Consider the following 144,179-nt stretch of genomic DNA (forward strand, 5'->3'; position numbering starts at 1 on the left):
CTGAGGAACCTCTCCACTCCAGGGTTGCTATCGCCTTTAGTGGATTTTCAGATGGCACAGGTAATTATCCATACAGGTAAGTAAGCTTGCCGCCTTGCCAGTAGGTGGTGCTTTAGCCGCCACCGTGTTTAAGCACCCTGGCACACCTACCTGGTATACCAGGTATATACGCCTTCCCTTTCACAGGGGGTACTCGTAACACTGCCAAAGGCTGTATTCGGCAGACTTTCTTGGTTCCAATGTATCTCCTTTTCAGCTGGAGTAATATCACTATTACCAGGGGCAATTTTCAACACACACTTCTAGTCGGAGAGTGTTCCAGGCCACTGTATTACTTCTCCAGACGCTGTAGCCAATACACCATCCTGGTGCTAGTGTGTACCACTCAATCATATTACTCCCTTTTTAAGTGGAGTACCTGTACCATCTTTAGATGCGATAGCTATTTCACCTGTCTGGTTCTAATCTGCCCCATATTACTCCATTATTCGGTGGAGTACCTGTACCATCTCCAGAGGATGTAGCAATTATACCTGTCTGGTTCTAGTGTGCACCATGTAGCCGTATTTCTTCCTTATCAGGCAAAGTACAGATGCCAATGAATAAGAGATAAGCAGGCACACTCTTATTTGGGTATAGGTGTTATTTATTGATAATTTAATATACGTGTGGTCTAGTAGAAAATTGTAGGCAGTCCCTTTTTAATAATATGGAGGTATGTTGGAGTGGTGATGAGTCTTTTTAGCACATTTTCAAAGAAAATATGGATATAGAAATGACCTACATAAATGGTGAATAGATGCTTTGAATAGAAATGTAAACAATTCTAAAAAAAATGAGAAAAAAAGGGTTTACAGTCTTTCAGATGCAGATAAAAAATCTTTCAGATGCAGATAAAAAAAATTGTCTAAAAAAGGTATATGTTCATAAAGTCTTGCATATAATAATCACTGATCAGGATAAGTGATCATTCACTGTTACACAGGGTTGTTATCCAGTGATGCCCCTTAGAATATAACAGATTGCCGTTCTGTATAGGATCAAAGATGCGCCTTTTAGAGAATAAATATGTGTATAACAGTTTATAACTGGTGGTAATTCTCTTCGTATGGTGCGCTGTGGAAGAAAGTGGTGCTCTGTGCCCAGGTGCGGCGTCCCGCACTGTCCCTGGCTACAGAGATCACTTACCCTTCCCGGCGCTTGATCTCCTGGGTTCTCTGGTGATGGTCTGCTGTTCCTGGGAGGTTCCTACGATCCAGTCCGGTTCTCCAGAGAAAAATGGAAAGGAAAACATTTTTTAACAAATCAATAAAAAAAACAGAAGAGGGAAATACAACACCCAGAATCATACTACCATACAATCCACAGTACAAAAAAATCAAAAAGATTATAAATGATCACTGGTATCATATAAAACAGGACAAAATAATAGGGACCATCATTACAGATATCCCACTAATAACATTCACCAAAGCCCCAAATCTCGGCCTAAAAATTGCCCCAACAATTAAACACAACAGAGAACAGACAACAACAATTCAAGAATGGGCAGACATTACAGGTTTTTTCAGATGTGGAAAGTGTAAGAACTGTCAAACAACATCATTCCCCAAAAAAACCACCTGCGTCATATCTAAAACAAACCTCCATAAACAAGAAATCAAAGAATTCTTAACATGTAGTTCAACAGAGGTCATATACGCCCTAGAATGTCCATGCGAAAACTGTACATTGGCCGCACAAAAAGAACACTTCAAAAACGTATATCAGAGCATATTTCAAATATAAGAAAAGGTTACGACAAACATACAGTATCCAATCACTTTCGAATCATGCATAATAAGGACCCAACTGGACTAAAATATACAGCACTAGAAAAGGTAAAAAAAAGATTGGAGAGGGGGCAACTTCATACACAAAATGTCCAGAGTGGAATCCAGAAGAATCTTTGAGTTCAATTCCATTTTGCCCAACGGATTGAACGCGGAGATGGAGATCTTCGGGTTCCTCAGATAGGGGGGTTGCCGCTCCTCGATGAGTAACCGGGAGGGTCATTATATCCCCTCCGGTTGCCCCTTGGTGAGCGGCTGCCCCTCACTTAACAACTAGACTACCCATATGTATGGATACCTACCACTCCATCAACAAAGACCCAATAAACACATATGTCGTAAATTATGGGCCTTAATGATATTGACATCACTACCGTATCTAAGGTATCTCACACTATGAATTCACTCAGGCCTTCTTGTACCCTGTCCTCCCTCCTTGGAAACACACAGAGAGAACAAATCCGGATATTCACTGGGTCTTTATTACGGACCAGTGATGTAATGGATATCTCCGACTGTGTGCTGAAAAGGATTGTGCTAACAACTAAAGATGTACAAATACTTCTAGATCTACCAAATCTCGCCTCTAAGCTACAATTTCACCTTTGTTCTTTGACACAGATGGGAATATTAACCCCAAAAATCACTGGGTCTTCTATACTTCGGACCAGTGATACAATGGATCTATCCCGAATATGTATCCACAACCTGGGATTTCAATATTCACACAATGAATCCTACTTTAAAGTTCCATTTCCAACTAGTCCTCTTTTTGACACAGACAGGAATGTTAATCCCAAAAATCACTGGGTCTTCTATGCTACGGACCAGTGATATAATGGGTTCATCCCCGGTACGTGCTCACAATCAGTAAACCCCCATCATGAGATATCACTTACAACTAGAAAAATACATAAACTATAACATACCCTCATCTATAAGTTCTATACACCACTAAAAAGATTTATATAGTAATTGATCTGTGATGCTATACTACATGTAGTGGTGCACTCCTATACCTAATGATATTGGGCGAGGTATTCTCTCATATCACCAGATGGTTATTCTACATATAGAACATATGAAAGTCCCTCCTGAAGTATAGGGAATAATTATAACATTGCTCTTAACAATTAGACCAATCATTTTACTATGGGAAGAATTAACAACAATCATATATATTCCTATATGTACTCGAATATATATTTTCTCATATTTTTTTACTTATATTTATTTTTTCCAAATTTTTTCATATATATTATATATTTTTCATTACCTACTTCTCAATGAACTATATATTTTTACTCACACAACAATACCTAATGGATGAAATTGTAATAAAACAATTAACCTTTATTTTTATATTTACATATTTTATCATTATTTTTCTGAGAACCAGAAGATTCCTATATATTTTTTACTCCAGCCACAAATTTATGCGCCCATTGAAATAAAGTAACCAATTGAATACATCAACCAAGATAAGACAGTAACTTTAAATCTGTGGTGCTAGGCAATCATGTGGCCCCTCTTCATGCGGAGTGATGGTACCATCCCCATACACTGTATTAACCACTTCAGCCCCGCTAGCTGAAACCCCCTTCATGACCAGAGCACTTTTTACACTTCGGCACTACACTCCTTTCACCGTTTATCGCTCGGTCATGCAACTTACCATACAAATGAATTTTACCTCCTTTTCTTCTCACTAATAGAGCTTTCATTTGGTGGTATTTTATTGCTGCTGACATTTTTACTTTTTTTGTTATTAATCAAAATTTTAAGATTTTTGTGCAAAAAAATGACATTTTTCACTTTCAGCTGTAAAATTTTGCAAAAAAAACGACATCCATATATAAATTTTTCGCCAAATTTATTGTTCTACATGTCTTTGATAAAAAAAAATGTTTGGGCAAAAAAAAAAATGGTTTGGGTAAAAGTTATAGCGTTTACACACTATGGTACAAAAATGTGAATTTCCGCTTTTTGAAACAGCTCTGATTTTCTGAGCACCTGTCATGATTCCTGAGGTTCTACAATGCCCAAACAGTAGAAAACCCCCACAAATGACCCCATTTCGGAAAGTAGACACCCTAAGGTATTCGCTGATGGGCATACTGAGTTCATAGAACTTTTTATTTTTTGTCACAAGTTAGCGGAAAATGATTTTTTTATTTTTATTTTTTCTTACAAAGTCTCATATTCCACTAACTTGCGACAAAAAATAAAAAATTCTAGGAACTCACCATGCCCCTCACAGAATACCTTGGGGTGTCTTCTTTCCAAAATGGGGTCACTTGTGGGGTAGGTATACTGCCCTGGCAATTTAGGGGCCCAAATGTGTGAGAAGAACTTTGCAATCAAAATGTGTAAAAAATGACCGGTGAAATCCGAAAGGTGCACTTTGGAATATGTGCCCCTTTGCCCACCTTGGCAGCAAAAAAGTGTCACACATCTGGTATCGCCGTACTCAGGAGAAGTTGGGGAATGTGTTTTGGGGTGTCATTTTACATATAACCATGCTGGGTGAGAGAAATATCTTGGCAAAAGACAACTTTTCCCATTTTTTTATACAAAGTTGGCATTTGACCAAGATATTTTTCTCACCCAGCATGGGTATATGTAAAATGACACCCCAAAACACATTCCCCAACTTCTCCTGAGTACGGCGATACCAGATGTGTCACACTTTTTTGCTGCCAAGGTGGGCAAAGGGGCACATATTCCAAAGTGCACCTTTCGGATTTTGCAGGCCATTTTTTACACATTTTGATTGCAAGGTACTTCTCACACATTTGGGCCCCTAAATTGCCAGGGCAGTATAACTACGCCACAAGTGACCCCATTTTGGAAAGAAGACACCCCAAGGTATTCCGTGAGGGGCATGGCGAGTTCCTAGAATTCTTTATTTTTTGTCACAAGTTAGCGGAAAATGATGATTTTATTTTTTTTCTCTTTTTTCCTTACAAAGTCTCATATTCCACTAACTTGCGACAAAAAATAAAAAATTCTAGGAACTCACCATGCCCCTCACAGAATACCTTGGGGTGTCTTCTTTCCAAAATGGGGTCACTTGTGGGGTAGGTATACTGCCCTGGCAATTTAGGGGCCCAAATGTGTGAGAAGAACTTTGCAATCAAAATGTGTAAAAAATGACCGGTGAAATCCGAAAGGTGCACTTTGGAATATGTGCCCCTTTGCCCACCTTGGCAGCAAAAAAGTGTCACACATCTGGTATCGCCGTACTCAGGAGAAGTTGGGGAATGTGTTTTGGGGTGTCATTTTACATATAACCATGCTGGGTGAGAGAAATATCTTGGCAAAAGACAACTTTTCCCATTTTTTTATACAAAGTTGGCATTTGACCAAGATATTTTTCTCACCCAGCATGGGTATATGTAAAATGACACCCCAAAACACATTCCCCAACTTCTCCTGAGTACGGCGATACCAGATGTGTCACACTTTTTTGCTGCCAAGGTGGGCAAAGGGGCACATATTCCAAAGTGCACCTTTCGGATTTTGCAGGCCATTTTTTACACATTTTGATTGCAAGGTACTTCTCACACATTTGGGCCCCTAAATTGCCAGGGCAGTATAACTACGCCACAAGTGACCCCATTTTGGAAAGAAGACACCCCAAGGTATTCCGTGAGGGGCATGGCGAGTTCCTAGAATTCTTTATTTTTTGTCACAAGTTAGCGGAAAATGATGATTTTATTTTTTTTCTCTTTTTTCCTTACAAAGTCTCATATTCCACTAACTTGCGACAAAAAATAAAAAATTCTAGGAACTCGCCATGCCCCTCACGGAATACCTTGGGGTGTCTTCTTTCCAAAATGGGGTCACTTGTGGCGTAGTTATACTGCCCTGGCAATTTAGGGGCCCATATGTGTGAGAAGTACTTTGCAATCAAAATCTGTAAAAAATGACCGGTGAAATCCGAAAGGTGCACTTTGGAATATGTGCCCCTTTGCCCACCTTGGCTGCAAAAAAGTGTCACACATGTGGTATCGCCGTACTCAGGAGAAGTTGGGGAATGTGTTTTGAGGTGTCATTTTACATATACCCATGCTGGGTGAGAGAAATATCCTGGCAAAAGACAACTTTTCCAATTTTTTTTATACAAAGTTGGCATTTGATCAAGATGTTTATCTCACCCAGCATGGGTATATGTAAAATGACACCCCAAAACACATTCCCCAACTTCTCCTGAGTACGGCGATACCAGATGTGTCACACTTTTTTGCAGCCTAGATGCGCAAAGGTGCCCAAATTCCTTTTAGGAGGGCATTTCTAGACATTTGGATCCCAGGCTTCTTCTCACGCTTTAGGGCCCCTAAAAAGCCAGGGCAGTATAAATACCCCACATGTGACCCCACTTTGGAAAGAAGACACCCCAAGGTATCCAATGAGGGGCCTGGTAAGTTCATAGAATTTTTTTTTTTTTTGGCATAAGTTAGTGGAAATTGATTTTTATTTTGTTTCTTCTCACAAAGTCTCATATTCCGCTAACTTGGGACAAAAATTTCAATCTTTCATGGACTCAATATGCCCCTCAGCGAATACCTTGGGGTGTCTTCTTTCCAAAATGGGGTCAGTTGTGGGGTGTTTGTACTGCCCTGGCATTTGAGGGTCTCCGCAATCATTACATGTATGGCCAGCATTAGGAGTTTCTGCTATTCTCCTTATATTGAGCATACAGGTAATGAGATTTTTTTTTTCCGTTCAGCCTCTGGGCTGAAAGAAAAAAATGAACGGCACAGATTTCTTCATTCGCATCGATCAATGTGGATGAAAAAATCTCTGCCAAAAAAAAAAATGGAGGGGAAAGGCGTCTGCCAGGACATAGGAGCTCCGCCCTACATCCATACCCACTTAGCTCGTATGCCCTGGCAAACCAGATTTCTCCATTCGCATCAATCGATGTGGATGAATAAATCATTGCCGGGATTTTTATTTTATTTTTTATATATATACAAAGTGTTTGCCAAAGCATAGGAACGCCGCCTCCTCCTCAGCTCGTATGCCTCGGCAAACATATCTGTTACTGCAGAGGAGAAAATACCGTCTTGCAGCGCTGCATACACCGACTTGCGTGTAATCTGACAGCAGCGCAATGCTTCTGTCAGAATGCACATCGGTGCTGCAGCTGGTCGATCGGTTGGTCCACCTGGAAGGTAAAAAAAAAAAAAAAACAGGCCGCAACGCAATAATTTTATTAACTTTGCAACAGAACAAATAAACTTTAACTTTTTTAACTGAACATTAACCTTTTTGCTTACTGGTGTTATTTTTACCTTTATAGAACAAACCTCTCCTTCCCCATGGGTCAATGTGCAAAGCGCAAATCGCCCAAAGATGTGGCGAAGTGCGTTATGCACTTTGTCCCATGTGAAAGGAGACGTTTGCAGCAGAGGTGAGTGAATGGGCCCTAATAGCCCTGTGTGCCTGTCCTGGTGAGATGATCCCTATGCTAATAGTGTACCTGTGAGTGGTACTTCCGGAAACACTCTCCAAAGCATAGGGCAGGGTGGTCAGGACAGTCAGGACAGAAATAGCGGGTGTCACGCCTTATTCCACTCCTGCTACAGACACGACATCTTTTTCTGGGTGACGGTCGGGTTGAGGTACCAGGAACGACATTGGGGAAATGTCGCTTGTGTAGACGGCTAACTACACTGGTGGATGGGGCCACGGAACCTCCTGGGTACAGGAGGTTCTCGATGATCTCTTCCTGAAATTTGAGGAAGGATCCAGTTCTCCCAGCCTTACTGTAGAGAACAAAACTATTGTACAGAGCCAATTGAATTAAATATACAGACACCTTCTTATACCATCGTCTGGTTCTGCGGGAAACTAAATACGGAGACAACATCTGGTCATTGAAGTCCACCCCTCCCATGTGAAGGTTATAGTCGTGGACTGAGAGGGGCTTTTCAATGACACGGGTTGCTCGCTCAATTTGTATTGTCGTGTCTGCGTGAATGGAGGAGAGCATGTAAACGTCACGCTTGTCTCTCCATTTCACCGCGAGCAGTTCTTCGTTACACAGTGCGGCCCTCTGCCCCCTTGCAAGACGGGTGGTAACGAGCCGTTGGGGGAAGCCCGCGCGACTAGTTCGCGCGGTACCACAGGCGCCAATCCGTTCTAGAAACAAATGCCTAAAGAGGGCCACACTTGTGTAAAAATTGTCCACATAAAGATGGTACCCCTTGCCGAATAAGGGTGACACCAAGTCCCAAACTGTCTTCCCACTGCTCCCCAGGTAGTCTGGGCAACCGACCGGCTCCAAGGTCTGATCTTTTCCCTCATAGATCCGAAATTTGTGGGTATAGCCTGTGGCCCTTTCACAGAGCTTATACAATTTGACCCCATACCGGGCACGCTTGCTTGGGATGTATTGTTTAAAGCCAAGGCGCCCGGTAAAATGTATCAGGGACTCGTCTACGCAGATGTTTTGCTCTGGGGTATACAAATCTGCAAATTTCTGGTTGAAATGGTCTATGAGGGGCCGAATTTTGTGGAGCCGGTCAAAAGCAGGGTGGCCCCTGGGACGGGAGGCGGTGTTGTCACTAAAGTGCAGGAAACGCAGGATGGCCTCAAAACGTGCCCTGGACATAGCAGCAGAGAACATGGGCATGTGATGAATCGGGTTCGTGGACCAATATGACCGCAATTCATGCTTTTTTGTCAGGCCCATGTTGAGGAGGAGGCCCAGAAAAGTTTTAATTTTGGAAACTTGGACTGGTTTCCACCGGAAAGGCTGGGCATAAAAGCTTCCCGGGTTAGCGGTGATAAATTGTGTGGCATACCTGTTTGATTCGGCCACAACTATGTCTAAGAGCTCCGCAGTCAAGAACAGCTCAAAAAATCCCAGGGCCGAACTGATCTGAGCTGTCTCAACCCGAACTCCAGACTGGGCAGTGAAAGGGAAAACTACGGGTGCGGCTGAAGTTGGGGACTGCCAATCAGGGTTTGCCAGCACCTCTGGGATTCTAGGGGCTCTACGGGCACGTCTTTGCGGTGGCTGCGATGGGGTCACTACTGCACGTGCCACCCTACCAGCTTCAACTGCCCTTCTGGTGCTCGCTACTTCACCAGGTTGTACGGCAGTGCTGGTACTAGGTCCAGGGAGGGCTGGGCTGCTGGTGTATGCCTCACCACGTAATCCGACAGCACCAGCCCCACTCTGCTGCTCTTGAAGCGGATCCTGCGCAACCTGTGGTCTAGCGACACGGGGCCGGGTACGCCTGGTGGTATCAGGGACCTCAGCCCCCTCGTCCGAACTTTGGGTCAGAGAGCCACTGCTTTCTACAGGTTCGTATTCTGACCCGCTGGATTCATCGGATGAGGGTTCCCACTCCTCATCCGACTGGGTTAGAAGCCTGTAGGCCTCTTCAGAAGAATACCCCCTGTTTGACATTTTGGGCAATTAAATTTTGGGGTATTCCCTGAGACTACCCAAGAAAAAAAAAGCAAGCCTGTCTTACAAAGGGGAGGCTAGCAAAGTACCGGAGGCCGCTGCGGTTGATAAAAAATATCAAAACTGATATTTTTTGTCACTGCGGTGGGGCGGGCGTGGGCGAACGCACGTGTGGGCGACCGATCAGGCCTGATCGGGCAAACACTGCATTTTGGGTGGAGGGCGAACTAAAGTGACACTAGTACTATTTTAGATCTGACCGTGATCAGTTTTGATGACTTCCAGATACTATAAAAGTACAAATGCTGATTAAGCGATACGCTAATCAGCGAATAACGGACTGCGGTGCGGTGGGCTGGGCGCTAACTGATCGCTAAGTACCAAACCAAGGGGCCTAAACTATGCCTAAAACCTAACGGTCAATACCAGTGAAAAAAAAAAGTGACAGTTTACACTGATCACTTTTTTCCTTTCACTAGTGATTGACAAAGGGTGATCAAAGGGTTAATTGGGGTTCAGGGGGGTGATCTGGGGCTAAAGTGTAGTGTTTGGTGTACTCACTGTGAAGCCTGCTCCTCTGCTGGATCCAACCGACGGAAAGAACCAGCAGAGGAGCAGGCAGCCATATAACAGATCATATTTACAAATATGATCTGATATATGGCTCTGTGATTGGCTTTTTTGAAAATCATCAGCTTGCCAGCCGCGATCATTGGCTGGCAAGCTAATGACGAAATGGTCCCTGACGAAATGCCGGCGCGAACTGCGCATGGGCGGGCCGCATAGCGCGTCATCTCGCGTGATGACGCGTATATGCGTTGTTGTGCGCAGCGCTGCCGCCTCCGGACCGCACATCTGTGTTAGGCGGTCCGGAGGTGGTTAAAGGGTTTCTACCACCAGAAATACTGTTATGTAGCTGACTGACATTAGCGATGCGCCCATGTCAGCACTACATAACAGTATGTTTCTAACGTTAGTCCCTGCAGCCGTTTTTGTTAAAAATGCACTTTTATTATATGCTAATGAGCCTCTAGGTGCTATATGGGCGTAAAATCAGCACCTAGAGGCTCCGTCCACTCACCCTGTATTCCGCCCAGGTCCTGTGTTGTGCCCGCCCAGCTCCTCTTGATTGATGCCACTGTTCTCTGCATCGTTGGCGAAATCCCGCGCCTGCGCCGTTCACTTCGGCGCAGTGAGTGAATGATGCGATCCTGGTGCCGGCTTCCTCACTGCGCCTGCGCCGACTACGTCACAGTGAGGAAGCCGGCACCGGGATCGCATCATTCACTCACTGCGCCTGCGTGAACGGCGCAGGATTTCACCAACGATGCAGGGAACAGTGGCATCAATCAAGAGGAGCTGGGCAGGCACAACACAGGACCTGGGCGGAATACAGGGTGAGTGGACGGAGCCTCTAGGTGCTGATTTTACGCCCATATAGCACCTAGAGGCTCATTAGCATATAATAAAAGTGCATTTTTAACAAAAACGGCTGCAGGGACTAACGTTAGAAACATACTGTTATGTAGTGCTGACATGGGCGCATCGCTAATGTAACATAACAGTATTTCTGGTGGTAGAAACAATTTAATCACTCTTTTCTGGTTCTAGTATGCATCTGGCACTCATTACCGTCGTGCTCGGCGGTGTACTTGTACTATCTCAGGGCGCTGTATCCGACAAACCATCTGGGCTGTAGTATGTACCTGGTAACCATATGTTCCCCCATTCTTGGGCAGAGTAGAGTGGCAATTGTTAGATCCAGTATGTCTGGCCTGTTCAGATCTGACACCCGGTGCAGTACCTCCTGAGCCAGGCCCTCTGAGTGAAACAAGTCTTCTTATTGTCCCTGTGCTAGGCATGATTTTTACTTTATTGCTTGATGCATTATTTAACAAGATTTATCAGTCCTGTTATGCTCCAGACAACCACACTCCCTCCGCCATGGCAGGTTGTTGGCTATCATGCTAGGTTTGTTCCTTGTCAACCCTATAAAGTACTACTGTATTCTGCCCAGCCTCGTTACCCCATTTAATGGAGTACTCGCTTTGTTTTTACTGCCTCTCTGCTTTGTTTTCACAGAGTTACATGGCCCAGTCCTGGCAGAGTACCTGGATCACCACTGGATGTTCTACTAGGGATACGAAGCATTGAGCACCAGCTGTTAGTGCAGTTTTCGGGTCATCACTGGACGTCCTCTCTGATATGGCTGTGACAGGACTAGTGAACGCCACACATCTACTTGGTGGGTGGAATTTTCTGCTGCTCACTCTGGTATCGGACAGGGTCCTGTAGTTTTTTCATGGTCTGGCCGTTCTTGGTACTCCCTTATGTTCTCTAATTAGTGTACTATATGACAGAAGTGCTGTTCGCTTGGGCCTTGCTGTTCTCTGCACCTGTCAGTTTCTTCCCCCTTCCTTGAGGGTTTCATTGTGCTCTGCTGGTAGCTGGTTTTTACATGTAAGTGTAGTCTCTCCCGGCTTCCCCAGGCGAATTCTGCATCCTTTTCTGACATATGGATGTCTGGCGATTCCTTTACAAAATTAAGGGTGTTGTACTTGCCCCTTTCAGGCCAGTGTTATACAGTATGCTAGTCACTACACTTGGGATGGTTGGTTAACCATGGCTGATGTTTTTTCCCCTATGGTTGCTACATTTCATTTTTCCTTTGATAATCTGGCTATTGTCCTCATGTGGTCTAGTTATGTGGACCCTACTTGAGCCTCTGACTGGGTAATCCTGCTTGGAGTCCCTGCCCCAATGATTCTTAGACAATCTAGCTGGCCAGTTCCCCCCTGGGAAGCTACTCATGGCATCTCTGAAAGCACATGCTCTGTATAACAGCTTCTTCTTTAGGTCCGGTTTGTTTCTTTTCCCTCCTGGGTCCCCACAGGCTTGTTTTCCTCTTGAGATTCTAACCTCTCTTTCTGGCAACCCAGGTTCAAGTACTGGTACCGGGGAGTTGCTCCGGTTTGCAATTTACTTTCATATTGGCCACTAATGTGATGGAGCTTTCCCTCAATTTGAGAACTGTTCCTCCTTAGAGACCTTTCTCTTCTACTCCAATATCTCTCAGACAAGTATGTCTCCACTTGTATTACCAGGGCTTGCGACTGGTTCCTTTTTTCCTGAGACTTCATGTGGCCAGGGATTTCTCTGGTCTTACATTTCACAGCGATATTTTGTTCCAGTTGATTCTCGCCTCCTTTGCATGGGACGCATATCTTTATGTTCCCTTCTCCTGGCCATTACCGAGGACCCCCTTCTCCCCAGAACTTTGGCTGCTTTCTCTGGCAGGATGGGGTTTCCTCCTTCTCCTAGGGTGTTTCTCTTTTCCCACCTGCCTTGCAGTGGAAGGATCCAAAGGAAGAAGAGGATGATCCCGCGGCACAAAGAACCAGCCTTAGTTATCAAACAGGGCATTTATTCATTTGCATGTAAATAAATGCCCTATTTGCAAATCGCGAAAACTGTGTGCCTCAATTTTACTTCTATATATATTGGCTATTTATAGCCCTTGGTTGGCACCTGAACGCTGAGTAACAGAGTGTGGTTCTCATATTTCTCCTAATTAGTTATCAAACAGGACACAGATTTATTCTTTGAAGCAGATGATACATACAACGCGTTTTGGGGTGTTAGAATCCCTTCTTCAGGTACAGACTTCTTATAATTAAAATGCACAGCACACACATTTATAGACATAAAAAAAGCGCCCAAAAAAAACACAAAATAGAGTATAGGGGGAGGGGCTAAGGTATGCCCACGTCAGTGTATTTAGTGAATAATGTACTGTACTATTCACTAGTACATAGGGGGTAGTTGCCCATGTGAGATAAGGGGGGAATATTTTAGAAATGCTGTCGCTGTAGTTTTAAAAAGTGCCGAAGTTCAGCTGAAGAGAGGGGCTGGGTTTGAACTTGTGCGGTCATGTGATCAGGAGGGACAATAACATGACCGTCTGTTGTCTGGGTAACCTAACGCTGGGAGCTAAGGGAGATGATGCCGTGCTTCCATGTGATTTGTGCGGTCAAGTGATCAGTAGGAACGATCACATGACCATCTGTTGTTTGGGTAACCTGACGCTGGGAACGATGATGCTGTGCTTCCAAGTGACCAAGCGGCGGTCAAGCGATTGCTTGGCCCTATAGTAACCAGGCCGTACAAGAGACACGGCGGTCACGTGTAGGCAGGGTGCTGTAGTAACAAGATGCTTGGTGGGCGGGCAGTGGTAATTGGGATCGCTCCAAGTGCTAGAGGGAGCCAAATGAGAGGGAACTAGAATGTAGATATGACATTACATGGTGATTAATGAAGACCTTTAGCAATAAAAATATAATCAAATGATAAAATGAATTGACATTTTAGTAGTATAATGGATAATGAGTGGTTATGGGGGAGGGGTACTCTGGTGGTAAAAAGGGGGAGGATGATGGGATGTTGAGGTGGATCTGATTGGAAGATACACTACGTGCAGAATTATTAGGTAAATGAGTATTTTGACCACATCATCCTCTTTATGCATGTTGTCTTACTCCAAGCTGTATAGGCTCGAAAGCCTACTACCAATTAAGCATATTAGGTGATGTGCATCTCTGTAATGAGAAGGGGTGTGGTCTAATGACATCAACACCCTATATCAGGTGTGCATAATTATTAGGCAACTTCCTTTCCTTTGGCAAAATGGGTCAAAAGAAGGACTTGACAGGCTCAGAAAAGTCAAAAATAGTGAGATATCTTGCAGAGGGATGCAGCACTCTTAAAATTGCAAAGCTTCTGAAGCGTGATCATCGAACAATCAAGCGTTTCATTCAAAATAGTCAACAGGGTCGCAAGAAGTGTGTGGAAAAACCAAGGCGCAAAATAACTGCCCATGAACTGAGAAAAGTCAAGCGTGCAGCTGCCAAGATGCCACTTGCCACCAGTTTGGCCATATTTCAGAGCTGCAACATCACTGGAGTGCCCAAAAGCACAAGGTGTGCAATACTCAGAGACATGGCCAAGGTAAGAAAGGCTGAAAGACGACCACCACTGAACAAGACACACAAGCTAAAAAGTCAATACTTAGCCAAGAAATATCTCAAGACTGATTTTTCTAAGGTTTTATGGACTGATGAAATGAGAGTGAGTCTTGATGGGCCAGATGGCTGGATTGGTAAAGGGCAGAGAGCTCCAGTCCGACTCAGACGCCAGCAAGGTGAAGGTGGAGTACTGGTTTAGGCTGGTATCATCAAAGATGAGCTTTTGGGGCATTTTTGGGTTTAGGATGGAGTCAAGCTCAACTCCCAGTCCTACTGCCAGTTTCTGGAAGACACCTTCTTCAAGCAGTGGTACAGGAAGAAGTCTGCAAGGTAAGAAAAACATGATTTTCATGCAGGACAATGCTCCATCACACGCGTCCAAGTACTCCACAACGTGGCTGGCAAGAAAGGGTATAAAAGAAGAAAATCTAATGACATGGCCTCCTTGTTCACCTGATCTGAACCCCATTGAGAACCTGTGGTCCATCATCAAATGTGAGATTTACAAGGAGGGAAAACAGTACACCTCTCTGAACAGTGTCTGGGAGGCTGTGGTTGCTGCTGCACGCAATGTTGATGGTGAACAGATCAAAACACTGACAGAATCCATGGATGGCAGGCTTTTGAGTGTCCTTGCAAAGAAAGGTGGCTATATTGGTCACTGATTTGTTTTTGTTTTGTTTTTGAATGTCAGAAATGTATATTTGTGAATGTTGAGATGTTATATTGGTTTCACTGGTAAAAATAAATAATTGAAATGGGTATATATTTGTTTTTTGTTAAGTTGCCTAATAATTATGTACAGTAATAGTCACCTGCACACACAGATATCCCCCTAAAATAGCTAAAACTAAAAACAAACTAAAAACTACTTCCAAAAATATTCAGCTTTGATATTAATGAGTTTTTTGGGTTCATTGAGAACATGGTTGTTGTTCAATAATAAAATTAACCCTCAAAAATACAACTTGCCTAATAATTCTGCACTCCCTGTAGAGTTGAATGCGATGATGACACAGGTTGGCAGAGAAGGGGAGGCTGGGTTGATGAGGGGTGTGGATGATATGCAAAAGTGAAATAAAAGGGCACAAGGTAATGTATTTTATGTACATTCCTGTGTCAATAGCACTGCCGTTGCTTCAGCCCCTCCAACATACAGCATACCTCCCAACTAGGGCTGCAGTAAACGATCATTTTAGAAATCGAGTATTCTATTATTTTTTACGATTAACCAGCTCAGAACTGCCGCACGCAGGATTGCGTCTTTGCGGCGGCCCTGTTATTCCTCTTGGACGCGCCGGGGAGTCATCTCGCGAGACGTGAGATTTCCTGTGAACACACGCACACAGGCGCGCGCGTTCACAGGAAGTGCAGGTAAACTAACTGATCTACTGCCTGCCAGCGGCGATCGTTCGCTGGCAGGCTGTAGATGCGATTTTTTTAACCCCATAAAGGTATATTAGACGCTGTTTTGATAACAGCATCTAATATACCTGCTACCTGGTCCTCTGGTGGTCCCTTTTGCTTGGATCGACCACCAGAGGACACAGGCAGCTCTGTAAAGTAGCACCAAACACCACTACACTACACCCCCCCCGTCACTAATTAACCCCTCATTCACCCCCTGATCACCCCATATAGACTCCCTGATCACCGCCCTGTCATTGATCACCCCCCTGGAAGGCTCCATTCAGATGTCCGTATGTGTTTTGCGGTCTGCGGTGTCCGTGTTTTTTTGCAGATCCACAAAACACATACGGACGTCTGAATGAAGCCTTACAGGGGGTGATCAATGACAGGGGGGTGACAACCCCATATAGACTCCCTGATCACCCCCCTGTAAGGCTCCATTCAGACGTCCGTATGTGTTTTGCGGATCCGATCCATGGATCCTCAAAACACATACGGACGTCTGAATGGAGCCTTAGAGGGGGGTGATCACCCCATATAGACTCCCAGATGACCCCCCTGTCATTGATCACACCCCTGTAAGGCTCCATTCAGAGGTCCGTATGTGTTTTGTGGATCTACGGATCGGATCCGCAAAACACATACGGACGTCTGAATGGAGCCTTACAAGGGGGTGATCACCCCATATAGACTCCCTGATCACCATCCTGTCATTAATCACCCCCCTGTAAGGCTCCATTCAGACGTCCGTATGTGTTTTACGGATACACGGCTCGGATCCGCAAAACACATACAGACCTCTGAATGGAGCCTTACAGGGGGGTGATCAATGACAGGGGGGTGATCAGGGAGTCTATATGGGGTGATCCCCCCCCTGTCATTGATCACCCCCCAGTAAGGCTCTATTCAGACGTCCGTATGTGTTTTGCGGATCCGTGGATCCGCAAAACACGGACACTGCGGATCCGCAAAACACATACGGACGTCTGAATGGAGCTTTACAGGGGGGTGATCAATGACAGGGTGGTGATCACCCCATATAGACTCCCTGATCACCCCCCTGTAAGGCTCCATTCAGAAATTTTTTGGGCACAGGTTAGCGGAAATTGATTTTATTTATGTATTTATTTTTCTTACAAAGTCTCATATTCCACTAACTTGTGACAAAAAATAAAATCTCACATGAACTCACCATACTCCTCACGGAATCCAAATGCATACAATTTTTTAGACATTTATATTCCAGACTTCTTCTCACGCTTTAGGGCCCCTAAAATGCCAGGGCAGTATTAATACCCCACATGTGACCCCATTTTGGAAAGAAGACACCCCAAGGTATTCGCTAAGGGGCATATTGAGTCCATGAAAGAGTGAACTTTTTGTCCCAAGTTAGCGGAAAGGGAGACTTTGTGAGGAAAAAAAAAGAAGAAAAAAAAAGAAAAATCAATTTCCGCTAACTTGTGCAAAAAAAATAAAAAAATATTCTATGAACTCGCCATGCCCCTCATTGAATACCTTGGGGTGTCTTCTTTCCAAAATGGGGTCACATGTGGGGTATTTATACTGCTCTGGCATTTTAGGGGCCCTAAAGCATGAGAAGAAGTCTGGGATCCAAATGTCTAAAAATGCCCTACTAAAAGGAATTTGGGCCCATCTATGCGCATCTAGGCTGCAAAAAAGTGTCACACATGTGGTATCGCCGTACTTAGGAGAAGTTCGGCAATGTGTTTTGGGGTGTCTTTTTACATATACCCATACTGGGTGAGATAAAAATCTCTCTATAATGACAACTTTGTATAAAAAGAATGGGAAAAGTTGACTTTTAGAGAGATATTTCTCTCACCCAGCATGGGTATATGTAAAAATACACCCCAAAACACATTGCCCTACTTCTTCCGAGTACGGCGATACCACATGTGTGACACTTTTTTGCAGCCTAGGTTGGCAAAGGGGCCCACATTCTAAAGAGCACCTTTAGGATTTCACAGGGCATTTTTAACACATTTGGATTTCAAACTACTTCTCACGCATTAGGGTCCCTAAAATGCCAGGGCAGTATAACTACCCCACAAGTGACCCTATTTTGGAAAGAAGACACCCCAAGGTATTCCGTGAGGGGCATGGCGAGTTCCTAGAATTTTTTATTTTTTGTCACAAGTTAGTGGAAAATTAACAACTTTTCCCATTTTTTTTTTTTACAAAGTTGTCATTTGACAGAGATATTTATCTCACCAAGCATGGGCATGTGTAAAAAGACACCCCAAAACACGTTGCCCGACTTCTCCTGAGTACCCCATTTTGGAAAGAAGACACCCCAAGGTATTTCATGATGGGCATAGTGAGTTCATGGAAGTTTTTATTTTTTTGTCACAAGTTAGTGGAATATGAGACTTTGTAAGGAAAAATAAATAAATCAATCATTTTCCGCTAATGTGACAAAAAATAAAAAGTTCTATGAACTCACTATACCCATCAGCGAATACCTTAGGGTGTCTTCTTTCCGAAATGGGGTCATTTGTGGGGGGTTTCTACTGTCTGGGCATTGTAGAACCTCAGGAAACATGACAGGTGCTCAGAAAGTCAGAGCTGCTTCAAAAAGCGGAAATTCACATTTTTGTACCATAGTTTGTAAACGCTATAACTTTTACCCAAACCATTTTTTTTATCAAAGACATGTAGAACAATAAATTTAGAGAAAAATTTAGATAGAAATTTAGTTATTTTTTAAAAATTCTACAACTGAAAGTGAAAAATGTCATTTTTTTGCAAAAATTTCAGTAAATTTCGATTAATAACAAAAAAAGTTAAAATGTCAGCAGCAATGAAATACCACCAAATGAAAGCTCTATTAGTGAGAAGAAAAGGAGGTAAAATTCATTTGGGTGGCAAGTTGCATGACCGAGCAATAAACGGTGAAAGTACTGTAGTGCAGAATTGTAAAAAGTGGTCTGGTCATTAAGGGTGTTTAAGCTAGGGGAGCTGAGGTGGTTAATCTAGTATTCTAATAAGAAAAAATGAATGAATAGACTGTTTTTCTTTATAAAAACTCATCAGACCCCCTGCCATCAGTCCCCAACACCCTTCGTCCATCCCTGTGTGATCAGCCCAAGTGCTTCAGTTTCCCCCAGTGCCATCGGCTCCACCCCACCAGTGCCTTCAACTTTCCCCCCACCCCAGAGCCAGCAGCTCCCCTTCCCCCCAGTGCCAGAAGCTCCCCTTCCCCTCAGTGCCAGCAGCTCCCCTTCCCCCCAGTGCCAGCAGCTCTCCCCCCTTGTGAAATCATATCCCCTCCCCCCCACTACTCCTGACACCCAGAGTGCACAGCCTCATTAGTTGCTATGATGCTGTGCACTCCGGGTGCCCGGCCTTTGTTGCACCAACTTACCTTTCCAGCAAGGGTGTCGCTGACACTCCATCGTTCCGCGCTGCTCTGCGTCTGACATTAAACAGTTTCCTGGGGTCTGTCCACCACCAGGCGCAGCTCCCCGCCTCTCTCATTGAAGTGAATGGGAGCGCACCGCGAATGTGCGGCCACCGCTCTCATTCATTTCTATGGGGCCCGACGGAAATAGCTGAGCCAGCGCTCAGCTATTTTTGGCGGCTCTATAGAAATGAATGGAGGACGGCTGCGCATGCGCAGTGAGCCCTCAACTTTCTCCGCTCTGTTCACCTTGTAGGTGCGGGTCCCAGAGGTGGGACCTGCACCTATCAGATGACGGCATATCCTAGCGATATGCCCCCATTGTCTAAGATGGGATAACCCCTTTAACAGAAGCTATGCCCAGATATGTGCTCCCCTTACAATAGTTATGCCCAGATATGTGCCACAATACATGCCCCCTTCACACTAGTTATGCTTATATGTGCCCCCTTCACAGTTGCTATGCCCAGTTATGTGCCCACTCACAGTAGTTATGCCAGATATGTGCCCCCTCAGAAAAGTAGTTATGCCAGATATGCGCCAACAAAAAACCAAATACTTACCTGGTTCCTCTGATGGTCAGAGCTCAGCGGCCGACGCTCCCCAGCAGCAGACAGGATATTGTCACATGTTGCGCTGTTGGGAGGAGGTTGAGCAGAGCAATGTGTGAGGGTATCGAGCTGCTGCTGGGGAGCGCCGGCCGCTGAATGGTGAAGAAGGTTTCACCATTACTATGGACACAGATAAAGCTGGGAGTGGAACATACCTCAGCCGTCTGGGACCGTACGACAGCCACCAAAATCTGGGGAAATCTGTCCCATTGGATCCAGGACGGTTGGAAGGTATGAGTTTATTAATGCACATTTACTTTACAGGTCAAGAGGGATATTTAGGAGCAAAGAGAGACAAAGGGACTTGGGTTAAAAAGAGGGACACTTGGGAGGTATGCATACAGTCCCATGTAAATATCACTGCCATTGCATCATCCCCTCCAACATACAGTTCCACGTAAATATCACTGCCATTGAATCAGCCCCTCCAACCTACAGTCCCATGTAAATATCACTGCCCTCGCATCAGCTTTTCCAACATACAGTCCCATGTAAATATCATTGCCATTGCTCCAGTCCCACAATAGAGATACTCCGTCTCTTCCTGTGACGGGGGCACTCACTTCCCTATGACCACACATAACTATTTCCGGGTTCTAGGCCTGCCTCTGTATCGACGTCATCACTCTGAGCCGTGAGCTGCACAGGAACCAGTGACGCGTGAGTACGTGGCGCAGACGTCAGCGAAACCCCCGGCATAGTCTGAAACAGTGAGCGGTGGTGAGCGGAGAAACGGACGGGGAATTGTGACGCTAAATAGAAACGTATGTACTACTCGCCGTACACATAGGCTTATTGTACGGGAACTATTACTGTACCCTCAGGCAGCGGTGGCTTATCGTGATGTATATCGATGACGTCATAAGAAGGGGCTGAAGGGCAGTGACCAGGGGCTGTGCGGGTGACGTCATTAGTGGTCTGTGTTACTGTGTTGAATTACAGCTTCAATGTATCTTCCGCTCCTGAACTCCAAAGCCGCTGGCCGCTCAGTACGGTCAGGTCACAGCCGCAGGTCCAACCATCACTTATCTTTACTGGTAGGTACTAAAGAAGCATTTACATGCTTGGTGCGGCAGAAGATTGGGGGGAAGGCTGCGCATTCAATGGAGGAGACCACTGTGTTTACATACGGCGATCTCCTCCACTGTCTGAAGACAGGGATTGCTCCTCGTTCTCATACAGCTGCATTGTTTCTGGGCAGCAGGTCAAACCCCTTAGTGCCCTTTCACTGATGTAAACAATGGGGGTTTTAGCTAAACAGCTGCCCTTAATCATTACAGGTGCATTAAAGACTAGAACTTGTCCTGCAAAAGATAAGACCTCATACGAGTACATTGATGATAAAACAAAAAAGTTATAGCTCTTGGAATGCAATAAAAAAAAAAAAAATGTGCATAGTCACTTAGGGGTTAAAAGGCACAGTCTATGGCCCAGAAATGATAATTTAGGTGTAACATAGTACATAAGGCTGAAAAAAGACATTTGTCCATCCAGTTCGGCCTGTCATCCTGCAAGTTGATCCAGAGGAAGGCAAAAAAACCCTGTGAGGTAGAAGCCAATTTTCCTCACTTTAGGGGAATAAAAATTCCTTCCCGACTCCAATCAGGCAATCAGAATAAATCCCTGGATCAACGATCCCTCTCTAGTAGCTATAACCTGTAATATTATTACACTCCAGAAATACATCCAGGCTCCTCTTGAATTCCTTTATTGTACTCACCATCACCACCTCCTCAGGCAGAGAGCTCCATAGTCTCACTGCTCTTACAGTAAAGAATCCTCTTCTATGTTTGTGTACAAACCTTCTTTCCTCTAGACGCAGAGGATGTCCCCTCGTCACAGTCACAGTCCTGGGGATAAATAGATGATGGGAGAGATCTCTGTTCTGACCCCTGATATATTTATACATAGTAATTAGATCTCCCCTCAGTCGTCTTTTTTCTAAAGTGAATAACCCTAATTTTGATAATCTTTCAGGGTACTGTAGTTCCCTTATTCCAGTTATTACTTTAGTTGCCCTCCTCTGGACCCTCTCCAGCTCTGCTATGTCTGCCTTGTTTACAGGAGCCCAGAACTGTACACAGTACTCCATGTGTTGTCTGACTAGCGATTTGTAAAGTGGTAGGACTATGTTCTTATCACGGGAATCTATGCCCCTTCTGATGCAACCCATTATCTTATTGGCCTTGGCAGCAGCTGCCTGACACTGGTTCCTACATCTTAGGCTACTTTCACACTCCCATTTTGGGTGGATCTGTCATGGATTTGTTACAATAATATAACCACATGCATCTGTCATGAATGGATCCGTTCGTATTATCTGTAACCCAGAAAAGACGGATCCGTCATGAACGCCTTTGAAAGGTGCACCCGCACCTTTTCCCGCAACTCCCGTGTGAAAGAGGCCTTAGAAAACCTTCAAACAGTTTACCCACAACAGATGTTAAACTTACCGGCCTATAGTTTCCAGGCTCTATTTTTGGACCCTTTTTGAATATTGGCACCACATTTGCCATGCGCCAGTCCTGTGGGACATTCCCTGTCAGTATAGAGTCTGCAAATATCAGAAATAGGGGTCTGGCTATGACATTACTTAATTCTCTTAGGATACAGGGTGCCTGCACAAACAACAGGGTCACCTGATGAAGTGTTTCATTCATGCATCGGGTGATCTGAGACACATTTTTACAGGCAGATTGCTGAGAACGAGCGTTCGCGGAATTATTGATTAGCTGCCTGAATATTTGGCCATCTAAATCCACCTTTAGGCTGGGTTCACACCTGAGCGTTGCGCAAACGCGCGTTTTTATGCGCGATTTTTTCGCGCGTATTTATGCACGTTTTGTAATAGTAAACGCGCGTTTGGGTGATTGACAGCAGTGTTGTCCAAAGAGTCTATGGCCCAAACGCGCGTCAAACGCGCCAAAAAAAGCTCCTGTACTTGTTTGAGCGTCGGTCGTTTTACAGCGCGATCGTACGCGCTGTAAAACGCCCGGGTGAAAACCATTCCCATAGGGAAGCATTGGTTTCTCTGTGTTGAGCGTTTTACAGCGCGTAGGAACGCGCTGTAAAACGCTCAGGTGTGAACCCAGCCTTAGGCTACTTTCACACTGGCATTTTTGGGTCCGCTTGTGAGATCCGTTTCAGGGATCTCACAAGCGGCCCAAAAACGGATAAGTTAAGCCGCAATGCATTCTGAATGGATAAGGATCCGTTCAGAATGCATAAACTTGAATGCGTTTGGTTTCCGTTGCTTTTGTTAGACGATCACTAAAACGCAGCTTGCAGCATTTTTGTAACCGTCTGACTATGCGGAGCCTAACGGATCCATCTAAACTTACAATGTAAGTCAATGGGGACGGTTCCGTTTTCACTGACACAATATGGTGCAATTGAAAACGAATCAGTCCCCCATTGACTTTGAATGTAAGTCAAGACGGATCCTTTTTGACTTAGACTGTTTTTTAAATTATGAATAATGCAAACAAATCCGTTATTAACAGATACAAGCGTTTGCATTATTCGTGTGGATCGGTCTGTGCAGATACAAGACGGATTCGCACAAAACGCTAGTGTGAAAGTAGCCTTAGAGGCCATTTTACATTGGCTGACTGAACAGGCAGTTTTCATGGATCAGTTTGTTTGCGATCATTGCCTATCTTTACACAGGATGATCTACTGCCTGCAAACAGTGATTTAACCCTTTCCTAAAGCAGTGTTTCCATTTTTCTCTCCTTTCCTTTCCAGGGCCATAAAGTTTATTTTTTTCTCTTCACTTAGCTGTATGAGGGCTGCTTTTTGCAGGACAAGTTGTACGTTATAATGGCACCATTTTATACCGCATGCAATGTATTGTGAAAAAAAAATCCATATTTCTAAATCCATATGTCAGGCCAATTTCCACACAGAAGAAAGAAGCAATGTGTACATGAGATTTGTCTCATATCATATACTTTGCTGGTAGTGTATTATGCTGCGGGTTTTCTGCATGTAAATCCGCATTGTGTCGCATCAAAAACTAAATACAAGAACTTAACAGATTTGTGGAAAACACTGAAGCAAAACTGACTGACAAACGAGTTCTGTGAAGAGGACTGACAGGTTGAAACTGGAGCTATATAGAGGTGTCAGTCAGTGAACAACTGAGGACTGTATGCAACTTGAATCGGTTTTGTCTGCCATTGCATTTGGTGTTTCAGTTTTTCCGTCAGGATTGCATCCGTTTTAGGGTACTTTCACACTTGCGTTTTTCTTTTCCGGCGCCGAGTTCCGTCACAGGGGCTCTATACCGGAAAAGAACTGATCAGTTTTATCCCCATGCATTCTGAATGGAGAGTAATCCGTTCAGTTTGCATCAGGATGTCTTCAGTTCATTTGTTTTGACTGATCAGGCAAAAGAGAAAACCGCAGCATGCGGAAAAAAAACTGAAGACTTGCCTGAACGCCGGTTCCGGCATTTTTTTCCATAGGAATGTATTAGTGCCGGATCCGGCATTCAGAATACCGGAATGCCGGATCCGTCGTTCCGGCATGCGCAGATTGGTAAAAATGTACAAGACGGATCCGTCGGTCCGCATGACAAGCGGAGAGACGGATCTGTCCTTGCAATGCATTTCAGTCAGCGGCAGATCGGCGGATCCGGCGGCCAGTTCCGACTACGGAACTGCCCGCCGGATCACACTGCTGCAAGTGTGAAAGTAGCCTTAGGCTACTTTCACACTAGCGTTTTTACAGATCCGTCATGGATCTGCAAAAACGCTTTGGTTGCAATAATACAACCGCATGCATCCGTCATGAACGGATCTAGTTGTATTATGTCTTCTATAGCCATAACGGATCCGTCATGAACACCATTGAAAGTCAGCGGGGATGGATCAGTTTTCTATAGTGTCAGAGGTAATGGATCCGTCCCCATTATTTTACATTGTGTGTCAGGGCGGATCCGTCTTGCGCCGCACTGGGGTTGGGCGATATCAAAAATATTCAGACGATAACGATATTAAGAAATTTATCGCGATAACTATATATTGGGATAAATACCCGTTTAAAAGAAAAATGGGGATAAAACTGAAGCGTTTTCTTCTGCTATTGAGATCCTATGATGGATCTCAATAGTGGAATTGAAAAATTGAAAACACTGGTGTGAAAGTAGCCTAACACGTGTAAATTAAAACGGTAGAATAAGGACTCATGCACACAAATAGGGGTGGGCGATATGGCCTAAAATCTATATTGTGATATAATTTTAAGCATGTGCGATATGTTATATATCTCAATATATTGTTTTCTATATTTGGGAGGGGTTTAAATTTTATTTTATTTTTTTATTTTTACTTTTTATTTTATATTTGCCTCCTTAAGGGCTAGAACCCTTGTCATATTCACCCTAATAGAGCTCTATTAGGGTGAATAGGACTTTACACTCTCCTTGCTGCCCTGTGCTTTGTGCACACAACAACAGGGAGCTGACCATGGCAGCCAGCCTCTGATCAGCCACCCATCCTCTCCCTCTTATCAGCCCCCTCTGGTAACTCAAGACCCACCCCCCCTCCCTCGCCAGTATTAATCATTGGTGGCAGTGGCCACAGGGTCCCCCCCCATCATTGGTGGCAGTGGGCAGTTCCGATCGGCAGTGTAATGCTGGGGCTCCGATCGGTTACCATGGAAGCCAGGACGCTACTTAAAGGGACACTGACAGGCCCAATAACCATAATTAGCTGTACATATCCATGCACAGGTCTTCTAATGTGCATTTAAAACATATAAGTATCCCCCCTGTCCACATTATGAATACTGCAAACTCGTGTTTTATAACCTGAACTAATCCCTGTTCTTTCTGCCCAAGGGGCGGGGTTTCAGCTTCTCTTGTGCCCAGAGAAGCTGAAACCCCGCCCCTTGGGCAGAAAGAACAGGGATTACTTCAGGTTATAAAACACGAGTTTGCAGTATTCATAATGTGGACCTGTGCATGGATATGTACAGCTAATTATGGTTATTGGGCCTGTCAGTGTCCCTTTAAGTCCTGGCTACCATGGTATGTTAGTGAGCAGCATTATACTCACGTGCACCGTGGCCGCCGGTCGCTCCTTCTTCTCATAGGTCTGTGCGGCGCATTGCTAATGCTATAAGTATTAGCAATGCGCCGCACAGACAGACGAAGGAGCGACCGGCGGCCACGGCGCGCGTGAGTATAATGCTGCTCACTAACATACCATGGCAGCCAGGACTTCAGTAGCGTGACTCCTGGCTGCCATGGTAACCGATCTTCACTACCGCTCTGTGGTCATATCGCGGTCCGGTGATATGCACAAAATACATATCGTGGCACAAATTTATATCGCCCACCCCTACACACAAACATATTTTATTTCCGTGTCCGTTCTGTTTTTGTATACTGAACCATTCATTTCAATGTGTCTGCAAAAAAACCAAAGTTACTCCATGTGCATTCCGTTTCGCAAAAAAAAAAATATAGAACATGTCCTATTGTCTACATTACAGACAAGGATAGGACTGTTCTATTAGGGCCAGCTGTTCCGTTCCACAAAATACGGAATGCATACAGTTGTCATCCGTGTTTTTTGTTGATCCGTTTTTTGCGCGCCGCAACATACATATAGTTGTGTGTATGAGCTTTAAGACTAAGCATCTCCAAGCAACCAACCATCAGCGAAAAACATACTGTATCCAGATGTCATGTGTTCGCTGTCAGTTTATTTTTTTGTTTCACTGACCCATTGACTTGAATGTGCCATCCAGAATTTGTTTTAATATGTCCTTTGAACGTAATTTTTCAAGTAAAATCATATAAAACCCTTTTTTTCTGTCATTTTGGTGTTTTCTTTCCCCCGAATAATCAATGAAGTTATCGGCAACTAAACGATTATTCGAAGAATTGTTAGCTGCAGCCCTGATTCCATATAAAAATGCACTGCTTGGAATTGGGTTTGCTATTTTACTTTTGTCTGTCGACTAATGTCTGGTCACTTCAATTGTTTCCTTTTTTCCTGTTTGCCTGAAAAAAAAAGTTTTCTCAAAACGCTCTGGGGGAATTTTATTCAATTGTATCATAAAAAGTTGCACATTTTTGTACAAGCCATACTACCCTTTTTCTCATGCTCTTGAAAAGATAGCAAAGTACGTTTACTATATATATATTTCCATATAAACCGTGAAACGTTGTTTTTCCTCCCAAACTGTCTAAATGTGTTTTATTCAGAAAAGCATAGTATGACGTGTAATAATTTCAGATTTTTTTTCACAGCTGGCCCAGGACCCATGAACGCTCGTAAACGTCACGGTTCCCGAAACATTGAGAACGGAGTATACGTAGGACCCCCACAGACACAGGTCCTGCCCTCCCAAGTCACCCCAGAAGTTTTACAACTTCCTACTCTTGTGCCACCAACTGATAACATGTCTTGCCGGGATCGCACTGCTGAGTTTATGTCTGCTTGCAAGTCTTTGCGTGGACGCCAGGTAAGTGCTGTTATGAAAGGGAAAAACATAAGGTCAGGGGTATTGCACGTAGTACTGGGTTCACACCAGCATTCCTCCATTAGAGGAGCAGAACTACAAAACTGATGGAAGTGGCAGGTACGGCACATAACTGACATAATTGGAACGCAGTAAAATGTATTTTATATTAAAAATTACATTTTTGGTGGGCTTTGCAGAGTTTTTATTACCTTTTTATGTATAACTTTTTTATTTTAAATCCTGTTTCGGATTACTATTTTCTGACTTTATTTCAAACTTATAGGGGAGATTTATCTTCACCCTTGCGCCTGAATAGTGGTGTTAAACAGTCACAAACTAGGTGTGTGCAACTTTTTAACTGCGACTTTTTACAACAATAGTTGCATCTCCTGGTTTTACGCTGCTCTCGCCCAATCTTTTTATGTACTTACTGTATTAAACATTATTGTATGTTTCCGATCTGCAAAAACACGGATCACAAACGGAAATGGAAAAACGAAACGGCAAAATGGTACGGAAACGCTAGTGAAACAAAAATACGGACTGCAAAACCTTATGGTCATGTTCAAGAGGCCCTACACTGGATGTCTGGATCCAGCACTGCCGGGCGCTACCTGACATCCAGTTGCAGTCTGTAAATGTGCCAAGAATCCCTAGCGCTAGTCTGAAACTAGCCTAAGGACACTGAGTATCATGGCTGAGAACTCTTTATTGCCAGTGGGACCCCAGTGATGAGCAGTTCAGTTCTTTTTAGCATTACACAGAATTTTAATTTTAGTATAAATATAAACTCTAGTCCTCATTAAAATGAAACTTTTATTAAAGGGGTCATCAGAAATATGCTTATTATATTAGGTTATTTCCGCCACAGTCTGTGACTTTTCCCTGCTCACGCCAGGTCTAAAAAAAAAAAAAAAGAAAATGGTCTAAATTTAAGCCAGCAAGGAAGCTAGCTAACATTTAGACCGGTGCTGATGTCCTTTTGGCATCCGTATTGCATCAGTTTTTTGCGGATTCATTTTAACAATGCCTATCTTTGTCTGCAAAACGGACAAGAACAGGACATGATGTATATTTTTTGTGGGGCTACGGAACGGACATACAGATGCAGACATGAATGGGTCCGCATACTAACCGCAAAAAAAAAAAAACGGAACTGGCACGGAAAAAAAATGTTTGTGTGTATGAGGCCTAACTCGCAATGCTCTTATTGCTTATTTGATGACCTGACACATGTAAGTAAGTTATTGAACTGGTGTTGTAACTTTAAAGGATATGGACACCTTTGAACTGGATATTAAATAATGAAAAATTAAGCAACATGTCACCCCTACCAAGCTTGGAATGGACATCCCAAATTAAGCCACTAGCTGTAACTCTGACTTCCAGAATATCGAGCATTACCTGCCTTTATATACACATGTACACTCCCAGAGATAACATTGAGATGAATGATAATGTTGACGAATGGGCTCAGGATTACCCTGCTTCGACTCGCCTGGATATACTGCAATCTATTGATGGCACCAAGAAATTCCTACTCTCTGCACAATATGTAAAAATGTTAAAGTAGTCTATACCGCTTTCTTAGGGTACTTTCACACTAGCGTCCAAGAGCCAATCCGTCCCACTCGTGTGAAAGAGGCCTTAACCCCTTAAGGACACGGGGCGTACGCCCTTGTGCCCTGGTACTTAAGGACACAGGCGGTGATGGGAACCGACGTGCCTGCTCAAATCATTGAGCAGGCACTTGGGGCAAATGCGTCGGGGGGACCCCCCCCCCCCCATGTATGCGATCGCAGAAAATTGACCTGCGGTTTTCTGCGTTTCCGGGTTATTTGGATCTCTGAAGACCCGATAACCCGGAACAGGATGGTGATGGTGGTGTGATTTCACCCCACCAATCGCCATCCAGCGATCCTGAGTGGTGATGGTGACATCACCACTCAGGATTGCTTTCTGATTGGTCTGTGGGCGGTCCGGCGAGATATTCAAAAGAGGCAGGCGCTCCTCTTCTCCTCCTTTTTGTGTTCCGGAGCTGGAGGAGAGAGGAGCTACCTGCACGTGTCTGCCATCGCTGCCAGCACCCCGATTTGTGCCCCCAGGACCCGATCTCTGCCCCCAGCACCCTATCAGGTACATAGGGACAGCATAGGGAAAGTTTGGGTTAGGCAGGGGAAAAAAAGGGAAAGGTAGTTTTTTTTAACTTTGATTGCATCACCCTAAGTTAGGGTGTCTGGGGTCCACAGCACACCTCATTTTTTGTGTACGCAGACTGTGGCCGGCACTTAGCGCATCGCACACCCCACCGCTGATTAACTTCGGGCGGTTTAGAATTTTTTTCCCCCACATTCTTTGCCCCTTTTTTAGTTAGTTTATTTTCTGTTAGTTTTAGGGTGAGTTTGTGAACACCCGTGCCCCCACACACACGCACACCAAATAAAGAGTTACACACATGCACATATACACGCAGACACACACTCCCCTATGGCCCGCCGGACGTTCTCGGCCGAGGAGGCATACGCCCAGCTTGCCTCCGACTCCGAGAGTCCCAGTGAGGATGAGGATGACCCCACATTCCTGTTGTCATCCGCATCCTCCTCTTCATCTAGCGATGATGATCAGCCCCCAAGGCGGCGGAGACGCCGCCAGGCGGAGCAAGGGGACCGCCATGTTAGGGACCCTGTGGCCCACACTAGTACGAGCAGCTCTGGGGCTCGTACTGGTTTCCCGGCCCACCAGTTAAATCCACCGGAGCACCCTGCCGGTTAACTAGTCTGGTGTAGCCCAGAGCGATATGAGCCTGTGATTCCTGATTTTGTAGGCCAATCAGGAATCCAGATTTCCACAGTGGGCTACACTGAATATGACTTTTTTTTTTTTTTGTCATTTTTTTCAGTGACCCACTGGTAAATCTGATGGTGGAGCAGACGAATCTGTACACCCAACAGTTCGTCGCTCAACACCCGGGCTCCTTTTTGGCCAGGCCCGGTGGCTGGACGCCGGTCAGTGCAGCCAAAATAAGGACATTTTGGGGCCTTGTGCTGCATATGGGCCTGGTCAAGAAACCCAGTGCCAGGCTGTACTTGAGTGGGGACGTCCTATACCAGATCCCACTCTACAGTACGGCCATGACACGCTCCCGGTTTGAGGCCATCCGGAAATGTTAGCATTATTCCGATAATGCAGCATGTCCCCCCGAGGTGATCCTGCCCATGACCGTCTGTATAAGATACGGCCGGTCATTGATCACATTGGGGACAAATTCATGGAGGCCTATGTACCTGGAAGGGAGGTCGCGGTTGATGAGTCTCATTGCGTTCAAGGGGAGACTCATTTTCCGCCAGTATGTGCCTTCCAAGCGGGCGAGGTATGGCGTGAAGCTATACAAAATTTGTGAGAGTACCTCAGGGTACACTTACAAATTTCGTGTATACGAGGGGCGAGATTCCCGGATTCAACCCCCAGAATGTCCCCCCACTCTGGGTGTTACCGGGAAACTTGTGTGGGACCTTATGCACCCACTGCTGGATAAGGGTTACCACCTGTACGTGGATAACTTTTATACCAGTATCCCCTTGTTCCAGTCCCTTGCCGCCAGATCCACGTCCGCTTGTGGGACCGTGCGGAAAAATCAACGCGGCCTCCCTGCCCACCCCCTCCAGGTACCTATCCCCAGGGGTGAGACCCGTGCCCTTACCACTGGAAACCTGTTGCTGGTCAGGTATAAGGACAAGAGGGATGTCCTTATGCTGTCCACAATTCATGGTAACGGCATCACCCCTGTCCCTGTGCGAGGTACGGCGGCAACGGTCCTCAAGCCCGATTGTATCGTCGACTACAATCGGTATATGGGAGGAGTTGATCTCTCGGATCAAGTCCTCAAGCCATATAACGCCCAAAACCCGGGCATGGTACAAAAAAGTTGCGGTCTACTTGGTACAGGTTGCCATGTACAACTCTTTTGTACTATCCTGAAGCGCTGGCAGCACAGGGACATTCCTCCAATTCTATGAGGCAGTCCTCAAGGCCCTGATCTTTTCGGACCGGGAAAGAGCAGGCCGGAGTACCTCGGGAACTGGAGGCGCCCGGATCGTCCCTGGCCAACACTTTCCAGATGTGGTCCCCCATACTGGAAAGAAGGGACGAACCCCAAAAAAGTGCAGAGTGTGTCGCAGGAGGGGGATACGGAAGGACACCACCACTCAGTGCGACACGTGCCCCGATTATCCGGGCCTCTGCATTGACGGTTGCTTCAGGGAGTATCACACTTCCATGGAGTACTAAATTTATATCCCAAGTTAGCACTGACATCGGATAAAAAAAAAACTGGTTCTCAGACTTGAGACTTGGTGGTCGTAAACTGCTGTATCAGTAAAAGGGAGGCCGCAAAAGGAAAGGACCGACATGGTTTCTGGAAGGCCGATTTTGATGGCCTTTTTTATTGACACCATATCCCTTTTGAAGCCCCCCTGTTGCCCCCTAGAGTAAAAACTCCCTAAAAGTGACCCCATCTAAGAAACTACACCCCTCAAGGTATTGAAAACTGATTATACAAACTTTATTAACCCTTTAGGTGTTCCTCAACAGTTAATGGCAAATGGAGATTAAATATCAGAATTTCAATTTTTGGTAACCTTGCCTCACAAAAATGTAATATAGAGCAACCAAAAATCATATTTACCCTAAAAATACTCCCCAAAAAAATGCCACCTCATCCCGTAGTTTCCAAAATGGGGTCACTTTTAGGGAGTTTCTACTCCAGGGGGGTTGAAACAGGACACGGTGTAAATAAACCGGTCCATAAAAATCAGCCCTCCAAAAACCAAACGGCGCACCTTTCACTCTACGCCCCGCTGTGTGGCCGTACAGTAGTTTACGGCCACATATTGGGTGTTTCTGTAAACGGCAGAGTCAGGGCAATAAAGATACAGTCTTGTTTGGCAGTTAACCCTTGATTTGTTAGTGGAAAACATGGGTTAAAATGGAAAATAAGGCAAAAAAATGAAATTTTCACATTTCATCCCCATTTGCCAATAACTCTTGTGCAACACCTAAAGGGTTAACGACGTATGTAAAATCAGTTTTGAATACCTTGAGGGGTGTAGTTTCTTAGATGGGGTCACTTTTAGGGAGTTTCTACTCCAGGGGTGCATCAGGGAGGCTTCAAATGGGACATGGTGTAAATAAACCAGTCCATAAAAATCAGCCCTACAAAAACCAAACGGCGCATCTTTCACTCTACGCCCCGCTGTGTGGCCGTACAGTAGTTTACGGCCACATATTGGGTGTTTCTGTAAACGGCAGTCAGGGCAATAAAGATACAGTCTTGTTTGGCGGTTAACCCTTGCTTTGTTAGTGGAAAAAATGGGTTAAAATGAAATATTAGACAAAAAAAATGAAATTCCCAAATGTCATCACCATTTGCCAATAACTCTTGTGCAACACCTAAAGGGTTAACAACGTATGTAAAATCAGTTTTGAATACCTTGAGGGGTGTAGTTTCTTAGATGGGGTCATTTTTGGGTGGTTTCTATTATGTAAGCCTCGCAACGCGACTTCAGACCTGAACTGGTCCCTAAAAATTGAGTTTTTGTAAATTTCAGAAAAATTTCAAGATTTGCTTCTAAACTTCTAAGCCTTATAACCTCCCCAAAAAATAAAATATCATACCCAAAAAAAATCAAACATGAAGTAGACATATGGGGAATGTAAAGTCATCACAATTTTTGGGGGTATTACAGAAGTAGAGAAACTGAAACTTTGACATTTTCTAATTTTTACAAATTTTTGTTAAATTTGGTATTTTTTGGTGCAAAAAAAAAATTTTTTTTTACTTAACTTTACCAGTGTCATGAAGTACAATATGTGACGAAAAAACAATGTCAGAACGGCCTGGATAAGTCAAAGCGTTTTAAAGTTATCAGCACTTAAATTGACACTGGTCAGATTTGCAAAAAATGGCCTGGTCCTAAGGTGTAATAAGGCTGTGTCCTTAAGGGGTTAAAGGGATTTGTCATCAGTAATGAGGCCTATAACCTAAACATATGGCGATGTCCCTAGTAATACACTGAATCCTAAAGTGACTTTATCAAATGCGCCTGTGGCTCTATAATCATAAAAAACTGGTTTATATCACCTGTCACTCACTTCAAAATGTGTCCAAGGGGACGTCTCATGGTGAAGGGTGCCCGGCTGCAGCCATCTCGTCTTGGTGCCCAGCGCCGCCTTCTGAAGTGAAATCGCCGCCCTCCTTTTCATTAGATCCGCCTACCTTAGTTCATCGCCGCCTCTCTAACGTCCGCTCGCTTCAGCCAGATCCCTATACCTAGTGCGCACGCGCGCGGAAATTGAGCAGATGTTGCAATAACGCCTGTACAAGCGTCATAGACGCCTGTTCAGGCCAGTTTACTCCCTGAAAAAAGTGTAAGGCATACCAATGCACCTTATACTTTTCCTGCCATTCATCAGCGCTGTGAGCTGCATCGGCAGTGCAGCAATCCTGCTGCTGCCTGAAACAACCAATAACAAAGCTCCTTACAGTAAGGAGCTTTGTTATTGGTCGGTTTGAACGGGCTGCTAGAGCATATGCACCCCACTCTGAAGTGATGAGGGAGGTGCGGAGTAAGCGGCCTGGCTGTGCAGTGAAATTTAGTGGGGGTCCCAGCTCTGAGCTCCCCACTGATCTCTATAATGAGCCTGAAGCACTCAGCCGGTGCTCTTTCTCCTCACTGCTCAGCGCGATACTGCAAATGGCTTCAATAGAAAGTCTAAGGGACCGTCTTCACTGCCGCACGGCCATTAACAATGAAGACCGACTTTGCAGTGCAGTCTGGAGTGAGTGCCCCACAGGCTATTATAGCCCAGTAATAAAGTACAGCCCAATATAGTGGATCTTCACTGTACTTTATCACTTGGCTATAATAACCTGCTGTGCATTTGCTCCAGACCCCCCCCAGGGGCTTATTAACCCTATCCTGGAGGGAGGGGAGCAATGTTATTTACATGGGACTGTTGGAGAAGCTGACGCGAGGGCACGTTCACACCGCCACCGTTTATTTTTGTTCTGCTCTGTTAAATGAGCAGAACAACAAAAATAACGCTAGTGCCGGATCGGGTACCTAACTGACAGGAATGGAGCTTAGCAGACTCGTCTGACTATAATGAAGTCCGTTCAAGTTTCCATTCAGGATCTTGTCTTTTTGCCTGGTCTTTTTGACAGAATCTGCGACAGACGCCCCAAATGGAGCCTCCAGCGCAGGTGTGAACAAGTCTAAGACTACTTTTACACTGGCGTTTTGGCTTTCCGTTTGAGATCCGTTCAGGGCTCCCACAAGCGGTCCAAAACGGATCCGTTTGCATTCTAATGCATTCTGAATGGAAAAGGATCCGCTCAAAATGCATCAGTTTGCATCAGTTCAGTCTCCATTCCGCTTTGTCCACCTGATGAAACGGAGTCAAACGGATCCGTCCTGGCACACAATGTAAGTCAATGGGGATGGATCCGTTTTCAGTGACACAATAGAAAACGGATCGCCCCCCGCCATTGACTTCTAATGGTGTTCAAGACGGATCCGTCTTGGCTATGTTAAAGATAATACAAATGGATCCGTTCTGAACGGATGCATGCGGTTGTATTATCTGAACAGATCCGCACAAAACGCGAGTGTGAAAGTAGCCTAAGCCTACTTATTATGTATTTGTATTATTGCAACCTTCATACTCCTCCTCGGGTAAAAATACTTCTCAAAAATGGTTAGAGGAATATTTTTACTCTTCCGGAAAAAAGTTTAGAAATACATATTTGGTATCGCTGTGTCCGCAACAACGCCCTGCTCTATAAAAATATCACATGATCTAGCCCGTCCAGTGAACGATGTTAAAAAATGATTACACAGGCTGTATATAGGGGGAAAGACCACACAATTCATTTTGGAGGGGTAAGATAGCAGTGTTCTGGATGCACATATCCAGCATATATTACCAAGAAGGTCATGTCCATCTGAGAAAAGTCTGAAAGTAGGAGCAGGGTGCAAACTGCATGTTAATAGGGGAGTGAAAATAAATGAAGGAGCCAAGTAGTCTTAACGTGGACCTTTCGCATCTCCAGACATGTCTGTTTTAGTAAACACTTGCATTCTCCATGCAATAATAGTTCTTTTGGCTCTGATATCTCATTCCTCTGTTATCTCTACTAGAGGTTGATGAATAAATTGTCAGCAGCTTGCAGTAAGGCTGGGTTCACACAGGCGAGATTTCCACGCGGGTGCAATGCGTGAGGTGAACGCATTGCACCCGCACTGAATCCGGACCCATTCACTTCTATGGGGCTGTGCAGATGAGCTGTGATTTTCACGCGTCACTTGTGCGTTGCATGAAAATCGCAGCATGCTCTATATTGTGCGTTAATCATGTAACGCAGGCCCCTTAGAAGTGAATGAGGTTGCGTGAAAATCGCAAGCAAGTGCAGATGCAGTGCGATTTTCACGCATGGTTGCTAAGATGACGCATTATAAGGGAAAATAATTACATCTACACAACACCGAACCCAAACCTAAACTTCAGTGAAGAAGTTCGGGTCTGGGTACTACTTTCAGTTTTTTATCACGCGCGTGCAAAACGCATTGCACCCGCGCGATAAACTGAACAACGGAACGCAATCGCAGTCAAAACTGACTGCAATTTGGTACCTACTCGCACAGGTTTGCCGCAATGCACCCGGGACGCATCCTGAGCCAAAACGTGACGCCCGTGTGAACCCAGCCTAAAAGTACAGATGGGTGTCCCTGTTGCAAATGTTTTGGAAACAAATTTCCCCCTGAGGCCTCATGCACGCGGCCGCTGTGTGTTCTGCTTTCATTTATTTTATTTCCTTTTTCATTTCCAGAATGGTGTACAGCTGTCCAATCCCTCTCTCAATGCTGTAAAACAGAGGAGTGAATTTACTCTTATGGCCAAGTAAGAAGCAGCAATACCGCATACATATACAATAATCTTTGTAAAGACTGGTTTTTGCAATAGTTTATGAAATGCAATGTGGAATTCTGTAAGGAAGGGGAGACTAAAACAACTTTCTTTTTACTCCAAGATGCACACAGTTTGTTATAGGAACAATAGACTGACTTGATTTGAATATTTAAGTGGGTTTTCAAAGTGCTTCATACGGATAGGTCATCAGTATCTGATGGGTGAGGGGTCCAACAGCCAGGACCCCTGTTGATCTGTTGTTTGAGAAGGCACTAGCACTGGGGTCCTAAGTGTCGGACTCCCAATGGTCAGATACTAAAAAACACTTGGAAAACATCTTTAAATATAATAGGAAAGTACTGAAAACCGTGATGGAGATCTCTCCGTATTGACACACTGTCTAAGTAAGGGAACAGTCTCTCCCCAGTGCACCATACCCATGATTATTAGATAGTCTAACAATAAAATTTAGTCATAACCGGTGTTGCCTTCCACCACTTTTCTAATCTAACTTAAAGGGGTTATCCAATACTATAAAAATGTCGGGCCCCTCACAGTGAATATACTTACCCCACTCCTGGTCCCCGCACCGCCGCGGCAGCTTCTCCCTGTGCGCAGATGAAAACATCCGGTGTCGGGGGGGGGGGGGGGGGGACATCAATGGCAGGTGTGGCCGAGCCTCCGCAGCATCGCAGGTGACGCTAGGGAGGCTCCCCCGCCTGCCATTGGCCGCTATCTCCCCCGAATGTTTTCATCCGCGCACGGGGAGAAGCTGCAGCGACGATGCAGGGACCAGCAGCGTGGTAAGTATATTCACTGTAAGGGGCCTGGCATATGGGGGACATTTTTATAGTATTGGATAACCCCTTTAATAAATGAGTTGATGTAATAAGTGTCACATAGGTTTCATAATTAACGACTTCAGTTTGTCTAAACTTGCTTGCCCATGTCATTGGAGAGAGGGACTTCTGGAAGTAACTTTCTCTCTCATGCAACAAGGATCAGACATCCAACATACCTGATCCTCTTTTCATCCGCCCTCCCCATATACATAGATTTTCTTCATATCTTGACAATATTAACCTATGGGCAGGAATATTATTTTGTGCATTGATGGGAAGCCTGGCGGTTGTATAGTCAGATGTCAAGGGACTGAAGTTTCTTTATGCAACTAGTTCATCTTAGAACTCTCTGTTATGCAGGCGCATTGGGAAGGATCTTAGCAACACATTTACCAAATTGGAAAAGTTGACGATATGTGAGTATATTAAAAAAACAAACTTGTCTTCTTTTTTAATACATTGATAAATATGTATGTTATACTTCAAACATATTTAAGAACTTAATTAGTAGATGTTAAAAGGTACCTTTTGGATTGTTGGTACAAATTTTCATAATTTAGGTAATTGTATTTTCTGCAATTTCCTAATATATTTTGCTGGTAGAATATCTCGTGCTCCAGACTAAAGGGATCCATAGCTAAGGAGGAAAACCATGGTCTACAGTGTGCCTTTAGAATTATAATTTTCCTATGGCTGATCTCTAATATCCAGTTTTTGTTTTTATGCTGATCATGATCTCTAGTAAAGGGTAAAGCGCTGTAAACACAAATTACATTTCTCCTCCCATGTGACCGCTTGATTCAGGGTCCATGCTATATCTGGAGGAGGAGTGCATGGATCCATTATTACATGCAAGTTTTAGGGGGAAAGTTGTTTCATACTTGCACACTAACTTCAAATGTAGTATTCAACCTTTTTTTTTTTTTTTAGTTTATATCTTTACATCAAATCATAAACTTGTTACTTTTATTGGTTCCGACTAGACCATTTCTGAACTGTGCAGCCCTGTCTGTGATTAATCTGATGTTTTCAAGTAAAGTCGCTTCTTTGTAATTGCAGAGAATGTAAACCATTTTTTTTCCTTATAGTGGCTAAAAGGAAGTCTCTTTTCGATGACAAAGCTGTGGAAATCGAAGAACTGACATATATTATTAAGCAAGTATGTATCTGTATCATATACACTTTTTTTTTCTTGTATGTTTTTCACCTAATTCCTGCATTCATTCTATCTCTATTCACAGGACATTAATAGTTTGAATCAGCAGATTGCTCAGTTACAGTCCTTTGTGAGAGCTAGGGGCAGTCAGAGTGGACGTCATCTCCAAACTCATTCTAATACTGTGGTGGTCTCCCTTCAGGTGAGGTGGCAATATATTGATATTGACCAAGTGCTACAGTATATCATATATAAACTGAGACAGTGGGCCATGTAGTACAAAAGCAATTGTTCCTCATTGCCCCTTGCATAGGTTGGCCAGGAATGTAACCTTGGCGTAGAATTGCATTTCTCATAATCTGTGATATTCAGCATAATAATAATAATATTTCTTGCTAAAGAGAGGTGGCTAAGACCAGAGTTACTTTCATTTCTGTAAACATGTTATGCCCTGGGTAAGTTAAAGATGACCTTTCACCGGATTTTATTATAATTGAAATAAGTCCAGTGTCGGCGATCACAGCAAACCGCAGGTCAATTCAGACCTGCGGTTTGCTACGTTTATGGGTTATTCGGGTCTCTGGTGACCCGATAACCCGGAATAGGACTGTGATCGGTGGTGTGATAATACACCACCAATCACCATCCTGCGATTATAAGAGGTGGCGGTCACACCACCTCTCAGGATCGCTATTGATTGGCTGGCTGGGCAGGTGGGCGGGCAGAGCAGCAGATTTGAATTGCCGGAGCTCCTCTCCCCGCTCATACATGTCCGTGGAGCAGGTAGAGAGAGGAGCCTCCAGCTGCAGAGCCTGTAAAGTAATTTTTTTGTGCCATCAGGCAAAAACAGCATTTATCGCCCATATTCATGGGGGGGACACAGGAACCGTGGTATAGCCATGTCCTCTAGGAGGCGTTGACACTAGTAAAAGCTGTTAGCTCCTCCCCTGGCAGCTATACCCCCTCCAGCCTGGAGAGAGAGCTTCAGTTTTTTTCTAGTGTCAATAGGAGCTCCTGAAGATTTTTTTATTTTTATTTTTTGTTGTTTTTTTCTTCTTTCAGGTGGGAAACAGTGGTCGCCTAGCCTCCCTGTTCTCCCGGGGGAGCATGCCAGTGTTGGTCCGCCACGCTGCCTCCTCCCCCACAAGAAGACAAGGTGGACCAGGGCAGTCTCGCTCCCCTGCATCCCGCCAGCAGAAGGGTCACCCGTCCAAGCCCCTTTTCCAGCGTCCTGCCACTAAGGTGCCAGTAGCTGAAGGGGTGAATTCTTCCCGCCTAGCTGTTCCCCTCCCCCAGATGCCAGCTGAGCACCACCCCTGGTCTTAGGCACTTTTAACCCTTCCTGGCCAGCCATTTCTTTTAGGCCGGCGTCGGGTCATCGAGGGGTTAAATCAGGCATCCTCAAACTGCGGCCCTCCAGCTGTTGTAAAACTTCAACTCCCACAATGCCCTGCTGTAGGCTGATACCTGTAGGCTGTTCATGCATGCTGGGAGTTGTAGTTTTGCACCAGCTGGAGGGCCGCAGTTTGAGGATGCCTGGGTTAGATAAACAGCGCAGTTACTTACTATTCAAGAAATAACCCTTCATACACTTCTCCAGTCGTATAAAAAACAAAAACAAAAAAAACATTTAATATGGGCCCGGCCCCCTAAGCACACACAATCACCGTGCGGTACCAGACTGGGCCCGTACCCTGTCCCGGTCACAGGAGGACCTCTCATAGTCCCAATCCGCCCTACACGGCCGCTTGGTTGATACTTCCGCATGCACCTGCGCTATACAGGGAACCTTGAAGGATTCCCTATACGCCCTCCGGCGCTGTTGGCTGACAATCCTCCACCTGCGCAATCAAGGAGGATCTCTGACATTCCCAATCCACTCTCCTGGGTCGTTTGGTTGATAGTTCTCCACCTACGCAATTCAATAGAGGACCTCTGACATTCCCAATCCACCCTTCCCTGTTTGTTTGGTTGATAATTCTCCACCTGCGCAATCCAGTGGAGGACCTCTGGAACTTCCCAATCCTCCCTCCAGGGTTGTTTGGTTGATAATGCACAGCCTGCGCAATCCGGTGGACGGAACTCTAGAAGTTCCCACTCCACCCCATGGGTAGTTTGATAAGTCCGCAACTGCCAGGGGCGAGATTCTGAGTGGTAGACCTACGCGCACGCGGACCACAGCAAGACATCTTTCTCCTCTAATATCTCCGCACCCCCACCCTTCTTCCCTGGGTCATGCTCAGACACACCCTCCCTCCCTGGAGAGGGTCAGTCTAAAAGGGGGGGGGGGAATCACTGATTCAGACCCTGACATGAATCTGAAGCAATCTCCCAGGATTGCGTCTACGGTGGCCAGCAGTACTTGTCGTATGCATTGCCCCCTTCTATGGGCGGAGTAATTGCACTACTTTAGGATAAAGTACTTGCCTTATACATTGTCCCCTGCCATAGGTGGACTAAGTACCAGAACACTGGTTTCAGTGCCGAGGGTATACATTCCCCCTTCTGTAGGTGGTGGAATTGCATCTCCACTGGTTTCAGTACCTGCCGTATGCATTAGCCCCTTCCATAGGTGGTGCGATGACATTATCTCTGGTTACATTGTGTGTTGTAGGCATTACTCCCTTACTTGGGTGCAATAATTGCACTCCTACGGGGTACAGGACTCGCCATATGCACTAGTTCCTGCTGTGGGCATTAACCCCCCTTCATAGGTGGAGTATTTTCCCTACCACTGGCTTAAGTACTTGCCGTATGCATTCCACCTTCCATAGGTAGAGTAATTGCACTACCATTGCATACGGTCCTGACTGTTGCGCTATCCCTTTCCATAGGAGGAGTGTTGGACTTCACCGTGCTTCCTGTTGCATTAACCCCTTCCGCAAGTGATCCACTAGCGGGGAATAACTAAACATCTTGGGATGCTGCAATTCAACTACGCCATGGCTCTAGGTGCCTTCGCTTTCACAAGGGGGCATGGCAACAGTCGGTACTCTATAACTCTAGTGGTATACGGGTGCCGCCAGTGGATATGGTCGCCATTCCTTCCTTCTTTTGGCGCAGGTTTTGAACATGCTCATCCTCTGTCTTTTCAGGTGGTATGCCTAGCATCACTTATGTGTCCCAGAGACCGACCGACCAACCGACCCCCCCCCCCCCTCCCTATCTCCATGGGCCTCCACCATTCCTGTCGGTCATGATATTGTCAGCATCAATGCGTAGTGCATACACCATTGCACATATTTGAGTACGTTCCAGCAAGTCGAGTGTTTCACTGACTCTGTATTCTCTATCCACCACTCCTCCTTGCTGGCACTCAGGTGCAGTTTTTTTGCTAATGCTTAAGTTCACTGCAGTGGGACATCCCCCTCAGTTAGGGGCCCTACCTATATGTATATGTAGACTGCAGATATATTACGATGCAATCTACAAGAGGATCAAGATGGTAAAAGTGAATGACACAAGGTCTCATATGTATCCCACAAAGTTACCTCTGCTCAGTCAAGATGGAGACTGAGACAAGGGCAACGACATTAATTACAATTTCTACAGTGTTTTATAAGAGCAGAGTTACCTGTAGAGCAGTCTTTTCATATGCATGCGACGTCCGATTGCCTCCCGGCATCTGCAGCAGTATAGAGCGTCGGTAGGCTGCGCCCGGCGCTTTGAAATAGCCACCGGCAGATTACATCACTAGGTCACATGATCGGGACTTGACCAGTCACATGATCGCAGATCTTCAAAAGATCCTTAAAGGGGTTGTCTGAGTTATTTTTTTTGTTCTTTCTATGTTCCTAACTAGGCAAATATAACAACTTTACAATTAACTCACTTTATCTGCAGTGCCTGGTTTATCAGATTTGACTGAGGGTCACATGACCTGTGATGTCAGCTTCTCTCCCTGCTCTGATAAAGTTTGTTGCACAAGTCACTGTGCTGGCCACGGCCCCCCTTCACTGCCCAGCTGTCTGCTCGCTCCTAGGATTCTTAACCCCTTCAACTGCACAGACTGGGTAGCTGCAGGCAGTGACAATTCTGGGTACAGGAGCTGACAGACTAGAGAGAGCATTCCACAAGAAGGTAGGGGGAAGATCCTGTGTGTATTAGCAGTGTCATTATACAGGTGGGACTTGTAGTTCTACACTTACAAGTTGCTGTTGATTCTCCAAGCACTCAGGGCAGCTCTTGTATCCACTCCCTTAGCAGTGTCATTATACAGCTGGGACTTGTAGTCCTACACATACAACATGCTGCTGATTTTCCCAGCAGGCAGACATGTCACTCAGGGCAGCTCTTGTAGCCACTCCATTAGCAGAGCAGGGGGAGGAGCAGAGATTGTTGTTCTTTCATGTAAACAAGGGCCAGAAAAGATCCAGGGAAATAAGGAAATGTATATTATTTTTTTTGTATAAAACTTCCTTAGCTTAGTTATATATTGCTGCCAAACAGATTTTCAATGCTATATTATTATTATTTTTTTTTTTTTCATAACTCGGACAACCCCTTTAACCGATGTCTTCCGTATGATAAATAGTTAGATAAGAATCTAATACGGAAAGTGATGATAAATAGGATTTGTTCTTCAAGTGACATTCTATTATTTAATTGCGTTAGTCATATCTACCAATATGTTGCAATAGTATATCATGTGTCATATAGAATTTTTATTATAGTTTTTATCATTAAATATGACATATGCATTTTAAAATTTGCCACCTTGTATAAACCAATACCTATAGTCTGAACCGTCATACTCTATGTATTATAGAAGTAGAGAAATTGAAACCCCATTTTACCAGTGTCCTGAAGTACAACATGTGACGAAAAAACAATCTCAGAATGACCTGGATAAGTAAAAGCATTTTTAAGTTATTCACACATAAAGTGACACTGGTCAGATTTGCAAAAAATGGCCTGATCCTTAAGGTGAAATATGGCCGTGTCCTTAAGGGGTTAAAGGCTTTTGACACTTTTTTTCATTTTTGCACCCTGCTACTTTCAACATAAATTTGACAACACACCTGGCTGTGTTTGGCTATCTCTACTCCTTCCTCCTTTCACAGTAGCCCAGTTTTAGGCAAGGGCTACACAGTGACACTTGATGAGCGACACCTATGGCAGCCAGGATCGCCGAGTAGCGAAAATCCCATAGACACAGCTGGATTTCTTGCGACTGTCGCGGCAAGCCCATTAATTTCTATGGGATCACCACTGCTCAGCATTCCTGGCCGCGACAGGTGTCGCCGTGTACCCTTGCCTTAGAGGAAGGAGGTGTAGATGGGGAAGAACACACACACAAGGAAGTCTGGAGGGAGAGGGGTGAATCAGAGGGCTCTTTACAAGTTTAGAGAGAAAGAGAACACCCATGCCAGACTCTGCAAGGGGAATGAAAAATGACACAGTCCTCAAACTGTTTATGCTCAAGGGAAAATATATCCCTGATTGTCTGTAGAAGGGAAATTAAGCTATGCTGATGCATAGGGTGCTAGTGAAAGCAGCAGCATTCTAGACATACTACTCACTTCCAGTATGGCATACTTGGAGGGACATGTCCACATGAGAGAGGTCTGAATCTATGAGCAGGTAGCAAACTGCAGATATGAATGGAGAGAATTTAAAATTGAAGCTTAAAACATAGTGGTTAACTAATCTCTGTTCCCAGCTATGTAACCACCTAGATTCCAAGGTCAATAGCGACTGCAGAATCTAGGCAGTTAACAGAGCGAAGGGGATTCCTCTGTCTCCATCTGCCTCAACTGAATGCAGGTGCTTGATGCCTTTCCTTTGCAGCTGAGGGCCAAACATGACTATGTGCCTATTAGGCTGTGACACAGGTACAGTCTAATAGACATCTTGTCACTGTTACAGTGATATAGTGCATTGGTATACAAGACCATGCATTAGAAAATCCCCTAGTGAGATAAAAAAATTAATTAATGGCTACCGTAATAGTTTGGTAAATAAATAAGCTACATAAAACATTTTGCTGTAAGAAGTGGTTTTATTTTATGAAAGTTGTAAAAAAAAAAAATATGCACAAATGCCACACTTGTCACAAGCAGTGCAATAAACATAAATGTATAATAGTATGTTAACTGGGTGTGTTAATAAAGATAACCTACCCTCTGGAAATGCAGTGACACAAAAAAAATAAAAGATTATTTGAGACTTGCTCAAGAGTAATACAAAATTAAAATACACAAATTTGGTTTCACCATCATACTGACCCATAGATTAAAAGGAACTCGCTAGTGATGCTTCACCGTGAATGTTGTAAATATGTAAAGTTATTTTTTTTTCATTCCTGCACCAAAGTAGTTTATTAAACATTAATAATTCAGTTAGAAGTATCCCAAAAGGGTGTCATTAGAAATTACAGTTTGCTCACAAGAACTGGATCTCGTACAACAACATAGACTTAAAAGAAACAAAGTTATGGTTCTTTGAATGACGTTCAAATTTTTTTTTATTACATGCTATAGCGTGAAAAGTAGTAAAACATTAAAACAGATATTTTGTTTTGTTGTGATTATACCCATAAAATAATAGTAACCTGTTATGCTGCACAATGAACAGCACAGAAATAACATAAAATCTGTGTTGGAATGTCTGCTTTTTTTCACTCCCTACCATAAAGAGTTAAAATGTTTTACATTATTTGTGCCAAAAAAGTGCCACTCAAAATTCAACTCCTCTCGCAAAAAACAAGCCCTCATACAGCTGCTTCAGGGGAAACATAAGGGTTATGGCTCTACCAATGCAGTGAAATAAAAATGAGGAGTTGAAGTAGTTGCACTAAGAAATGTAACAATTAAGTCAAGGGTACCCTAGTCTTTAATAATGGCTGAAGACCATACATATATTTCTCGCCCAGTTTCCTTGGGGGACACAGAAGACCTTGGGTATAGCTCATCTCCATAGGAGGCGTGACACTAAGTGAAAACTGTTAAGCCCCTCCTCCACAGCTATACCCTCAGCCTGGAGAGAGAGACTGCCAGTTTTTGCTTAGTGTCCAAGGAGGCAAGACACTCCCTGCTCTGCAGGGCTCTTTTCTCCTTTGTTGTTTTTAAAATTTTTGATTTTTACTTTTTCTTTTCTTTTTGTTCCAGAATACGGGACAACAGAGACGCACTAGACCTCTCTGTTTCTCCCGGGGTTGAGCTGCGCCAGTGCCGGTCATCCGCACTGCTGCCTCCCCCACAGAAGGCAAGGTGGACCAGGGCAGCCCAGCTCCCCTGCATCCCGCCAGCGGAAGGGTCGCCCGCACGCCAAGCCCCTCTTCCAGCGTCCTGCCACTACGGTGCCAGTAGCTGAAGGGGCGACCCTGCTGGAACGGACCGAGGGCGAAGACATCTGTGGTGAGAGAGTGGCTTCTCCAGCCCTACGTCCCCTCCCTCCCCGGTCTCCTGCGTGACTGACCCCCCATAGGACTCTGGCTGACATTGCTTTACCTAAGACAGTTTTAATATGTTTGTCTCTTATAGCAGAGTGGCTATAGGGTGGCCCTGCTGGACCTAGGGTGGTCCCTGGGGTGCCGCAAGGCGGCAATCTGCTCCCTCTCTCTCCCGCCATAGATCATACCGAAGAGGGGGCGCTTACCGGTGCGCTGCTCAGGACCTGCTGCCGCTCCTGACGGCATGGGTAATCCTGGGCGCAGCCACAATTTAGTCCAGGCTTCGCGGCCTGCTGGCCCGCACCATCCGGTGCTCTTTCCTCGGGCCCCTGACTTTTCCGGGCCGCGGGGTGGGCACCCGCGGTCTGCATTGCATGTGCGCACTATGCTATAACTGGGCCGGCCGACCATCCGTCCGGTTGGCCGGACGCCGCAACTTTGGGCCCAGACATCGCGGCCTACTGGGCCGCACCTCACGCTCCTCTCGGGTCCCTGATTCTCCCGGCTGCCGGGTGGGCTCCCGCAGCCGGCATTGGATAGCGCTGTGTTCCAACGGGTCCCGGCCGGCCGTCGGTGCATTCTCTCATCCATGGCGGCGCGGCCGGCCGGGGCGCTGCATAGTTTGTTTAGCGGCCTGCTGCGCACTTCCGGCGCTCGGGTTGGGCACCCGCGACCGGTACGGGTGCTCCCGCGGCCGGCTTAGGCCCGGCCGATACTTTAAATACTTGCGGCCCCGGTCAGCCGGGCGACGCAAAAATTTAGGCCCCGGCTTCACGGCCTGCTAGGCCGCAACATTCTGGCCTCTGGGGGGGGGGGGGCGGGAACTCTCCAGGCGCTGAGTCATCCCGCCTGGAGGTTCCCCCACCCCCAGGGGTTCGCTGCGCCGCCCCCAGGCCAGATGCCGGTTAACCCTTGGGGTACTGGCCGGCTCCTGAGGGCCTGTACGACCTGTGCCCCTGTATGGTGGCCCCCTTTCTGCCTCAGGGAGGCTGTAATATTAATAAATAAATAATAATGATAATAGAAATAATAATAATAATAAAAAAAAAAAAAAAAAAAAAATACTATTATTTTGTTTTAAATAACTGGACTTGTGGGCTGCGCAGGATGCGGGAGCCTCATCATTCAGTACTGCTGTCTGTATGCATGCCCCCCTCTCTTAGGCGGTGTGTCGTGTTCCCCGGCCGCGGCGCCTCCCAGGCGGTTTTTTCTTGCCCTCGCCCGGGATTCGGCGCTGGCCAAGTGCATGCAAATTTTTTTCTGACCAGACTTCGTCACCCACTCCAGTTCTGGTGGCTGCAGGTGCATGACCCTCCTTCCTAGGCGGAATACTGCACTCTCCCTGGCTGCGGCCTGGCCTCATGCATGATCCCCCTTTTTCTAGGCGGACTGCTGCACTCTCGCCGGATGCTGTGTTGGCCATATGCACGACCCCCTTCCACAGGCGGGACGCTGCACTCACTGGATTCGCTGCCGGCTTTGTGCATGAACCCTTCCATAAGTGGAATATTGCACTCTTACCGGATACGGTGCTGGCCATGTGCATGAACCCCTTCCATGAGAGGTCTACTGCACTCTCCCCGGATAAGGAGGTGTACTGCACTTTCCCCGGTTACGGTGCCGGCCTTGTGCACGTTCCCCTTCCATGGGCGGAACACTGGATTCGCTGCCGGCCATGTGCATGAAACCTTCCATAGGCGGAATACTGCACTTTCACCGGATACGGTGCCGGCCGTGTGCGTGAACCCCTTTCATAGGTACACTGCACTCTCACTGGATCCGTTGCAGGCCATCTGCATGACCACCCCCCCTTCCGTAGGTGGTGTGCCGCACTCTCACTGGATTCGCTGCCGGCCATGGACATGTCTCCTTTCCTCAGGCGACATACGTGCACTCTCATCCATGGCGGCGCTCTCACTGGATGCGTGGCTGGCCATGTGCATGACCCCCTTTTCTGGGCGGAATACTGCACTCACTGGATGCGTTGCCGGTCAGGAGCCTGCCCTCTAGCTTGGGTGGAATGCTGGCACTTCCATTGGATACGGTGCTGGTCTTGTGCTTAACCCCCCATTATTACACGATCCACGGCTGTCCTTGTTTATGCTGTGCTGGACTGGTACACGTCCCCCGTCATTGGCGGAGTGGTGCACTCTCACGACATTCGGTGTTGGGTGGATTTTTTTGCACAATCACTTAATGATAGAATAACCTGTGCATGCCCCCTTTCACTAAAGTGGACCTTCCTGCGTTCTGCTGGATATGTGCGGCCATGGGCATGGCCCCCTTCTGGGCGGAGTATGGTATGTCCTACCTTTCCGGAGTAGGTTCTGGCCTTGGCATCCCCCCCTTTTTTTGGGCAGGCCTCTGCAGTGGTTGCCAGGTACATTTTCCCCCTTTTCTGGGCGGACTGTTTGCGTTCCATCGCATGCCGTGCTAGTCTTGTGCATGACTACCTTTCGGGTTGCACTTTGCACTTCCATTGCTACGGTTGGACTCTGGCTGATTCTTCGCTGAGTGACTATTTTTGCAGTGGGCGGACTTTCTTGTGCGCTCTATCCGTTGTTTGGGCCGTGTATGCCTTCTCCCATTGGTGGGTTGGCCTTCTCACTGCTTACGGGGCTGCTCGTCCGTATGCCCCCCTTTATCCTGAGATGTACTTTTTTCTCTTGGGATATGGTGCTTCCAGCAAGCCTTGCACTATTCTCTAAGGAGCTCATTCGGTCCAACTGTGTGGGCCTGAGGTGGTGTCCAACAAACAGCAGATGAATGCCCAATGTATTCAAGGTACCTACCTTTTTTATCAGTAGACGGGCTCTACTTGTTCGCTACTGCACCTGGCTGGGTGGTACTCATTCCTTTCGTGGCCCTTCCGCCCGGGGTGTGTTCGTGGTCCCTAGATGCGTACCCATTCGTTCTCCCGCGGCATTGTTCCCCTGCGCTAGTGGTCACATGCTCGAGAGTGCTGTTGTCTGCAGCGCCTCTCGAATGCTTCGTTGGCTCGTACAGGACTGCGATTCCCTTGCCTGCTGCAATTTCCTCCTCTTCGGATGCAGTGTGGTATGAGTCCTTCGTCTTGGCGCCTCTGCGCTTCTGTCTGATCTGCTGCCAGGTTCGGGCTGCTATTCTCTGGAAGGTCACCCAACTTCTCTTGGGTGCTCGATTACCCAGGTCCGGAGGACCTCCGCCTTGGGTTCGCCAAGGTATTCGCCTTCTGCGAGGCGGTGGACTGGGCGTCTCTCAGTGTAGCGGGTTCTGCTTTTCAGCTGGCCTATGGCTTCCCTGTTGCCCTCCCCTCCTCCTTTCGGTTGGAGGGTGTTATGCCGGCCTCTGTCTCCGCTGCCTTATCTCGCCGGCTTTGTTTGGCTCCCGCTCGGTACGGATCACTCCGATGTGGCTTCCCGCCGGACTTCAGAGGCTGTTCTTTCACTGTCCTCCCCTCTGGGGAGAGCATGGTTGTTCATGTGGATGGTTCCGGTGTTCCTTTTGGCCTCGTGCTGTCTCCCTGGTTCACACTGGCTGTATTAGCTGTGTGCCTATTTACTGAGTCTACCGCGTGCTGTCCTCCCGCTGAGTGCAGATTGCATGGTCCTGCTGTAGACTTGCCTTCTTGATAACTTGGGGGGACTACCTTTTTCGATCCGGATTGTCCTTTGATCTCCCACACCGGGGCTGTACAACGTGGTTACATCAGCATGGATTTTTGCCTGTCTTCTCCTGGTATCTGGCGGATCCTTTGGGTTTTTTCCATCTGTCCTCTGCTCCCCCACTCGGGTGGATACGGGACAACGTTGTTCGAGGGCCGACGGGGCTAGTTTTGTCGACCCTTCTGCCCGTGTTACTGGTCTGCGCCTGATCACATTGGGTTTTCGCCCGCTTGCCAGGCGACTCCAGCGGGTTCGCTACTGTCCACTCCTGGCTGTGTTTCGTCCAGGATCTGTCGTAAGGCTTGGGGTTTTTTTGTATGGGGTTCTGTGGGGAGCTGTGCATTCCCCACTCTGAATTTCTCTCCCCATGGTTCTGTCGTTTACTTGGGGTGTCTAGTGTCGGCGCTGTTCTTCCTCTTCCAGCGTTCCCGGCCCTCTGGGCCTGCCAAGACCTCCTTCCTCGGAGTGGCTCTTTGGTTCCTCTGTACTGTCCTTCGGTACCGCCCTGGGACTATATACTGAGCTCTCGGCGCTCCAATCTTGTCCTTGGGGCCGTTACAGAGGTTCTCTCTAACCCCTCTGTCCGGTACGGTTGTGTTCTGTATCAGTCGTTTCTCTGACGGGTGCCGGAATGGCCCTTCTTTTGTTACGAGCCTTCTGTCTTTTCCAGGACAGGGCTGTTCTACATCCCGTTTTTCTTCGTTCGTTCGTTCCTTCCTTCCTTCCTTCTGAAGGTGGTGTTTGCCTTTCGCTTCAACACCTCACCTATTTGGACGTTGTTTGGGCCTTGCCGTTTTTTTCCTTGGAGATCTCCGACTCTTGTAGATGTTCGGCCTCTTGGGTTTCCAGGAGGTCTGTGCATAGGGTTGACGGACTCCAGGGTGGTTGTCCTCCGCTTGCTCAGATTGGCTATTGCTGAGGTTCCCGCACCTAGGGCAGGGTTCTGTCTTGGTGTCACCGTTCATTTCACCAGAGCGGTCGGTGCCTCCTGGGCCGGAGGCATTGGGCTTCGGCCATGCATTTGGGCAAGGCGGCCACAGGTCTACCTTGCACGCCTTGACAAGTTCTACAGGGTGCATACTCTGACTTTGGCAGATGCTGCCTGCCCCGCCTGGGTTTGCGGGCGGCGGTTCATTGATGCCTTTCGGGTGCTTCACCTTGGTGCTGTGGTCCCTCCCCCTTTTGGACTGCTTTTGAACGTCCCAAGGTCTTCTGTGTCCCCCAAGGAAACTGGGCGAGAAAACGAGATTTTTGTATAACTTACCAGTAAAATCTCTTTCTCGCTCTTTCCTTGGGGGACACAGCACCCACCCATTCATTGTTTTTCTCTGTACTGTTTCCAAGTTTTTGTTACCCGTTGGGTTGTTGGCTTGTTGGTTCCTTGTTGGACTTTGCCTTTTCTCACTGCTTGGACACGCAACTGGCAGTCTCTCTCTCCAGGCTGAGGGTATAGCTGTGGAGGAGGGGCTTAACAGTTTTCACTTAGTGTCACGCCTCCTATGGAGATGAGCTATACCCAAGGTCTTCTGTGTCCCCCAAGGAAAGAGCGAGAAAGAGATTTTACTGGTAAGTTATACAAAAATCTCGTTTTTTCTATTTTGTCTTTCTAGTCAAAACTGGCGTCAATGTCTAATGATTTCAAGTCTGTACTAGAAGTAAGAACAGAGGTGAGTGTGGAGGTTTCCATCAGAGATGGAATGAAGAGAGAGTTGTTATTTTTGTTGGGATTTCTTCAGAAAGTGTATTTGTTTTAACATTTTGTCTTTTGTACAACAGAATCTAAAACAGCAACGAAGTCGCAGAGAACATTTCTCTCAGGGCCAGGTCTCGTCTCTCCCTCTTCATCACAACAGCATGGGTAATTCTATCAGAGTGTATTCTGAGGCATTTCCGGTTTCCAACCTCCTCTAATATCACTATTCACATCTGTCTTGTGTTGTCTTATTAGCATCATTGCAGTAAAACATCTTTGGCTGTGTTCTCATTGTCTGTCTTTCTTTGTTTTTAGGGACATCCGTTCTGTTTCAAGACGATTCCCGCAGACATGGTGATGTGACCATAGAGATGGATTCTAAAGTTAGTCAACAGTTGCAGCTCATAGATGAGCAGGTGAGGGCAAGAGAACATGGCTATCCTGGATGAAAGCTTTCACTGAAAATCGCTGCAGTGCAGTTGCCAGTAAACTTTTCAGTCCACAATTCAGCAAGTGAGCTGAGCTGCTGGAAGTAATTAGATGTCAATCTCCCCTCCCCGCAAATACAAAAATCCTCTTTGATTGGAAAATGAAGAAATGTTCTTGTATTGCACCCTTTTTTTCAGTGGAATTTTGTACAGGTGGAATTATGACAGTTGCAGTCTTTTTTTTTTTTTTTTTTTTTTCTCCCCCCCTCCCCCCCATTTCTTACTGTTTTCATTCGCAGCTTCCTCCCACCTTCACTAACACACAACCGGATCCAGGGGGTATAACCTTTCATCCAGCTCCCATACATCTGCACCCTAAATATTGTCGAAAGAGCTTTGTTCATGCTATCATTTGGAAGCCACAGTTCTGGGCTTTAATATCATAATTTGTTATATTCTAAATTTAAAGTTGTGGTATATTACATATGCTCACATGGCAGTTAAAGTGATAACCTATGAGCCCAAATAGTATATATTTTATCTTCAATAATTACACATCACAGTTACCATTGTATTCCCTTTCAGGATTCATATATTCAGAGCCGAGCAGACACAATGCAGAACATAGAATCCACCATAGTTGAACTGGGCTCCATTTTCCAGCAGTTAGCTCACATGGTAAAAGAGCAGGAGGAAACTATACAAAGGTAAATGTCTGCAGAAGCCACCATTACTTCAGTCACATGGTCCTGATCTCTTTGCCTCCTTAAAGGGGTTGTATCATTTGAGCAAATAGCATTTATCATGTAGACAAAGTTAACACAAGGCAATTGCTAATGTATTGTGATTCTCTCCATATTGCCTCCTTTGCTGTCTAGATTCATTTTTTTCATCCCATTATACACTGCTCGTTTCCATGGTTACAACTACCCTGCAATCTAGCAGCAGTGGCCGTGCTTGCACAGCAGTTTTTGTCCCAAACACCTCATATCTACGCTGCAGTGGTGGTTGTAACTGCTGGAAACAAGCAGTGTATAATGCAATGGGAAAATGAATGAAGCCAGCAAAGGAGGCAATATGGACAATCACAATACATTAATAAGTGCCTTGTATTAACAGTTTCCATTATAAATGCCATTTGCTGAACCGAGACAACCCCTTTAATGCTATTGTCCTCTAGTATTCCTCTAATATTTATCTTTTCTCAGAATTGATGGCAATGTGGAAGAAACACAGATGAATGTAGAAGCTGCACACTCTGAGATCCTGAAATATTTCCAATCGGTCACATCAAACCGCTGGCTCATGATAAAGATCTTTCTTATACTTATTGTTTTTTTCATCATCTTTGTGGTCTTCTTGGCCTGAGACTGTTGCCCAAAAACCAAAACCATCAGCACACTCCATGCTACCGCCATACAGCCGGCTCCTACAACAAGGAAGAATTTGTCATTGCTAGTGTGTGTAGGAGGGCTGGGTACATGTGGGATTGCAGAAGTGTGTTGATGCACATTCTTGGAATAAACTGTGCACATATTTGATAGTGTCATATGGAAGGATGAACGGTCGATGGCTTTGTGGGTGTATGTATGTATAGATTTATTATAAGCATTATATATTATATAAGTTTTAGCCTATGTAAATATATATGCGCACAGAGTCATGAGTATATTGTATGAATATGTGTAGCCTGAAAGTAGAATGTGTGTGTGTGTATATAAGAGAGCCTGTAAGTGTCTGAAGATGTGGGTAATTAGTTTATAGCCACACAGATTGCAACATTTGAAATGCTTGGAGAATGGTGTATGAGCAAGTGACTAATCTGAAGTGTCTTACTGGAACTCTTCCCAAATCAATCTGTGGCATTCAAAAGGATCGGCCAGGTTCCTCTGTCTCTGTACACAGACCTCATTGTTATTTTAATCTCCATATTGACTTGTTTTTAAATTATTGATTGTCCTTTAACATTATAAAAATAATACACCAGGCAAAGATTTACCCTCTTGCAGGGGATGATCCCATTGGCATGGATTGAATGACCTGGAGAGGAGGTTATTTTCAACATTCCATAAAACACAATGACTTTAACCCCTTTTCCCTGTTGAGTTTGGGGTCAACACTATGACCGTCAAACAATGTATAAATTGTATATAGTTTGGAATGCAAGAAGAATACAAAACATTTCAGCTCAGAAACCTGTGTTTGGCTTGTTCATTAGTAAAATTCTGATTTTGTGTGTGTATATAGGATCGACCATAAATGCTTGATTTCCTGGGGTTCATCCTTAGGACTCGCACAAAAGGACTGAAAAGCAGCAGCTAAGGATGAGTGAACTTGTGTTTTCAAGTTTGGCATACAAGGTTCGGGTTATATAAGAATTCCGTTATGGATTCCGCTACCACGGACCATAATTTATGGTCCGTGGTAGCGGAATCCATAATGGAATTCTTAGATAACCCGAAACGTGTACGTTGAACTTGAAAACACAAGTTCGCTCAACACTTGCAGCAGCCCTTTCACTGCAATATCTGGAACAGCGCTATCCATATTAGCTGTTCCTGATATTGCATGTCAACCCATTCAGCTGAATAGGATCCATGGTTGAGCACTGGCACTGCAATGAAGGTTCTGAGGCACTCCATTGACAGCCCCTGCCCCCGCAGTCTGCTGATTGTGTGGGGGAGGGGGGTTGAGGAATGGATTTTACTAGGTGCTGGATTTAGGGTTGTATTGGATTATACAATCTAGCAGGCGATTGTCAGGAGGGAAGGGATCCTTCCCGGCAATCGCCTGCTTGCTTGCACAGAAAACCGCTTCTATTACATGCAGCGATCTCCTCAGTACGGGGAGGAGTGACAGTTATGCCATCGCTCGTCCCCATGCTGTCGAGTTGTTTGCTGGCAGCAGATTGTGATTACACAGCTTGATCTACCGCCGGCAAACAATGACATTTTTTTTTTTTAACCATGCTTAAAAATCTGGATTGCCCGATGAACCAGCTTTTGCTCGTTCATTGGATAATCGGCTGCAGTATTAGACTGTCAGATCGCCACTAGCAAGCGTTCCTGCGAATGCGCGTTAACAATGAACTTGCCAACAATCGGCTAGTCTAACGCACGCTTTATTTTGTAGAGCTTCTACTCCATGATGAGATAACATTACAGAATCGCAACTGCTTTACACCACCTCTCTTCCCTGCTGCTGCATGTTCCATGACACCACTGCAGCCAATCACTTTCCTCAGCAGTAATTGACACCTAACTGCTGAGGCTAGCGCCATTCTTGGACAACCCTTTTTGCGGGTGAATATATGCTAAGGAAACATTCCCCAGCATTATGGCATAAACAGTAGACAAGACATAATAGATGCTTTTTTTCACATGAATTAGGCAAAATTCTTACCCTGCCATTTTCACAATATAGTAGAAATCAAGATTCATCAAAACCAGTAACATTTTGCCGACTGTGGCCTGTTTCTAGAAAAAAGGGGAATTTGGTATGGTCATTTGGTGCATTGACTCTAAAAACGGTTGCCTGGGTATGTATATATGTTTATTTTTATTTATTTTATTTTTTTTATTTACTTTTGCTGCAATTTTCTTATAATATCAATACACCATCTATGAAATAGCCCAAAAACTAAGCATTTCATTGGTAGTCTACTTCAACTACTGCCTTTAGCATGCACAGGTTAACATACACAAGAAAAACCCACATAAATGTTGGGCAAAATTGTCTGACCCTAAAGAAGCCAGCTCAGCATCATAAAGTAATCATAAAAAAAGCAAACTGAGACTCAACAGGCTAAAATAAACAGTAATTTTATTAAATACATAAATGACAAAAATAAACAAAAGTACATCTAAAGATGTGGTACTAATTACTCCTGAGGAATAGTATAACACAGATATATATAAATGGAGGCTTGTAATAAAATGCTAAAATGTCCCTGGAGGTGGAAGGAAAGATAAGTGATTAGGTGGGGCTGCCACAAAAAAAAAAAAAAAAAAAAGCACCAGAAGTTGTCTTGTTAGTGTTAAATCGCAAGGTAGCAATACAAAGAGGTAGTGCAACACAAAGGTAAGATATATATTAAACCCTAAAATAAGGGAAATGTCAAAAAGTGTATGCAACTACCTAAATTGTCACAGTGAATCACTATCAATGTATGCCTTCTTCCGGGGGCGCATGAAGCAGACGCTGAAACGTCTGTTGGGGTGTACGGCTCTCCTGAGGAATAATCTCCTCCTAACTTCATGGGTAGGTTTATGGGATTCTATTGTCAGTAATAGGAAGGCATTGTGTTTGCTTTTGCACTTACACTTTATCTCTGTTAGGATGTTTGGGAAGCATACATTGATAGTGATTCACTGTGACTGCCAGTTTATTGTTTGTCGTTTTTTACATTTATATACAATTTAGGTAGTTGCATCTACTTTTTGGCATTTTCCCTTATTTTAGGGTTTAATATATATCTTACCTTTGTGTTGGACTACCTCTTTGTATTGCTACCTTGCGATTTAACACTTAGGCCTCTTTCACCCGTTTTGACTGCGATTGCGTTGCGTTCAGTTTTTATCGCACGGGTGCAATGCGTTTTGCATGCGCGTGATAAAAAACTGAATGTGGTACCCAGACCCGAACTTCTTCACAGAAGTTCAGGTTTGGGTTCAAGGTTGTGTAGATTGTGTTATTTTCCCTTATAACATGGTTATAAAGGAAATAATAGCATTCTGAATACAGAATGCATAGTACAATAGGGCTGGAGGGGTTAAAAAAAATAAAAAATTAAACTCACCTTAATCCACTTGTTCGCACAGCCGGCATCTCTTCTGTCTTGTTCTGTGAGGAATAGGACCTTTGATGACATCACTACGTTCATCACATGGTCCGTCACATGATCCATCACCATGGTCAACGATCATGTACGGACCATGTGATGAGCGTAGTGACTTCAAACGTCCTATCCCTCACAGAACAAGACAGAAGAGATGCCGGCTGCGCGAACAAGTGGATTAAGGCGAGTTAAATCATTTTTATTTTAATTTTTTTTAACCCCTCCAGCCCTATTGTACTATGCATTCTGTATTCAGAATGCTATTATTTTCCATTATAACCATGTTATAAGGGAAAATAATAAAGATCGGGTCCCCAGCCCAATCGTCTCCTAGTAACCGTGTGTGAAAATCGCACTGCACTTGCTTGCGGATGCTTGCGATTTTTCACGCAGCCCCATTTACTTCTATGCTGCCTGCTTTGCGTGAAAAACGCACAATATAGAACATGCTGCTATTTTCATGTAACGCAAAAGTGATGCATGAAAATCACCGCTCATGTGCACAGCCCCATAGAAATGAATGGGTCCAGATTCAGTGCAGGTGCAATGCGTTCACCTCACGCATTGCACCCGTGTGGAAATCTCGCCCGTGTGAAAGAGGCCTTAAGAATGCTATAATTTTCCTTTATAACCATGTTATAAGGGAAAATAATATGGTAAATTTACGGTTATCAATTTACTAACATCATCTCCTAGCAAAAATCCGTGAACATCACAATGCATCCGCACTTGCTTGCGGATGCTATGCGAATTTCACGCATCCCCATTAATTTCTATGGGGCCTGCGTTGCGTGAAAAATGCAGAATATAGAATATGCTGTGATTTTCACACAATGCACAAGTGATGCGTGAAAATCACTGCTCATCTGCACAGCCCCATTGAAGTGAATGGGTCTGGATGCAGTGCGGGTGCAATGCTTTCACCTCATGCATTTCACTCGCACAGAATTCTCGCCCGTGTAAAAGGGGCCTTATTCCCAATGCAATAACTATTCTAGAACATCTTTTCTGTACATTGTTCCATTCCTCGTTATTGCTACTAGAAGCTTATTAATCAAGGTACAAGTGGGTGCTACCAGCTGGGAGTGGGTCCTGGCTCAGTCTAAGTGCTCATACACACAAACATGTCGGCAGTATACTGTGCACCAGCCCTGTGCACTCCCCATCATGAATGCGGACCAACTGACTTGAATGTGTCCACAATCTGCAAGATACGGATCGGATGCACGTGAAGTGCCCCCGTGGGATTTAGGCTCTGCACTACAAAAAAAAAAATTGAATGTCCTATTTTTTTTTCGCGGACCGTCTCTTGCGGATCACGACCCATTCAGGTGAATGGGTCCACATCTACAAACGGCGTGCACACTCAGTGCTCATGCATTGCGGACCGCAATATGTGGTTGGATATTTCATGAGTTTGACATATCCTCTTTAAGGTCACTTGCTTGCGGATGCTTGCGATTTTCACGCAGCCCCATTCACTTCAACGTGCAAAACACAAAATAGAGCTTGCTGTGATTTTCACGCAACGCACAAGTGATGCGAGAAAATCACCGCTCATGTGCACAGCCCTATAGAAATGTATGGGTCCGTGCGGGTGCAATGCGTTCAACTCGCGCATTCCACCCACGCGGAAAACTCGCCCGTGTGAAAGGGGCCGAACAAGACAACTTCTGGTGCTTTTTTTTATTTATGTTTTTGTGGCAGCCCCACCTGATCACTTATCTTCCTTTCCACCTCCAGGGACGTTTTAGCATTTTATTACAAGCCTCCATTTATACATATCTGTGTTATGCTATTCCTTAGGAGTGAGTCGTATCACATCTTTTGATGTACTTTTGTGTCTTTTCTTCATATTTATGTATTTGATAGAATTGCTATTTTAGCCTGTTGAGTCTGTTTGCTTTTTTAGGATTCCAATTACTGCCTTTAGTAAAGAGGGAAAGCTTGACCTTATCATAAACAATGAATTCAAGGGGCTGCTGGTGGGAGATGTACACATAGTGCAGGGAATATTTATGTAGAGCGGTCACCGCACTGTCATACCAATGACCAAGAAAACCGATTTGCTGATCAAACTATACCAGCTTTTATCAGTCACCAGAGCTCTTGTAGGAGTGTCACTGTAAAGTCATTTAAAAATGGCCTACAAGCCAGTCATGCCACTAGGAAGACCTACTAGTCTTCTTATTTATAAAAAAAAATTATACATAGCATGTTGTTATCTTTGAAAGCTAATGCTACAAGCTAGGTTCACATCTGCGTTGGAGTCTCTGTTAGGCTGCTTTCACACTAGCGTTCGCTGGTCCGCTCGTGAGCTCCGTTTGAAGGAGCTCACGAGCGGACCCGAACGCAGCCGTCCAGCCCTGATGCAGTCTGAATGGAGGCGGATCCGCTCAGACTGCATCAGTCTGGCGACGTTCAGCCTCCGCTCGCCTCCGCACGGACAGGCGGACAGCTGAACGCTGCTTGCAGCGTTCGGGTGTCCGCCTGGCCATGCGGAGGCGTGCGGATCCGTGCGGATCCGTCCAGACTTTCAATGTAAGTCAATTGGGACGGATCCGTTTGAAGATGCCACAATGTGGCTCAATCTTCAAGCGGATCCGTCCCCCATTGACTTTACATTGAAAGTCTGGACGGATCCGTACGAGGCTATTTTCACACTTAGCTGTTCTATGCTAAAATAATGCAGACGGATCCGTTCTGAACGGAGCCTCTGTCTGCATTATTATGAGCGGATCCGTTCAGAACGGATCCGCCCGAACGCTAGTGTGAAAGTAGCCTAAGAAGCCTTCATCACAGTTTCTTAATATAAATTTTTTTTTTAAAAAAGAGGGATCCCTGTAAGAAACCTGATGGAACCCGTTACAGTCACCATCGTATGATGCATATCTCCTGTTTCTAGAACAAAAAACTAAAATACGGTGCAGATATGCCTAACCAGCAAGATCCTGCTGGCTGTACATACCCATCATACATGTACATGTAGACTACAGTGAAGCAAATGTTTGTAAATATACAAATTTCATTTTATTACAAAACATTATTTACAAAGTAATACTGTCAATTCATGTATTTTTCGCAGTGCTATTGCCAAAGTTATACCAATAATTGTAAAATAGTACATATATTTCAAATTACTTTTATAAAAATTGATGGTTTATATAAGCATACTTCTAGTTTCCATATTTATTTTTCCAAGGGACTAGATCCCACCAAAATAAATATTTTCCTTCATTTAACTAAAATGAAAGGGGATGTCTCATCTCACTGAACCCTGTAAAATGAGAGCCGCAGATTTGGGGTACAAGATCACTGACAAATAGCTTTTCCAAATGAAGTTTGCAGTTGGCAGCTCATTTACCCTAGTCGCCGCAAGAGGGAAAATACACTTACAGAAGGGTGACAATTGTTTGTTACATGTTTTAAGCTAGACTGTGTGTAGACAAGAAAACTACCTTTCCAAATCACAGTGGGGGAGATTTACTAAACCTACAGATGGTGTAAACGTAACATTGTCTAGACATTAAGCAGTGGCCCAGGCTGGATGATGCATTTAATGCAGGGTTAGATACTTTTGTCTAGCAGTGTTGGCTTACTTTGAGACACAAATTTACTCTAAATTTGTGGTGTAATTTTGGTGCAAACCGATGCGTCTTAGGCCAATACCCCCTTGCAGTGAAGCCGCACCCATTGTCTGACTAGAAGCAGAGAATGTATCTACATCTAGAAGCACCGATTTGTGGCCTAATCTACAACAACATTGAGGTGCTTTAGTGGGCACTGTTTTCTAATATACCCATTATGTCTTAGTATTTAGTTTGGGGCATTTAGGGGGAGATTTATCAATACTGGTGCAAAGGGAAACTAGCTTAGTTGCCCATAGCAACCAATCTAAAGGAGCTCTGAAAAATGAAAGGTGGAATCTGGCTGGTTTCTATGGTCAACTAAGCCAGTTTTCCTTTGATCTCTCCCTTAGGCCTCACGCACACGGCCGTTCTGTCGGTCCCCAATGCAGACCCATTTAACTTGAATGGGTCCGTGATCCATCCACACCATAAAAAAATAGAACAAGTTCTATTTTTTTGCAGTGCGGGGGCACAGACAGAAACACCACTGTGGGGTTCCGTGCCTCCATTCCGCACCGCAGCTCCGGATTACGAACCCATTCAAGTGAATGGGTCCGCATCTGTGATGCAAAGAGCACACGTCCGGTGCCCGCATATTGTGGACCGTAATACGGGCAACGGCCGTGTGCATGAGGCCTCCATGTGCAGCAGTATGAACATGTAAAAGGGCCACTTACTTATTTCTATTAGAAACAAATTGATGGTAGATGATTTTAGCTTTCCTGTGATCATCAAGCAAAAATATTATCCACAACCAAATGTGTGTATGCATTAGGGCCAAGCATCATGTATGAATTCTGTGTCTCAAATGGAAACAATGTAGATTGTACTCTCTACTAGTCATGCAATAATGCAGATTGCTTTTTGTGGTGTCATGCCAAGGTATAGATAAGGCTACTTTCACACTTGCGTTTGGAGCGGATCCGTCTGGTGTCTGCACAGATGGATCCGCTCCTATAATGCAAACGATGCGATCCGTTCAGAACGGATCCGTCTGCATTATCTTTCAGAAAAAATTCTAAGTCTGAAGTTCAATGGGGGACGGATCCGTTTGAAATTGCACCATATTATGTCAACTTCTAACAGGTCCGTCCCCATTGACTTACATTGTAAGTCTGGACGGATCTGTTTGGCTCTGCACGGCCAGGCGGGCACATGAACGCTGCAAGCTGCGTTCGGGTTTCTGCCTGCTGAGCGGAACGGAGGTCAAACAGTGCAAGACTGAGGCATTCTGAGCGGATCCGCATCCACTCAGAATGCATTGGGGCCGTACAGATGCGTTCGGGGCCGCTTGTGAGAGCCTTCAAACGGAAATCACAAGTGGAACGCAAGTGTGAAAGTAGCCTAAGTGTGTATTTGTCCTTCAAATTGTGTCAATTTACAGATGCCAATGTGGTAATTATTTCCTTGTCCACTTCCATATTTGATTTATTTATTGCTAAGGATGGGGAAGGTTTCACCAGTTGGAAAAAGGAAAATCTTTCTATCCCTTCTGCAGGAATACAAACTTACTTTTGGCAAACTGGCAAATACAGTGGTTGAGATTAGTATTTAGTGTTCATGCATATGCCTTTATAAGGGCTCTATTTAAGCTTTGCTGCCCATAGACTTGACATGTCATGCAGTGTATTTAATATGAAATCTCCAGAATTCAGTGAACTGTAAAGACTCATGGCCAGATTTATCATGACTCTGACAGCTGACTCCACTTTAACATATGGCTAAAGTCAGTTTTAGCCAAGTCAGATTTGTGATCGGCCCTTTAAGACTGTAATAAATGTGGTTTGACGGTAGCAGTTTATCCGTCAGTAAGCAGCTTTACAAAAGTCGCACATCTTTACGAAAAAGTTGCACGTTTTTATAAAAAAGTTGCATGTTCTATTAAAAAGTCTCAGAAGATAAGCATGGTCCTCACTGGAGTGAAATTGCGACTTTTCTAATAGTCCCAATAGTAAATCTGTCTAGAGATTCATTTACATAAGAAAACACGCCCACTTTCAGAAAACTGGCGAGTATAGTGCAGAGCAGAAAAAAGTCGCAGTTTTAGCGTTTGGGACTTTTTTTGGGGACTTTTTCACTCTATTATTCTGACCTGAGCTAATGATAAATCTGGCCCTATGTGTGTGTTCATACAGACTCCCTGCCCACAGAGTGATGAGGACCAATTACATTTCTCCATATTATACTTTTGCACAGTTCCAGTACTAGGGTTCATGCATACGAATGTATTTTCTGTCCGTGTCCGTTCCTTTTTTTGTGTGGACTGTATGTGGAACCATTCATTTCAATGGGTCCACAAAAAAAAAGGAAGTTACTCCTTGTGTTTTCTGTTTCCGTATGCCCGTATTTCCATTCCGAAAAAAAAAATAGAACATGTCCTTTTATTGTCCACATTACGGACAAAGATAGTTCTGTTCAATTAGGAGCCAGCTGTTCCACATGGATGTCATCTGTATTTTTTGCAGATCAGTTTTTTGCAGACCACAAAATACATACGGCCATGTGCATGAGCCCTTAGAATATTTTCTCATCCATTGCCTTAGGGCTCATGCAGATGAACGTATTTCCTTTCCGTGTCCGTTCAGTTTTTTTTCATTATTCATTACAATGGGTCCACAAACCAAATGGAAGTTACTTTGTGTGCATTCCATTTCCATATGTCCATTCCGCAAAAAAATAGAACATATCCTATTCTTGATAGTTTTGCGGACAAGGACAGGCATTGTTACAATGGATCCAAAAAAAAAAAAAGATGCAACAGGGACGTGCCGTCATCTGTTTTTTATTTGCGCAAAATACATACGGTCGTCTGCATGAGCCCTTAAAGAGGATATGTCAAACTCATGAAATATCCGACCACATATTGCGGTCCGCAATGAGCACTGTGAGTGTGCACGCCGTTTGTAGATGTGGAGCATTCACCTGAATGGGTCGTGATCCGCAAGAGACAGTCCGTGAAAAAATAGGACGTTCTATTTTTTTTTTTGTAGTGCGGAGGCACAGACCAAAATCCCACGGGGGCACTTCATGTGCATTCGATCCGTGCCTCTGCTCCGCACCGATCCGTATCTTGCAGATTGTGGACACATTCAAGTCAGTTGGTCCGCATTCATGATGGGGAGTGCACAGGGCTGGTGCACAGTATACTGCCGACATGCTTGTGTGTATGAGCACTTAGACTGAGCCAGGACCCACTCCCAGCTGGTAGCACCCACTTGTACCTTGATTAATAAGCTTCTAGTAGCAATAACGAGGAATGGAACAATGTACAGAAAAGATGTTCTAGAATAGTTATTGCATTGGGAATAAGGCCCCTTTTACACGGGCGAGAATTCTGTGCGAGTGAAATGCGTGAGGTGAAAGCATTGCACCCGCACTGAATCCGGACCCATTCACTTCAATGGGGCTGTGCAGATGAGCGGTGATTTTCACGCATCACTTGTGCGTTACGTGAAAATCGCAGCATGCTCTATATTCTGCATTTTTCACGCAACGCAGTCCCCATAGAAATGAATGGGGATGCGTGAAAATCGCATAGCATCCGCAAGCAAGTGTGGATGCAATGTGATTTTCACGAATTTTTGCTAGGAGATGATGTTAGTAAATTGATAAAAGTAAATTTACCATATTATTTTCCCTTATTACATGGTTATAAAGGAAAATTATAGCATTCTTAAGGCCTCTTTCACACGGGCGAGATTTCCACGCGGGTGCAATGCGTGAGGTGAACGCATTGCACCCACACTGAATCCGGACCCATTAATTTCTATGGGGCTGTGCACATGAGCAGTGATTTTCACGCATCACTTTTGCGTTACGTGAAAATTGCAGCATGTTCTATATTGTGCATTTTTCACTCAACGCAGGCCCCATAGAAGTGAATAGGGCTGCATGAAAATCGCAAGCAAGTGCGGATGCGGTGTGATTTTCACGCACGGTTGCTAGGAGACGATTGGGCTGGGGACCCGATCTTTATTATTTTCCGTTATAACATGGTTATAATGGAAAATAATAGCATTCTGAATACAGACTGCATAGTACAATAGCGCTGGAGGGGTTAAAAAATAATAATAATAATGTAACTCTCCTTAATCCACTTGTTCGCACAGCCGGCATCTCTTCTGTCTTCTTCTTTGAGGAATAGGACCTTTGATGACATCACTACGCTCATCACATGATCCATCACCATGGTAAAAGATCATGTGATGGACCATGTGATGAGCACAGTGACGTCATCAAAGGTCCTATTTCTCAAAAAAGAAGACAGAAGAGATGCCGGCTGTGCGAACAAGTGGATTAAGGTGAGTTACGTTAAATTATTATTATTTTTAACCCCTCCAGCCCTATTGTACTATGCAGTCTGTATTCAGAATGCTATTATTTTCCTAAAACGGACTGCGATTGCGTACCTTCTCGCGCGGGTTTGCCGCAACGCATCCGGACCTTAACCGGACACGCTTGTATGAAAGAGGTCTAATACAGAATGTTTACTAAAATGTTGCTTGAGGGGTTAAAAAAATAATAATTAACTCGCCTCATCTTCTTGTTCATGCAGCCGGCATTGTGTTCTTTCTTCATCTTTCAGGACCTGCCAAAGGACTTTTGATGATGTAATTGCTCTCATCACATGGTGAGCGCGGTGACGTCAGCGCAGGTCCTGCTAAATGAAGATGACACTCGTGTGGAAAAAACTGAACATCGGAACACAATCGCAGTCAAAACTGACTGCAATTGCGTGCCTATTTGGGCAGGTTTCCCGCAATGCACACACGACGCATTCGGAGCAAATTCGGAACGCCCGTGTGAAAGAGGCCTAAGAAGTGGTGACTAGTCCTCTTTAACTAAAAATTTTATGTTTTTTTGCGATAGGTTGCTATGGGACTTAGATCCAGATTTCATTCTAACTGCCATATTTGGAGTTAGTAAACAATTTTACTCCTTAATCCCTTAATGACCAGACAACTTTCCATTTTTTTTTTTTCATTTTTGTTTTTTACTCCTAGCCTTCCCAAAGCCATAACTTTTTTTTTTTTTTTCATGTACATAGCCATATGAGGACTTGGTTTTGCGGGACAAGTTGTACTTTCTAATGCCACAATTTATGGTTGCATTCAATCTAATAGGAAGATGGAAAAAATTCCAAATGGGTTGGAATTATAAAAAATAAAATCAGAATTCCTCCACAGTTTTATGGGTATAGTTTTTACGGTGTTTCATATGTTTCATCAGTACAAATTTATTTATTTTTTCGCATCACCATATTCTTACCCCCATAGCGTATATTTTTTTATGTATGAGGGCTCTTTCACATGAACGTGTGAAGCCCGTGCTGTGGACCGCAAATTGCGGTCCACAATACACAGGCACTGTCCGTGGGGCAGGCGCATGGGGATCGCAGACCCATTCACTTAAATGGGTCTGCGATCCTTCCGTTCCACAAAAAGATAGAGCCAGTTATATCTTTTGCTGTGCGAAAGTACTCCTTAGTGTTCTGTTCCGTTCTTCCGTTCCGCAACTCCGGATTTGCGGACTCATTGAAATAAATGGGTCCGCATCCGTGATGCGGAATGGCCACGGAACGGTGCCCGTGTATTGCGGATCCGCAAATGCAGTCTGCAATACGGCAACGGGCATCACACATTCGTGTGAACGAGCCCTAAGGGCTAATTTTTGCTGGGCGATCTCTACTTTTCATTGATACCATTTTGGGTGTGTATGACTTTTTAAATCACTTTTTATGAAAAAATTTGTGCGACCCAAAAATAACCAGCCATTTTAACTTTTTTTTTCCATTTTGTCATTTGTAGTATGGGCTAAATATTTTAATAGTATGTGCTTTTTTGCTCGCAGTGATGTCCATGATGTGTATTTTTTTTTTATTGTTTATGTACTTTTGGTACAAAACTTATTTGGTTATGGTGGCTCACCTGATTGTTACCATGTGTTGGTTGCTCACTGTCTATTTGATTCACCCAATCAGTAAGGTAATTTTTGTAATTTTATTTTAATTTGAGGGGGTGATTTGAATATAATATTTTTGATATTTTATATATATATTTTAATTTTGTATATATATTTTTATAATAAACATTTTTTTTTTATAATTTCCCTGGCGAACTATAACATGCAATCATTAGATTGCTTTTCCATAGATTCCAATGCCTTAGCACTGGATTCTATTAGAATTCCATTAGAATAAAACTGTCGCACACACTCTCCGGCTCCCCTGATCCTTGCCGGGGGGAGTCGGAGCATGGCTGGGAGTGCGCTCCCAGTTTTTATACTCCTAGATGCCGAGGTGAAATGTGTGTGATTGGCGTTATTGTTAAATGTATACATTAGCCCCTGATGCCTGCTGTTTAAAACAGCAGGCACTCAGCTATGGAGCCTGCTGCACGTACAAGCAGGCGTCATATTCAAAGTCACGACCGCTGACGTATATGTAAGTAAGGTGGTCAGGAACAGGTTAATATGGACAATTGGCATCTGTCTTGTAGTTTTTTACCGTTTTTCTGGATCAACATCATAGGATTAACTGCTGGAAATTAGTCCATAGTCTATATTTTATCAACCAATATCATACAATGCAAAAGGGACATAAATAATATTATCATTGCTCATTTTGCTGACCTAATTTTAGAGCTAATTAGCAAAACAGTCTTAGGAAACAAAATAAGCAATTCATAAAAGGCAGTGAATACAGTATTGGAAGATGGCCTTCATTTCCCATACTATAAACAGAACATTTTTGAGGTGAAATTTTCAATGTTGAAGTGTAAACCTCTAGAAAGATCTTTCCTGCCAAAAACAGGACTGAATCCCATCAGAAAAAAAAGCTGAAAAACCTTTTCCCAAAGAAAGGTTTTTCCTTATAGAATCTGCTCATGTTACAGGCAGAAATACATGGCTTTAACATTGATCAAAAACACAGACATGTGAATGTGCCCCGTTTGGCCTAGGGTACTTGCACATGGTGCGGATTTGTATGCAGAAAATCTGCATGAAAAATTTGATAAAAGCCGCACATGAATGAGCACTATTTATCAATGTTTTTGTGCCTTTTTATGGAGGCGGCTTTTGTATACTTTAATAACCCCATTGAAGTCTGAAAACCACACTATATCAGCAATCAACAACTGACATGCTGTGGATTTGAAAAGCCAAACCACAGGTCTATTCTGCACACAAAAAAAACAAAAGAAAATGTAAAATCATATGAACTTTGCTGTTACTGTTGATTTTCTTCATAATCCACTCTGTGTGCAGTATACTCTTTGGTGCACAATATGTAAAGTTCAGTCACAATGCACTTCCCTTGCAATGCTAAACTCTGGCATACTTTTGCTTCTGGCCCTCCCAGAAGCAACTAGCTCACTCTCAGTATCTGAGCCATGTGTATCCTCCAGTTGAAAGGGATTGACTCGTAGGCGAGAAGGCTTGAAAGTGAATGTGGCCAAGCTTTTGGCTCTTCTGCGCTTCCCCCAGCGACCATCTTGTGTTTTTCGTTCTTCCTCATCCTGAGTCACAAAATCCTGAAGCACTGACCGAAAGACCCGTGGGATCTCAGCACCTTCAGGCTCAAACTCCAGCATCAACCTACGAAACCTGTACAGGGAGACAAACATCAAATGTTTTTTTTTTGCTGTGTACGATTCATAAAATACATGCTCAATTTAAAAGGCAAATCCACAAGTTGTAGTTGAGCCCTATTTTATAAGCCAGGCATGTTCAACCTGCGGCCCTCCAGGTGTTTTAAAACTACAACTCCCACAATGACCTTGTGATAGCTGTAGGCTGTTCGGGCATGCTGGGAGTTGTAGTTTTGCAGCAGCTGGAGGGCTGCAGGTTGAGCATGCCTGTTATAAACTAAAGCAGGCAAACTGTGGCCCTCCAGCTGTTGCAAAACTACAACTCCCAGCATGCCCGAACAGCCTACAGCTATCAGCCTACAGCAGGGCATTGTGGGAATTGTAGTTTTAGGGCCGCAGTTTGAGGATGCCTGAACTAAAGTTTCCATCTATATAGAAACAATATACTTGTTATAAAGTTTCCATCTATATAGAAACAATATATTTGTTCACAAGTGAACAAATATGTTCATACTAGATATTTTTTAATGCAAACCTTCCATTCCAAGTAACTTCAGAATAAGCTTCCATGTGTATATATTAGTGATAGCACCGTATCTTGTCATTATATGACTTGCGTCTGCCATTAATTCTAGCAGTTTTTCTCCCTGCATGCTACATTTCCTGATTCTCAATTGTCCCTGAGCTGGTAGGTGGAAACTAGCTGTAATGTCTGCCAATAGACAACATAGGGAGACAGCTGATTCTGCTCCATGACTCTTACTCACTCCATAATCATTCAGAAGCAAAAGTACTGAGCAGTACAGATGTGAATAAAGCACTTGGGGTGAGATATAACACTTAGAGTGCATTCACCTAAACGTCCATTAAAATAACTAATAAACTCTCTGTTTTTCATGGCCATTTTGCATCAGAAAATGGATGCACACACTATCAGTCTATCCGTTTTTAACAGCCGTTTATAATGCAAGTTAAAAATAAATTCCTTTTGTAGGCTTTTCTCAACCCCTGCAGTGCCCCCATTATCTTTAATAGCCTTTATAGTCCTCCCTGTATATTAAATGGCACCCATGTACATAAGACCCCACCTACCCATAGTGCCAACAAATTAGCAAAAAAAATACCTCTGCACAGGCATGGCTGGGAACACTCAATCTGCACTGGAGGCAGCAGGACCTGACGCTCCCAAAGTGATGTGATGTCACGAGGTTGGGAGTGTCAGATTCTGCTGCCTCCAGCGTTGAGCAAGTTTTCCCAGCTGTGCCATAGGTGAGTATCAGTTTTCTTTTTTTTTTAAGCTCCCTGCCTGCCGCAACGCTCATGTAATCATTTTTAACGGCCATTAGACAGGTGCACTTCTGTCATAACGCCCGTAAAAAATGGGCCTATTGATTTCAGTGGGGGTCTGTCTGGCCTCTATTCACTGGCTGTTAAACGGCTATAATGACTCCTTTTTTGTGTGTATATATTATTTAGTAAATAAGTCAGTTCGTTACTTGGGGAAATTTTTTTGGTGGGCACCCATTTAGGGGGTGTTATTAAAACTTTTTTGTTCCCACATCTGTCAACCTTGTTAACGTCTTCTGAATCATGTCTATCTCTCTCTGCTTGTTTCGCTCTCAGGGTAGCTCACTGCTTCTCCCCCTCCCTTCTCCATAGAATTCATCTACGGGATAATTGTAATCCAATCGTTCACTGAGCAGGTATACTATTCTGTTCTAAAACAAATTATTTCAGAGAGAAAGTTAGTTTAAGGAATGGAAGAGGGGATCAGCTGGTAAGTGAAGAACAAGTCATTTTTATATGATAAGATATAGTATATTACTGAGTTTGTTATATTCACCGTACTATTGATTTATGCAAAATTTGCATGAAACAAAACTGCCCATACCAGTTTCTTTATACTTTGCGCGACAATTTTTTTTATTTTTATAAATATTCTTTATTATTTTCCACATACATTTTCATTTACATTTAATTTGTCCATTTTACAATACTTTTCAATAGTTCCCTTTAATTCCCCTATATCAAACAACTTATCAATAATATACTTAAGTATAATATTTCCACCCTTCCCACTGCTTGTATGATAAAACAGAAGACAAAACAAAAAGAGAGAGAAAAAAAGGGATTTCTCTCTCCCCCCCCCCCCGCCCCCCCAGTCTCTAATCTAAATTCATTTTAACCATTTCTGCCAAAGTTCATTGAATCTGGATTTTTTTCCCCCTAGATACTAAATGAAATTTCTCTCTTGTGAGTGAGGTTCTAAACTGGATCTCCCACTCCCTGACCTCAGGGTCCACGCCGTCTTTCCAATGTGCTACAATACATCTTCTAGCTTGAAATAAGAGTTTGGCCACTATCTCCCGGTTTTTAACAGAGCCTATCCCATCTAGCTTTCCCAATATACAGGTCTCAAGTTCCGAAGGGGCTCTAAATCCATGTTGTTTATATATTGTTTCGTTCACCTTCCACCAGAATTCGCTGGTCTTCTTACATGTCCACAATATATGAATATCGTCTACCCCCAATTGCCCACATTTTTTGCAACTAAATTCCTTGGTTTTGTATATTGCATTAGCTTTTATAGGGGAATAGTATAGGCGGTACATTATATTAAATTGCGTAATTCTCATCACCCCCTCCCAGACTTCCTCCTGTTGAGGCTCCAAAGCATCCTGCCATTTATGCATTAGGCAGTTAACTGCGATTTTTTTAGTTTTTTGATTTAACAAACTGCCATATAATGTATCTTGGAGACAAATTTCTTTCCTATTTTTAATTTGAAGATATTGACTGGGGGGGGGGGGGGAGAAGAGTAACAATTTGTGTTCCCCTGCCTACTGACACTCGTAGGGCTTGTTTCAGTTGTAAATAATAAAAAAAAAAAATCGGATCCTTATTTCCAAATCCACCTTCATTTTTAAGATCTAGGTAGGTAACTATATCTCCCTTCCGCCATACCTGCCCCAATTTAACAATTCCATGATTCCACCAAATCTTCTGTTCAATTGATTTCAATTATGGATTATGTAAGAAGTGTATTATCATAATAGGGTGTCTGTATGTAACCTAGTTGGAGCCCACAGTTGTCTTACCTCTTTATAAGTTTTGGTCCATAGCCCAAATAGCGGTATTTTACTGGTTTGCTGCTGTGACAGAATGTCAGCTTCCACTATTTGAAAAATACTGCATTTATCCAGTTTTTTATTAATACCTGCCACCATGTTTTTATATCTTTGTGAATTGCTCCATATTATCATATTTCTAATATGACCAGAGAGTAAATATAGCTCCATATCCGGAGCTGATAGTCCTCCCTCCTTCTCTCGGGTCTGCAATATTTGTGCTCTTGTTCACGTTTTTTGCCGCACCATATTAAATCCACCAGAAGAGAAGCCATTTAAAAAAAAATCTTTTTGGGAATTACTATCGGTGCGTTCTCTAGTATATAATTCATAGAGGGCCTGCCATTGAGACATACAGTTTTTTCCATACTTCTATTTTCTTCCTGGTTTCTTGTATTTTAGGTATTACATTTAATCGAACGTAATCTTTAGAGTTAGGCATTATTTGGATCCCTAGATATTTTACTGGTTCATCTACTCTCTTAATTTCCAGTTGACCTGGTATTAGCCCATTCAAGGGATCAATCGGGATACGTGCCGACTTAGACCAATTTATATTGAGTCCAGCATATTCGCTGTACTCTTCAAAGATCTCAAAGATCCTAGTAAGTGATCCGTGGGAGCCCACAAACAGCATGATATCGTCTGCATACAGAGCTATTTTTTCTTCATAAGATCCATACTTGAAGCCTTCAATCTCTTTATCTTGCCTAATCAAATCTGCCAAAGGTTACATAGCTATAGCAAGTAGCGCGACAATTTAAACGCACCCTTTCAATGCATTCATATCGTTATATATTTCTAAACTTTTCATTTGCCAAAATTGGTACAACAAGAACAGTTTTTTTTTGTCTAAACTGGATGCAGTCCTTCCAGCCTTCTCAATATAGTGTCACACCTGGGGGTGCGCAAAGCATTACACTGACATTTATCACTACTATATATATAATATTGCCCAAAAAAAAGTTAAGACGCATTTACACGGGGACTAGTAATATAGTTTATCAGTCCGAAAAAAGACGTCTGTCCATTCAGTTCAGCCTGTTATCCTACAGAGGAAGGCACCTGTGAGGTAGAAGTCACTTTTCCCCACTTAAGGGGGAAAAAATTCCTTCTCGACTCTAATCAGAATTACTCCCTGGATCAACAACCCATCTCTTGTAGCTATAGCCTGTAATATTATTACATGCTTTTTTTCGGGTGCGCACAGTTATTCACTACTTCCTCCTCTCTCAAATATCCTCCAGTTATGCAAGCACTAGTGGGATGCCGTATACTCCAAATATTCCTCTTTCCACTACAGCTCCTGTAGGAAAAGCGCACTAATAGTGCACAGTATATGCTTCTCACCTGCACCTTTCCCTATTATACTCACAGGGGCAGGTGAAAATCAGGCACCTCTGACACAGTAAACACCACAAATCCTCCGATGTTCTTATTCCTTAGTAGTTCTATATAACATAAAAACTCCAATAGTGAAGATCCGCTATTCAGTAGATAAAACCTTCTTTAATAATACTGACAAATGTAGTTGGACACAAGCGATTATAACAAATAGAAGCCTATTGCTCCTGTCTGACCCGGGTTTCGCTCCAAAGCTTCATCACTCCAGTGAAGCATATTGTCAAGAAGTAAGAGTTCCTTACCGACAATGGCCTGCTCATTAAGTGGAGGTGAAGAACTACATTTACACATGCAAATGGTTAAAACATGAATAAATGTAAATTGCATTGTAGCTGTACTTACGTTAATGACAATTAGAAGCTCTTTGTGCATTTTTTTAATCAAAATTTTGTCGGCCCACATACCAGCGACAAGGCGGCCTCCAGCAGACAGGACCTACACTAACAGACTTGCCTCTCCTGGGCTTTTAGTCTACAAATGTTGGGCAGTGTAGAATCCAGCTATGTGACTCTGATTAGAAGCCTATGCAGGTGGGCAGGGTGTGCACGGTCCAAATAGGAGGGCCACTCCCTCAAATGTACAATGCAAAAAACAAAGACCAACACCTCCACAAATATGAAAAAAGAGTTGCACACCACCATAGCTGCAATGTAATAGCAAGCAAGGACTAAAAGTAGCAGCACACTTTGTACATGTTTTTACTGTGTACATGTGTCTTTGCGCATGTCAATGTGCTGCTACTTGGTGTCCTCGTTTGCCTTTACTTTGCAGCCATAGTAGCATGCACCTGAACTCTTTTTTTCACCGTTTTTGGAGTTGTTGGTCTAACTTTCTTTGTATTATACATTTGGGGAAGTGGCTTCCCCTATTTGAACTGTGCGCACCCTGCCCACCTGTCCAGGGCTTCTAACCAAGGTAGACATTGCCCAAATTTTGTAGGCCAAAAGCCCAGTAGAGGAAAGTCTGATAGAGTAGGTCCCATCTGTTAGAAGCCAGCTTGTCACTGGTAGATAGGCCCGACACACTTTTGATAACAAATTTAGCAGTATAGCAATAATACAATTTACATTTATTCATGTTTTTAGTGTTTGCATGTGTCTTTGTGCATGCCAGTGTGCTGCTACTTTGTAGAGTCCTTGCTTGACTTTTTTTTTATAATGAAATTGGGAACAATGAAAATGGTAGAAAATGCATGAATGGCCTGCAAAACCAATGCAAAACCTGCATGCTGTTTTTTTCTGCAGCTTGTGAATTGAGTTGTAAAATTATAATCTGTGTGCATGGCACCTGCAGTCTGTATGAGTCTGTATAATTGGTGTGTAGGCATACTGCTTGCCACAGTATAATGCTGCTGCAAGAATTTGTGTTCATCCCTGGCATGAGATAAGACATTTTTTTTGTCAATATAAAATCTCAGGCATACAGTTTCAGCATGGGCTAGTAGTTGCCTATGGAAGCCATACAGTGTTATGGATCTGTAAAACATGTATTACATGATCTGTAATAGGGCCATATGCATGACCCTAACACTATTATACATGAATCCCAATATAACTGATACATGATATCAAATAGCAATATTAAATAATGATTGAACAAATATACCTCATTCTGTCTCATAACCAAATCTAGATTTAAAGAAATATTACCTGAGTATGACAGGGCCACATTGGGAAGGCTTTATTTTGGAACAAATGTCTCTAAGCTCCAGCTGGTCACCTGGGCTGATTTCATAGCCTTGGCGTGGAAAAGATGCTAGCCATGTGTAGTCTACTCCATTCTTCACTCGTCTGTATTCAATGAGACGCTCTCGCTGATGCTTTTCTGCACGTTTTAAGTGGGATCCTAGTTCTATCATTAGAGTCTCTGTAACTAGCTCTGCGCTACCCCTAGGAGCGAGCTTCACTGCAGACCCATCTGGGTCATTCCAGCCAAAGAGTCCTGCTAGGAACATTCTTGATGCCTAGTAAAAACACATAAAATACATGTTAAAATGAGTACCACAAACGATAGATGTAATTTCATTTACCCTACAAAAATAACTCAGAATTCACAGACAGACAGTCTTGTATATACGATCTCCTGGTGCCTGAATTTGGTGGAAAGAACATTCAAATTTGATTTAATCCTGCTTGAACCTATATTAAAATTGTCTCAAGATAATACAAGGTCCAGTCTACATGCCTCATAGATTGGACTAGGGTAGGTTCACACTTGCACTGCAGTTGATCGAAACTGATTGAGATACTGATGACAAATTAAAAAGCTGATAAGAACAGATATTTAAAACATAACTAAAAAGCCACAAGTGTAAACCTAGGCTTATGTGATCCCTCTTGGCATGTGGGGCAGAAAGAGGTTTGGTTTATGGTGGAAATACCCAATTATATATGCTTTCTGGGACAAGATAATAGACAGAAGTATAAAATGAACATCACTGACTTTAAACAATAGTCAAAGAAACCAAACCCGCCCTGACATAAAACAAATCCAAAGAATATACGAAACACAACCGGTACTTGCCATTGGTAATATGGTCTGAGTCCTGTCCTGATTGGTTTCAATTTTGCAAAGAGAAATAGAAGATAGCTCAATCTTCAGGTTCCTCCTTCCCAAGCGTGCCAATCCGGCCACTTGGGAACGGGCCTTCAGAGTGACGTCACACGCTCGTACCTACGGATGCCTCCTGAGTCCACACTTCCAACACATTTCGGAATACTCAGAGTCCTTCATCAGGGATAAGTGTGATTCTTAGGCCCCTTTCACACGAGCGTGATGGATTAGGTCCGGATGCGTTCAGGGTGCGTTCAGTGAAACTCGCACAATTTTGCAAGCAATTTTAGTCAGTTTTGTCTGCGATTAAGTTCAGTTGTTCAGTTTTTCCTGCGCGGGTGCAATCCATTTTGATGCGTTTTTCACGCGCGTGATAAAAATCTGAAGGTTTACAAACAAAATCTCTTAGCAACCATCAGTGAAAAACGCATCGCACCTGCATTTGCTTGCGGATGCAATGCGTTTTTCACGCAGCACCATTCACTTCTATGGGGCAAGGGTTGCGTGAAAATGCAGCATATAGAACATGCTGTGATTTTCACGCAACGCAGAAGTGATGCGTGAAAAACAACGGTCCCCATAGCGGTTCCCCACATTTGCAAATAAAAAGTATCCTCAGATTTAAAATAATTTTGATTTAAAATAAACATTATACACTCCTCAATAAATTGGGTTTGTTCCTGTGGTAATTTTTTCTCTTTCTTTAAAAAATATTCTGCCGGCTCCCTTTATTATTTTCTATTATAGTATAGAGAGATGTGACATCTAAAGTGCCTAAAATGTAGTCAGGTTTCCACTTTATAGTCTCCAAAATTTGTAAGATTTTGTGTCCTTCAAGTAAGCTGGGAGTTTTTTAACATAATTTTGTAAAACAACGTCCACATATTTGGACAAGTTAGAGGTAAAACTAACCCGATATTATGGGTCTCCCTGGCGGGTGGGTTTCCGACTTATGCACTTTTCGCAAATAATAAAATAAGGATGTTATAGGATGTTGATTGTTAATAAATTTAGCCTTTTCTATAGTTATAATACCCTTTTTCTTCCCATTCCGTACAAGTTTACGCAGTGCTATTTAATATAGCTGTATTGGATTAGATGATTTTTTATATTTTTTTTTTTATCATTCAACAATCTCATTGATTCATCATGGTATTGTTCATAGTCTAAAACAGGGATGCTCAACCTGCGGCCCTCCAGCTGTTGTAAAACTACAACTGAATAATGGAAAACCTTAAAATATACTTTTATTAGTACCGTTTAAAACGAAAGGCCCAACAAAATTTTTTGTATCACAAACACCTCACTAGGAGGTAACACTCAACTGCCAACCAAAGTGAACTGGTAGGGAGTACATAAAGCAGCCAGGAGGTGTGTTCACCGGCTCACTCAGAGGGTAAGTTAGGAAAAAACAGGGATAGATTATAGGAGGGAGACAGATACTGGGTCTCTTCCCCTAAAGGTGTCCCCGTGTCCTAATTATACATAAAATCCCTCTCTGACTGCCCTTAGATGGCCCTCAGACCTGTACATTGACTGCCCAGCTTCGTCGGAAGCAATATAGACCAGTCACTTGCTAGGGCAGACAGACAAATGAAAAATAAAAAATGTCCCTACGCGTTTCACTGGCTGTACGCCAGATCATAAGGGCACCAACCAATACCAGGGTTACAAGCCAAAAGTAACAGACAGTATATGCCCGTTACGGCCTAAATTACCGGCGCTAGCAATTAGTAAGACAATCCTGTGAGTGTATCAGGGTATTGTCACAACCAGACATCTGAGAAGCTCTGACAGGTGCCTTTCAGAACCTCCTCCTTGAGCTTTCTTTGTTTTGGTTTTCAGTTCCTCATCTCGTTAGCCTCTCTCAGCTGTCTTGTAGTTGGACTGATTGCATCCCTTTAAATTCCTCCCCATAATGCATTAGTGTGCGGTTTATACAACTTCCTGGAGTGTGTGTGCATGCTGATCCTATTTCCCAGTCTTCTACAAGATAAGTAACATAGTGACATAGTACATAAGGCCGAAAAAAGACATTTGTCCATCCAGTTCGGCCTGTTATCCCGCAAGTTGATCCAGAGGAAGACCCCTCTCTAGTAGCTATAGCCTGTAATATTATTAAGCTCCAGAAATACGTCCATGGCCCTCTTGAATTCCTTTATTGTACTCACCACCACCACCTCCTCAGGCAGAGAGTTCCATATTCTCACTGCTCTTACCGTAAAGAATCCTTTTCTATGTTTGTGTACAAACCTTCTTTCCTCCAGGCGCAAAGGATGTCCCCTCGTTACAGTCACAGTCCTGGGGATAAATAGCTGATGGGATAGATCTCTGTACTGACCCTTGATATATTTATACATATTAATTAGATCTCCCCTCAGTCGTCTTTTTTCTAAAGTGAATAACTCTAATTTTGATAATCTTTCAGGGTACTGTAGTTGCCCCATTCCAGTTATTACTTTAGATGCCCTCCTCTGGACCTTCTCCAGCTCTGCTATGTCTGCCTTGTTTACAGGAGCCCAGAACTGTACACAGTACTCCATGTGTGGTCTGACTAGCGATTTGTAAAGTGGTAGGACTATGTTCTTATCACGGGAATCTATGCCCCTTCTGATGCAACCCATTATCTTGTTGGCCTTGGCAGCAGCTGCCTGACACTGGTTTTTGCAGCTTAGTTTGCTGTTTATTAAAATTCCTAGATCCTTTTCCATGTCAGTGTTACCGAGTGTTTTACCATTTAGTATGTACGGTTGACTTGCATTTTTCCTTCCCATGTGCATAACTTTACATTTATCAGTGTTAAACCCCATCTGCCACTTATCTGCCCAAGCATCCAGTCTATCCAGATCCCTCTGTAGTAGTATACTGTCCTCATCAGTGTAAATTACTTTACACAGTTTAGTGTCATCTGCGAAAATTGATACTTTACTATGCAAGCCTTCTACAAGATCATTAATACATATATTGAAGAGAATAGGGCCCAATACTGACCCCTGAGGTACCCCACTAGTGACAGTGACCCAATCTGAGTGTGTACCGTTAATAACCACCCTCTGTTTTCTATCACTGAGCCAGTTACTTACCCACATACAGATGTTTTCTCCCAGTCCGAGTATTCTCATTTTATATACTAACCTTTTATGTGGTACAGTGTCAAATGCTTTGGAGAAGTCCAGATATACGACATCCATTGATTCGCCGCTGTCAAGTCTAGAACTTACCTCCTCATAGAAACTGATTAAATTAATCTGACATGACCGATCCCTCACGAAGCCATGCTGATATGGCGTTATTTGCTTATTTCTGTTGAGATGCTCTAATATAGCATCTCTCAGAAAACCTTCAAACAGTTTACCCACAACAGATGTTAAACTTACCGGCCTATAGTTTCCAGGGTCTGTTTTTGGCCCCTTTTTGAATATTGGCACCACATATGCCATGCGCCAATCCTGTGGGACATTCCCTGTCAGTATAGAGTCTGCAAATATCAGAAATAAGGGTCTGGCTATGACATTACTTAATTCCTTTAGGATACGGGGGTGTATGTCATCCGGTCCTGGCGATTTGTCTATTTTAATCTTTTTAAGTCGCTGATGTACTTCTTCCTGGGTCAGACAGGACACTTTTAATGGGGAATTTATTTCTGCATGTCATCTGACAATTTATTTTCCTCAGTGAATACATTGGAGAAAAAAATATTTAACAGCTTTGCCTTCTCCTCATCGCTCTCTGCGACTTCCCCCTCATTACTCTTTAAAGGGCCGACACCTTCAGATTTATACTTTTTAACATTTATATAATTGAAGAACATTTTAGGGTTAGTTTTACTCTCTTTGGCAATTAATCTCTTGGTCTCTAGTTTGGCCGCTTTTATTTGTTTTTTACATGTTCTATTTTTTTCCTTATAGTTTTTCAGTGCTTCCGTGCTCCCCTCCTGTTTCAGTGAATGATATGCTTTCTTTTTGTCATTTATTGCTTTCGTTACAGTTCTATTTATCCACATTGGTTTCTTTTTATTCCTTAACCTTTTATTACCATACGGTATGTACCTCTCACAATGAGATTTTAGGATGTTTTTAAAGATATCCCATTTTGTGGCTGTATTTTTATTTTTGAGGACTTTGTCCCAGTTAGTTTGGCCTATGGCCTCTCTTAGTTGGCTAAATTTAGCTTTTTTGAAGTTTGGTATTTTTGTTCCTCCCTGTAGAAACGCTCGTTTGAATGATAATTGGAAGGTTATTACTTTGTGGTCACTATTTCCCAGGTGTCCCCCAACCTGCACGTCTGTTGTTCTGTCCGGCCTATTGGTTAATACTAAGTCCAGTATGGCCATCCCTCTAGTCGGGTCCTGAACCAGTTGGGAGAGGTAATTGTCTTTGGTTATTGCCAAGTGTTGTACATTAATTTGTGATTTTATGTTTGCTGGATCCCAGGTGACCCTGACTCCCTCCGTGTCTAGTGTAGGGAGCCGGTGGTCGTGTCCCCTCACTATTGTAGGGTGTTCAGGTGTTATATAGTCGAGGTACAAGGATATGCGATCATCCACCATTGGGGTGTTCGCATAGGTGTCACGGACGGTGTACAGGAAACAAGACAATGCAACATGCATATATGACTCACTGGATCCAAAGCTAAGGAACCAAAAGGGAGACCCCTGCACAAAACCTGGCACTTTCCCTGGCTGCTCAGCCTATGCAAAAATCCCAGAGGTGGATGGTTGCATATCCACGTACCTCGACTATATAACACCTGAACACCCTACAATAGTGAGGGGATACGACCACCGGCTCCCTACACCAGACACGGAGGGAGTCAGGGTCACCTAAGATCCAGCAAACAGAAAATAACAGATAAATGTACAGCACTTACCTTAGTAGCAGACTGGGAAATAGGATCAGCATGCACACACACTCCAGGAAGAAGTATAAGCCGCCCAGTAATGCATCATGGGGAGGAATTTAAAGGGAAGCAATGAGTCCAACTACATGACAGCTGAGAGAGGCTAACGAGATGAGGAACTGAACATCACAACAAAGAAAACTCAAGGAGGAGGTTCTGAAAGGCTTCTGTCAGAGCTTCTCAGCTGTCTGGTTGTGACAGTACCCCTCCCTCTACGAGTGGACTCTGGACACTCAGAGCCCACCTTCTCAGGATGGGACCTATGGAAAGCCCTGATGAGACGAGAGGCCTTAATGTCCGTCACTGGGACCCACATCCTCTCCTCAGGACCATAACCCTCCCAATGAACAAGGTACTGAAGAGAACCGTGGACAAGACGAGAATCCACAATCCTAGAGACCTGAAATTCAAGATTCCCATCAACCATAATCGGAGGAGGAGGCAAAGGTGAGGGTACAATGGGTTGAACATAAGGTTTCAATAAGGACTTATGAAAAACATTATGGATCTTCCAAGTCTGAGGAAGATCAAGACGGTAGGCAACAGGATTGATGACAGACAGGATTTTGTAAGGCCCAATAAACCTAGGACCCAACTAGAAAAATCTACCCCCTTTCTGGTCATATCAGTGAGTGGTTTAACAATAGAGGAATAATTCAAAATAAACTTCCTGTAATAATTGGCAAAGCCCAAAAAAGGCATCATCGCCTTCTGATTCTCAGGAAGCTCCCACTCACGCACAGCACGGACCTTCTCGGGGTCCATGCGAAAACCAGAAGCGGAGAGAAGAAACCCCAGAAATTGAATTTCTGGAACCGCAAACACACATTTTTCCAGTTTCGCATATAATTTATTCTCCCGCAGGATGCCGTAAATGTTCCTTATGAGTTTTGAAATCAGGAGAAAAAAATCAAAATGTCATCCAAATACACTAATACAAATTTTCCCATCAAATGATAAAAAATGCTGTTCACGAAATGCTGAAAAACGGCTGGGGCATTCATCAAACCAAAAGGCATAACCAAATTCTCAAAATGGCCCTCAGGGGTATTGAAGGCCATCTTCCATTCATCTCCTCCTCTGACCCTGACCAGGTTGTATGCCCCTCTTAGATCTAATTTGGAAAATACTTTAGCCCCAACAACCTGGTTGAACAGGTCCGGGATCAGAGGAAGCGGATAAGGGTCACGAATAGTGATACTGTTCAGCTCCCTGAAATCCAGACAAGGTCTTAAAGAACCATCTTTTTTCTTAACAAAGAAAAAAACAGCGGCAACAGGTGACTTCGAGGGTCGTATGTGTCCTTTTCTCAGACTCTCAGAGATATAAGCACGCATAGCGATCCTCTCAGGTTGGGAAAGATTGTATAAACGAGATTTAGGCAGCTTGGCGCCTGGGATGAGATTAATAGGGCAATCGTACTCCCTGTGCGGGGGCAAATCCTGAACTCCACTCTCAGAGAAGACATTCGAAAATTCAGAGAGAAAAGATGGTACAGTTTTAGTAGCAACCTCAGAAACAGATGTCGTGAGGCAATTCTCTTTGCAAAAGTCACTCCAACCATTTATTTGCCTCGCTTGCCAATCAATGGTGGGGTTATGTTTAGTGAGCCAGGGTAGCCCCAACACTAGAGGAGTAGGCAAACCGCTAAGGACGAAACATGACACATCCTCAACATGAGCATCACTCACAATTAAACGGATATTGTGAACTATGCCCTTTAATGATTTGAGAAAGTGGAGCGGAATCAATAGCAAAAACAGGAATATCCTTTCCCAAAGTGCACACCTGGAAACCATGAGCTATTGCAAATTGATTATCAATGAGATTGACAGCTGCTCCACTATCCACAAAAATCTCACAAAAAATGCTCTTGCTCTCTAGCGCTACCCTAGCAGGCAGGACAAAACGGGAACTACAAGCAAACGGAAAACCTTCAATTTCCGCCTCAACCCTGCCAATAGTAACAGACGGAACATTTTTCAAAGATTTTTTCCTGTTTGTTTCTTTATTACTCCCAGAAAACTGCCTGAATCTCCTAGAGGGACAAACATTTGCCAAAGGATTTAAACCTCCACAACAAAAAAAACCCTCCCATGCGAGCTGAATCTTCTATTGTCAGAAGCAATCAACCCCAGCTGCATTGGCTCCTGCTCAGAAGGGGCTGACAGCGACCGAGACCCCTGCGCACAGAATGAGACCGCTGCACTGTCCCGGGACTGAGTATGACCGGAAGGAGATATCTCTCCTCTCTCTCTAAGACGCCTGTCAATACGAACGGCCTGAGACATAGCAGAGTCCAAGGAAATAGGCCTCTCATGAAAGGCAAATGCATCTTTCAATCCCTCTGAAAGACCATGGCAAAATTGACTTCGGAGTGCAGCATCATTCCAACCAGTATCAGCTGCCCATCTCCGAAATTCTGAGCAGTATATCTCTGCGGATTGTTTACCCTGGCATAATAGACTTAGTCTAGACTCAGCCAGAGCAATACGATCCGGATCATCATATATCTGACCCAGGGCTAAAAATAATTCATCCACTGAACGGAGAGGCCGTGCCCCCTCCGGCAGCGAAAAGGCCCAAGACTGAGCGTTACCCCTGAGCAGCGATATAATGATCCCCACCCTCCATTCCTCATCACCAGAGGAATGGGGAAGAAGGCGAAAATGGAGTTTGCAAGCCTCTCTAAAACGCACAAAATTCTCACTACCCCCAGAGAACGTATCCGGGAGCGAGATCTTAGGCTCAGAACAAACTCCATGAACGCAAGCTGAACCGGTCACTTGAAGCTGAGAAAAAGTCTTACGGAGATCAGCTACCTCCAATGAAAGACCCTGGAAGCATTCAGCCAAAAGTGAAACCGGATCCATGCTTGAGACGGTTTTGGCGGCTTATAATGTCACGGATGGTGTACAGGAAACAAGACAATGCAACATGCATATATGACTCACTGGATCCAAAGCTAAGGAACCAAAAGGGAGACCCCTGCACAAAACCTGGCACTTTCCCTGGCTGCTCAGCCTATGCAAAAATCCCAGAGGTGGATGGTTGCATATCCACGTACCTCGACTATATAACACCTGAACACCCTACAATAGTGAGGGGACACGACCACCGGCTCCCTACACCAGACACGGAGGGAGTCAGGGTCACCTGGGATCCAGCAAACAGAAAATAACAGATAAATGTACAGCACTTAACTTAGTAGCAGACTGGGAAATAGGATCAGCATGCACACACACTCCAGGAAGAAGTATAAGCCGCCCAGTAATGCATTATGGGGAGGAATTTAAAGGGAAGCAATGAGTCCAACTACATGACAGCTGAGAGAGGTTAACGAGATGAGGAACTGTCACGGTCTGGAGTCAGGCTCGGAGGCCAGTAGCTATAGCAGCGGAGCAGATATTCACACTGGTCACCCTGGCTGATGACACTGGTTCACCTGAGGTGCGGGGTCTAAGTACTAACCGGTATTCGCCAGAGCTCCTGATGGTGGAGATGGACTTTGCTGCGTGTTAGTACCAGGTCGCGGTCCTCAGGATAGCCCCAGCAGGAGGTGAGCAAGCCGAGGTCCAGTAGCAGATATAGCAGACAGGGATTAAGCAGAAGCGTGGTTGAATAACAAGCCAAAGTCGGTAACAAATAGTGCAGGTTGGGATTAAGCAGGAGCGTAGTCAAGGAACAAGCCAAATGTCAGTAACGGATGGTAGCAGAGATACGGTCGGCAGCAGTATAGACAAGAGCAAGATATTGGCTGGTAAAGGCACAATAATCTGGCAACCAGGAAGTGCAGAGACATGGCTTAAATCAGGAAGTTCATGGGAGGAGCAAGGGGTTCAAGGCAAACAAGATTCAAGACAAGATCATTCAAGGAACAGTCTAAGGAACTGTCCAGCACTTCAGGTGGCTCAGCAAGTAGAGGTACCACCAGACACAGCAGAGGTCCCAGGTTCTAGTCCAGATCCTAACAGGAACTGAACATCACAACAAAGAAAACTCAAGGAGGAGGTTCTGAAAGGCTTCTGTCAGAGCTTCTCAGCTGTCTGGTTGTGACAATAGGCTGAGCAGTCAGGGAGAGTGCCAGGTCTTATGCAGGGGTCTCCCTTTTGTTCCTTAGTTTTGGATCCAGTTAGTCATATATTCTTTTTGCATTGTCTTGTTTCCTGTACACCTTCCATGACAGGTATACTTAGCTTGCCAAGTTGTTTGCATGCGTCCTGGAACCGCCCCTCTCCTGCGTATGGCAGTGGGAATGGGTTACTAGCGCTGGCGTCCTTTTTAAGCCTCGCGTGTCGCGTTGGCTCCACCCCCAACAGCAAATGATCAGTCACGTGACTCATGACGTATGTAGTCACATCACTATTTACGATCACATGATCGGGAGTGGCACTGAAAGCAGAGCCGTCCCGATGTTGCGGCCGAATCTCTTCAATATCTGATTGGTCTAATAGTCCAGGGGGCGGATGCCTAGGTACACCTGTGGCAAGACGGGAGTGGGCTATTTCCACTCCCCACAAGTTACCAAATATTCCGTCTAGGATAGCCATGTGAGGTGCGTCACTCCGTACTGTCACTAGAGGCGCTACATAGGGTATTTAAATAACAACTTTAATAGGTCAGAGACCAGATAGATACATATCAATGGTTTAGAGGTCATGCATGTTGGTAGGTCAATTAGTACTCCCCATATATAGATGTTGTATGGACAATCTGGAAACAGATCATCTACCAGTGATCGATTTCAATATTAATGTTTAGGGACATATGTGGAAAATGTGAACTAATGGGGGGGGGGGGGGGGTTGGTTAAGGAAATTAGTCCTATATGGGTCATTAGAGGGGTTGGTACAGTTAAGGTATGTTGTTATTAAATAATTGTGGAACCATATCCAAACCACAATCCATGAAAGACCAACGTATATGAATGAATATATACCCGGCTCCACATTGGTCCAGTTGGGACATTCTTCCTCAGTAGACTAGATACAGAAGAGTTGTGTTTACCATGCCAAGATGGGACATATTTCTTCAATAGACTGGGTGCAGGACAGATGTGTTTATCCTGTTGGGATGGTTAGCTCATGTTGTGGATCTTAACAAATGTAGATATACAAATAGGTATACTGGAATAGGTGGATCTTCCCGAAATCAATGGGTGGATCTTGTCTCCTCAATGAAGCAGCTGAAGGAAAGCTGCTCATTGAGGCCGGTAGGGTTGGAAGTTTTGAGCTCAAAGATCCACCATGTCTCCCTCTGCAATATCCTCCTGTCCCAGTTGCCCCCTCTCTTCAAGGGAGGGATTGATTCAATGTCCATAAAGGTAATACCCATATAGTTTCCATTATGGCTAGTTTCTATGTGTTTAGCTAATGGGGTGTCTCTTTTGTTCCTGATATCTCCAAGATGCTCCCCCCCCCCTCCTTCGAAATTCACGTGTGGTTTTACCCACATATTCCATGCCACAATGACATGTGGCCTTATAGATTACTCCTTTGGATCTGGAATCAAGGAATCCCTTGATGGAATAGCTCTTGCCGGTTACATTGCTATAAAAATCACAGCCTTATTGATAAATGGGCAGGCGATGCAACCACTGCAGTGAAAGCAACCTTCAGGTGGTTTAAGCAACCTACCCGACTGCTCATTGGTCTCGCTGAAGTGGCTGCGTACTAAACGGTCTTGTATACTCTGACCCCTGCGGTATGTGATGTTTTCAGTTGGTGCAACAATATGTTTGATGTCTGGGTCTGACAGAAGAATGTTCCAATGTTTGGATAGGACCTCGCGTACCTCTCTTGTGGCACCATCAAAGGTGCCTATTAGGCAAATCAGTTTTTCCTTTTTCTTTATTTTATTAGGATGTAACAATTCTGTACGACTCCTTGAGCGGGCCTTTTGGTATGCTGCTCTGAGAGTCGATTCAGGGTAGCCCTTTTCCCTGAACCTTTCACGTAAATCATCCGCCTGTTTAAATTCTCTCAAGGAGAAACAGTTCCTCCTCATTCGCGAGTACTGTCCAGTGGGAATACTCCTTTTCAGCGGAAGGGGATGGTGGCTGTTCCAACTAAGAAGGGCATTAGTGGATGTGGGCTTTCTATATGTTTTGGTTTGAAGTTCACCCTGTCTCCCTCTCATGATGACTATATGCAAAAAAGGTAGGGAGTCTTTTTGGGCCTCTGACGTAAACCGTAGCCCCACATCATTGATGTTAAGTCTTTCTACAAATTGTTGCAGTTGGCCAGCCTCTCCATTCCACAGAAGAAAAATGTAATCGATGAATCTGACCCATGTCCCCACCTGTGCGACCATATGGGTCAGAGATTCACCGAACACAACTGTCTCCTCCCACCAGCCCAGGAACAGGTTGGCATACGACGGGGCGCAGGGGCTCCCCATCGCCGTGCCCCTGAGCTGGTGGTAGAAGACACCATCGAAGAGGAAGTAGTTGCATGTGAGCGTAAATTCCAAAAGTCTCAGAACAAATAGTTATGGGCATAATACTGGCAGCCTCTGGTCAACAGGAAGGTCTCTGCTGCTCTCAGTCCCAGATGATGTGGGATTGAGAAGTTTAGCGCCTCCACATCAATGGAGGCTAGCCATGTGTCCCCATCTATAGAGACACCTTCCAATCGACCGAAGAGATCACTTGTATCCCTAATATACGACGGTAAGGTCTTAACAAAAGGGGCCAAGATGTAGTCCAAGTAAATACTCACATTTTGTCCTAAGCTGTTGACCCCGAACAATATGGGTCTTCCCTTCAGGGGTGTTGTAACTTTGTGAACCTTTGGAAGACTATAGAAGGTCGGGGTAGTAGGATATTTTTTATACAGGAACTCAAACTCATCCACTGAGATTAGGCCAGATGTTTTAGCCTCGCCAAGGATGGTTTTAGATGTTGTTTGATAACCAACAGTGGGATAATTTCTGAGTCTTTCATACGTGTCTTTGTCTCTCAGTAAATCAAGGCAAAGTTTTTTATAGTCTGGTGTGTCCAGAACCACCACATTACCCTCTTTATCGGAGGATTTAATCGTAATGGTTTTGTCACGTGCCAAATTTTCTATTCTGCTTTGGAGCAGTTGAATCTGGATTTCTCCAGGGTCATCTGCTCCAATTCCCGCAACACTTGGTTCAGGAAAACATCTATACAGGAGGGGTCCCCAGCTGGTGGTATTCTGGTGCTTCTATTTTTTTATGTAGTAAAGGGCCCCTTACCCTCCTGCATAGTGCTATCACTCAGATTAAACAAGTTTGACATCCTGTAAAATATCTGATAGAATGCCTAGTTCTCTGCTTTCCCGTCTGTTGGTCAAGGCAAAGTATTTGTGCCATTTTAGTTTCCTGGCAAACAAACTTAGGTCCTTTATCCATAAGAACAGGTTGAATAAAGATGTCGGCATAAATGATAGCCCTTTACCAAGGATTGCCATTTCTGCCTGTTCCAGTTTTTGGGAGGACATGTTTAGTATCTGCCCACACTGTTTTGACTTGGGGTCGTGGGTGATGCAGCTTGGTTGCGGTTTCGCAAGTGGTACGGTATTCCTTGATCTAAAAAACGCACACCACTGTTATAGGATCCACGTGAACCACTATTTTCATAGGTTCCACGTGGCCCTCTTCCCTTTCTGCGTCCACGACCTCTTCCATGAATGGGTTGATTAGCCTCCTTTTCGCCTTCCGAGATGTCAGTTTCACTTGAGGAGATATCAGAATCAAGCTTCCCTGTTGTTTTTTGGGTTCCACGTTCAATAGTGATATAGACTCTATTTTCTCTGAAGTCTTGCAAATCCCTATTGAACTGACGGTGCTTTCTTTCCTTCAAGTGAAACTGAAATCTCTCTAGTGTAGTCTTTAGTTGCACCTGGTCTGGTTCTTGTTTTAGTTTATTCGTGACCTCAATCTGTTCCTTAAGTTTATCGTCCAATAGGTTCAGATTAGCTCTTTCTTCCTCCAACTGGAGTGACATAAAACGTAAGGAGCTTTTAGTTGCCTCCTCCCATTTAGTCATAAGTGCAGAGCTTTTGCATCTATGGGCTGGGGTAAGTGAGATCCTTAGACCCCTGGAAACTATCTGATTCAGATAGTTTTCCAGGGATTGTATCTCCCACCAGGAACTGATTTGTCCCTCAAAGGTTTTTGTCAGTTCCTTAAAGGCGGCCTTGAATGAAGGAGTGTATCTTTTCAAAGTAAGTGTCTTTTCCGAAAACACATCACTGGACTCTGTTAACCATAGATTTCTATCCAGACCTGTGGCCAGAAAACCTGCCATACCCTAGAGGTAAACAATGTGTTTAAACTTAACCTAGGTTTAAAGCTGGTTACACAAATTATATATCAATGGTGCCCAATATATGGATTCTAATAATGAGGAGGAACTGTTCCTCCTTGAGAGAATTTAAACAACAGGCAGATGATTTACGTGAAAGGTTCAGGGAAAAGGGCTACCCTGAATCGACTCTCAGAGCAGCATACCAAAAGGCCCGCTCAAGGAGTCGTACAGAATTGTTACATCCTAATAAAATAGAGAAAAAGGAAAAACAGATTTGCCTAATAGGCACCTTTGATGGTGCCGCAAGAGAGGTACGCAAGGTCCTATCCAAACATTGGAACATTCTTTTCTTGGAACCAGACATTAAAGATATTGTCGCGCCCACTGCTAATATCACATATCGCAGGGGCAGATCCAATTTAGGCCGTAACGGGCATATACTGTCTGTTACTTTTGGCTTGTATCCCTGGTATTTGGTTGGTCCCCTGATGATCTGGCGTACAGCCAGTGAAACGCGTAGGGACATTTTTTATTTTTCATTTGTCTGTCTGCCCTAGCAAGTGACTGGTTTAGATTGCTTCCGACGAAGCTGGGCAGTCAATGTATAGGTCTGAGGGCCATCTAGGGGCAGTCAGAGAGGGATTTCATTTATAGTTAGGACACAGGGACTCCTTTCGGGGAAGAGACCCAGTATCTGTCTCCCTCCTATACTCTATCCCTGTTTTTTCCTAACTCACCCTCTGAGTGAGCCATTGAACACACCTCCTGGCTGCTTTATGTACTCCCTACCAGTTCACTTTGGTTGGCAGTTGAGTGTTACCTCCTACAGTACTAATAAAAGTATATTTTAAGGTTTTCCATTATTCAATTTATTAGAATCCATATATTGGGCATCATTGATATATAATTTGTGTAACCAGCTTTAAACCTAGGTTAAGTTTAAACATAAAACTACAACTGCCATCATGCTCGGCTGTAGGCTGATAGCTGTAGGCTTTCCGAGCATGCTGGGAGTTGTAGTTTTGCAACAGCTGGAGGGCCGCAGGTTGAGCATCCCTGGTCTAAAACAACCATATTCCCCCACCTTCCCGTTTGTTCGCAGAGCAGATAAGGTAATCACATCATTGTTCATCTGTAGCATTTTTATACTTTTCTGTTCCTCCCTGCTCAAGTTATGGGTACATGTCCTTTTTTTGGGATTTATTTTCCCTCAGAACTAAGGCTTCAAAAGCTCTAAAAGCATCAGAATATTCATTTATCAGATTAAAATTTGATTTATTCATCAGATTAGTAAGAAAAAAAGCATTGTTATTCTAATTTTTCTTTTTATTACCATTATCCTTACTACTATTTTTTATTGTCATAATTTTTTTGTTTTTGTTTTTATAAAAATACTTCCTAAGAGTATGATTGAGTAGGAATTTTTTAATACCTATGAATGCATCAAATAGATAGAATTGAGAAGTTGGTGCAAATTTCAATCCTTTTTGTATCACTCTTGGTTAATAAATATTTGCTTAAATTATATATTTTTGTTCAGTTACTTTGATCTCCTTTTTGGAGATTTTATTTCCCTTGTCCCTCTTTTTGTTTTTTTCTTTCAGGTCTGGCTTGAAAACAAATCTTTTGGGATTTTTTTTCAATTTAATTTTTATTTACATTGTCTGATTCAGGTATATTCATATTCCTCTTATGTATAGGAGTCTTACTTCTAACCTGCCAGGGAGACCCATAATATCGGATATTGGAAGTTTAACCTCTAACTTGTCCAAATATGTGGCTGTTGTTTTACAAGAATATGTTCAAAAACTCCCAACTTACTTGAAGGACACAAAACACATCTTACAAATTATGGAGACTATCGAGTAGAAATCTGACTACATTTTAGGCACTTTAGATGTCACATCTCTCTACACTATAATAAAAAATAATAAAGGTAGGGAGGCGGCAGAATATTTTTTGAACAAAGAGAAAAAATTACCACAGGAACAAATCCAATTCATTGGGGAGTGTATAATGTTTATTTTAAATCATAATAATTTTATTAGGATACTTTTTATTTGCAAATGTGGGGAATCGCTATGGGGACTAGATTCGTGCCAAGTTTCGCTACTCTTTATATGGGAAGGTGGGAGAAGCTTGCCATGGAAGAGGTTCATTGACAATATTGTTTTTATGTGGAGAGGGGGGAAGATTTACTTCGGGAATTTTTCATGGATCTAAATTAAAATGATTTTTACTTAAAATTTACGCCAGGGGTCAAGTCCTGGGAAAAAAAGTGTGGGAACTCACCCAAGATCCACTGCAACCCCCCCCCCCCTCCAAAAAATAAAAAAGCACAGAAAATCTAGCATGCTGTAATTTGTGTCGCTGCGGACTAAAAAATAAATTAAAAAAATAACACTTTTAGAAAAGTTTGTCCTGGGATTCGATCTCATGACCTCTACACAGCAGAAGCAAGGCATATGCCCTCACAGCTATGAAAGCTGTCTAGCTTGTTACTTTAAAAAAAAAAAAAAATATATATATAAGACTTCTACTGTAGGTAACTTTGCCCACTGTGTATGGATGTAGCAGAGCTGGGTGTGTTGGGGCAGCTGTCATGTGTATGGTTGTACACTAGGTATCAGTACACTAGGTATCAGTAGAAGTATCAGAGAAAAAAAAAAAAAACACTTTTAGAAAAGTTTGTCCTGGGATTCGAACTCATGACCTCTACACATTACAGGCAAGGCATTTACCCTCACAGCCATAAAAGGTAGTTGCTTAAAAAAACAACAACTAAGACTTCTACTTATACCTAGTGTACTGATACCTAGTGTACAACCATACACATGACAGCTGCCCCAACACACCCAGCTCTGCTACATCCATACACAGTGGGCAGCTGTCATGTGTATGGTTGTACACTAGGTATCAGTACACTAGGTATAAGTAGAAGTCTTATTTTATTTATTTTTAAGCAACTACCTAGACAGCTTTCATGGCTGTGAGGGTAAATGCCTTCCTCTGATGTGTAGAGGTCGTGAGTTCGAATCCCAGGACAAACTTTTCTAAAAGACATTCTAAATGATCTCGTAGTGAAGGAGATGATGTCATTAGGGGGCGGGGCACCATGAGAGGAGTCGCAGGCAGCAGCACCGCACAGACAGCTTCCTCTCAACTGAAGCCGCCCCTCCTCCCTTAACCTGCCCTGCACAGTGCGCTCCGTCTCCCCCTGTCCCCTGTGAATCTGATTCAGCCGTGTTCTCCTGGCTTGAGGCTGAAAGGGAACGGCGTTCCTGCCATGAAAAAAGTGCAGGAACGCCGTTCCCCCTCCACTCGTACATTTTTTGGATCTAACTACCGTATATTGATTCGGAATAATCAAATATATACTCAAACGTATTACAAACCAACAGATCGCAATAGTTTCATCTCTTTGGATAGTTGCCATTTACCAATATGACTGTAGCCAATATATCAGACTAAGGAGGAATTGTACGACGGTAGAACAATTTGAAAAAGAGGCAAATTGTCTTCATATGAAATTTGAAGAAAAAGGCTATAAAATGAATAATTTGGAAAAAAATAAAACAAGAAGTAAAGCAAATTGATAGAAATACCCTTTTACAAAAGTTGACCATGGACAATGAAAATTAAAGTAAGGAAAAGGATAAAATTGAATTCAAAGTTCCTATAATCACTCAATACAGGGAAAAGGAGAGGTTTTAAAAAAAAAAGTAAAACGTCATTGGTAGAGATGAGCGAATTGAATCAGACGAAGTGGAATTCAATCCGAATTTCAGGAAAAATTCGATTCGCAATGAATGCGTATTTCCTCTCGCTTCGCGGTAACAAATCGCAAATTTTCCTAAAATGGCGGCTACACGTGTGATGACTGAGGACATGGGGCAAGGAACTCTGGGAAGGCGGGATCACCCAGATTGACATGCATGCATGCAGCCAATCAGCAGCCAGCCATGTGATGTCGCAACCCTATAAATACGGCATTTTAGATTTTCTAGTGTTCTGAGTGCAGGGACAGCAATAGTAAAAACTTCATTGCGAACAAATAAATTAAAAAAAATATTTATAAGTGCAGGGAAAGGATAGGGAAAAATCATTTCACAGCATCTTAGTGTATGGAGAGACGTCAGAAGGCGCTAAGGACAGTGCTAGAAGAGCGATTTACAAGTGCAGGGAAAGATTATTTGGGGATCCAAATAGCCATTATACAGCTCTATCATTCCAGCAATTTGTACTTGGGGTGCAAGTGCTATGTTGAAAAGCCTTTAGTGGCTTATATCTGTGGAAAAATAATATATACGTAGTTCACTTTTGCAGTTATATGTGGTGAATGCGTTTAATGGCGTATTTCAGTACAAAAAGATAAATTAACGATTCATTGCACGGGCAAGAGCTCTGGTAGACATTCCTGCAGTCAGCATGCCAATTTCGCGCTCCCTCAAACGTTGCAACGTCTGTGGCATTTTATTGTGGGCAGTCTAAGGCCCCTGTAACATGGGTGAGTTTGTGAGTTTTCTGCGTGGGTGCAATGCTTGAGGTGAATGCATTGCACGCGCACTGAATCCTGACCCATTAATTTCAATGGGGCTGTGTATATGAGTGATGTTTTTTACGCATCACTTGTGCGTTGCGGGAAAATTGCAGCATGTTCTATATTCTATGTTTTTCATGCAACGCAGGCCCTATAGAATGGGGCTGCGTGAAAATCGCATAGCATCTGCAAGAAAGTGATTTTCACGGATGGTTGCTAGGGAGATGATGTTAATAAATAGTGATGAGCACCGGGACCCCATTATAAAGTCCATTTACTTTATTATTTTCCATTATAACAAATGGTTATGATGGAAAATAATATAATTCTTTAATACAGAATGCTAAGTAAAATGTGCATTGAGGGTTAAAAAAATATAAAAACCACCTAATCCACTTAATTGCGCTGTCATTATCGTCTTCTTTCTTCCTCTTGCAGGACCTGCAAAAGGATGAGCACGATGACATCACAAAGCGCAATGATCTTTCAGTTCAGCTCATGTAAAATGGGAGCAAAACCAAAAATGTTGCGTTTATATTTTTGTTCAGTGTACAGTCATGGCCAAAAGTTTTGAGAATGACACAAATATTCGTTTTCACAAAGTTTGCTGCTAAACTGCTTTTAGACCTTTGTTTCAGTTGTCTCTGTGATGTAGTGAAATATAATTACACACACTTCATACGTTTCAAAGGCTTTTATCGACAATTACATGACATTTATGCAGAGTCAGTATTTGCAGTGTTGGCCCTTCTTTTTGAGGACCTCTGCAATTCGACTGGGCATGCTCTCAATCAACTTCTGGGCCAATTCCTGACTGTAGCAACCCATTCTTTCATAATCACTTCTTGGAGTTTGTCAGAATTAGTGGGTTTTTGTTTGTCCACCCGCCTCTTGAGGATTGACCACAAGTTCTCAATGGGATTAAGATCTGGGGAGTTTCCAGGCCATGGACCCAAAATGTCAATATTTTGGTCCCCGAGCCACTTAGTTATCAGTTTTGCCTTATGGCACGGTGCTCCATCGTGCTGGTAAATGCATTGTTCTTCACCAAACTGTTGTTGGATTGTTGGAAGAAGTTGCTGTTGGAGGGTGTTTTGGTACCATTCTTTATTCATGGCTGTGTTTTGGGGCAAAATTGTGAGTTAGCCCACTCCCTTGGATGAGAAGCAACCCCACACATGAATGGTCTCAGGATGCTTTACTGTTGGCATGACACAGGACTAATGGTAGCGCTCACCTTTTCTTCTCCAGACAAGCCTTTTTCCTGATGCCTCAAACAAATGGAAAGAGGCTTCACCGGAGAATATGACTTTGCCCCAGTCCTCAGCAGTCCATTCACCATATTTTCTGCAGAAGATCAATCTGTCCCTGATGTTTTTTTGGGAGAGAAGTGGCTTCTTTTCTGCCCTTTTTGACACCAGGCCATCTTCCAAAAGTCTTCGCCTCACTGTGCGTGGAGATGCGCTCACACCTGCCTGCTGACATTCCTGAGCAAGCTCTGCACTGGTGGCACTCCTATCCCGCAGCTGAATCCTCTTTAGGAGACGATCCTGGCGCTTGCTGGACTTTCTTGGACACCCTGAAGCCTTCTTAACAAGAATTGAACCTCTTTCCTTGAAGTTCTTGATGATCCTATAAATTGTTGATTGAGGTGCAATCTTAGTAGCCACAATATCCTTGCCTGTGAAGCCATTTTTATGCAACGCAATGATGGCTGCACGCCTTTTTTTTTGCAGGTCACCATGGTTAACAATTGAAGAACAATGATTTCAAGCATCACCCTCCTTTAAACAGGTCAAGTCTGCCATTTTAACCCAATCAGCCTGACATAATGATCTCCAGCCTTGTGCTCGTCAACACCTGAGTTAACAAGACGATTACAGAAATGATCTCAGCAGGTCCTTTAATGACAGCAATGAAATGCAGTGGAAAGGTTTTTGGGGGATTAAGTTAATTTTCATGGCAAAGAAGGACTATGCAATTTATCTGATCACTCTTCATAACATTCTGGAGTATATGCAAATTCCTATTATAAAAACTTAAGCAGCAACTTTTCCAATTTCCAATATTTATGTAATTCTCAAAACTTTTTTCACTGTTGAAGTTATTTGCGGTGAAAGGGTTTAGTGACGTATTTCAGCACTAAAATAAAAAGTTTTACGCAGTTCTCTTTTGAAGTTATATGCGGTGAAAACATTTAGTAACGTATTTCAGTGCTAAAAGATAAAGCTATATACGCAGTTCACTGTTGCAGTTATTTGCGGTGAAAGCGTTTAGTGGCGTATTTCAGTGCAAAAAGAAAAATATATACGCAGTTCACTGTTGCATTTATTTTTGGTAAAAGTGTTTAGTGGCCTATTTCAGTACAGAAAGAAAAATAGATACGCAATAGTGATGATCGAGCACCTGAGGGTACTTTCACACTTGCGTTGTTTGATTCCAGAAGGCAGTTTCGTTGACTGATCAGACATTTTTTTAGACTTAGGCTATTTTCACACTAGCGGCAGGACGGATCCGACAGGCTGTTCACCCTAGGGAAGAAAAACAAACGAACCAGCACCTCCAAGTAAATTTGAGGACGCAGGTGCACGCTACCTTGGCTGAAACACAATTGGATTAGTAGAACTACAGGTAACAGCACACTGCTAGTCAATTGCACAAAGATATAAGCAAACACTGAAAGAGTAATAGCTGCTTGGTGGCCATACTTACTGCAAGTGCAGTTATAAGCTCTTTGCGCATATAATTGATCAAACATATGTCGAGCCCATCTACCAGACGACAAGGTGGCTTCTAATCAGATGGGTCCTACTCTAACATGCCTGTTCACCCTGTCGGATCCGTCCTGCCGCTATTTTGCCGTGCCGCCGGACCGCCGCTCCGTCCCCATCGACTATAATGGGGACAGGGGCGGAGCTCCGGCGCAGCACGACAGTGCACGGCGAAAGGCTGCCGGACTAAAAGTACTGCATGTCCGACTTTTTAGTTCTGCAGCCTCTCACCGCGAACTGCCGTGCTATGTCGGCGCTCCGCCCCCGTCCCCATTATAGTCAATGGGGACGGAGCGGCAGCATGACGAAATAGGATCCTGATCAGTCAGAAAAATGCCTGAGCAGTCAGAAAAATGCATTGCAATACCGGATCCGTTTTTCTAATGTCATCTGGCAAAATGGATCCAGTATTATTTTTTTTACATTTTTAACCGGAATACCGGATCAGTCAATGCGGCAATTTGAATACACTCCTGTGCAATACATTCCTATGGAAAAAAAAATGCCGGATCCAACATTCAGGTAAGTGTTCCGTTTTTTTGGCTGGAGATAAAACTGCAGCATGAACGGATTGCTCTCCATTCGGAATGCATTAGGATAAAACTGATCAGTTCTTTTCCGGTATAGAGCCCCTAGAACGGAACTCTATGCCGAAAAAGAAAAACGCTAGTGTGAAAGTACCCTTAGTGCTCGGGTGCTCTACCGAGCACCTGAGTATAATGGAAGTCAATGGGAGGACCCGAACATTAAACCAGGCACCCCCTGCTCTGAAGAGGGGAGGGTGACTAGTTCATATGAAAAGTTCAGAAATTGATGGAAACGCCACCGAAACGGTTCGGAACCAGCATGGGGAGGTTGTCTGCGTGCATCTTGGGCTCCCATCTCGCTGCTGGGAGCGATGTTGTCCGAGTAGTATGCCACTTTTACAGGCTGACAATAATACGCACAAAACCAAAGCTAAAATTGATTGTAGAGTAAAAATTGTTAGGAAACATTATTTCCTGTATATTTATTTGTATATAAAGTGCAAGTTCATCCCAATTTTTTTTTGATTTTCGGAACTGGGGCCATGATTAAGAGGGACGGCCGGAGGCATCTGTATTGTACCACTTGAGGTGAAATTCCTGGACTGGCGCAAGATGAACCACAGCCAAAGCATTTGTTGCCATGAATGTTTTCATTAATCAACAATGAAAGTAGGAGGTTCGAAGATGATCCCACAGGCGATCCAGCGGCTTTATACCCATTACCCGCTGAGCATTTTCTGGGAACACAAACTCTTTGGGTTCCAGGGGGAGTATGGTTGCAAAGCTGAAACTAATTGACGGAAGGGCACCACCAGGAGTGGAGCCTGCGGCTTAATTTTACTCCTCACAGGAAACCTCACCCGGCCCGGACACGGAAAGGATTGACACCTCTTTCTCAATTCTGGGGGTTGGTGGTGCATGGCCGTTGTGAGCAGGTGGATAGAGATGATTTGTGTGCTTCATTCCGATAACCAACGATACTCCTCTGTGCTAAGTAGTTACATGACCCCCCGGTGATGAGGATTGTGTTAACCAGACTCTTGGATAGTGAGACTGGACTTGTAGGTGAAGGCCTGCTGGTGAGCAACCCTCTCAAATATTATGTGCAAGGGCCTGCTGCCGCTTTGTTGACTCTTGATAACTTCTGGGTGATCGCACGTCCCCGTGATGTCGATGATCCATTTGGATTTCTGCCCTATCAACTTTCAATGTTCTTTTATGCGCCTACCATGGGGAATCAGGGTTCCCTTCCGGAGAGGGAGCCTGAGTAACGGCTACAGCTACCACTTCCAAGAAAGGCAGACGGGGGCACGCAAATTACCTACTCCCGACTTAGGGAAGTAGTGACGATAAATAACAATACAGGACTCTTAAGAGGCCCTGTCATTGGAATGAGTACTAAAAAATTACAGGGAATGTCATAGGTATTTAGGATGAGGAAACGTTATACAGGAGAGGTACCACAGGTAATGATACTGTTCGCAGCGTCTACGGCAAAGGTACACTGTATCTCACAGATATATACGAGGGCCTGCAGGTGAGCTGACCCTCTAAAAGTTTTCCGCTGAGGGCCTGCTCATGAGCTGACCTTTGAAAAGATTTACGCTAAGGGCATACTGGTGAGCTGACCTTCGAAAAGATTTCCGCCGAGGGCCGGCAGGTGAGCTGACCTTCGAAAATATTTCCACTGAGGGCCTGCTGGTGAGCTGACCCTCTAAAAGATTTCCGCTGAGGGCCTGCTGGCGAGCTGACCCTCTAAATGATTTTCGCTGGGGGCCTGCTGGTGAGCTGACCCTTGAAAAGATTTCCGCTGAGGGCCTGCTGGTGAGCTGATCCTCTAAAAGATTTTATTTTTTATATCCGCACACTTTACACAGCAGATGTGGCGTGGATAATTTAACTGTCCGCAGTGGACACCGTCTACGGAAAGAGTATGATTGATGGCCTGCTGGTGACCCTCAAAAACATTAGGGGTGAGGGTCTGCTGCTGAGCTGACCATCTAAAACATTATGGGTGAGGGCATGCTGGTGAGGTGACCCTCTAAAAGATTTTCGCTGATGGGGCAGAGCTTGGCAGTAGAGCGAGGCACAGATGGAATGGTGAGCTCTGCTCAGTGCCGAGTGTAAGTGAACATATTAAGATATCTAAACCAGCTGAAGATGGGTAAAACCCTGAAAGATAGATCCACAGACACTCCTGGACCGCTTACATCCAGACCCGGCCAAGGGGAAATAGACAAGCTTGTCCGAAAAAAAACAGTATTAGCCAGGAAACATGGAGTCAAGATGGCGCCTGGAGCAGAAGTGGCCGTCGCCCCCGAATACTCTGCTGAGTCGGACAGAGAAAGCGAGCAGGAAGCTTTACAGGAGAGCGAAGACCTTCCCGTCTCTAGAAGCATTATAAAAGATCTCCTTATCGACACCATAGCGCTGCTGCGAAAAGACCTGCTGGACATCAAGAGAGACCTCAGGCAAGTTAATGAAAAAGTGGAAAGACTTGAAGGCCATCAGGACATGATTGTACACTTTAACACTGCGGTCACCCGTAGCCTGGGCAGAATGCAAGCACATATTAACGAGTTATACAATCTGATAGAAGATCAGGACAATCGGGGCAGATGTAATAATCTGCGTCTAAAAGGCTTGCCAGAAACTATTGGTCTGGAGGACCCGAGGGGATCGGTAAAAAAATAAATCTGCATGATTTTGGGCCCTGACTTAGAAGCTGACCTCACTATGGACAGAGTTCATAGAGCCTTAAACAGGGGGGACCCACCGAGAGATGTGATATGTCGTCTCGCCAGCTTTCAAACCAAAGAGAGCATTCTGAAAGCCTCAAGGGTTGCGAAATCATTACATCATATCTTGATCTTCCAGGATCTGTCACCCATTACGCTACAAAAGCGCAGGATCCTGAGACCCTGCTAGACATACTAAGGGGCAAGAACATAAGCTATAGGTGGCTACACCCAGAGCCGGCTCCAGGTTCATGTGGGCCCTTGGGCTATAAAGCCTCAGTGGGCCCCTTGTGGCATTTTGCACAACACACAAGGCAATAAAACTGCATGTATTATGCTACTTTTACACTAGTGTATTTGCTGGATCCGGCAGGGTTCGGCGAAAACACTTCCGTTACTGATAATACAACCATCTGCATCCATTATGAACGGATCCGGTTGTATTATCTTTAACATTGCCAAGACAGATTCGTCATAAACTCTATTGAAAGTCAATGGAGGACAGATCCATTTTCTATTGTGTCAGACAAAACGTCATCCCTATTGATTTGCACTGTGCGTCATGACGGATCCGTCTTGCTCCACATCCCATGACGGAAAGCAAACCGCAGCATGCTCTCCGGTATGAGAACGGAACGGAATGCATTTTGGAGCATTCCGTTCTGTTCAGTTACGTTTTGTCCCCATTGACAATGAATGGGGAGAAAACGGAAGCCTTTTTTTCGGTAATGTGACCGGAAAACTTTAATGCTAGTGTGAAAGTAGCCTTATATATGGTGCCAAATTCAATAGACAGAATACGCTACAGAGTGGATATATGTGAATCAATCCTTATGCCTGCCTCTCATTACTGATTACCACAGGACTGTATTAGTAGAGAGTATGGCAGAGAACTACAAAGCTCAGCATGTCCAGCCTGTGTCATTACTGATTACCAAAGAACATAGGAGCAGAGAACTATAAGGCTCAGCATGTCCAGTCTGTCATTACTGATTACCAGAGGACAGTACTGGGAAGGCATATAAGGGCAGAGAACTACAAGGCTCAGCATGTCCAGACTGACATTACTGATTACCACAGGATAGTACCAGGAGGGAGCATAAGAGCAAAGAACTACAAGACTCAGCTTAGTACTCAATACTATCCACCAGTACTTTCCTCTGGTAATCAATAATGATAGCGTGGACATGCAGAGCCTTGTAGTTCTGTGCCCTTATACGCCTTCCCAGTACTGTCCTCTGGTAATCAGTTAATGACAGACTGGACATGCTGAGCCTTGTAGTTCTCTGAGAGAACCACAAGTTTAGCATGTCCAGCCTCAGCAGCCTGTCATTATTGATTACCAGCAATAGCATGTCGTGCAACTAAGGCTCAGCAAAGGGAGAACTACTGTTTGTTACTCACCACTTCCTTCCCTCACAGGACAGCTTCATGCCAACCACTGCCAAGCCCCACCCCCTCATGTAACTGGTCACCTGATCATAATAAAACTCCTGGTTTCTTTGACTCCTATGCTCCGCCCCCTCCCCTGCTATGATCCGTCCTCCTCAGTATGTAATCTGTACTCACGCACAGACTCTCCACGGCCTGGAGATCCTGTGCAGTGACATCATGCGCAGGCAGCGCAGCAGCACTATGTCTCTGCCCGGTGATGTTTAAATAGACCGTGGCTGTCACTATTTTGAAGTAAGGAAACGAGTAGGCCCCCTAAGGAGCAGTGGGCCCCGAAACTTGCCCGGGTGTGCCGGGTGCTGACGCCGGCCCTTATAAATGCACCAGTCAGAAAAATAGCTGTACGCTCCCAGGAGGACTTACCTATTGTGTTTGATACACTGGAGATATCCTCTGTAGACATACCAGATTGGAACGCAGTTAAAGATTTGACAGATTTGACAGACCTACCTGCGATGGTTCCATGGACACCTGTCGGCCGCTATGCTGAAAAGAGAGGGAAGAAGAAACCAGGACTGTCAATACCCAAGCGGCTAGATACTGATATAGAGGGACTCTGATGGTATGGTCTTCACTTTGAAACGCTTGTTTTCTTTGGATCTTTCATAGTTTATGCGTCCTGCCTGGCTCTGGGATATGCATAATCAAAGATAAGTAGCTGTTTCATTATACCATTACAAAAAAAAAAAAAAGGGGATTATATTAAGTATGACAATGTAATATGAGCAACTATATTAGAGCCATATATATATTGCCATCTTTTATATACTTGCTTGTTTTACATTATGGACCCTGGTTTTGATCCTTCCTGGAAATGCTTGATAAAAAACATATTAACCCGGAGGTGCTAGAACGCCTCAACCAGCTAAGATCAGAACTTAAAAATATTCTGAATTCCAAGACGGCTAAATTATACCTGTTTGCTAAATACAAATACTATGCCCAGGGAGATAAGGCCTCAAAATTCATGATGGCCATGTTAAAAAAAACTTAAAACGCGTTCATATATTCATTCCATTAAAAACGCTTCTTCCCAGACAGTAATGTCCACTGATAAAATTGCTGAAAGTTTCCCAAGAAACTACTGAGAGCGAAAAAGTAATAGAACAATGGCTCTCGAACCTGTGCCTTCCATCTCTTACATCTAAACAAACTACCACACTTACTCAGCCTTTTTCTCTGCAAGAGAGTGGTCTCAGCCAGGCCACGGGGCTAGGTGTTAGCCGGAACCTTGGGGGACTCAGCGAGGTTCGGGAAGTGACCGTCGCAAGTCCAGAGACAGGCGGATTTCTGGGGTATAATCCCTCAAAAGGACTGGACCTTGTTACAGCCTAGGAAGTGCTAGAGCACAGGCTGGAAAAGCTGCATGGTCATACCATGTGTGAACGTTGTTATAAGTGAGGTAGGAATACTCCTGTTTAGTTAGAGCCCAGACGGGCAAGGTGTTTGTTTTGTGTTTTGTTCTGTAAAAATAAACCTCACGTTTGGACCTGCAACCCGGCTGTTGTGGAGATGATTGTGCGAATGACCCCCGAGAAAGAGTTAATCCCTCAGATAGCATTATCGCCGCTCACCATCTGTGTTGATTCCTCAAAGTTTCTTAAAACCTCACAGAGGTCAGACATCCATGCCCACTCCTCGCTTCTGATTAGCGGAAGCTGACTGGAAATGCAACGACCATGTAGCAGCTGGTATTCCACTACTGTCCTCTGCTGCTCACAAAGCCTGGCCAACATGTGGAACGTGGAGTTCCAGCACGTGCTCACGTCATACAACAGCCGGTGAGCTGGCAATTTCAAGCGATGCTGCAGCGTTGACAGACCGGCTGAGGCTGTCGATGACTTGCGAAAATGTGGCACACCTTCACCAGTAGCTCAGACAAATTGGGGTAGGTTTTGAGAAACCGCTGAACCACCAAGTTTAAGACGTGGGCTAGGCATGGGATGTGTGTGAGCTTGCCGGGCTCCAAAGCCGCCACCAAGTTACTGCCATTATCACACACAACCATGCCTGGTTGTAGGCTGAGTGGCGAGAGTCACAGCTCAGTCTGGACTCTAATACCCAGCTCTGTGGCGGTGTGCTGTGTGTCCCCTAAGCATATAAGCTTCAGCATGGCCTGTTGACGCTTCCCCACTGCAGTGCTACACTGCTTCTAGCTACCGGCTGATGGCTCACTGGTGCTGCACGCGGATAATTCGGAGGTAGAAGAGGAGGAGAAGTGGGGGTTGGAACCACTAATGTAGGTGCTAGCGGAAACCCTGATCGACATAGGGCCCGCAATCCTCGGCATCGGTAGCACCTGTGCCGTCCCAGGGTACGACACAACGTTCACCCAGTGTGCCGTCAGGGAAATGTAGTGTCCCTGCCCAAATGCACTTGTCCATGTGTCCATCGTTAAGTGGACCTTCCCAGTAACTGCGTTGGTCAAGGCACATGTAATGTTTTGGGACACATGTTTGTGAAAGGCAGGCACAGCACACCTTGAAAAATAGTGTAGGCTGAGGACAGAGTACTGTGGGACGGCCGCCGCTGTGGAAGGCCTCAGTGACCACAAGCCTAAATGGCAACATTACTCAAAAAAGCGCCATTCTGCGGAACACCTACCCCTTGGCAAGGGAGATTTACGCAAGGGGGTGCTCCGTGGAACAGTTGCGGGCCTGTTTGGTGTGGCTAACCTTCTCCCTTTTGCCACCCCACTGCTTCTTCCAGCCTGTTGCGGTGCTGCAGATCGCTTCCTTTCTGTACTGCTGTCCTCCCTCAACTTTCTACATTCCCAGGTTGGGTCAGTGACCTCATCGTCCACCAAGTCCTCTTCCACTTCCTCACTCTGATCATCCTCCTGATTTGTTTACCCAACCACAACCTCAGTGATTGACAACTTTGTGTCATCCTCTTCATCAACCTCTTGAGACAGTAATTGCGGTTGACTCAATGGCAACTGTGTCTTATCATCATCATCCACCTCATTACACACTAATTGCCGTTCCCCACCGTCATCTTCTTGTGACTGTGGATGCTGTAGAGGTTGGGAATTAAGGCACAAGATCTCATGTCCCTCTTCAAGCGTGCTTGGCGAGAGGGCCAAATCAAGTAATGGTGATGAAAAGAGCTCCTCGCAATATCCGAGTGTGGGATCACTCGTTTGGACAGACTCTCCATGGTGGGAGGAAGGAGGATCAGGGTGGTGCTTAACCGACTGGAAGAATTATCTGCTGCAATCCAACTGACCATCTGGTTGCACTGGTCTGACTTCAAGAGTTTTGTCCTGCGACGCCCTGCAAACTGGGACATGAAGCTAGGTATCGTGGATGATTGTTTTTCTTGTGCTCTGGCAGCAGGCACAGTTTCAACGTGCCCAGGGCCACGGCCTCTGCGTGAACGATCAGCATCACAGCCATTTCCCCGTCCCTTAATGCTCGCCTTCTTCATATTAAATGTTATATGCACGCTTGACACACAAGATGTGGCACGGATGTCACAGTTCACAGCAAGCACAGTATATGGAAAAAGTATGTAAAAGTATGGAAAAAATATACTAGTTTTCACTTATATTTTTTCTATCCCTGGGCCTGACACACAAGGTATTGCACAGATGTCAGAAGTCACTGCAGACACCCTTCTATAGGAAAAGTACGTAAAAGTATGGAAAAAGGAAAATAGATTTCACTTATATTTTTTCTATCTCTGGCCCTGACACACAGAAGGTATTGCACAGATGTCACAAGTCACTGCAGACACCCTCTATAGAAAAAGTATGAAAAAAAATTGATGGCTATATTCTATTGCTGCCACCACACACAATAGTTCTTAAATGGACTTTTGGGTCTTTGAAACGTTTTTCAACTAAATAGATTGCGATCACACTCTCTACACTATTGGTCATTTCCTAAGCGCAGCTCTTCCTGACTAATAATGAGCCAAACATGCGCCATCGGGTGATATATAGTACCTGTCACGAGGGTGTCAAGAGCCACGTCTGACTCCGTTATACCCAGGGTCAGGAAGTCGCAGCGGGTGGCTGCGCGCTCTATGTCTAAAGATCACAGTGTTTCTTAGTGTTTGTTTTCTGTGTTTGCCTTGCTATCCTTTTTGTCTCACTCAGGGATCCGTAGCTTCTCCTCCTCAGCTGTTTCTTGTCTGCCACTCCCAAACTCCTTATATTCTCCTCTCACACTTCTCTTGTTGCCAGTTATAGAGCTTCCTGCCTGGACATCTATGCTGACCCACTGGAGCTGAGAATCTGGTTGTTGTTCCAGAGTGCTACCCTCCGGATCCCTGTTGGGCTTTTGTTGTCTCCTGTTGTTGCCCACCTGGGATTATATGTTTAGTTTGTATTGTCTGTCCTCCCCTTGGTGTTTTCCTTTAGAGCTAGTGGTGCGGACTAGTGTTCCCACCGCCCTGTTCACTATCTAGGGCTCATCCTAGGGAAAGCCAGGGTTTTAGGCACGTGATCGGCGTACGGGTGAGGAACCCGTCTAGGGACGACAGGGCAGCCAGGCGCCAGCCGCAAGGTGAGTCAGGGGTCACCACCTTCCCTCTCACTAGGGCAGGGCCTCCCTCTTTTCCTCCCTCCGTGTCACGTATGTGACAGTTACGCCGATCGTGATATTATAACTGGCCCTTATTTTTTTTTGAGAAAAAAAAAAAAATATATATATATATATATATATAAATATTTTTTTTTTTTTTCTCTACTTAGAATCCAATATGGATCCTATTGCTGCTTTGGCAAAACAGCTTCAAGGCCTGTCTTTGGAGGTGGCAGGATTGAAGGCGTCTGTCCTCCAACAGCAGCAGCAAATGCAGCAGACCGTAAGCCCAGCGGTTGCTATGGGTAACCAGGTTGTTACAGAACCCAAGGTTGTTCTTCCTGACAGATTCTCTGGGGGAAGGGACAAATTTGTGTTGTTCCGTGAGGCCTGCAAATTATATTTTAAGCTGCGCCCTAACTCCTCAGGTAATGAAGAACAGCGGGTGGGGATTGTTATTTCCCTGCTTCAGGGGGACCCGCAATCCTGGGCGTTCTCGTTACCCCCTGGTTCCCAGGCTCTCCGGTCAGTGGAGGAATTTTTTGGGGCTTTGGGTCTCATATATGATGACCCTGACCGCGTCGCCCTGGCTGAGTCGAAGTTACGGAGACTCCTACAGGGAGATCGGCCAGCAGAGGAATATTGCTCAGAGTTCCGCAGGTGGGCTACGGATACTCAGTGGAACGACCCGGCTCTCAGGAGTCAGTTCTGCTCTGGGTTATCTGAAAGGGTTAAGGATGCGCTGGCGCTGTATGAGACCCCCCTTTCCCTTGATGCTGTTATGTCCCTCTCTATCAGGATAGATAGACGTCTTAGGGAGAGATCGAAAATTCCTGAGCAATCGGTAACCTCTCCCAAGCAGCAGTTAGTCTGTACTGACTTGGATGAGCCTATGCAGCTAGGAGGAACTTCTCGTCAGGTCCGTCCTCCTGAGGTTCGCCGTAGGTGGGGGGCTTGTTTTTTCTGTGGGGGGAAGGGTCATTTCATTAATGTCTGTCCCTCCTTTCCCAAAAACCAAAAGACCGTCGGAAAACTACTAACCCCAGGCTGTGCGGAGGATGTCAGCCGGGGGGTATACGTTTCCTCCATACGAACATCTCAATTTGTGTTACCAGCGGTTATTGTTTTTGGTGTTAAGACGGAGTCTATTTCTTTTTTTCTAGACAGTGGTGCAGGGGTAAATTTGATAGATGCCCATTTTGCCCGCACTATGGGTTTGTCTCTCTGTACGCTGCAGAGACCCATTCCCATATTCGCTATTGACTCTGCTCCTCTGTCTCAGAGAAACCTCACTCACGTTGTCCATAACTTACATCTTCGGGTAGGGGACCACCATAAGGAGCGTCTTTCATGTTACGTTCTGGAGGGCCTTCCCTCTCCTGTGGTATTGGGTCTTCCCTGGTTGGTAGCGCACAATCCAGTGGTGGATTGGCAGGCCAGGGAGATATTGGAGTGGAGTGAGCATTGCAGAGAGAATTGCTTAAATAACAATTGCTTAATCGCCTCCATAGCTTCCCTACCTACATTTATTTCGGACTTTGAGGACGTTTTTTCTGAAAAGGGTTGTCAGAAGCTACCACCTCATCGTCCTTATGATTGCCCGGTTAACCTGATTCCCGGTGCAAAATTACCCAAGTCCAGGTTGTATAATCTTTCGGGTCCCGAGAGACAAGCCATGAAAGATTATATCTCCGAGAGTCTGGCCAAGGGACACATCAGACCCTCCTTTTCACCCGTGGCTGCAGGGTTTTTCTTTGTTAAAAAGAAAGATGGGGGCCTGCGTCCTTGACTAGATTTCCGTGAGCTAAACCGGATAACCGTCCGAGACCCATACCCTCTTCCTCTCATTCCTGACCTTTTTAATCAGATTGCGGGTGCTAAGTGGTTCTCCAAACTTGATCTTAGGGGGGCCTACAATCTGATTCGTATCAAGGAAGGGGATGAGTGGAAGACAGCTTTTAACACCCCTGAGGGGCATTACGAAAATTTAGTCATGCCTTTCGGTCTGACCAATGCCCCTGCTGTCTTCCAACATTTCGTTAATGATATTTTTAGTCATCTCATCGGCAGGTTTGTAGTCATATACCTAGATGATATCTTAATTTATTCGGCTGATCTGAAAACACATGAAGTACATGTCAGGCAAGTACTGCAGGTCCTACGGACGAATAAATTATATGCGAAAATTGAAAAATGTGTCTTCGCCGTTCAGGAAATACAATTCCTGGGATATCTATTATCTGCTTCAGGTTTCCGTATGGATCCTGGGAAGGTCCAGGCAATTTTAGATTGGGATCTTCCTGAGAACCTTAAAGCTCTACAACGGTTTTTGGGTTTCGCAAATTTCTACAGAAAGTTTATTAAAAATTATTCAGTGATCGTTAAACCCCTTACTGACATGACTAGGAAGGGGACTGATTTTTCTAAATGGTCTGACGCCGCTAAAATTGCATTTTCCTCTCTAAAAGAGAGATTTACCTCGGCACCTGTCCTAATTCAACCTGATGTCTCCCAGCCTTTTATTGTTGAAGTTGATGCGTCGGAGGTGGGAGTGGGGGCTGTATTGTCTCAGGGTCCGTCTCCTGGCAAATGGCGTCCTTGCGCTTTCTTTTCCAAAAAATTATCTGCAGCAGAAAAGAACTATGATATTGGAAATAGGGAACTGTTGGCGATTAAACTGGCGTTTGAAGAGTGGCGTCACTTCTTAGAGGGAGCAATCCACCCCGTCACGGTAATTACGGATCACAAAAACCTTCTGTACCTAGAATCGGCTAAGCGTCTCACCCCTAGACAAGCTAGGTGGTCGCTATTCTTTACCAGATTTAACTTTGTAATCACCTATCGTCCTGGGGCAAAAAATACCAAGGCAGACGCATTGTCTCGTAGTTTCCCTGGAGGGGGTAATGTTAGTGATCCGGTACCTATTTTACAAAGAGGAGTGGTTGTCTCTGCTGTACACTCTGTTCTAGAGGGAAAGGTGTTAGAGGCCCAGGGGGACACCCCGGCCTCTTGCCCCTCAGAGAAATTGTTTGTACCGTTAAACCTGCGTCTTGAGTTATTGAAGGAACATCATAATTCGGCACTTGCTGGGCACCCGGGTAGTAAAGCAACCTTGGAGCTATTGTCTCGTCGTTTTTGGTGGCCAAGGTTGCGTCAGGATGTAATAGATTTCGTGTCTACTTGTTCTACTTGTGCATGCGCGAAAGTCTCTCATACACGTCCAGCAGGGTCTTTATTGCCACTTTTCATCCCCAATAGACCATGGACACATCTATCAATGGATTTCATCACTGACTTACCTTTGTCTGCGGGTAAAACAGTTATCTTGGTAGTAGTAGACAGGTTTAGCAAAATGGTACACTTTATTGCGCTACCCGCACTTCCTAATGCTAAGACTCTTGCTCAGGTGTTTATCAGTGAAATCGTGAAGCTTCACGGGGTCCCTTCCGATGTGGTTTCGGATCGGGGAACCCAGTTTATTTCTAAGTTTTGGAAAGCTTTTTGTACCCGTTTAGGGGTACACTTATCCTTTTCCTCAGCTTTCCATCCTCAGTCGAATGGACAGACTGAGCGTACCAACCAAAACCTAGAAACATATTTAAGGTGTTTTGCGTCTGAAAACCAAGAGGTGTGGTCATCATATTTACCGTTAGCCGAGTTTGCCATAAATAATCGCCGTCAGGAATCCACTGGCAAGTCACCATTTCTTGGTGCATACGGTTTTCATCCCCAATTTTGTACTTTCAAAGAGGGGGGGGGTCTTCTGGGGTTCCCGAAGAGGAACGGTTTTCTTCATCTCTTTCATCGGTATGGCAGAAGGTGCAAGTTAACTTGAAAAATATGAGTGGTAAATACAAATGCATGGCCGATAAGAAACGGTCGCCAGGTCCGGACCTAGGAGTGAATGACTATGTGTGGTTGTCTACTAGGAATATTAAGTTGAAGGTTCCCTCTTGGAAACTGGGTCCTAGGTTCATTGGTCCTTATAAAATTGTAGCCGTCATTAACCCTGAGGCTTTTCGCCTGGAGCTACCTCAGACTTTTAAGATCCATAACGTCTTCCATAAGTCGTTGCTCAAGAAGTATGTTCCACCTCTAGAACCATCACCGCTACCACCTCCTCCTGTTGTTGTGGATGGTAATCTGGAGTTTCAAATATCCAGAATTGTTGATTCTCGTCGGGTCCGCCGCTCTCTTCAGTATCTGGTGCATTGGAGGGGTTACGGTCCCGAGGAAAGAATGTGGGTTCCAGCGTCAGAGGTAAACGCCAACAGGTTGATTCAGGCTTTCCATGCCTCTCATCCGGAGAGACCTGGTCCTGAGTGTCCGGAGGCCCCTCGTGAAAGGGGGGGTACTGTCACGAGGGTGTCAAGAGCCACGTCTGACTCCGTTATACCCGGGGTCAGGAAGTCGCAGCGGGTGGCTGCGCGCTCTATGTCTAAAGATCACGGTGTTTCTTAGTGTTTGTTTTCTGTGTTTGCCTTGCTATCCTTTTTGTCTCACTCAGGGATCCGTAGCTTCTCCTCCTCAGCTGTTTCTTGTCTGCCACTCCCAAACTCCTTATATTCTCCTCTCACACTTCTCTTGTTGCCAGTTATAGAGCTTCCTGCCTGGACATCTATGCTGACCCACTGGAGCTGAGAATCTGGTTGTTGTTCCAGAGTGCTACCCTCCGGATCCCTGTTGGGCTTTTGTTGTCTCCTGTTGTTGCCCACCTGGGATTATATGTTTAGTTTGTATTGTCTGTCCTCCCCTTGGTGTTTTCCTTTAGAGCTAGTGGTGCGGACTAGTGTTCCCACCGCCCTGTTCACTATCTAGGGCTCATCCTAGGGAAAGCCAGGGTTTTAGGCACGTGATCGGCGTACGGGTGAGGAACCCGTCTAGGGACGACAGGGCAGCCAGGCGCCAGCCGCAAGGTGAGTCAGGGGTCACCACCTTCCCTCTCACTAGGGCAGGGCCTCCCTCTTTTCCTCCCTCCGTGTCACGTATGTGACAGTTACGCCGATCGTGATAGTACCCGATCACGTGTTCCGGCTAATCATTGTAATGCCAGTAACCAACAAGGCTACGGCATTACAGTGATGGCAGTACTTACCTGCACGTTTATTGGCTGCATAGCTGACAGTAGTTCGGCCGAGCATGCTCGTTCAACACTAATACACACTTCACTGGTGCAGTTATTTGTGGTGAAAGCATTTAGTGGCCTATTTCAGTACAAAAATAAAAATATATTCTCAGTTTACTTCTGCAGTTATATGTGTTGAAAGTGTTTAGTGGCTTATTTCAGTACAGAAAGAAAAATATTTTTGTCGCTTTTAGGGGTGTTTTAATTTGCTTTTAATTTATTTAGTTCAGCTAAAAGTATGTCAGACAGAGAAGTGCCAGGCCATGCACAGAGGAGTGGCAGAGGCCTAAATGTTTCTGGCAGAGTAAGGGGGCGCGGCAGCAGGAGTCACAGCGAGAGACCCGAGCTCCCGGTGTCATCTAGCGGTCGTGTCTTGACCAGCAACCCACTGGTTCTTGATTGGTTAACTCAGTCATCCCACTTCATCCCCACCAGCCAACAGTTGGTGGTTTCGTCAGACACAACCCTTAGTTGACATGGCCCGGAAGCAGGCCCTGTGCCCTCACCTGTCCTCAACCTGCCTCTGTCCTTTGCTGTTCCCTCAGTAACAGAAGTATTGTATGCTGTGGGCTCAGCTCTCCTATACGGCGAGGACGAGCTACTAGAGGACAGTCAGCAGCTCATGCCCAGCCAAGCGCCGGAGGAGACATCCGCCGCTTCCTCCGCTAGGCAGGCAAGTAGTGATGAGGTAGTGGCGTGGGAGGTGGTGTTGCGAGCGCTCAGGTGTCACGGCTGTTTAAGGGTAACAAGAGCATACACAGTAAAAAGAGCTACTGACCAGACCTAAACTAGGGAAGAGAAAGGGTGACCCCTGTCAGACCCTCAACACTCTCCCTATGCTGCTAAAGCACATGCCCGGATCCATGTGGTGGAACGAGGCATGCCTGCGTGCCTAAGACTGATGAGCCCTGTAACCCCTACAATAGTGGAAGGGGCACGGCCACCGATGCCCTGCTCAGAATATGGAGGGAACCGTGGCCACCTCAGATCCAGTCAGAAAATCACCAGGTACACAACAATGTCTGCACACTTAGCTGATGGAGCTGCAACCGCAGAGAAGACGGATCCAAGGGCCGCTGGCAATATCCGGAGTGCTTGCAGCAACAGAACACAGGTCCAGAGAACTAATAGCTTAACAAGTGAAGATACTCAAGGCAGAGCTACAACTGAAAAGAGAAATATAATCCACGCCCTGCAATAGGAGGAGGGGTGATTTAAAGGCAGGGAAATCAAATGCAGGAGGAACAGCTGGGAGTAAAGACCTCATCACAGGGGCGGAGAAACAGAACAGTGAGAACACCTCCAAACTCTAAGTGACATCATCACAGGGGTGGAGACACAGAGCTGTGAGAACGTCTCAAAGCTCTGGTAGTGACAGTACCCCCCCCCCTCTACAGGTGGACTCCGGACACCCAGGACCCACCTTCCCAAGATGAGCCCTATGAAATGCCCTGATAAGGCGAGTGGCTTTAATGTCCGACATCGGAACCCACATCCTCTCCTCAGGACCATAACCCTTCCAATGAACGAGGTACTGAAGAGAACCGCGGACAATGCGAGAGTCCAAAATTCTGGAAACCTTAAACTCCAGATTGCCATCAACCAAAATCGGAGGAGGAGGCAAAGAGGAGGGTACCGTGGGCTGGACATATGGTTTTAAGAGAGATCTGTGAAATACATTATGTATCTTCCAAACCCGTGGAAGATCAAGGCGGAAGGCAACAGGATTGATGACTGACAAAATTTTATAAGGCCCAATAAACTTGGGACCCAATTTCCAGGAGGGAACCTTCAGTTTAATATTTCTTGTAGACAACCACACCAGATCACCCACATTCAGGTCCGGACCAGGCACACGTCTCTTATCAGCCACACGCTTATACTTCTCACTCATCTTTCTGAGATTACTCTGAATCTTTTGCCAAATGGTAGACAAAGACGAGGAAAATCTCTCCTCCTCAGGTACACCAGAAAGAGCCCCTCCCGAGAATGTCCCAAACTGCGGAAGATTCCTGACGACGGTTGTTCAAAGCAAACTCAGCAAGAGGGAGAAATGAACACCAATCCTCCTGGTTCTCTGCCACAAAACAGTGCAAATATGTTTCCAGATTCTGATTAAGGCGCTCAGTCTGACCATTCGACTGCGGGTGAAAAGCAGAAGAAAAGGACAGCCGAACCCCCAGGCGAGAACAGAAAGCCTTCCAGAACCTGGACACAAACTGCGTGCCTCTATCGGAAACAATATCAGAGGGAATGCCGTGCAATTTAACAATATGGTCGACAAAAGCTTGCGCCAACGTTTTAGCATTGGGTAAACCAGGGAAAGGAACGAAATGAGCCATCTTGCTAAAACGGTCCACGACCACCAGGATCACCGACTTCCCCGAGGAACGAGGAAGATTCGTGATAAAGTCCATGGACAGGTGTGTCCAAGGACGGGAAGGTATGGGTAACGGGAGAAGGGAACCTGAAGGTCGTGAACGTGGGACCTTAGCGCGAGCGCACGTCTCACAAGCCGCCACAAAACCCTCCACAGACTTACGAAGAGCCGGCCACCAAAATCTCAGAGCAATGAGATCTACCGTGGCTCTACTCCCGGGGTGACCAGCAAGAACCGTATCATGATGTTCCTTAAAGAGTTTGTGACGTAGCTCAGGAGGCACGAACAACTTCCCGGAGGGACAACGGGCAGGTGCCTCAGTCTGGGCAGCCTGGACCTCTGCCTCCAAATCGGAATATAGAGCAGAAACAACTACCCCCTCCGCCAAAATGGGACCCGGGTCCTCGGAGTTTTCTCCTCCCGGAAATCAGCGAGAGAGAGCATCAGCCTTCACATTCTTGATCCCAGGGCGGAAAGTAACAACAAAATGTAATCTGGAGAAGAACAGAGACCATCTGGCCTGTCTCGGATTCATACGCCTGGCCAACTCCAAGTACGCCAGATTCTTATGGTCGGTAAAAACGGTGATAGGGTGCCTGGCCCCCTCCAACCAATGGCGCCATTCCTCGAAAGCCAACTTGATGGCCAACAACTCCCTATCTACCACATCATAGTTTCTCTCTGCCGGGGAGAATTTTCTAGAGAAAAAGGCACAAGGTCGCCATTTGGCAGGAGAGGGGCCCTGGGACAAAACTGCACCCACACCCACCTCGGAAGCATCCACCTCAACAATAAAAGGTAAGGAAACATCGGGATGCACCAAGATGGGAGCAGACGCAAAACTCTCTTTAATCTTAGAAAAGGCTGCAAGCGCCTCCTCCGACCAAGAGGAAAAATCCGTCCCCTTTTTTGTCATGTCAGTAAGGGGTTTGACAATAGAGGAATAATTCAAAATGAACTTTCTGTAGTAGTTAGCAAAACCCAGAAAGCGCATCAATGCCTTCTGATTTTCAGGAAGCTCCCACTCCAGCACAGCACGGACCTTCTCCGGATCCATGCGAAAACCAGAAGCAGAGAGGAGAAAACCCAGAAATTGAATCTCCGATACCATAAAAAGACATTTCTCCAGCTTGGCATACAGTTTATTTTCCCGCAGTATCTGCAGGACCTGAAAAAGATGATCCTGATGGGTCTGAACATCAGGGGAAAAAATCAAAATATCATCAAGATACACCAATACAAATTTCCCCATTAAATGATAGAAAATACTATTAACAAAATGCTGAAAGACGGCCGGAGCATTCATCAGGCCGAAAGGCATAACGAGATTCTCGAAATGCCCGTTAGGGGTATTAAAGGCCGTTTTCCATTCATCCCCCTCTCTGACCCTGACCAGGTTGTATGCGCCTCTGAGATCCAATTTGGAAAACACCTTAGCCCCAACAATTTGGTTGAAGAGGTCCGGGATCAGAGGAAGGGGATAAGGATCGCGAATCGTGATACGGTTCAGCTCCCTAAAATCTAAGCAAGGTCTCAGAGAGCCATCTTTTTTTTTTTACAAAAAAAAAAAACCGCGGCAACAGATGACTTTGAGGGACGAATATGCCCCTTCTCGAGACTCTCGGAGATATAGGTTCGCATTGCGAGTCTTTCCGGTTGTGAGAGATTGTAGAGGCGTGCTTTTGGCAGCTTGGCGCCGGGAATGAGGTTAATGGGACAGTCAAACTCCCGGTGAGGAGGTAGCTCCTGAACACCGCTCTCGGAAAACACATCCGAGAAATCCGAGAGAATGATGGCACAGTTTTAGTAGACACCTCTGCAAAAGTCGCTGTGAGACAATTCTCTCTACAAAAGTCACTCCACTCATTTATTTGCTTTCCTTGCCAATCAATAGTGGGGTTATGTCTAGTGAGCCAGGGTAGCCCCAAAACTAGAAGAGAAGGCAATCCGTTAAGGACAAAACAAGATATCTCCTCCACATGAGTGTCACCTACAGCTAGCCGGATATTGTGAACAATGCCTTTCAGAGATCTCTGCGAGAGTGGGGCAGAGTAAATAGCAAAAACAGGTATATCCTTTTCTAATGTACAAACCTGAAAACCATGCAAGGCTACAAATTGAGTGTCAATAAGATTGACGGCCGCTCCACTATCGACAAAAATCTCACAAGGAATGACTTTGCTCTCTAGCGCCACCCTGGCAGACAGGAGAAAACGGGAACTGCAGGTCAGAGGAATAGCATCAATTCCCACATCAACTTTGCCCAAAGTAGCAGATGAAGCAGAACTTGATGATCTACCTCTTGAGGTTTTTCTCTTATTATCGCTGTTAGTACAGTTCAGGAATCTCCTAGACGGACAAACATTTGCCAAATGACCTATGCTCCCACAACAAAAACACACCATATTCTGAGGACTAAATCCTCTTTTATCAGGGGCAAGTCGGCCTAGCTGCATGGGCTCCTCCTCAGAGGGGAGCGAGACAGGATGAGACCCCTGCATACTGAATGAGTCCGCACCATTGCCCCTAGACTGACAATGGCTGGACGGAGAGGTCTTGTTTCTTTCCCTTAGACGCCTGTCAAGGCGTACCGCCAATGACATGGCAGACTCTAAGGACGTTGGTCTCTCATGGAAAGCAAAGGCATCTTTCAAACCCTCTGAGAGACCATGACAGAACTGACTTCGGAGTGCAGCATCATTCCAGCCTGAATCAGCTGCCCATCTCCGAAATTCAGAACAATAAAGCTCCGCAGACAGTTTGTTCTGGCATAAAACATGTAAGTTTGATTCTGCCAGAGCAACACGATCCGGGTCATCATATATCTGCCCCAGGGCCACAAAAAATCTTTCAACGGATCGAAGGGAAGGATCCCCTGATGGCAGCGAAAAAGCCCAAGTATGAGCATTACCCCTGAGCAGGGAGATGACAATCCTCACCCTCTGTTCCTCATTACCAGAGGAGTGGGGACACAAACAAAAATGGAGTTTACATGCCTCTCTGAAGCGAACAAAATTCTCACTGCCCCCGGAGAACGTTTCCGGAAGTGAGACCTTTGGCTCGCAACAGACTCCATGAGCCGGAGCAGAGCCCAATGCTTGTAGCTGAGTCACAGATTGACAGAGATCCGCTACTTCCAAAGAAAGACCCTGCATGCGGTCAACCAAGCCAGAAAGCGGATCCATGTCAACAAGGACGGTTTTGGTGGATTATAATGTCACGGCTGTTTAAGGGTAACAAGAGCATACACAGTAAAAAGAGCTACTGACCGGACCCAAACTAGGGAAGAGAAAGGGTGACCCCTGTCAGACCCTCAACACTCTCCCTATGCTGCTAAACCACATGCCCGGATCCATGTGGTAAAACGAGGCATGCCCGCGTGCCTAAGACTGATGAGCCCTGTAACCCCTACAATAGTGGAAGGGGCACGGCCACCGATGCCCTGCTCAGAATATGGAGGGGACCGTGGCCACCTCAGATCCAGTCAGAAAATCGCCAGGTACACAACAATGTCTGCACACTTAGCTGATGGAGCTGCAACCGCAGAGAAGACGGATCCAAGGGCCGCTGGCAATATCCGGAGTGCTTGCAGCAACAGAACACAGGTCCAGAGAACTAATAGCTTAACAAGTGAAGATACTCAAGGCAGAGCTACAACTGAAAAGAGAAATATAATCCACACCCTGCAATAGGAGGAGGGGTGATTTAAAGGCAGGGAAATCAAATGCAGGAGGAACAGCTGGGAGTAAAGACCTCATCACAGGGGCGGAGAAACAGAACAGTGAGAACACCTCCAAACTCTAAGTGACATCATCACAGGGGTGGAGACACAGAGCTGTGAGAACGTCTCAAAGCTCTGGTAGTGACATCAGGCTTCTGACCCAGAGACCTTTGAGGAGGACATCAGTGACATCAGGACATCAGTAGTGTAGACACTACTCGATGAAGGGGCTTCATCATCATCAGGAGAAGAGGATGGCAGCTTGCCCATGAGCCGGCAAGTCGATAGGGTGGCCGGGAGTCAGGATGGTGGCAGCAGTGGGAGGCAAAACGTGCCAGGAGTCGACCACCTGTTTTGCAGCAGCCTACCTGCCCAGGAAGTAGTGGTGCAGGGGTTCACAGAGGCAGAGGTGGTAGCAGTCAGTCAGTCAGTGCAGACTTTTGGGGGGAAATCACCTACTCGGCGCTGTAGCATTTTTTTGTTAAGCCGCTGGAAGAGGTGAACGAGGCCATGTGTGGAATCTGTGGGCAGAAGGTGAGGCGTGGCCAGGGTGCCAATGTTGGCACTATGGCCTTGCGTCAACATATGCAGTGTCGCCATACAGTGCCCTGGGAGAACTGTGGCTCCAATGTGGTGGTCCAATCTGCCGCAGCAACCGCTACATCACCCAGTGGCCACACACCAGGTTTCAGCCAGTCGAGGCTCTACCACCTTAGCCAAAGGGAGCTGTCTGTCATTCCCATCTTCTGCTGGTCCAGATGCTCCTCCTACTTCTCATCAGTCATTCCGTCATCAATCGATCACCGAAGCGATTGCCAAGAGACAGAAGTATGCGTACATGCATCCAACAGCACAGAAGCTGAACTTGCTCCTGTCCAAGTTGCTGGTGCTGCAGTCCCTCCCTTTCCAAGTGGTGGACTCTGCACCTTTCAGAGAACTGATGGCTTGTGCAAAGCCAAGGTGGAGAGTCCCAAGCCATCATTTATTTGCGAAAAAGGCAGTACCAGCCCTGCAAAAATATGTAGAACAGAAGGTGGGCCAGTCCTTGAGTCTGTCAGTGTCTGCCAAAGTGCACGGCAGCGCCGCGTGGAACTGTAACTACGGTCAAGGACAGTACATGTCCTTTACGGCCCACTGGATGAATGTGGTTCCTGTACAGCCACACCTTGGCCCGGTCATGCCACTTACGCCTTCACGTTGTCATGCCGTTGGTCCTGCGACAATGTCCACCTCTGCCTCCTCATCCTCCACCATGTCCTTAGCCTCCACTGCAGGGACAATTCACAGTGCCCTCCAGCATAGCACATGTACAGGGCATGGCAGTGTCACACTGTTCTGCACCTGGTTTGCCTTGCTGAACGGAGTCACACAGGTGAGGAACTGCTCCGTGTGATTCATCAAGAAATTGAATCCTGGCTTTCTCCACGACAACTGAAAATCGGAACCAAGGTGACCGACAACGGGATGAACATAGTGTTGGCGCTGCGCGAAGGAAGGCTGAGCCATGCGCCCTACATGGCACACGCTTTCAATCTGGTTGTCAAGCGGTTCCTGAAGTCTTCCACCCATCTGCAAGACATCCTAAAAATGGGCAGGAAACTTTGCATGCACTTCAGCCACTTGTACACCGCAAAGCACACCCTCCTTGAGCTGCAGCGGCAGAACGGCATACCCCAACATAGGCTGATATGCGACGTTTCCACCCGTTGGAATTCCACCCTCCATATGTTGGACTGACTATACAAACAGAGAAAGGCCATCAATGATTTCTTGATGATGCAAGCGGATAGGAGTACTCACCTGTGTAACGTTGATGTTAGCCAGTGGCAGCTCATGCGTGACACTTTCCGTTTGCTCAGGTCTTTTGAGGACGCCACGTTATTAGTCAGTCGCCATTACTACGGGATGAACAACGTCATTCCACTGCTTCATGTCCTGGAACAGATGGTTGTAACAATGGCTGGTCAGGGGACTGGAGACATGGCACCTAGATCTCATGGCCACATGAGCCCTGTGTGGGCTGAACTAGAAGAAAAGGAGGAGGGGGGGGGGGCATTGGAGCACAGGCAATGTGTAGCCAAATGGGTGGTTTTTCTACTCAGGTGACAGGAGAGAAAGAGCAGGAGCAGCCAGAGGAGCTACAGGGCGATGAGGAAGATTAGACAGAGGACCCAGAAACACTGTGGCAGTATGCAATGGAGATGGAGGCAGGGAGTCCCTCCGAGTCACTTGCACAAATGGCCCGATGCATGCCTACTTGCTTGTGTAGAGACAGCCGAATTGTCACCGTTCAGCAGAGGGATGACTTCTGGCTCTCCACCTTGTTGGACCCTCACTATCGGTCCAGAATGGGGGCCTTTTTTTACACCCACTGAGAGGGAGGACAAACTGAACTACTACAGAAACATCCTATGTAGTCAGTTGGCTGCTGCCTATCTGCACCATCATCCATCCTCTCGCAGGTCTGACCGGGGGGGCCCTCTGCGCTCACATTCCACTGCCATGACTGCTGGGGAGGGGTAGGGTCTACAGTCGCTGATGAGTAGCTTTCTTCACCCGCATAGTGAAAAAACTACTCACCAGCAGCAGGTAGACCTGGAGCAGGACCTGAACCAGCAGGTTGTGGAATACTTGGACAGCACCCTGCCAACCCACACTGAAGATCCGCTTGACTACTGGGCAGCCAAACTGGATTTGTGTCTGCAACTAGCAGAGTTTGCCCTAGAAAAGCTGTCCTGCCCGGCCAGTAGTGTGGCACAAGAGCGGGAGTTTGGTGCGCCGGGGCCATAGTTACCCCAAGAAGAACTTGCCTTTGCACCCAAAATATGGAGAGACTGACCTTTGTCAAGATGAATCAGGCGTGGATCTGCCAGGATTTCCAACCACCAATTCCTGATGTATCAGACTAGATCATCCATGGTACCACGCCAACACTTTGACAAAAATAGACCGGTTTCTTTTGGCTACCTGCCTCAGCTACTACTCTGATGCTGTCACCTGTCTGATGCCACACATATGATGCCAAGTGCTCCTTCTTTTACCCACCTTCATCAGCGGGTACTGGTATTGCCACCAACCACTCTACTTTTTCACCGGGTCACTTTATGGTCTCCTGATGCAGCTGCTGCTGCCATCTCCACACTATGTAATCTTGCCACTCAGTGTGGAGATGGCAGCAGCATCAGGATAGCACAATGTCCCCTTGCCACTCTGTGGTGGTATCTTGATGCTGCTGTTGCTGCTGCCATCTCCACACTATGTCACCTTGCCACTGTGTGGTATCCTGATGCTGCTGCTGCCATCCCTACACTATGTCACCTTGCCACTCTGTAGTATCCTGATACTGCTGCTGCCATCTCCACACAATGTAACCTTGCCACTCTGTGGTATCCTGATGCTGCTGCCAAATCCACATGATATCACCTTGCCACTCTGTGGTATTCTGATACTGCTGCTGCCATCTCCACACTATGTCACCTTGCCACTCTGTGGCCTCCTCCTGATGCTGCTGCTGCCACCTCCACTCTCTGTCATTGGGCCACTCTGTGGTCTCCTCATACTGCTGCCAACTCCAGACTGTCATTGTGCCACTCGGTAGCCTCCTCATACTGCTGCCAACTCCAGACTTGGTCATTGTGCCACTCGGTGGCCTCCTTATACTGCTGCCAACTCCAGACTCGGTCATTGTGCCACTCAGTGGCCTCCTTATACTACTGCCAACTTCAGACTCTGTCATTGTGCCACTCGGTGGCCTCCTCATACTGCTGCCAACTCCAGACTCGGTCATTGTGCCACTCGGTTGGCTCATGCTGCTGCCACCTCCACAATCTCTCATCGCCGTGCCACTCTGTGGCCTCCTCATGCTGCTGCCACCTCCACAATCTCTCGACGTTGTGCTACTCTGTGGCCTCCTCATGCTGCTGACACATCCACAATCTTTTGTCGTCGTGCTACTCTGGGTCCTCATGCTGCTGACACCTCCACACTTTGTCTTTGTGCCACTCTGTGGCCTCCTCATGCTGCGGCCACCTCAATAATCTCTTGTTGTCGTGCTACTCTGTGGCTTCCTCATGCTGCTGCCACATCCACAATCTTTCGTCGTTGTGTCACTCTGTGGCCTCCTGATGCTGCCGTCACCTCCAGACTCTGTCATTGGGCCGCTCTGTGGCCTCCTCATACTGCTGCCAACTCCAGACTCGGTCATTGTGCCACTCGGTTGGCTCATGCTGCTGCCACCTCCACAATCTCTCATCGCCGTGCCACTCTGTGGCCTCCTCATGCTGCTGCCACCTCCACAATCTCTCGCCGTTGTGCTACTCTGTGGCCTCCTCATGCTGCTGACACATCCACAATCTCTCGTCGTCGTGCTACTCTGGGTCCTCATGTGGCTGACACCTCCACACTTTGTCTTTGTGCTACTCTGTGGCCTCCTCATGTTGCGGCCACCTCAATAATCTCTGTTTGTCGTGCTACTCTGTGGCTTCCTCATGCTGCTGCCACCTCCACAATCTTTCGTTGTCGTGTCACTCTGTGGCCTCCTGATGCTGCCATCACCTCCAGACTCTGTCATTGGGCCGCTCTGTGGTCTCCTCATGCTGCTTCCACCTCACCACTATGTCATAGGTCCACTCTGTGGACTTCTGATGCTGTTCCCACCCTCCCCTATTCATGACTGGGCCACTATTTTGGCTTTTGGCCTGGCTTGCATCATAATTTATTTGACCTTTCGTCTGATCTGTCAGAAGGAAGGAAAAATGAGACACACTACAGATCCTATCTGTGTAGCAGTTGTAAGACCTGTATGGTCCCATCAGAATTGGCTTATGATTTGGTAGCCAAAAGCAGTAGTGGGTACAAAACACAGACGACATGCAAATATTCCATTCACTTGTCATCTCTGTTTTAGATCCACTCCTGGTTTTTTTAGGCATTAGCAACACTGATGGATTATTGAGCAAATGCTGACCGAGTGAAGGCGTATGCTCGACAGACAGGATCCTTTCTTGTAAGTTATTGTTCTGACGGATCAGATAAAGGGCAAATTAATCAGTGACGTCAACACAAACTTACTGCTGACACCCTCTCCACTCTGTCCGAGGGGCTCTACTTATATATGCGTTTAATTGAACAGGTTCTGTAGACATCTATGTGGAATCAACTGGTGACAGTGTAAAAGGAGTGCGCTTCTTCTTGGCGCTAGCATCAACCTGTAAGGCTGAGTTCATACTTGAGTTATTTGGTCAGTTTTGGCTGCCCAAATAAGTGAAGTGTGCAGTGATTCTACAAACCGGATTCCAAAAAAGTTGGGACACTATACAAATCGTGAATAAAAACTGAATGCAATGATGTGGAGGTGGCAAATGTCAATATTTTATTTGTAATAGAACGTAGATGACAGATCAAACGTTTAATCCGAGTAAATGTATCATTTTAAAGGAAAAATATGTTGATTCAAATTTTCACGGTGTCAACAAATCCCCAAAAAGTTGGGACAAGTAGCAATAAGAGGCTGGAAAAAGTACATTTGAGCATAACGAAGAGCTGGAAGACCAATTAACACTAATTAGGTCAATTGGCAACATGATTGGGTATAAAAAGAGCTTCTCAGAGTGGCAGTGTCTCTCAGAAGCCAAGATGGGTAGAGGATCACCAATTCCCACAATGTTGCGCAGAAAGATAGTGGAGCAATATCAGAAAGGTGTTACCCAGTGAAAAATTGCAAAGACTTTGCATCTATCATCATCAACTGTGCATAACATCATCCGAAGTTTCAGAGAATCTGGAACAATCTCTGTGCGTAAGGGTCAAGGCCGTAAAACCATACTGGATGCCCGTGATCTCCGGGCCCTTAAACTACACTGCACCACAAACAGGAATGCTACTGTAAAGGAAATCACAGAATGGGCTCAGGAATACTTCCAGAAACCATTGTCAGTGAACACAATCCACCGTGCCATCCGCCGTTGCCAGCTGAAACTCTACAATGCAAAGAAGAAGCCATTTCTAAGCAAGATCCACAAGCTCAGACGTTTTCACTGGGCCAGGGATCATTTAAAATGGAGTGTGGCAAAATGGAAGACTGTTCTGTGGTCAGACGCGTCACGATTCAAATTTTCTTTTGGAAATCTGGGACGCCATATCATCTGGACCAAAGAGGACAAGGACAACCCAAGTTGTTATCAACGCTCAGTTCAGAAGCCTGCATCTCTGATGGTATGGGGTTGCATGAGTGCGTGTGGCATGGGCAGCTTGCATGTCTGGAAAGGCACCATCAATGCAGAAAAATATATTCAGGTTCTAGAACAACATATGCTCCCATCCAGGCGTCATCTCTTTCAGGGAAGACCCTGCATTTTTCAACAAGATAATGCCAGACCACATTCTGCATCAATCACAACATCATGGCTGCGCAGGAGAAGGATCCGGGTACTGAAATGGCCAGTCTGCAGTCCAGATCTTTCACCTATAGAGAACATTTGGCGCATCATAAAGAGGAAGGTGCAACAAAGAAGGCCCAAGACGATTGAACAGTTAGAGGCCTGTATTAGACAAGAATGGGAGAGCATTTTTATTTCTAAACTTGAGAAACTGGTCTCCTCGGTCCCCAGACGTCTGTTGAGTGTTGCAAGAAGAAGGGGAGATGCCACACAGTGGTGAAAATGGCCTTGTCCCAACTTTTTGGGGATTTGTTGACACCATGAATTTCTGATTCAACATATTTTTCCCTTAAAATGGTACATTTTCTCAGTTTAAACTTTTGTTCCGTGATTTATGTTCTATTCTGAATAAAATATTAGAAGTTGGCACCTCCACATCATTGCATTCAGTATTTATTCACAATTTGTATAGTGTCCCAACTTTTTGGGAATCCGGTTTGTAAGAGCCTGTCATCTGTATGTCATACGGACTCACAGTATTATTTCACTACTAATGCAGACTCCCTATGCGTGTTACTACAAGGAATAGTGTTCTACACCACTATAAAGGCTATCAGCAGCCAGGAAATAGACTTTTTTTTTAACATCATTCGCCACACGAATATATTCGGATGGAACCAAATTTTTCCCACAAGAATTGGTGAACCAACGAATAGAATTTTTAAAAAAATTCGCTCATCTCTAGTCACTAAGATAAGGTGATAGGGGAAAAATGATCCCAATATCCCAGATTTTTCTTTAGAAAAACAAAACATTTTGGGAATTTAGTAGCTCCCTTTATTAAAACTAATATAACTATAAATAGAAATTAATTAATTAAAATAGTCAAAATAATCTGAATAAAAAGATTTTTTTTCCCCTGTAAAGCGTGTCAATTTTTTTAACGTAAAAAACCCATTACAGAATAAAAAAAATTAACACAAAATGTACAAAATTAACAGTTACCTTACTTGTCATTCAAGTGGAGTTATTTATTATATTAGATGCCCCTGTGATGAATAATACATGGAAAGAACAAAACGGACATTACAAATCAGAATAAGTGAGCATATAAGGAATATAAATAAAAAAAATTGATGGTCACCCACTTTCATGACATTACAGAGAAAAACATGGAGGGAAGTTTGGGATTTCTATTTTTGGTAGTATTGAACAAATAAAACCAGATCCAAGAGGAGGGGATTATATCAAACTCATGTCTAGAAACGAGAGTAATATGGATTTACAATTTTAACAGTTTTGCACCTATGGGACTGATCTGGGAAATATAACTATTTGCTTTTCAGTGAATATATATTAGTATAAGAGAAGGAGAGGTGATAACATATATATCATAAGGAAGAATATTGTGGCAGATATATGATAGTAAGATATTCTATAGATAAGAGGAGAGATGGAAAGCGATCATGGGAGGCTTATGTCAGAATGATATCAGTTTCCTATTCCAAAGGGCTGGTTACTATGGAGATGCCTATAAAACCTCAAGCAGTAAGAATCACACTTATCCCTGATGAAGGAATCCGAGTATTCCGAAACGCATTGGAAGTGTGAACTCAGGAGGCATCCTAAGGTACGAGTGTGTGACGTCATATTGAAGGCCCGTTCTCCTGTAAACAGCAGTGCGCCCTCTCATCGTGCGCGCAAGCTACCGACCGGAGCTGTGCGCTTGGGAAGGAGGAAGCTGAAGATTGCGCTATCTTCTATTTCTCTTTGCAAAATTGAAATTGAAATCAATCGGGACAGGACTCAGACTATATCTACAACTGCAAGTACCAAATGTGTTTCGTATATTCTTTGGATTTGTTTTATGTCAGCGTGGGTTCGGTTTCTTGTAACATATAGGGTATTGGCAGGTAACCATTGTAATTACGAACCAAGCAGCGAAACAACTAATACAGTGTGGACTTTGTGGTGGAAGCGCTGGTACTAATTAACCATTTATAGTAAGATGACTTTAAACAATGACTTGGCAATGTTGCTAAACAAAGGTTCTAAATTATAAAAAGCATATTTGGATTATATTCTTCTGTTGCATACATGACAATGCTCAGATGTCTTCTACCATCTTGTGGTGCTTTACAGAAGTTGTAAAATTTATACAATTGATACTGTAGCGATCATCAACCCAAGTATCAAAAATCCCATTACTATGGATCCTAGTGAGATTAATACTACTCCCTAACTATTAACTCATCTGATATTTTTATAATAAAGAAATCTATTATCTGGTTTTGAAGATAGTTGCTAATATGACTCAAGTAACATTCAGTAGCCATATAGGGATCCAAATCCTCTGTCTTTCCCTTATGTTTAGTTTCACCTTTTTTCTTAAAGAGATTGTCTTACAGTCAATGTTTATGACCTATCGATAGGATAGGTAATACATTTCTAATTGCCGAGGGCCCCAATCACTTGGATCCCTGCCGATTACTAGAGTGGGGGCCCAAAGTCCCTAAGCACAACAGTCGCGCAGTGAAGAGGAATTTGAATGGAGTGGTATTCAAAGCCCGTGGAACTGATGGATATCCAATGGCTATGTCTGCTTGGATTGAGGCCAAGGTTTTATGCTAATACATTATCTGCTAATAGACACAATATTATGATTTTTTTTCCATAGATTGTTATATTACAGTTACAGGGATGTAGTATGGTAGGAAAGGTACAAGGTGGTGAGGCTAGATAAGATACCTAACAAAGTGTGTAGGATATAGGAAGATGTGGGGTGTTAGGCTGTGCAGGATGGTTTGAGGATAATCAGGTTTTCAATATATTATTTATTCTCATTTTTTATATTCATTAATGGTGATTTTTTTTAAATCAAAGATTATAAGAAGAGCTGTTGTCATCTGAAATAACTTTCTTCTGTGTTATTTAATAAAAGGCGAATATCTTTTGCTTTCTGTGCCTCCTATGTTATTTGTTGAGGGGGAAGGAGGATATTTGGCATGAGTGGGTTGACTGATATATGTCATTAAAAAAAACATGAACACATCTTCAGAAAGTCATAAAAACACATGACCTACATAATACTGACACAGTACTAGCAATACAATAAAGATGTAGACAGGTCACTACCTGGATTGTGCTGCTGCCAAGTTCTCCCTTGCGTGCCTGGTGGCTTCTTTCTTCTTCAGGTTCACAGCTCCTTATCAAGTATTTATCTTTTTTAGTTTTTCTTGAAACCCTTGTTGCGTTCCTATAGATTCTGGTGTTGTAGATTCCCTCTTTCTATGTCTCCTGTTTGCAGTCTTGTGTTACCTTTAATCATCTCTAGTTCTTCCTCATCTCCCACATTACTGTCATTTCATCAGCTCTACTTTTAAAGCTCCATTTAATACTTTGTAATCTGGGGATTCCACCCAGTCAGCACAATGCACATAGAGAAACACTGAACTTGTTATATAACTAACACACATGGTGTACCTCTCTACAACAGTGCACTAAAAACTGGACCAGTTTGTTTACAGAGTGTGACTTGCAAGCCACTGCCTATTTTTCTGACAGTAAAATTATGTTTGTATCACAGAAAAGTAAGGACTTTCAGGAATACATTCTTTATGGCAAATGCTGACTCTCCTCTTCCCTCATTGTATATATGATCTTTAGGTACTTGTGATTGAAGGAACCCTCGAACCTGAGTCATTACTTCAAATATACAGTAAGGTCCATAAATATTGGGACATCGACACAATTCTAACATTTTTGGCTCTATACACCACCACAATGGATTTGAAATTAAATGAACAAGATGTGCTTTAACTACAGACTGACAGCTTTAATTTGAGGGTATTTGCATCCAAATCAGGTGAACGGTGCGGGAATTACAACAGTTTGCATATGTGCCTCCAACTTGTTAAGGGACCAAAAGTAATGGGACAATTGGCTTCTCAGCTGTTCCATGGCCAGGTGTGTTTTATTCCCTCATTATTCCAATTACAATGAGCAGATAAAAGGTCCAGAGTTAATTTCAAGTGTGCTATTTGGAATCTGTTGCTGTCAACTCTCAAGATGAGATCCAAAGAGCTGTCACTATCAATGAAGCAAGCCATCATTAGGCTGAAAAAACAAAACAAACCCATCAGAGAGACAGCAAAAACATAAGACGTGGCCAAAACAACTGTTTGGAACATTCTTAAAAAGAAAGAACGCATCGGTGAGCTCAGAAACACCAAAAGACCCGGAAGACCACGGAAAACAACTGTGGTGGATGACCGAAGAATTCTTTCCCTGTTGAAGAGAACACCCTTCACAACAGTTGGCCAGATCAAGAACACTCTCCAGGAGGTAGGTGTATCCGATTGAGCATGCATTTCACTTGCTGAAGACAAAACAGAAGGGAAAATGCCACAAGAACAAGCAGGAACTGGAGACAGTTGCAGTAGAGGCCTGGCAGAGCATCACCAGGGATGAAACCCAGCATCTGGTGATGTCTATGCGTTCCAGACTTCAGGCTGTAATTGACTGCAAAGGATTTGCAACCAAGTATTAAAAAGTGAAAGTTTGATTTATGATTATTAATCTGTCCCGTTACTTTTGGTCCCTTAACAAGTGGGAGGCACATATGCAAACTGTTGTAATTCCTACACTGTTACCCTAATTTGGATGTAAATACCCTAAAATTAAAGCGGACAGTGCAGTTAAAGCACATTTTGTTTGTTTCATTTCAAATCCATTGTGGTGGTGTATAGAGCCAAAAATGTTAGAATTGTGTTGATGTCCCAATATTTATGGACCTGACTGTACCTCCAACAGTAACCAGCCCAAATTATGATGGACTTCTTCCTTAAGTTGTTTTTCTTCAGTTCAAAGGGTATTTCACCTGGAGATCACACTGGATTTTCTTTTCTCTCCTAGAGGTTTTTCCAAGTGCATACTAATTTATTGTGTTGCTGAAGGCCGAATCCTGAAGGCAGAAATCCATTTGTCATGTACTTTTGTCCATGGGGGAACTACTGTGATTGTTGATTGTAGAGACCTAGATATACTGTACCACCAAGACCTAGTCCAAGTCCTGGCTTATAGTAGGAAAATTAAATTTGATCTTAAAGGTTATATATACACATGTATAAAATTATTTGGAAGAGGGACCATGGGAGCGTCAGACGCATGACACTAATCTCCCCCGCTCCCCCGTCCTCGCTGCTTCATCCGGAGTCGGCGTTCCATGTGGGGAGGAGTAAGAGAGGTGGAGCGGGAGATGCTGTGTAACTGGCGCAGGAAGCCTTGCTTGGTTGGAATGGCTTGGGTCCTCCTGTAGCTGCTACAGCAACGCTGACCGGAGGAGGGATCCCTCAGCTGGCGGAGGTGGCAGTGTCGGATCCAGAGAGGGGGGGCCCTGTTGCCCCCCCCCCCGAGCGGGGCACAGGGAGGCACAGGGAGATGGCAGTGTCGGATCCAGAGAGGGGGGCCCCGTTGCCCCACCCCGCCCCCCGGGCAGGGCACAGGGAGATGAGCGCTTCCATTGTGGAAGCAATCATCTCCATAGTCATCTGTATCGTCGTCCTCAGGACAGCGATACAGATGGCTGAGCTGAGGCAGGGGAGGGAGAGGCGTGTCCATTTCGCTTCCTCTGAGGCCTATCAGAGGCCGTCGCAGGCGTCGCGATGACGTCATCGCGCCGCCTGAGCCGTACAGCGTGGGACACAAGCCAGAAGAGGCCTGCATCGCATCACTGACATGGAGGTAAGTATGTGTTGTTGTTTTTTTATATATACAATACTTTTACTGGCACATGGGGGGGCTGTTATTGCTGGCAAATGGAGGGGTGGCTGTTATTGCTGGCCCATGGGGGGCTGTTATTGCTGGCATATGGGGGGCTGTTATTACTGGACCATGGGGGTTGTTATTACTGGCCCATGGGGGGCTGTTATTACTGGCACATGATTGGGGGCTGTTATTACTGGCACATGGGGGGGGCTGTTATTGTTAGCACATGGGGGGCTGTTATTGCTGGCACATGGGGGGGGGCTGTTATTGCTGGTGTAAGCCGTGTACCAGGGTGGGCTCCCCAGAATACAGCAAAGTCACAGACAAGGAAAGCGACACTGACACCAGCTTTATATGCAAGAATATAAACTTTACTTTGGAAACAGTATTAACACAAGTACAAACAGTATAAGTAATACCCCAGTGCCACAGTCACCGTCCCTGTCCTAGCCCGTTGGCGTACACAACAGAGCCTACAAGTCGTACTGTGCCGCTATAGAGGACACACCTAACCGGCGGCAGACGCAGCAGAGCCTGCAAGTCAATTACTGCGCTGCAGTCCAGTACAGTAAGGCCTAACAAAGCTATAACCCTATCTAACTAGCTAATACAAGGCCTAGGCTAGTCTCTGTTACTTTAGGCACCAACAATAAAGTGCAATTGGTAATCAGGTGTACTGACCTGCGTCCGTTCTGGGCTCTAGGATGCCGCTTACCCGGGATCACCACCAAGCTCTCAGCAACTGTGCGGCCTTGCTTGATGATAAGGTTTTCTGTCCATACACTGGAACTGGTCTTCCTGGGACAACCTCTCTTTCAAAGAGCTGGATCCAGACAGGGGACAGCAGATACTCTCCTTCATTTGAGTGTCTATTCACTGCCGGACATCCGCAAGCCAGGATGGAATTGGATTCAGTCCCTCACAGCACAATCCTTCCACCATGTCAGATCAACACTTCCTGGTTCACACAGAAGCATGAGTCATCATCTGCTTTGCATATGCAGATCCCAGAGTGTGCTGACTGTGCTGCAAAACAGTGGCCTCTAGTGCCCGGAATGCCAAATGACAGCTCCAATACAATTTAAACATAAATATCATACAGGCAGAGCTTATCCACAATCTCACATGCCACCCCACTAGAAGTTGTCGCTCTCGGCAACTCTCCCCATACAAACTCATCCTGGTGCTGTTGATTGCTCAGCATTGCATCTGGGTGGCAAACCTGCCATGGCCGGAACCTCTGTGGACGCTTGGGCGGGTACGACCCACCATTCCTCCTCTTCCTCATCTGAGGGACTTTCCTCCATACCCTGAGCGTGAGAAGGCACCCCCTCCACGCACACCGGCTCATCAAAATTGCAACTTCTCAACATATTATGGTGTAAGTTCCGTGAGGGTCCCCCTGTCCCTACTAGCTCTACCTCATAGACTGGAATAGCGTGGTCTACCCTTCTCTTCACTGTGTATGGAACTGCCTCCCACCGTCCACCCAACTTCCCTGATGGCCATTTGGCTTTGACCATCACCCGATCACCAGGGACATACCCATCTTTCTGCACTGGTCTTGGGTTAGGGTGTACCACCTGTCCCAGGCGCTCCCCCACAACCTTGTGGACCGCTCTCAGCCGGCAGTGGTGCTCCTGCACCCATGCGGTGATACTTCTCGGTGGGGGCTCCTTTGGGTTGGGCATGTGGAGATCTTTAATCTCCCGTCTGGCTCGTCCAAACATGAGCATATGTGGAGAGTATCCGGTGGTACTGTGTACTCTGTTGTTATACGCCCACATCAACTCAGGTAGGTACGCGGGCCACTGGGCTTTTTGACTGTCTTCCAGAGTCCGCAGCATCTGAAGCAAGGTGTGATTGAAGCGTTCGCACGCCCCGTTTCCTTGTGGGTGATACGGAGTGGTGCGGGAGCGTTCAATCCCATACAGTTGGTACAGTTTATTCATTAGAGTACCCTGAAAGCATGCTCCCTGGTCAGAATGTATCCTCCGTGGACACCCGAACACCTGTATAAAGTGTTTACAAACAGCTTCGGCGGCCGACTCTGCAGTTTGGTCTCTGGTGGGCACAGCCACCTCATACTTGGTAAAGTGATCTGTCATAACTAGACAGTACGAGTGTCCTGAGGTAGAGTATCCAATCTGTACAGTCGTGGCCAAAAGTTTTGAGAATTACATAAATATTGGAAATTGGAAAAGTTGCTGCTTAAAGGGAACCTGTCATGTGGATATTTGATTATAATCTAACTAATTATATACAATCATTAACTTCTAAAAAGTAATTTAGATGTATTCACTTACTGGTGTGACAGATGGTTACCTCATAATATACACACAAAGATGCCGCATGCTAATGAGCTGATTCGAGTCCAGCAAGCTGTCATTGAGTCCAGTGTATTGTTAATTCAGAGCTTTAGCCACTCCCCTGCCCACCTGCTGCTGATTCCTATGGAAACAAACTGTCATTCAGCAGCAGGTGGGCGGGGAGAGTCAGGAGCTCATGAATATTCATGACTCATCATTATCAGCTGGAGCTTTTCAATACAAGATGTTGGCAGAGTGACTGGGTCAATTAAAGAAAGTGACACAGCATTTTGCTAAGCGAATCAGTCACTTATTTATGTTGCCCTTAGTTAGGACACCATAAAACTGGTGACAGGTTCCCTTTAAGTTTTTATAATAGCAATTTGCATATACTCCAGAATGTTATGAAGAGTGATCAGATGAATTGCATAGTCCTTCTTTGCCATAAAAATTAACTTAACCCCTTAAGGACACATGACGTTCGTTTTATCAATTTCATATATTTGCTATTTATCAGTACTAGGTCAATTCTAGACAATGATTTACCTGCTTTACTAAAACATGAAAAAACCCTTTTCCCCTGTCCCAGATATTCCCAAGCGTCCTCAAATCCAGCCTCCAGGCAGAACCGTGCGAGGGGGGACCCCTGGACCGTACTGTCACCCCTAGCACTCATAGAGACCCTATCACGTAAAGGATCGATGACACAATTAAAATCACCAATAATCAATGTTGGACATTCTGGCCATTTATCCATGAATAATAGAAGAGAGTTAAGAACCAGATGAGAAAATGGCGGAGGGATATAGACAAAGGCCAAAATACATAACTCTCCCCCTAACCTGCAATATAGAAAAATAAATCTTCCCTGTTGGTCGACAGAGGATGCCTCACAAACGAAGTCAATAAGTCTATGTATCAACACCGTAACACCTCTCGAGTAATTGGAGAGGGTAGAATGATACGTATGCACAGCCCATCCCCTGTCGACCACTCTAGTGGTCTCCTCAGTAAGATGGGTCTCGAGCAAACATACTATTGCTGGTAGATGGGCCTGAGTCAAGTCAAAAACCGCTTGTCTCTTACCTCTTTCCCCCAAACCACGTACATTCCAAGAAAAAATTCTAATCATCGTCATCAACAATGGTTAAATGGAAGATTAGGAGAGAGGGAAAAAGGAGAAAACAAGATGGAAAAAGAGAATAGTAAACTGAAAAAAAAGGGAACCACACCTACTTTGACGCACCACAACCCAACCCCCCCCCTCACCCCCCTCCCACAGGCAACCCACCACATATTGTAGTAGATTTCTTTCCTATGACCAACCCTCGACCCTCCCCCCAGTCAACCACCCCCACACCGCCATTTTGAAGCAAGGAAGACTACATTTAGGGGTATGAGCCCCTTATATTACTAATTATTCCCGTCAATTCATAACCCAATTGAGTCATCGATTGTTTCGCTCAATCCAGTCCGCGGCTTCTTCTGAGGTATCAAAAAAAAAAGTTTTATCTTCAAAAATAATCCGCAGTTTGGCCGGGAATATAAGAGAATATTTAATATCCCTCTCTCTTAGCTTCTTTTTAACAATCATGAATGTGCGTCTCTTTTCTTGTATTTCTTTCGAAAAGTCAGGAAAAAAGGCCAGTCTAATCCCGTTATACACAACCGGTGAGGATTCCCTCGCCCTTCTCAGGAGGACATCTCTGTCCCCTGAAGTCAGTGACTTAGCAAGGATTGTCCGAGGTTGTCTCCCTGGGATTGGTTTTCCTCCTGGGACCCGATGAGCTCTTTCAATCATGAAAAGAGGAGAAAATGACTCTTTACCAAAGTTCTCAAGAATTAGTTTCTGTACAAATTCGGTTGGATTTTTTCCTTCCTCACCCTCTGGAATCCCTATTATTCTCACGTTATATCTTCGTGACCTATCTTCAAGGTCCACTACCTTTTTCTTCAGGAGATTATTTTCCACTTTAAGTATAGAAACTTCCGTATTTATTTTTTTGGATTCCTTCTGTATAAGGGTGACAGAACTTTCAAGGGTATTGAGTCTGTCTCGCATTTTGGTCAATTCATCTTTTATTAGTCCCACATCAACTTGAATAGATCCAAGTTGGGTTGTAACCACCTGTATTAAATCTCCGTTCTGTTTAACCGCTAGGAGTATTTCTTCCAGCGGGGACGAATTGTCATCAGGGATAACTTCCCCCATTATTCCATCCTCCTCCTCAGGGTATCTAGCGCCTTTTTGTATTTCTCGCTCAGTTACCTCTAATTCATAATTTTTTTTTTCAGAGAATTCCTTTTGTCCGCCCCTCGTATTGACCCTTGGGGATTTCAGAAACTGGTCAAGTTTTGTTGGTTCAGCCGTTCTAGACCCATGTTTCTGACCTGATAGATCGGTCGAACGCCTTGGGGCTTTTGGGCCCATATCTTATTCCTCTTTATTTTTTAATTTTTTTTTTTTTAAATATATTTTTTTTAGATATTTATTTGATTTTTTTTTTTTCCCCTTATTCCGCCTCCTTTCTCTCTTTTAAATATATACCTTTTTTTTTGCTCTCCTTCTTTCTCTTTTTTTTTTTTTGTTCCTTTTCTTTTTCTTTTTTTTCCTTTTTTTTTTTCCTTTTTTTTCTTCCTTATCCCCCTTTTCCTTTTTTTTTTCCCTTTTTTTTTTTTCAGTGCCTTCTTCTTAGTTCTTGTTTATTTTCCCTTTTTTTTTTTTCACTCTTCCTTTTTTTTTTTATTTTTTTATGTCCACTCTTCTTTATACTCTTTCTCCTCTTATTTCCTTTTTTTTTTTTTTTTTCCCCCCTTCTCCAGCTTATATTTTAGACTTTAAAGTTGGCTTTCTTGTGATCTTATGATCAAATGCAGCTTATAATCATATGCAATCATACACAACTTATTCAAAGTCCATTCAAGGTTAGTTGGAGTCAGCAGTTTATAGGGAGGTTAGTCACTAGAGGAGAGAAGCTTATAGCTTCTTCAAAAAATCATCAGATATGAGGGAACACAAGGTTACTCACTGACATCAGAGCAAGGGGGGGTAGCGGATCAGGCAGGAACCGGAGGCACACTCCACGAAGGTAAAGGAGAGAAAACCTCCAGACGGCAAAACTGTTCACAGTAAAATGGAGAGCAGGAAAGGAGGCAGGAGCGGCAGCATCAAGCACGGCACAATCAAGAAAGAGCCGGAGGCAGCCTGAACCTAACAGCCGATATCAGCAGCGTGGCAGGCTTTGGGCAAAAGGCAGCAGCGCTGATCACACGGTCCCGGTCACAGAGAAGGTAGATGGAGGATTCGGCACACAGACGCCAGCATACTCGAAGCGGCAGCGAGGTAGCAGAGCAGCGGGGAGAGCCGGGAGCGCGACGTCCACTACGTCATCACGTCACCACCAGGTCAAACAGTTGAAATATGAAACAAGGTCAATATCTGACCATTCCCCGTTAGTACTTGAATTATGCTTCTCTCAGGATAGATATATATCAAAACCTCCCTTTAGACTAAACCCTTACTGGCTATCAGTCATAAAGACACATGAAATAATTCGAAATGAAATAGGCCGATTCTGGGATATCAACGACGGCTCAGCAAAAATTCAAGTGGTATGGGATACCTTTAAGGCGTACATGAGGGGATTGATGGTTAGTAATATCACGAATCTTAGAAGAGAATATGGAAAAAAACAGAAAAATCTAGAGAAACATGTGATCTTAGCGACAGAATCCTTCCATATAAATAAGACGGAGAAAAATAGGGAAAATATGCAAAAAGCCACACAAATATATGCTAATTTTTTACTGGATAAAGCTCAACAGAATCTTTTCTTTAAAGGGCAAAAATACTTTACTGATTCTGGGCGACCCGGTAGGCTACTCTCCAGAGTAATCTCCAATCAACAACCTAAAAAACATATAGAGAAGGTTCGAGTGAGGGATGGTAGAACAGTTACTGGTCAGGGTCCGGTGGAGAAGGCCTTTTTTGATTATTTTCTTGATATGTATAAGGCTGATTCTAATATTACAGACGATAAGATAGATCTCTACCTAGATAGGATTAACTTTTCAACTATTACTGAGAACCAAAAGAAAGCATTAGAACTGGAGGTCTCAATTAAGGAACTTGAGGGAGCTATTAAATTATGTTCACCTAATTCTACTCCTGGTTCAGACGGGCTTCCATATGAATTTTATAGCAAATATGGGGACTGTATTTTTCCTAGATTACTGGAGGTCTTTACTGAATCAATGGAGGATGGGAGGTTGCCAGATTCAATGATGGAGGCTACAGTGATACTAATTCCAAAAAAAGGCAAGGACCCTCTAGATTTAGAATCTTACAGACCAATTTCACTGCTTAATGCAGATGTAAAGCTTCTGGCGAGGGTCCTTGCTACAAGGCTCTCTGGGGTCATCTCCTCCATAGTCCATCCGGATCAGAGCGGTTTTATTAAAAATAAGGGTACACATTATAATCTACACCGGCTCTTTTCTAATATCCAGGCCCCTGGGGGGACCGCCCGCTCCATCCTGTCATTAGATGCCTCTAAGGCCTTTGACAGGGTGGAGTGGCGTTTCCTCTGGAAGGTTCTTGCTAGGATGGGCTTTGGAGAGAGGTTTATACGTACTCTTAGGCTATTGTATGGATCTCCAAGGGCTAAATTGAGTCTTAATGGAATTTTGAGTAGCAGTATCGAGTTAAACAGAGGCACCCGTCAGGGTTGCCCACTATCTCCCTTATTATTTGATATATATATCGAACCCCTTGCGATGGCCATTAGGCAGGACGATCAGATCAAAGGATTTGGTACGCTAGGAACACAAGATCGTATCTCACTATATGCAGACGATGTTCTGTTTTTTATAGATCATACGGAAACCACTCTCCCTAGGATTATTCAAATGGTTAAATTATTTGGTGAGGTTTCTGGTCTTCTTATAAACTGGACCAAGACTAGTCTGCTTCCAATAGACCCCCTACCACAGAAAGAGATTCCTGTTACACAGTTGGATATTGTTGATACTTTTCAATATTTGGGTTTGACGATATCGCCTCGGGTCGAAAATTTTGTAGAACTTAATTTGATCCCCATAATAGTAAAGATCAGAGCTAAAATAGGAATTTGGCTGAAACTTCCCCTATCTAGAGCTGATCGAGTTTCACTAGTCAAAATGGTGATATTACCACAATTGCTCTATGTGCTCAGGAATACACCTATTTGGATACAAGACAAACATTTTAAACTTATAGAGAGACTAATTAATGATTTAATATGGGGAAGAAAGCGAGTTCGAATTAAGTTGGAGTATTTGTATAGATCAGTGGAGTGCGGGGGTTTAAATCTCCCCTACTTTAAGGGATACTTTATTGCAGCCCAGCTATTGAGGTGCTATGAATCAGAGCATAGCGCACTACTGGGGAAGTTGGTAAATAGTCATGCCCACAATAATATTTTTTCCTTGTTGGAATCTGGCCTATTGAAGAGCTATGAGCAAGGCTACAGAGAGACTATAAAACTACTCCTTAAGGTGTGGGCTACAACTAGGACATGGTTGAAAGTTAAGGGTTCACTTACATTTACGCCTCTTTGGCATAATTTGTATTTACAAAGGCTGGATGAAATTGCAGCTGACACATTTTGGCAGAAGAATAAAATTTTATATATCTCACAGGTAGTTAAAGATAGAGAAATTAAATCCTATATAGAAATGATACAAAATTTAAAAAATCTTTCATGGTTTAGGTATTTCCAATTGCGTTCTGTGTTATCCAGCTTGGATGATAAGCGGCTGTTGGATATAGATAATGTATCCTTTCTGAATGATTGGGTAGGAGGTACACATTCCAGAATAAAAATTTCAAATATATATAAGTTATTACTTAAAGCACGGTTTAGTGACATACACTCTCCAGGACAAAAAGCGTGGGAGGTGGACTGTCCGAATGTACAAATAGAAGGGTGGGATAATATTTTTGGGAATCTATCTTCACTATCCCAGAACTTTAACCATGTCCTGATACAATTTTATATCTGCCACAGATTATATATTACTCCATTGTGGATGAACAAATGTGGGTTAAGAGACACGTCCAACTGTCCCAAATGTGACACTGTAGGAGCAGACTTTCTCCATATGATATGGACCTGTCCAGAACTTATAAACTACTGGAACGGTATCAATAACTATATTATGTGTAAACTAAAAATTCGAATTCCTTTTGAACCACAAGTATTTATTCTCAATGATCTCTCCAAATTAAAAAATCATAAGTATCAAAAGATTCTTTTGAGTAGAGTATTGATGTTGGCTAGAGTTTTGATCAGCCGCACCTGGTTTGCCCGATCTACTCCAAACAAAAACACATGGATAAATTTAATTGATAAGGTAATGAACTACGAAAAAATTTTATACAGACGGAGGGAAAATGAATATCAATGGACCAGGATATGGGGTGGTTGGAGGTCTGGTTAGCTGAGATCAAGTTGTTTTATATATAAGGGTCCTACTTTGACGCACCACAAACTGGGAGGGAGGGAGGGGAGGGTTTTCTAAATATTTTGAAAAGATGAGTGGAATATACGCACATATAATCACTTGGGTTACTAAGAATTGAGAGACTGTAATACATTTTTTATTGTAAATGTTTTGTAGTTTTCCCAATAAAAAGGAAAAAAAAAAAAAAAAAAAAAAAAAAAAAAAAAAAGGACACATGACGTACCGGTACGGCATGTTTCCCGAGTCCTTAAGGACACATGACGTACCGGTACGTCATGGCTTTAAATAGCGATGCCGGCGCCGCGGGGGTTAATCGGAACGGGATGCCGGCTGAAATCATTAACCCCCGTACGGACCGCTGTATGGAAAAGGTTAACAGTAAGAGGGAGCTCCCTCCCTCTCCGATCGGGGGGCTGCTGTGCCTTTGCAGCCCCCCAATGGAGAGGGAGAGAGCCCCCAGAGAGCCCCCCGAAGCCCCGTCCTCACCCTTCCCCGTCTGCGAAGTTCTGACCATAACTGAGCAGACGGGGAAGGTTCCCATGGCAACAGGATGCCTGCTCAGGCGTCCTGCTGTCCATGGTGCTGAACAGATCTGTGCTGAAAGCATAGATCTGTTCAGTGTAAGTAAAATACAGTACAGAAACCTATATAGGTTCTGTACTGTATTTTACAGACATCAGACCCACTGGATCTTCAAGAACCAAGTGGGTCTGGGTCAAAATATAAAAAGAATAAGTGAAAAAAGTTAAGATAAAAAAAAAAAACATTTATCACTGAATAAAAATTAAAAAAATAAAATAAACTACACATATTAGGTATCGCCACGTCCGTAACGACCTGATCTATAAAACGGCCATGTTACTTTCCCCGCACAGTGAACGCCATAAAAATAAAAAAATAAAAACTATGAGAAAATTTAAATTTTGCCCACCTTACTTCCCAAAAAAGGTAATAAAAATGATCAAAAAAGTCGCATGTACGCCAAAATAGTACCAATCAAACCGTCATCTCATCCCGCAAAAAATGAGACCCTACTCAAGATAATCGCCCAAAAACTGAAAAAATTATGGCTCTTAGACTATGGAAACACTAAAACATCATTTTTTTTGTTTCAAAAATAAAATCATTGTGTAAAACCTACATAAATAAAAATAAAGTATACATATTAGGTATTGCCGCGTCCGTATCGACCGGCTCTATATAAATATCACATGACCTAACCCCTCAGGTGACCACCGTAAAAAAAAAAAAAAACGGTGTAAAAAAAGCTATTTTTTGCCATCTTACGTCACAAAAAGTGTAATAGCAAGCGATCAAAAAGTCATATGCACCCCAAAATAGTGCCAATCAAACTGTCATCTCATCCCGCAAGAAATTAGACCCTACTCAAGATAATCGCCCAAAAACTGAAAAAACTATGGCTCTCAGACTATGGAGACACTAAACAATTTTTTGGTTTTAAAAATGAAGTTATTGTATAAAACTTACATAAATAAAAAAAAATTGTATACATATTAGGTATCGCTGCGTCCGTGACAACCTGCTCTATAAAATTACCACATGATCTAACCTGTCAGATGAATGTTGTAAATAACAAAAAAAAAACGTGCCAAAAAAGCTATTTCTTGTTACCTTGCCGCACAAAAAGTGTAATATAGAGCAACCAAAAATCATATCTACCCTGAACTAGTACCAACAATACGGCCACCCTATTCCGTACTTTCTAAAATGGGGTCACTTTTTTGGAGTTTCTACTCTAGGGGTGCATCAGGGGGGCTTCAAATGGGACATGGTGTCAAAAAACCAGTCCAGCAAAATCTGCCTTCCAAAAACCGTATGGCATTCCTTTCCTTCTGCGCCCTGCCGTGTGCCCGTACAGTGGTTTACGACCACATATGGGGTGTTTCTGTAAACTACAGAATCAGGGCCATAAATAATGAGTTTTGTTTGGCTGTTAACCCTTGCTTTGTAACTGGAAAAAAAAAATTAAAATGGAAAATCTGCCAAAAAAGTGAAATTTTGAAATTGTATCTCTATTTTCCATTAAATCTTGTGCAACACCTAAAGGGTTAACAAAGTTTGTAAAATCAGTTTTGAATACCTTGAGGGGTGTAGTTTCTTAGATGGGGTCACTTTTATGGAGTTTCTACTCTAGGGGTGCATCAGGGGGGCTTCAAATGGGACATGGTGTCAAAAAAACTGTCCAGCAAAATCTGGCTTCCAAAAACCATACGGCGCACCTTTCACTCTACGCCCCGCTGTGTGGCCGTACAGTAGTTTACGGCCACATATGGGGTGTTTCTGTAAACGGCAGAGTCAGGGCAATAAAGATACAGTCTTGTTTGGCTGTTAACCCTTGCTTTGTTAGTGGAAAAAATGGGCTAAAATGGAAAATTAGGCAAAAAAATGAAATTCTCAAATTTCATCCCCATTTGCCAATAACTCTTGTGCAACACCTAAAGGGTTAACGAAGTTTGTAAAATCAGTTTTGAATACCTTGAGGGGTGTAGTTTCTTAGATGGGGTCACTTTTATGGAGTTTCTACTCTAGGGGTGCATCAGGGGGCTTCAAATGGGACATGGTGTCAAAAAAACTGTCCAGCAAAATCTGGCTTCCAAAAACCATACGGCGTACCTTTCACTCTACGCCCCGCTGTGTGGCCGTACAGTAGTTTACGGCCACATATTGGGTGTTTCTGTAAATGGCAGAGTCAGGGCAATAAAGATACAGTCTTGTTTGGCTGTTAACCCTTGCTTTGTTAGTGGAAAAAATGGGTTGAAATGGAAAATTTGGCAAAAAAATTAAATTCTCAAATTTCATCCCCATTTGCCAATAACTCTTGTGCAACACCTAAAGGGTTAACGAAGTTTGTAAAATCAGTTTTGAATACCTTGAGGGGTGTAGTTTCTTAGATGGGGTCACTTTTATGGAGTTTCTACTCTAGGGGTGCATCAGGGGGCTTCAAATGGGACATGGTGTCAAAAAAACTGTCCAGCAAAATCTGGCTTCCAAAAACCATACGGCGCACCTTTCACTCTACGCCCCGCTGTGTGGCCGTACAGTAGTTTACGGCCACATATGGGGTGTTTCTGTAAACGGCAGAGTCAGGGCAATAAAGATACAGTCTTGTTTGGCTGTTAACCCTTGCTTTGTTAGTGGAAAAAATGGGTTAAAATGGAAAATTAGGCAAAAAAATGAAATTCTCAAATTTCATCCCCATTTGCCAATAACTCTTGTGCAACACCTAAAGGGTTAACGGAGTTTGTAAAATCAGTTTTGAATACCTTGAGGGGTGTAGTTTATAGAATGGGGTCATTTTTGGGCGGTTTCTATTATGTAAGCCTCGCAAAGTGACTTTAGAGCTGTAGTGGTCCCTAAAAATTGGGTTTTTGTAAATTTCTGAAAAATGTCAAGATTTGCTTCTAAACTTCTAAGCCTTGTAACATCCCCAAAAAATAAAATATCATTCCCAAAATAATTCAAACATGAAGTAGACATATGGGGAATGTTAAGTCATCACAATTTTTGGGGGTATTACTATGTATTACAGAAGTAGAGAAACTGGAACTTTGAAATTTGCCAATTTTTCCAAATTTTTGGTAAATTAGGTATTTTATTATGCAAAATAAATGACATATTGTCATGAAGTACAATATGTGACGAAAAAACAATCTCAGAATGGCCTGTATAAGTAAAAGCGTTTTAAAGTTATCAGCACTTAAAGTGACACTGGTCAGATTTGCAAAAAATGGCCTGGTCCTTAAGGTGAAAATGAGCCTGGTCCTTATGGGGTTAATCCCCCAAAAACTTTTCCACTGCATTTCACTTCTGTCATTAAAAGACCTGCTGAGATCATTTCAGTAATCGTCTTGTTAACTCAGGTGAGAATGTTGACGAGCACAAGGCTGGAAATCATTATGTCAGGCTGATTGGGTTAAAATGGCAGACTTGACCTGTTAAAAGGAGGGTGATGCTTGAAATCATTGTTCTTCCATTGTTAACCATGGTGACCTGCAAAGAAACGCGTGCAGCCATCATTGCGTTGCATAAAAATGGCTTCACACGCAAGGATATTGTGGCTACTAAGATTGCACCTCAATCAACAATTTATAGGATCATCAAGAACTTCAAGGAAAGAGGTTCAATTCTTGTTAAGAAGGCTTCAGGGAGTCCATGAAAGTCCAGCAAGCACCAGGATCATCTCCTAAAGACGATTCAGCTGCGGGATCGGAGTGCCACCAGTGCAGAGCTTGCTCAGGAATGTCAGCAGGCAGGTGTGAGCGCATCTCCATGCACAGTGAGGCGAAGACTTTTGGAAGATGGCCTGGTGTCAAGAAGGGCAGAAAAGAAGCCACTTCTCCCCCCAAAAAACATCAGGGACAGATTGATCTTCTGCAGAAAATATGGTGAATGGACTGCTGAGGACTGGGTCAAAATCATATTCTCCGATTAAGCCTCTTTCTGATTGTTTGGGGCATCAGGAAAAAGGCTTGTCCGGAGAAGAAAAGGTGAGCATCCTGAGACCATTCATGTGTGGGGTTGCTTCTCATCCAAGGGATTGGGCTCACTCACAATTTTGCCCCAAAACACAGCCATGAATAAAGAATGGTACCAAAACACCCTCCAACAGAAACTTCTTCCAACAATCCAACAACAGTTTGGTGAAGAACAATGCATTTTCCATCACGATGGAGCACCGTGCCATAAGGCAAAAGTGATAACTAAGTGGCTCAGGGACCAAAACGTTGACATTTTGGGTCCATGGCCTGGAAACTCCCCACATCTTAATCCCATTGAGAACTTGTGGTCAATTATCAAGAACTTCAAGTAAAGAGGTTCAATTCTTGTTGAGAAGGCGTCCAAGAAAGTCCAGCAAGTGCCAGGATTGTCTCCTAAAGAGGATTCAGCTGTGCGATCGGAGTGCCACCAGTGCAGAGCTTGCTCTGGAATGGCAGCAGGCAGGTGTGAGTGCATCTACACGCACAGTGAGGCGAAGACTTTTGGAAGATGGACTGGTGTCAAGAAGGGCAGCAAAGAAGCCACTTCTCTCCAAAAAAAACACATCAGGGACAGATTGATCTTCTGCAGAAAATATGGTGAATGGACTGCTGAGGACTGTGGCAAAGTCATATTCTCCAATGAAGCCTCTTTCCGATTGTTTGGGGCATCGGGAAAAAGGCTTGTCTGGAGAAGGAAAGGTGAGCGCTACCATCAGTCCTGTGTCATGCCAACAGTAAAGCATCCTGAGACCATTCATGTGTGGGGTTGCTTCTCATCCAAGGGATTGGGCTCACTCACAATTTTGCCCCAAAACAAAGCCATGAATAAAGAATGGTACCAAAACACCCTCCAACAGCAACTTCTTCCAACAATCCAACAACAGTTTGGTAAAGAACAATGCATTTTCCAGCACGATGGAGCACCGTGCCATAAGGCAAAAGTGATAACTAAGTGGCTCGGGGACCAAAATGTTGACATTTTGGGTCCATGGCCTGGAAACTCCCCACAGCTTAATCCCATTGAGAACTTGTGGTCAATTATCAAGAACTTCAAGGCTTTTGCCTTATGGCACGGTGCTCCATCCCATTAAGAACTTGTGGTCAATCCTCAAGAGGCGGGTGGACAAACAAAAACCCACTAATGCTGACAAACTCCAAGAAGTGAATATGAAAGAATGGGTTGCTATCAGTCAGGAATTGGCCCAGAAGTTGATTAAGAGCATGCTCAGTCGAATTGCAGTAGTCCTGAAAAAGATGGGCCAACACTGCAAATACTGACTCTTTGCATAAATGTCATGTAATTGTCGATAAAAGCCTTTGAAATGTATGAAGTGCGTGTAATTATATTTCACTACATCACAGAAACAACTGAAACAACGATCTAAAAGCAATTTAGCAGCAAACTTTGTGAAAACTAATATTTGTGTCACTCTCAAAACTTTTGGCCATGACTGTACATAATCGATCATCAGAAGTTCTAGGGGTGCTGAGGTGCGGATGGTCTGCACAGGAGCCCGCTGTTCAGTACTCTTACTCAACCCACAGGATCGACACTTAAGACATGCCGCGGCCACCATGTCGGCCAGATCTGGACAGTATACCAGCCGTTGGATCCACTTGAACGTTTTGTCGCTCCCAAAATGAGCTCCCTTTTCATGAGCTTCCCTGGCGGCCTCCAGTCCCAACGACATGGGAATGACAATCTGTTGCCGGTACTGCAGCTCTGACTGTAAGTATACAATACGGCACAGGAGGCCCTGGGTAATTGTAAGCTTATCCCACTGCCTCAACAACAGGCAGGCTCTTTCTTCTGGCCGGGGCCAGATCTTGCTCTGAACCCATTCTTTTACTTTCCACAAGTCTCGGCAGCTATCCTGGACTCTCTCCCAATTAGTCAACGTTTTCCCCAGCACCAGCGTCATTCTAGACGCTACCCCACTTGAATGTGCCACATCCGGGAACAGAGGTAAGCGACCAAGGTCAGGAGTTTCAGTATCCTCTAACTCCTCATCGGCTCTCTGAGTAGACTGTCCTACTGGAACTCGAGAGAGTGCATCGGCGTTGCCATTCTCCCTACCGGACCGGAACTTGATGCGGTATTGGTACTTAGAAAGGCGGGCCAACCATCTTTGCTTGAGTGCACCGAGCTCGGCATTCTCCAAGTGTGCCAACGGGTTGTTGTCCGTCATCACGGTCACTTCTGCACCAGTCAGGTGCAAACCTTTCGGTCATGGCCCACACCAGTGCCAGCAGTTCCAGGTTAAAGGAGCTATAGTTATCAGGGTTGCGTTCTGACTCGCTTAGGGACCGGCTCCCATAGGCGATGACTCTCTCCCGTCCATCCTGGACTTGGGACAATACGGCCCCCAGACCATGTAGGCTTCCATCAGTATACAGCAGGAATGGGGTATCAAACCGCGTGTAAGCCAGGATCGGCACATTGGTCAGCGCCTCTTTCACCGCTTCAAGGGCCTCTTGTTGTCGTTGCCCCCAGTCGACGGGGTGTTTCTTCGGGCCCCCAGTCGTGCCTCTTAGTAACTCGTTTAACGGGCCCACCACATGAGCGAATTTGGGTATAAACCTCCTGTAGTAGCCAGCCAGTCCTTCAAACGCCTGTACCTCCCGTAGGCCACTTCTGAACGGCCTCCACCTTGCTGGGGGCCGGTTTTACCCCCTCCTGGGTGACCACATGTCCTAAGTACTCTATCTGCTGTCGGAACAGCTGGCATTTTTTTTGGCTTGATCTTGAGCCCATGGTCTCGTAGCCGTCCCAAGACTTGTCGCAGCTTCTGGAGGTGATCTGCAAAGGAAGCCCCGAACACTACTATGTCATCCAGGTATATCAATACTGATTCGAAGTTGAGGTCCCCCAGACAGTGTTCTATCAATCGCTGGAATGTCCCCGGATCATTGGAGAGGCCGAAGGGCATCCGGTTGAACTCGTAGAGTCCCATAGGTAGAATGAAGGCAGTCTTGACTTTGTCCTTCTTGGCCACCGGCACCTGCCAGTACCCACTAGCCAGGTCAAGAGTTGAGAAGAACTTTGCTTGGCTTAGGGCTGATAATGATTCCTCAATCTGTGAAGGGGGGAAGGCATCCCAGACGGTCTGAGCATTCAGCTTCCGATAATCCACACAGAACCGGAGACTCCCGTCTTTCTTCAGCACCAAGACTACCGGAGCAGCCCACGGACTTTGACTCTCCTGGATCACCCGGTTCTCCAACATGCTGGCCACCATGTCTTTCACCTCCTGATACATCTTTGGTGGGATCTGCCTGTAACGTTCCCTGATCGGCGCAGCATC

General features: G+C 44.5%; 2 protein-coding genes across 3 annotated transcripts; one reads left to right on the forward strand and one right to left on the reverse strand.

The window, feature by feature from the left end:
• The first annotated feature begins 20,359 nt into the window (after positions 1-20,359).
• On the forward strand, positions 20,360-53,518 carry STX5 (syntaxin 5). Of its 2 annotated transcripts, none has more exons than XM_044269931.1 (11): positions 20,360-20,485; positions 26,986-27,200; positions 36,088-36,158; positions 37,370-37,425; positions 38,098-38,168; positions 38,251-38,367; positions 50,813-50,869; positions 50,979-51,060; positions 51,211-51,311; positions 51,909-52,030; positions 52,532-53,518. In XM_044269931.1, exons 2-11 carry the CDS (start codon positions 27,000-27,002, stop codon positions 52,689-52,691), a joined length of 1,038 nt encoding a protein of 345 aa, XP_044125866.1. In that variant the 5' UTR covers positions 20,360-20,485; positions 26,986-26,999; the 3' UTR covers positions 52,692-53,518. The 2 variants fall into 2 exon arrangements, with proteins under 2 accessions (XP_044125866.1, XP_044125867.1); XM_044269932.1 differs by lacking the exon at positions 20,360-20,485 and adding an exon at positions 20,562-20,758.
• Positions 53,519-66,974: 13,456 nt separating this feature from the next.
• On the reverse strand, positions 66,975-99,666 carry LOC122921096 (protein RD3-like). The gene is made up of 3 exons (XM_044271033.1): positions 99,617-99,666; positions 73,560-73,873; positions 66,975-67,394 (listed from the first exon to the last, which is right to left on the reverse strand). The coding sequence occupies exons 2-3, from the start codon at positions 73,862-73,864 to the stop codon at positions 67,085-67,087; spliced, it is 615 nt and encodes a 204-aa protein (XP_044126968.1). The 5' UTR covers positions 73,865-73,873; positions 99,617-99,666; the 3' UTR covers positions 66,975-67,084.
• Positions 99,667-144,179: the final 44,513 nt, after the last annotated feature.

This window comes from Bufo gargarizans, chromosome 10, assembly GCF_014858855.1.
Source record: "Bufo gargarizans isolate SCDJY-AF-19 chromosome 10, ASM1485885v1, whole genome shotgun sequence".
NCBI classification, from domain to species: Eukaryota; Metazoa; Chordata; class Amphibia; order Anura; family Bufonidae; genus Bufo; species Bufo gargarizans.

Bases quoted from the DNA above. Each gene is read 5' to 3' on its own strand.
- LOC122921096 (XM_044271033.1), bottom strand. From the start codon at position 73,864: ATGTTCCTAGCAGGACTCTTTGGCTGGAATGACCCAGATGGGTCTGCA. The intron at 67,395-73,559 runs GTAATATTTCTT...CTCCCTGTACAG, and splicing joins TGTGGCCCTGTCATACTCAG to GTTTCGTAGGTTGATGCTGG.
- STX5 (XM_044269931.1), top strand. From the start codon at position 27,000: ATGAACGCTCGTAAACGTCACGGTTCCCGAAACATTGAGAACGGAGTA. The intron at 27,201-36,087 runs GTAAGTGCTGTT...TTTCATTTCCAG, and splicing joins AGTCTTTGCGTGGACGCCAG to AATGGTGTACAGCTGTCCAA. The intron at 52,031-52,531 runs GTAAATGTCTGC...ATCTTTTCTCAG, and splicing joins CAGGAGGAAACTATACAAAG to AATTGATGGCAATGTGGAAG.